Source organism: Mytilus galloprovincialis, chromosome 8 (genome assembly GCF_965363235.1).
Source record: "Mytilus galloprovincialis chromosome 8, xbMytGall1.hap1.1, whole genome shotgun sequence".
NCBI classification, from domain to species: Eukaryota; Metazoa; Mollusca; class Bivalvia; order Mytilida; family Mytilidae; genus Mytilus; species Mytilus galloprovincialis.
In genome coordinates, this window is record NC_134845.1 from 52,521,222 (window position 1) to 52,623,791 (window position 102,570).

At 31.6% G+C, this 102,570-nt stretch overlaps 4 protein-coding genes and 1 long non-coding RNA gene across 5 annotated transcripts in view; 2 read left to right on the plus strand and 3 right to left on the minus strand.

Annotated features, from left to right (window-relative positions):
* LOC143042193 (uncharacterized) overlaps positions 1–824 on the plus strand; it is a 12,097-nt gene extending 11,273 nt beyond the window's left edge. Inside the window, exon 9 of the mRNA XM_076214462.1 lies at positions 452–824. Coding sequence (XP_076070577.1) covers positions 452–683 — 232 coding nt within the window. The 3' untranslated portion in view covers positions 684–824. The remainder of the gene's footprint in view (positions 1–451) is intronic.
* Positions 825–16,152: 15,328 nt separating this feature from the next.
* On the plus strand, positions 16,153–40,998 carry LOC143043706 (von Willebrand factor D and EGF domain-containing protein-like). Its single transcript, XM_076215887.1, has 13 exons — positions 16,153–16,210; positions 16,963–17,324; positions 18,827–18,921; positions 20,433–20,760; positions 24,306–24,391; positions 26,041–26,119; positions 28,190–28,396; positions 30,703–30,914; positions 35,871–36,204; positions 36,829–36,990; positions 37,293–37,488; positions 38,425–38,615; positions 40,705–40,998. Exons 2-13 carry the CDS (start codon positions 17,193–17,195, stop codon positions 40,996–40,998), a joined length of 2,316 nt encoding a protein of 771 aa, XP_076072002.1. The 5' UTR covers positions 16,153–16,210; positions 16,963–17,192.
* A 20,820-nt stretch (positions 40,999–61,818) lies between these two features.
* On the minus strand, positions 61,819–67,007 carry LOC143042194 (uncharacterized). The gene is made up of 6 exons (XM_076214464.1): positions 66,816–67,007; positions 65,669–65,859; positions 64,365–64,625; positions 63,094–63,118; positions 62,409–62,523; positions 61,819–62,050 (listed from the first exon to the last, which is right to left on the minus strand). The coding sequence occupies exons 2-6, from the start codon at positions 65,672–65,674 to the stop codon at positions 61,891–61,893; spliced, it is 567 nt and encodes a 188-aa protein (XP_076070579.1). The 5' UTR covers positions 65,675–65,859; positions 66,816–67,007; the 3' UTR covers positions 61,819–61,890.
* A 641-nt stretch (positions 67,008–67,648) lies between these two features.
* On the minus strand, positions 67,649–76,084 carry LOC143043707 (uncharacterized). The gene is made up of 7 exons (XM_076215888.1): positions 75,776–76,084; positions 74,781–74,866; positions 73,889–73,967; positions 73,261–73,458; positions 69,607–69,809; positions 68,217–68,562; positions 67,649–67,816 (listed from the first exon to the last, which is right to left on the minus strand). Exons 1-7 carry the CDS (start codon positions 76,052–76,054, stop codon positions 67,649–67,651), a joined length of 1,359 nt encoding a protein of 452 aa, XP_076072003.1. The 5' UTR covers positions 76,055–76,084.
* Positions 76,085–76,644: 560 nt separating this feature from the next.
* Positions 76,645–83,700, minus strand: LOC143042195 (uncharacterized). The gene is made up of 4 exons (XR_012967901.1): positions 83,589–83,700; positions 83,214–83,276; positions 76,943–77,307; positions 76,645–76,679 (listed from the first exon to the last, which is right to left on the minus strand). It is a non-coding gene; the product is annotated as an uncharacterized LOC143042195 (long non-coding RNA).
* Between the last annotated feature and the right edge of the window lie 18,870 nt (positions 83,701–102,570).

The window sequence follows — 102,570 nt, forward strand, 5'->3', positions numbered from 1 at the left end:
ATAACAGCTACCAAATGACTAGATGTATGTGTGTGTGTGTGTGTGTGCTCTTTTTCATATACTTTAATTAGTACAAGTCTTGATGTTGATTAGATAATTATTTTTAATTTGAATTTTGTATCGATTTCAGATCTGTTACGTCAGATTTTAATCCTGGTTGTATAAAATGAGTTTATTTATAGTTTTTGTTTTCTATTTTCACATCGTTGTCCCCCCTGTCATGGTTCATTTTGTGTATACTTTGTATGTTCAATTTGAATGACTGGTGAACTACCAAATATTATTATCATGATTATATAGTAATATAAAACGTATATTGTCATTGATAAGCATTTGAAAATGTAAAGCTTTTTGAACTGAACCAATTTAAAAAAAAAATCGAAAAAGGGAATAATGCAACTGTACTTTTTAAAATAATTACCTTAATTAACACGTGCATTTTTTTCTATAGGGCTTTCAAGAAAAAAAATATACCGAACCGATCTATAAGTTCTGCTCCTGCCAAAACTCTGAACAAATATGTAGACGAACCAACCGAGGAACCAAGAGAGCCGCCACCTCCGTATAAAGAATCAACACCAAACGAAAAGATTGAATGGATTGACGCTCAGTTTGACTATGTTGGTGGGAATCAAACTAACTATATTGAATCAAAACCACCCGGAAATACAATAATGAAATAGATTTATTCAGACTATGTCAGGAGTTTTCGAGGACCTCGATCGGAGCAATCATATTTGAGTGATTTTAAAATACAAGCGATTAGCTAACATCGATATACATTATCAAAAAAATATAAAATTGATTTTTTTTTCTAAAATGTTCATCAGTCTTAACTTATTTTAACATATACACCATTGCGTTATGTCGTGTATATGCATAAACACACATTATATTACATAGGAATCAGAGAGTACCATAATTCAGGTCAATTGCTATGATAAGATCAACAGTTTTCTTTATAAAATGTTCTATACTAAGTCAGGAAGATGGCAGTTGTTATCAAATAGTTTGTTTCTATTTATGTTGGCGTTTTTTTTATTTTGTTGACTTCAATGTTCCTTTTGTTTCTTTGTTTTCCTCTTATAGTTAATTTTTTACCCCCAATTTTTGCTTGTAACCAGAATTCATTTTTTCTATCGATTTATGACTTTCAAACAGCTGTATACTACTGTTGCCTTTATTTGTATATATATAACCAATGTAATGTTTAAATAAAATTGAGAATGGAAATGAGGAATGTGCCAAAGAGACAACAACCCGACCATAGAAAAAAAACAACAGCAGAAAATCACCAACAGGTCTTCAATGTAGCGAGAAATTCCCGCACCCGGAGGCGTCCTTAAACTGGCCCCTAAATAAATATATACTAGTTCAATGATAATGTACGCCATACTAATTTCCAAATTGTACACAAGAAACTAAAATTAAAATAATAAAAGACTAACAAAGAACGTTTACTGTAAAAATTTAAAACATCAACATTATCTTTAATGATTTTTTTACAACAAAAAATATTTTTTCATTGGTATGCCTTGCTATCTTATCACGTTACTATTTTCGGGAAACCAAAACATTTGAATAAAAGCCTCATTTGGCATATATTTTGAAAAGTTTTCTTCATAGTGATGTTTCTACTACATGTATTCCACAGCAGGTTAGAAAATTTAGATTCCCTGACGTTAGTATAAATTTAGATAGTAATTTTTCAAATGGAAGAACCACAATGCATGCTGGTCTACTACAAGTATAGACTACCACTTTAAACACATGTGGAAAACATGTCACGATATATAGCGTCTTGAACGCAAATTGAAAATTCAGCTGATGTATATATCAAATGTAAAATACCAAATCTTCAATTTGAATGCTCAGATTGAAAAATATAATTGTTTATTGGTTTCACGACTCGACTTTCTCTTTCATCTTGTAAAAGAAGGGTGTCCATGTTTCTTCCCCTGGTTATGCAATATAGCATACATGTGTATTTTTAATGTGAACAGGTAAAATTTTTCAAATGAAGAGACCAGTATAAAAATTACTGGTTCTCTTTGAAACCTCTCAAAACGGTTTGAAGAAATGGATAGTTTGTACCCTGTATTACGCCTTTTGAAAAAGAACCACTGCTGCTTCGAAAAACACAAGTTAATATGTTATAATGGGGACTGAAAATAGTGGTTTTCACTGTTCTTTCGTTGCTATTTTATGAACTTATACCTGAAATCTTCGTTTAATCATGAATTATACTTATGGCTATATGCACTCGTTTCGTCGAATAGAAACTTTTAGTTAATCTTAGCATGATATAAATACTTTAAATAACAAACTAAATCTGAATAAAAAAGTTGAAATACTAATCAAAATTGTTCATCCTTCAATGCTTGATAAATGTGTTGTATTACAGTAAACAACACGTGCTCAATGTCTTTTACCAAGCTAGGAAAATGGCAGTTGTTATCTTATAGTTCGTTGCTGTTTGTGTTGCATTGCCGTTTGAGTTTTGTTCACTTCAGTGTTGTTTCATGGTTTTCCTCTTATTGTTAATGTGTTTCTCTGTGTATTTCTTTGTAGTTCGGATTTGTTTTTGATCAGACTGTTCAAACAGGCAATGCCAATCTGTAGTCTATTAAAACTGGTTCGTAACTGTTCTACCTTTTTCCTTATTCGGCGAACCCCGGTCTTATGCGTCCTCAGTGAATTTAGAAAATAATATTCTAAACGATCTGACCTAATTTCTATTACAACCCAATACATTTTTTCTGTTAGTTATCTTATTATTTATGCTTTTTAAAAATTATTAAATGAAGATACTGCATATGGTGACAACCCTAACAACCATTTGATATTTGTTTCAATTGTTATAAACTGAAGTATAGTATGAAAATAAATATGTTCATAATAAGACTTAATCTTTCGATCAGTTAAATTGAGGTGTGAACCTGGCATAGTAGTTTTTGATAGATAGTAGTTCTTTTTTTTAAACTATGTTGATCATTGTCTATATGCTTAGTTTCTTGTGGTACCTGTTGAAACATCCGATTCGAAATTCATTTAAACTAACTGCGTAATGCTATGTTTTTTCTACATTGGCTAAAGGTTAATGGGGAGGGTTAGAATTTGGCTCATTCATATTTTTCGGAGTTTAGTTTGACATTCATTTTCGCTTAACTAGTACACAATATTATTTAAGGGTCGAGATGAAGCACACTAGTGTACTCCGGATGCAGGATTGTATTGCTGTGTTGATGGCATTTTGTGACCTTGTGTTGTTTTTGATCTTTAACTAATTTATTCGAGTTGTTTTTTCTTTAACAAATTTACTTTTTCCATTCTTAGTGCTAACGTAATGTGTATTTTAATACCGCTCTATATAAAGCAGAACTGCGAACCTACTGCAAACATTTAGAACTGTTTAGAAATGTTTTGCTTATTTCAGAACTTGTTACGTTGCCCTTAGTCGTTTTTGGCAGAATAAGGACGGGCTAAGGACTGACGAGCTCAGGGTTGGTTTGTATATGAACAGGACTACCGTGTTCCAAACAAACTCGATTTGTGAGCACATGCAATCTAATTGACTCCCAACTGCACCACGTCATAGGATGTCTCTTGTCATTTTCAAGTACGGCAATTTTGTTCGTTGTATTTTTACCTCGTTCTTAACACGTTGAAACTTAGCTGCTTAATGGAAAAATTAAGTTGTTGACCTGAAATTATAACAAAAAGATCTGGGACTCTATTATCCTTCAAGTTCGTAAACATACCATAAATATTTGCTACAATTTCAATTCCGTTTCCCCATAGTAAAAGACCACTACAATTAATCAGGACGTAGTAAGAATAAGGTTGCTGTTACGGATGAATACACAAATTATCTTTTTTCGTAGAGAGCAAGAGTTTGATTACGTCGTATACTTTTTGAAAAACCTTTTCCACTGAAATAACTGAACTAATTTAAGCCAGTTTTTGTTATATTTATTTTGCGTGACTGTATTTATGCATCCCGTCATACTTTGAACGACAATATTATTTCATGTCTACCTGTGCGAATTTCAAACGCGCAATTTTCACCAGTACTCAAAACCCTCCTTCCTTGGTGGGCGCATTTTACATAGACAAATAAAATCGTATAATATAATCAAAATGAGGATGTTAATTTGATGTATGCCTTTTTGTGCTTCTTCGTTACATTTGTTGTTTTTATAGTGATTAAGATGATAACACAATGTTGACTGCTGTACCCCTATTTTTGACATTTTTACCTATTGTGTCTGTTTGTTTTGTTCACGCATCGGTGACAATATAATGGAATTTGATGCGACTGTCATACAAGTGAAAGGTTTAGCTAGCTATAAAACCAGGTTCAATCCACCATTTTCTACATTTGAAAATGCCTGTACCAAGTCAGGAATATGACAGTTCTTGTCCATTCATTTTTAATGCGTTTTGTTATTTGATTTTGCCATGTGATTATGGACTTTCCGAATTGATTTTCCTCTGAGTTCAGTATTTTTGTGATTTTACTTTTCATTCATACTTTGGGATTTATAAATGTGGTTTAATGAATTTAGAATAATTCGCGAATTTTATTCCTGGCAACCAACCAAAATGATCGACATGGCTTAAACATATCTAATAAATTAAAATGCAAATTTGGTCTTGTTTCTTAATACATGTAACCGTAGACAGAACAAAATCTCTCTGGCATATAAAGAAATGCTGAGCATCCATTTTGACAAAATTGTGTAAAATTGAACCAACCAAAATGATCGACAAGGCTTAAACATATCTGATAAATTAAAAATGCAAATTTGGTCTTGTTTCTTAATACATGTAACCGTCACAGACAGATCACTGGCATATAAAGAAATGCTGAGCATCCATTTTGACAAAATTGTGTAAAATTGATCCTTATAGCAGTTATTGCTCTTGAATACATAGCTACTGTTGTTTAAGCACGGTTTCTATATTTGCCATACAAAAACCTCTCATTATATCTTATAATTAGGAATAAGTTCGCTTAATATCGAGACTTACGGTGACCTTAAATTATTTGATTTTTCGTTTTAATTGATTATTACTTTGACAATCATACAATTTCTTTTATACTCAGGTTGTAATTATATAGTTAGTTATATATCACGCATATTATCAAAACAAATGTTACAGCATTGTTTCACGTGAACATCTTGAAGTGATAAAAAGAAATATGTCGCTATTTCATACACATAATTATTATCAATAAGGATGTTTTGGGATATTGTAAAGTTCAACTTGCGATGTATTTTAATGATAACATAAATCGTGACATATATGAACAAAGCACTGTTAAAATCCCATAGATTAAAGATTAATTCATTCTTTTGCGACTTCAAGACATAATTCGAACTAAAAGGGTAGATCGTCTATGATATCGCAGGAATGCAGATCTTGATACGAAGTCGTCTGTCATCTTGATATGGCGTTGCATGTTATTGTGTTAATTTGTTTTACATGTAACTGGACTGTTTGCCAAAAGCCATTTAATAGGGGCATATAATAGTACGACGGCTTTGTGAAAAATTGTGCACATCCTGCAACAAGCATGAAATTTGACATAGACCTTCATCAACTAATACTTTTTTTTAATTCAGATAGGGAGGCTTTTGAAAAAAATGTCTTACATTCCGTAAAATCCAAAACGGCGGACATCATACTTAAATCAGTCCAATATCGAAGTATGTGAAAAGGTGTTATTATCATGCTTCTACCATAATATTTGATACAAACCTTTGTTATTTACTACTTTTGGATATATTATACAGATTAGATGTCTCAAAACCCTTATTTCCGGTAAAACGAAATATGGGGGATTGTATTAAAATAAGCCTGTTTTTAAGGGAGGGTAATTGGAATGTGTTTTAAAGTATTGGTTCTATCAATCATTATATTGTGCAGGAACCTTTCTTTAGTGCTTCTCATTGATACTATTTATAAAACATATTTGTCTTTAAAACTCCTTCTTCCGGTGACATCCAATATGGCGGATTTAAAAAATATTTTGTTTGTGTTGGTCATTAAACTTGTGGCTTAAAGTTATCCTCAAAACCACTAATTTTATTCAGCTGTAAATGTATAAATACAAAGTTAACACTTCCGGTAAAAAAACACCAATATGGCGTATATTTCAAAGATGAGTCCACAATCTATATTCTCGATGTAGAATTTTGGATAGATTGATTTAAACACAATGAAATCACTTAAGTACTAAAACATCTTTAGAATTACTAATATATGGTCGCAAATACATGTTTATTCACAATTGGGGAGCTGATTTTCCACATTTACAAAGACCGTGGTATTATGTCTTACATTCATAATGTACAAGCTCCTGATAAGATGAAGAGGGTTTAAAAAGAGTTGTCAAAAAGGTTTCCCATGGATCATTCTTTTCCCTTTGCCATTCATACATGCCATAAGCGTCTGGACTAGTCAGCATTTGAACCAATCCCAGAATTGCAACTCATTCACACCCACCTAGTATATTGCGCGTTTTGCATGCTGAAAAAGACACGACCGAGTAATAGGAATAGCCTAAACATGCTAAAGTAGTATTTCCTCCTCAAAACAGATGCGTGTTTGCTTCGTTAACCCCATCTGATAAGTTTGTTCGAGCTTACAACAAAAACACGTATCGTTTTATCAATGACAGTATCAAATCCATATCCTGTGATGTTGGCTGATCAATCATCATTCTAAATGATAAAGTCACATCTTCAAACGGCATCCATGTCACCAACACAGTTCCTTTTCCAGCAAACGTGCAATCTCGCAATGCCTAAGTCATGGATGGATATATATCTAAAGCTTTTTCCACTCCCAAATGCAAGCCAAAGCTCTCTGCCCCTATATATGTCAAGGAATAGCGAAACGGCAATGACTGCAATATCAGTACCCACTGTTCGAGTCATGACTTAGTTAAGACTGTGTTTTACTGCATCAGACACATACATCTTGAATCTGTCAGCCTCTTCATGTAAACAATGTGCCAAATTCGAAACATCATCATGTGGTTCATAACACAGAAAATCATGAGCATTTGTTGCTACAACTACCTTTTCCTTGAAATCTATTGAGCAAGTTGATGTGAATGAAAACAAAAAAGTTCTTTTTTATTGTCATTATTTTGCAGAAAACTTTGCCAATTTTGACCCTGGATTCTTCTGTGTATTCCCTTTCCACTAAATGTACCTTTTGCTTCTTGTATCAGCCTTCAAACTACCGATATTATCTAAGGACGCATCCGAGACAACATTCACTGCTGTTTCAGTTTCAAGGTGTTTCATAAAGAGTATGCTGATAGGGTATTATGTCCTCGCCTTTAAAAAATTCATTGAAACTGTTGAAACAAGAGTTGAATAAGTCTTGGAAGCGTATGGTAGTTTTAGCAAACAAATGGTCTGAATATTTTATCTTATCCACCACGTGATGTATTTCAAGTTTAGCACCATGTTCACATTAAGAGATTGACACTATAGTCTTTGTGCATGTGTCTGATGCAGTGAAACCCAACTTTAATGAGTCATGCTTCGAGCAGCCGTTACTAATGATGCTGTCATTACCGTTTCTTTGCTATTCCGTGACAAAGGGGTAGACAAACTATGGATTGGGTTTGGAAGAGGGCAAAAAGCTTTGAATATATATATATCAACAACCTTTCAAATGCACTTGGCACTAAGTGAAGTGATCACACACACTTATTGTGACCTATGTCTTTACCAGTTGTGATACGGTTCTCAGTTTTTTGAAAAGGAAAAAAAGGACTGTGTAGAAGAAATTGTTGGCATTTAAAGATGTATTAAAAAGAAGATGTGGTATGATTGCCAATGAGATAACCGTCCACAAGAGACCAAATGACACAAAAATGTACAACTACAGGTCACTGTACGGTCGTCAACAATGAACGAAGCCGATGCCGCATAGTCAGCTATAAAAGGACCCGACATAACAATGTAAAACAATTCAAACGAGAAAACTAACGGCCTTATTTATATAAATAAATGAACGAAAATCAAATATGTAACACATAAACAAACGACAACCACTGAATTAAAGGCTCCTGTGACTTTTACATAAATAATGATGATTGATCAGCCGAAATACCGGGGTTTTACTAAGATCGTACAAACTTATCAGAGTGGGTTAACATGGTAAACGGACGAAGCAAAAAAATAACTATTTGATTAAAAGGAAATGCACATTGAGGCCATTCCCTCAACTTGGTCTAGTCTTTCCCAGCATTTAAAACATGAGATAAACTAAGACAGGTGGTCCGAGTACACAGTTATCGCCCTTAATTTTCGTTGATTTTCGTTGTTCCCAAATATAGTCCCTAGTATGGACAGTGTGTTACTTATCAATCTTTTTTATACCCCTTCGAAATTTATTTCTTCATGTTTTATGCCTCAAATAGGAAGTACAGTGATACCATTGCACTGGGGAAAAAAATGATCCATGAATTTGAAGGTAAAGTAGTGAGTTGGTGCAGCTGAAAAGGGTTTAAAATAAGCATTTCGGAAGCTGTCAAAAGATTTCAAGACCCTCTGAACATAACATTGTCCATATTTTGAGTTAGAGCCTATGAAGTTTTCTATAGTTTTGATATGATTTGTCCCAAAAGTAGTACACCACACTGTAAAAATATAATTGAGAAAGCGCACGTTGATTTTTTTTATTTCTATTTCTCATAAAATAGCATTACGAAATAACTATGCACCCGACCATGTGTTTTAGGGGATGAGTTTGGAATTGGATCTTATGCTACCCAGTCCAGGCGCTAATGGGTGACTTAGGGACAGAGAGGATCACTTTTCAAAAACACTTTCTGAGGCCTCATTATTTTGTCAGAAGTTGAGTTGTGTGCATGTGGTGGTGACTGTAAAGAAACATATATATATTTGGCCAAATAGTAGTAATTTTCAACATGATTTAGTACTTTAAGTGATTTTATTTTGTTGTAATCAATTTATCTAAAAGACTACATCGAAAATAAAGATTGAGGACTCATCTTTGAAATTAACGCCATATTGTGTTTTTTATCGGAAGTGTTAACTTTGCATTTTATCATTCACACTAGAATAGGATAAAGGGTTTTGAGGACAACTTAAAGCCAAAAGTTTAATGACCAGCACAAAAAAAAAACAACATTGTCTTTACATTTTGAAAATAAAATGAATATTAAAATAAAAAAATGACATGTCTATGTCCGCCAGATATTGCCGAAAGTAAGAGTTTTAAGTCATATGTCGAATACATTTTATTCATGAGAAGCACCGAAGAAAGGTCCCTGTCCAATGAAATGATAGTCACTGTGGCAATACGTTAAAACACATTTCAACTTTCTATTAAAATATGCTTATTTTAGTACAATGTCCGCCATGTTAGATTTTACCGGAAGTAGAGTTTTTAAGACATCTAATCTGTATAATATATCCAAAAGTAGTTTACAACAAAGGTTTGTAAGAAATATTAAGATAGTAGCATGGCAATAACACCATTTCACATACTAGCCGTCGAAATTGGGCCGATTCAAGTATGATGTCCACCTTTTTGGATTTTGCCGGAAGTGAGACGTTTCTTTCAAATGCCTTCCTATCTGAATTAAAAGAGTAATTGTTGATAAAGGTCTATGTCAAATTTCATGATTGTAGCAGGATGTGTACAATTCGTTTGAAATATGCTTGTAGCCGCTATACATTCACATAAATATAAATATGAATTATGATTATGTATGCAACAGGAATGGTGCGTTTTTGAGGAATCCACTATATTAAACCATGAGATTGATTTAAATAAATCTTGCATAAACCTTGTGTTGGTCGCAACAGTCGTCCGTACAACCATATTGTTTTCGAATGAACGATAATAACTTTCTCTGACTCCTAAATAGATATGTAAAACTTCTTTTTATTAAATATTATGTGCATAATTCACTATTCGGAAGAAGTGTCTTTCTAAATCTCTAAATTCGACTATGCAAATGTTAAACACTTTCTCCTGAGAATATAGCAGTTTAAAAGGAACGCAGTGAATTCAAAAAAATATATAGATAAGAAGAAAAATTTAATTTTGAATTATGAATAATTTTAAGCATCAACTCGTCCGTCGAAGTATAAGTTTTTTTTATGTCATATTTAAAATTGAACTCGATAATTAAAGATTTGAACTGTTTTTGACAAAGTATGAATTATATGCTAATAAAGAGAATAGAACAATTGTAAGATGACTCTTGATATAACATATATTTAAAGTCCATAAATAATCATGTGATTCGATATCAAGATGAAAGATTTTGTCTTTATGCATTTAACAGTAATATTTACAGAGGCGACGAGCTGATCGATTTAGTCCAAATCTCGTCTGGAACATTGTTCGCGTATCATTCTATAAAGTGTTGTCCTATTCTTTCCTACGATCATAAAAATGGAGACAATAATATTGTTTTTTATAGGAATTCTGTTCGTGCTAGTAAACGGATCTACAGGTACGTAAAGTATAGCTACATGTAATCAGTAATGTCATTAAAATTAGATTGATAAAGTCAGTCTCCAGACACCTCACATAAGTCATCAGGCGTCGAAATACTTAAATTTATATAGAACAAATTTCGGGACAATTGGAAAATTTCGATTTTTCCAAAATTTCGAATTAACCGAGTTCGAGACAACGAGATTTGAATGTACCAATAAGTTCAAGTCTAAACAATAAAGGAATGAATTATAACTATTTTTGTTTTACACAGAATATTATAACTTTTACACTCAGTCAATAACACTACTCAAGGGATCATAATGTAACGTAAATCATGTAAAAAGAATCGTACAAAAAAGTTGAAAGACAAACAAAGCTATAACTGATACAACAGATAACCTTTAATGTCAATACCACATTTTCGAATTTTTCCATATGAATGTAAACAACTTGATGTGGTATGATTGCCAAGGAGAAATATTTTCAAGTTGACAAGGTTCAAATAGTTTGTGCATGAGCTTAAGTACTGTCTTTTGCAATGAAAAAAAATCATAGTCTTTGGTTTCACTCATAAATGTCGTGTACTTATCGGATGAGCAGCAAAAATACACTTTTTTCAGTCTTTGATAGGCCCCAGCTACAGTTCGGACAAACAATTTGCCATACTCAAGGTAAACTCGGATAAAAAAAAAGACAACAGATGCGGTTTGCATCGGTTAATTCACGACACTTTAACTAACATACATAAAATGTAAATGTATATGCAAATACCTGTTTACCATCTACAAAAAAATATATGAAAAATCTTGAAAAATTTGAAAATTCATTTTACATGTAACAAAATAACAAAAAAATCATCTGAAATGTATAATTAAATATATAATCTTTGCGATATATAATGTAAATGTGCATAATTATAGATCCGTGCCATACCACGAAGATTTTAAATGATTGGTGGAGGTCTGTAGCAAGGACATCTAGTTCTGAAGGCGCATGTGATAACTATTTAGATGATGGTTGGTATCAAATTGTCAGTGGTGCAGGCGCAAAAATGCCAACCGAATGTCCTCAGGGACGCTATAGCTGCGGAACGAGCGCACCAATATGGTTATCAAATGGTTAGTGTTTTCAACATGAACTTTCATGAGAACATTTTATTCATATTGAAAACGAACGAAAGGAGGAGGAACTGTAAGAGCTATAACGTTTGGATTGAGCTGTATTATTAAATTACGGAGATTTCGAAGTAAAGATAATTAAAACGTCTGTGCAATGTAAAAACTATACGTCATTTGAAATATTACAAAATTGTCACAGAGTTACTATTTTGTTTGATGGAGTTTCGTAACGACTTTAAATTATCAACGGAACATTTTAGATATGCTCGTAAATCTTATGTTATAAACCATACCAATGGTGCAGCATCCGTCTACTAGGCTGATGATACTCTCTACTCTAAACCATTATAGGTCAATGTACGGCCTTCAACACGGAGCCTTGGCTCACACCAAACAATAAGCTATAAAGAGCCTCAAAATTACTACTGTAAATGTATACTTTGTTCCTTTTAAAATTGTTACACGATGATGACTGCTGTACCCATATTTTGACTATTTCATTTGTTATGTCTGTTTAGTTCACGCATCATTGTAAATATAACGGAATTTGTTGAGACTGTCATCCACGGTTTTCTACATTTGAAAATACCTGTACCAAGTCAAGAATATGACAGTTCTTGTCCCTTCGTTTTTTATGTGTTTTGCTATTTGATTTTGAAATGTGATTATGATCTTTCCGATTAGATTTTCCTCTAAGTTCAGTATTTTTGTGATTTTACATTTTCCTAGTTAAAATATCAAAATAAATTTACGTATTTTTCAAAATAATTTTAATCGGTAACGTTAAGCTTATTAATTATGATATTGCATGAACTTATACGAAATTCAAGGGTAGGCTACTCTGAAAATCTCTGTTGGATTTGATACCTCTTAAAATCTAATTTCTGAATATTTGGTTCATTTTATTTTCTACATCAGTTCATATAAATGATTTTTTCATGTGTCTTTGACGTCATCAACGTATTTTTTGTGTTCATTACTTAAAAATTGAATTTAAAATCAAAATAAAACAAATGTCTATAGTATTTTGATGCACGGTAAAATATTTTGCCCCATAAGACTCAGTCTTCTTTTCATATAAAACTTTAATTGTCCATAAAAGGTCGTTTACTAGATACTTGAATTCTGTTCCTTCAATTTGAGACCCAAAAATATCAATGAAAATTAAAGGTTAAAGTCGAGTTATCCTTAACCCGTCATATATTACTTTAAAAAAATCCCTAAAATAAGACTCATAATCTATCAATATTTTTTTGCTTTTTTGTTCCTTAAAAGAGGGACGATAGATACCAAAGGGACAGTCAAATGGAGTTAAATGGTCTCCTCACTTAAATCATCAATTTTAAATTCTAGATTTTTTCTAATTTCACATTTACAAAAAAAGTAGTACATCCTTAATTAACTCAGAGCACACATGTTTGCAGTGGAAACTCATATCTTTATAGATATAAAAAAAAATACAAAACAACCTTCTTCAATAGGGAACAAGATTTCATACAATGTTGAAATTCTTTAAAATAGCTCGCATAAGTAACGATCATGATGGAGTATTATTTTACCTTCATGAAGGATTTTATCAGACGTAATAATTTGCATCAAAATGTTAAGGTCAATATTATGTTCCATGGCAGGAAAACTAAACATGCTTCTTCAATAGCCGTATTTCCACATCATTTATCTACATCTTAACTTTCCGCCATAAAGAATAGTTTGGTGAGTATGTTAATGTCATTGAAACTAAAAGAAACGTAAGCATTCGAACATCACTTAAAGTTTTAATATGAAAATATCAAACAATAAACTAAGCATAATAATAAAAATATCCAAAATTTTAATTTGTTTTGCAGATACTGTCCTAGAGGGGGAAGATATTTATCCAGAAGTCGGAGAGACTGTAAAAAGAGTAGCATATAGGGCTTATGAACCAAATTGCAAAACGAAAGCTTTTAATATCTCGATAAAGAATTGTGGTAGTTATTTTGTGTATTATTTAGTAAGCACTGGCGGATGTCCTGGTGCTTATTGCTTTGGTAAGTTTGTTTTAAGAAAATGTTAAATTCTTCAAGATTCTACCAAAAATATGTCTGCTGAATGACATTTAAAACTTCTTGACGTACACTCCGATTGTCTTACATGTACTGTATCTAAGAAAATAGTAGTAGAAACAAAACTATTGATAAAAGAAATTTTGTCAGAAGTTTAAATATATTTGAATTGAAATACGCATGATCGAGAATACAGACAACGTCACCTTTAACCTTTAATTAAATATATGTAGTTTTTAACCCCCGACCTTAATCTCTCTCTCTCTCTCTCTATATCTATGTGTGTTGATTTTAAAGGTCAAAGTACAAGGACAGATTTAAAGTTGTTTTTAAGCTGACAAGATACTTGATTTTTTTTGATAATTTTAACATATTCGTAACATTTACATGATTTAGAGGACGTGTTTTCTACCGAAAATCCGCATTCATTGAGAATCTACTATGATTTTTTCCTCTTTTAACTTTTAATTCATAGATTTAATACAACAAACAAGTGTCTGCAAGACATATCTGAAACATCAAGCCTTATATTTTACTTTACATTTTGATTTATTTATACTGCTCACGACTGAATAGTTAAAACAAGATTTACTGTGTGAAACTGAATCTAACTTATCGTGCCTTACACTCTGAAACCAATAGTATGTTTCACATTTTTAAACCATCTTGTAAGCTGATAACGAAGTCCATTAAAAATAGCCTGTTTGAAAAGAGATGATATGATATTATTTTTTTTCATTGCTAACTGCCAAATTCTATGGAGCACTTTCCATCTGTTCCAATATATATCATTTTTTATTACGAATCTTACGCTTACACTTCCTCCGACTAATTTTTAAACACAAAACCTCACATTTGATAGAAGTAAAAATTTCAAAACCGGAATTTATGACAAGCGATACGATTTTAATTTGAAATTACAAATTTGTTTCACCTATGCATCACTGTACCAACTTCACCTGGATATGGGTTATTCATGTCCAAATTCAAGTTTATGCTTAGTAACTGATTGTATATTTGTAACACTAATTAATGAAATACCAACTACACATGAACTAATGAATTATTGATAACATATTACAAATATTATTTATATTGATCAGTAGTCCTCCCCCACAATACATACTAGCGTTTTTAATGAATCTTGTAAATTTGTCGTACTTGACTTTCAGCCTATGTCATCTGGACTTTAGCTGGCCTGGTAAAAACGAAGAATTCCAAAATAACTATATTTTATTACAACTGAGATCTCATGGCAACTCATATTATACAATTTCAATAAATGCATACAATATATTTCACAATATATAGTTCATCATACATAGATAATATTGTCAAGCCGTAATATATGAAATGTTTCTTTTGTTTAACGTAATACGCAAATATTTCTTTTCTGGAGATCAATCCTGCATCGGTACGATTTCAATATACATGAAACAACAAATATTTTCTTTTTGTTCTGTTGCGTTGTCAAGGTAAACCAGAGCGACAAACAAAGATTTCTCTAAACTTCGTTGAATATTAAATATAACCAAATTACAGAATTAAACTTTACTACGAATAAATTATGCTTCAAATTAACAAATCTCCTGTAAACAAATTCGCATGTAATAATGAATATTAATGAAATAAATAACATTTACGGAATTAATGCTTACTGTATATTTTCACTTAAAAATCATCTATATTAATCTTAATGTAATAAACTAAAAACGCTCATTTTAAATAAATAAAATTAAATAAATAAAACAAATCTAAAAAGTAAATGTGAAATGTAATTTTCATAAAAAGAAGGTTTTAAAATATTAAATATGAATTACCTGGTAAAAACGAAGAATTCCAAAATAACTATATTTTATCACAACTGAGATCTCATGGCAACTGACGAATAGTCCAAAACACTAGCTTAAAAAGGTCGTTGCTCACGTGCTTAGAGATCCCAGGTTTTCTTCGTTTTACCAATGAAAATTATCGTTACATAATTTCGTAACTGACCACAACATTTTAATTGGTCACTCATAATTTTGTCTTGTCAACCAAGCTGACACTTTAATCTAAATTATTGATTTTCGTATACCTATGTTGCGACAATCTATGTTATTTTGACAATAGGCTTAATTGCCTACAATCTTTCTTTTATTCAAAATATAGCATGTATAATTAATGAATGAATCATTATCAATATTTGTCAAACATCTGTAAAATCTATTTTCTTCTAAATTGTCCATTTTTACAAATTCATTTTGAGAATAAAAAATAAAATATTTAATATAAAAAAGTTTGCAAAGCTGTTATATTTCCTATTTTTCAAATTCGGAATTTCAAAATATATCTAATGTTATAGATATATTTTGAAATTCCGAATATGCAAAATAGGAAATATAACAAATTTATACGGATCATATTTCCTTTATAATTTACATTTGATTGTTAGACATATGTGTTAGTACAATTTGGAAAAGCTGTTGATATTTTCAGGTGATCAGCTTCCCTGTCCAACCGGAGAGTCATCAGAAACAGGGTTTACACCAGGATGTGGGCGTGAGTACTTTATATATGTATTACACAAAACATACCAGGGATGGTCCAGACATGATACCATCCCTTTGTCCCTTGCACAATTGTCAATAATTTAGGTCTTCATATCTTCAAATTTGTATTATTCTCAAACTTGTAATTTTTTTTAATGTAAAATGGAAACCAGCACGATAAGACGATATGACGGTACCAGATATTGGTTCAGTCGTGTTAAGTGTTTTTTTTAGCAGTTTCCTATGCTGATATATTTGTAATAACCACGTGATAAGTATTAATAGATATTCGGTGAAAGCGATTGTGGTTACAACGATTAAATACATAAATACAAAGAATACCACCATAAGCAATGTGTATACAAAACATAATTACGCAACAATCGAAAGAAACGAAATAACCTGGACTTAACCTGGGCTTGAAAAAAATGAATTTCAAAAATACAGAACTTCAAGAAAAAATTCAAAATGGAAAGTCAATAATCAAAAATCAAAATCAAAGCTAAGATCATCATCAAACGAATGGATAACAACTATCATACTCATTTATTTGCAGAGACGTTTTCTCTTGTAGAAAATTGTGGATTAAACCTGAAAATTACAGTTGAATGCGCATAAGCGGTAACTCAATAAAAATCGTAAATATGTGTTTAATGTAAATGAAAAGTGTGCTATAAATTTGTTTTTATACATCATATAATTGATATATATTTGTAGAGGTTTAGTGTTACTTTCATTTAAATGTCGAGTCTTTTTTTCTAGCTTTTCCTAACGTTGAAATATCCCCTTATATAACAACACAGCTGGAAGAAACGACGGAAAATATAAAAGGAATTCCATATATATTTAGCAATGTGACTTTCCAATGCCATGCACATAATTTACTCGAGGACTATTTGTATGAAATAAGATGGTATATTGGCAACTTCGAAATCAGTACAGCCAAATCAAATAATTTAACAAAAACCGAAGTTGCAAATGGCGGTGGGAAGATGTTGGAAGAACACTGGACATCGCTATTTCGTCCGAACTTTATTTTAAAATGTTCAATTAAAGTTCGAGGAATAGGTTATAAAGCTCCTGGACCAGAGCAGTTTTCTCAACCTTTTTTCGCTGGCATCAGGGTAAGTAAACATATCGATATATGTGATAATACCCAATTAATTTGTCCTTAAAAAGTACTAAACTAAGCATTTTTTGTTAATATTGTGTATAAAATAATGACAAAAATACTTAAATGCATACAAAAAAGTGGCTTCATGCTACCTCTCGATAGTGAAGTTCTGTCAATACTAATGAAATGTGTATGCTGTTACAAGATTGCTTGATATATATTTAGACTAAATTCATTTGATGTGTAATACAATGTACTCAATAATTTGGTGAAAAAAAAAATATTTCTCTATTGACTTTGAACTCATAGATCAGGTCTTTATGTCTTTTGTCTTAATGTTAGATGGTATTGTTCTTCGTGTCAATCTGATGACTTATTATATGTAATTTTCAATTGAGTTTTACCGTTATAGATGATGTTTGTACACTATTGTTTAAGATTTGTTTTTGTTTTGCTTGTCCACAATTCAGTAGACTAAAATAAAGTGGTTGTTTTTATTTTGTGTCTGTCTCTGATAATTGATTTGTAATAAAAACGGATGTTGACATTTCTTGTTGGAATTTTTTGTAATTTGTTCCTGTCTGAAACAGTTTCTATGTTGTGTCATGTGTACTATTGTTTTTCTGTTTGTCTTTTTCATTTTTAGCCATGGCGTTGTCAGTTTGTTTTAGATTTATGAGTTTGACTGTCCCTTTGGTATCTTACGTCCCTCTCTTAGGCCGATTATACGGTACATGCTATTGTATTTGCTCAATGATCATACATTGACACATAGTTGTTAAAGTCAATGTCTACGTCAAAGTCACTAGTGAGTATGTATGTATTATATCCATAAAATGTGTTGGTTATTCTGATTCTGTCAGGATACTAAACTAATATTGTCTTGAATACATCATTGTTATTCAACAATCAAGAACACGCTGATGATACTGTTCATTATCTTAGTTGTGTATCTTTTAATTGCCGTACTTTTTTTTAAAATAAATGTTGTTGATAAAAGGTTTTATGTTAGTCGTGGATCATGCACATTTTGTTGTTCGTGTTAAGCTGTAACATATTTTTTAAGGTTGTAGTAACCAGCATCAGATACAAAAAAAGAGATATGAAAACGATCAAGTATTCCCCAAATTATAATTTATAACAGTGTTTACTTGCAAAATTTTATCAGTTACGGTCTTTATCGTCATCTTTAATTAATCAAAACACTAGGTCACCTATTGTGAACTGAATGGTCGTTCTGATATCAACAATTCTTCATAGACTTAGAAATAGGCAGTTAAGTTCAACCTCTTCATTGAAAAGGTTTCAGTGCAATGCATTCAAGTCGCCCACAACTAAGAAGAATTATTCAAAAATTTAATTTGAGGAAAGATCCACATGTTTAGATTAATGCAAATTGAGTTATATTTGTACGTTTTGCAAATCAAAATGATCTGCGTCCCTATTTTTTTCAAATGTTCAAACATGTGACACCAAAATTTCAATTAATCAAGTCTCTTTTTTATTTTGAAGATCGACAAAACTGATTACATAATAAATGAAAACGAAGCTCTGTCAATACCAATAGAATTAACCATTCCACTGTCTTGTTTCTGGCGAAAAGGCTTGTAAGTATAACTTTTTCCGCATTTATGTATTTTTGTTTGTTTATAGAACAATGTGAAATTATAGTATTTTCAATTATTTTCTATGTTACAATAAACGAAAATGCTTTTTTGTGTAATGGTTGTCATATTTTCGTTTTCTCATTTATACAAATGGAGATGATTCTTTGCTGTCCGAGAAGACCTAAATTTACAATAAAATAACATTTGAAATTTGTATCATCCGTGTTTTATTATTTTCACAAAAAAGTACGGCAATTATTAGATATGTAGAAAATGGTGGATTATACCTGACTTTATAACACACTGAACTCACAAAAAAAGAGAATGAAAATCTGCCATTCTAATATATATGTATACAAATAGCTTAATATGACAAAATGTGTTAATATTCATCATATTCTATTCGTTATAAATGTAGTTTCAAAAGTCTGAAAACAGGAATATGTGTGTTCGATACGGATTTTTCAAACAGAACAAAACCAAAAGGTATCGTAAGGTCCACCAACAGTACATGTAGTGTTATACGTGCTAGTTATATGAAGTATAACATCAAATAACAAACGAGGAATAGTACAAACAAAACTGTATTTATATTTATCTTCAATTTATCAAGGTACTTGTAAAACAAAGAAGAAAAAAGAAAACACAAGAATAGAAATGTGAATGAAATATGAAATGCAAATATTTTGATTAAAAGATAACACAACAAAGTAATTCTCTGGTCACAACGAACCCACTACACATCTATGCAGCTACACGGCAAAAAATGTGGTCAAATCTGGGGTCATCTGTGATCGTCGTACGACTATCGCACGACAGTTGCACGTTATTTTGAGCATCATGGCACTGTCGTTATGGATATGGACCTTTTCGCTCTACGATTTTTTTGTCTTATCATTGTATTGTGGCTGTCATGAGAGTGTCTTACCACAGTCGTGCCACTGTTCTTCGATAAACACATTGTCGTGGGTACCAACATTGGTGGGTTAAGCCATGGATCGATCGTCGCCTGATATTGTGGCAGTATAGTACATTGATACAAGAATTTTAACGGAAAACTGCTGGTGATTTTGTTGGATTCATGCGTTTGGATTTTTTTGCATGTTTCAAGAGCTTATGATGAGAGTCACCATTCGAATCACAGTTACACAACAGTCGTACGACAGTGGTATATACAAACCTGAAAATACCCCAAAACAACTCATAATTGTCGTACTATTGTCGATATTTTACCCCTCGCTATCGCCCAGGGTAAAATATTTGTCATAAAGGCCAACCTGAGATAATATATATATATATTCAAGCCTCCATAAATTATATTTCAATTATATTATCGTGGGTAAACAAATAGATATGCATTGATTTGCAAAACAAATCAAAATATCGTTTTAGAGACAAAAACCCTAGGACACAAAAGTGTTCGTCAACAAACTGATGTAGATATAAAAATATATATTGCTTACACATATGCAGAATTAATCTAGATATTTAATTTTAACAATTTGTTTCAGAGATGCATCTGTCATTGAAGATATCAAACAAAATGATTGTTTATTGAATGTTCTAAATGGGGTGCCGACGTATCAAAAAGACGAGTCATATTGTAAAAACGGAGTTTCAAATGAGGGTTTGATATTCCAGTCTGAACAATGTGGAATTGTATTCACTCATGCCAATTGGAAAGAAACTCAGTATATTCGTGTAACGGGAGCGTCTGATGGTCAGATTAATATCGCGGACAATATTGTTTACCTGCGTTTATTCAACGATCCAGAACATGTTAGACCATATCTAGATTCTTTAAAGGTTTGGACAGGAATACATCTAACAGATATCAAGGTACGTATATGCAGTGTAAATTCGTAAGTAAAAATATAATAGGCTTCATTCAACCAAAGAGTTACCACAGTGTTACAGTAATTAATCACATAAACACTCTGAACTCAGGACAACAGTTTTGAATATATTATGTGCCATTATGATATATCATTTAATAAATATATTTTTAATGACGATTATCACCAATTGTTTGCGTTCTCGCTGATGTCTTAAAACAAATAATTATAGTTAGATAGAAATTGACCAGCAAGACAATATCTACACATATGTTTACGCAATCTGAAATTATATGACGCCCTTTTATTGGAATTATGATCTTATGGTAATGAATTTAGCATTTGATTGTGTTTTGCCCAGTTTTCTTCTTTTTAAGAGATGTATAGAAACTGAAATTGCCAGTATGATTAATATGATATGATTAACACATATGTTAAAAAACCGAAATCGTTACTGGACTACTTTTAGGAATACTTGCTCTTCGATGACATTTTCTTCGTTTCTGGAAAACGAGATAGAGTCACTTAAGATTAGATATAAGCCGGAAGACAGAATCTAAATATAGGTCAATTTTACCTAATTTATTAGACGTTTATGGCCATGAGTACAAAACAGTATATTTGTTTTACTATTTTTGTGTTTTGTTTTGCAAAAACTAAAAAAAAACTAAAAGGAAATTGTAAACAGAAAAACATATTAGCTATATAGGATCAACAATATGAAAGGTTTTTGTCATGGATTCTATTCTAATCAACAAAGTTGGAGGATATCGATTGTTGAAATAGTCAAAGACCTGGGTGAGAGACACTTTGGAGGCTCTATTCAAAACTCTGTTTATGATATAATGAGCCTGTTATTTCTTATTGCATATTCTGCTGATGTACTTATGAGCCTGACTCTTGACACAAATGTGTTGAATATAAAACTCAGTGATCTGATTTCTTTGAAGTAATTTGAAGAAAACTATAATTGATATTCCTAGTTGTGAAATTGTAAATATGTAAATAGATATTTTGGACAACATCGTAAAGCTCACCTTAATTTGAGTTTTCCCATCACTTCGCGTACTTTTTCCGTCGTCCGTCGTCGTCGTCCGTCGTCCGTCATCGTTAACTTTTACATAAAATATTCTCCTTTGTAACTACTGTGCCAAATGTTTCCAGACTTGGCCAAAATCATTATTCGGGTATCTAAATAAAAAAATATGTCTGACGACTCCGCTTGCCAACAAACATGGCCTTCGTTGCTTAAAATAAAACGAGAGGTAAAATACAGTTTTCGGCCTATATCTCTGAACGAACCCTTTCCCTTTCATGCATTTTTGACCTTTACTTATCGAAAATACATTATCGAAGTTAAAATGAATACAGAATTCGCATCAATGGCCATACACATGTCATATTTCAAAAAATCATTTTTTAATCACGTGGTATATTTCCAAAAGTCACGTGACTGTTGGATAAAAGTGAAAAAATACGAAATCCTTGGGCAAAACGTCGTGCAGAGACATATTGGTGGGCTAATAGGGTCAGGTTTTGGTGGAAACACAATGCCTCGAGTCTATTTAAGCCATATAAGTTATCATTGTGGTATAAATAGATACATAACGTGCTATAGGCCTTGAAATATCGATGTCCATAACATTCAAAATAATTGATTTTAGACGTCCTTTTTGTCCGATTTCAAACTTGGACCCTAGTTATTTGTCCGATTCGTTTTCAATCAATCAGCAACCTAAACTTTGTTTTTACAAAGGAAAATTCATTGAATTACCAATGCTAGCTTGATCCTGGGACACCCTTGACCGAGCTCAATGGAGCAAAGGGGGTAAAAAAAAAAGGGGGGGGCAATTTTGCACACACATTCTTTTAACAAAAAATATCGTAGGTTTCCTTTTTGAAATTGAAAGTAAAGTTAAGTTAAGTTACATTTAATAAAGGAAAACTCCGGCAGTGAGATTCGAACTCTGAATCTTAGCGCCTTGGGGTAGATCAGCGTACCCCTGCGCCACTGGCATTGTAGTGAATTAATTGAAATTTAAGTACTTAAGTCTACTACTACGGAAGAAATTAAAAAAAAAAATAATATAAAGATTCTCATCCAGTTTGTTTTCTTTTTGGAATTATGTGTTCAGATGATAATTTTTTGTTGCCAAATGCATGATTTTTACGCAAATCTAGGAGGAATCCACTCTTTCAACTGTAATTTTTTCATTGAAATATACATGTTCCTTTATTCAAACAAAAGTGTTTTCAACTTTAGCATACCGCAACACTTACGAAACCATGTTTTGTTACATCTATTTCAACTTTGCAAAAAAAATTCAGAATATTTTAGCGGTTTTTGTCTCTTTTCTCAAAATATCTGTAAGAAATGACTTCAGATTTTTAGCGTAATTCAAGTTTGTGATTTCGCTGATACACTAAACATTACATTTGCAACTAGTGTATAAGTTAGAACTATTAGTTTAATACTATTCTTCAAAAACTCACTGCACAGTTATTGAAAAAAGACATAAATCCTCTTAAAAGAGCAGTTTTCTGTGCACTTCTTTTTGAGAATATCCCTCAAAATTCGAAGAAAAATAAATGTTTTTTACAGAAAAATTACACATTAGTAAAGGGCGACTTGTTTATTAACTAGTAATGATAGAGGTTTGATGCACATTAAATTGCATTGGTGGTTATCTGAGGATTAATTTGAGCCCTTAACCACATCTGTACGTCAGCAAATGGCGATTAAATAAGTCTCAATGTCCCGAAAAAATCTTGAAATTGGTTTCACCGGTAAGCTGTACCGGTGTGAAAGCGAGAGGGTGAAACGTATTCTGACATGGGGTAACTATGTTAATCCGGTTGAGATATATCTGCGAGACAAATCAGCCTACCTGTTGTTGGGTTGATGTCTTAAAGTAATTTTTAGAAATCTTGCAGTTTTTATTTTTTTCTTGAATATTAATAGAGAAAGTGAAAAACTTTAAAAAGCAATACTGTTCAGCAAAGTAAGATCTACGAATAAGCCAACATGACAAAATTGTTAATTAAACCCTCAAGAAGTTGTTGCCGTTTAAAGTGGTATTTTTCTAATATCTTTCTAAAACATTTGAGATAATTTAACCAAAGCTGACCACAATCATCATTAAAATATTTAATTCAAAAATGTGTCTGATGACAACGCCTGCCAAAGAACATGGCCGACATGGCTTAACAAATTTCATAGTTTTTGGCTTGTATCTCAGAAACTTTAGCAAAATTAAAATGGTTGCAATATTTCATGCTTCAAATGTTAACAAAAATATCATATGATCGACACCAGCTCCTTGGAGCCTCTTGTTTCAATTATAAACATTATACAACATATAATTTATCAACCATGTTCTTGATTTTCATTTCAATGTTAAACACACAGCTGTAAAAATTCCAAACACGTTTCATAACATCAGTGTTGACAATGCTGTTTTTAATCAAACATCAAATGAACAATCCCATTTCTATTCTTAAACAATCCGATTTCTTACTTCACACTGGGACAATTATGTACATTTTCAGGTAACGATTCGAGATACCGACAAAGCTGTATTAAGTGCAGAATGCATATCACAGAATGATCCACACTTTAAAACATTTGGTCAAAGGTATGTTAAACAATTATATAAACAACAAACGATTTCCACTGTTTAATGAGATTCAACATTTTGAATTCAAATCAATACTTCAAAATTTACCTTTATTACTGAAATTGTTTTAACAAAATCTGCTGGTATTAATCTTAAATGATACAAACTATTTACACCGACGAAAGCTATTTTTCAACTGATACATAATTGTCGGCTACATTGTAATTATAGCATCATCTTTGTTTATCAGAATTTTTTATACTAGTGAAATTATATTTTTTCATAACTGTTTCCATTCTCTGAACAGTATCACCTATAATACTATTTTTCAATCCGATACATATCAAATACAGAAAAGAATCCTCGGTGGCCATGAGGTCTTAGTAGTAACTGCTGTAAAAAAATGCTAGTCAACATTGAGTTGGAACCCCGCTCGTGTTGGTGCACTCAACTCCAAACCTAAATGACTAGAATTGTTAGGTTTCCTATCAAAGACCGTGTGATTATTTGGAATATCTACTAATTTTCACTTCTTCGTACTATGAACATCAATATTAGTCTTCTTAAATCTGTACAAGAAGTTTTATTTAGCTCTAAATGTAGTTTAATGGTTGATATTCACCCCATATGTATCAAGTGTTAAATCGGGTCTTTATATTACAGAACTTTCTTGGTATTCCTTATTGGAAGATTTTACATACACAGAAGTAGTATACCTAAAATAGTAATGCTATTTTTCATTTACCTGCATATATTATGAAACCGATTTTTTCAAAAGTGATGATTTTCTAAGGGTTGTTAAATATTTCGCGATGGTGTCCTGTCATGGATTTGTTTGGACTTGTTTGTTTGCTTTATGTCTTTGCATGTTTGTTCCTAATATTTTTTTTAACTATGTATTTGCATTTAGGTATCGCAGATCAAATTTATTCGTTCATGGTGTGTTCATTTACGTTTTTTGATTGAGCTAAGTCTTCCAATTGATATCTTATCGTGTGTTTTTCTATGTGATGATGCTATACCATTGTTTCCAAAAAAAAGGCAGAAGGTTTGATACCATTTAAACGTTTAATCCCGCTGCAAATGTTTGCACCTGTCCTTAGTCAGGAATCTGATGTACAGTAGTTGTTGTTTGTTTATGTAATTTATACTTGTTTCTCGTTTCTCGTTTTTTAATATAGATTAGACCATTGGTTTTCCCGTTTGAATGGTTTTACACTTGTAATTTTAGGGCCCTGTATAGCTTGTTGTACAGTGTGAGCCAAGGCTCCGTGTTGAAGGCAATACCTTGACCTATAATTTTTACTTTTATATTGATGGAGAGTTGTCTCATTGGCATTGATACCACATCTTCCTATGCCTATTTTCACCACTAATAAAAACTAGCAGCCACGAAGTTGCCCAAAAGCAGTGATAAAAATTGGAGAAAACATAAAATGAAATTAAATCAAATCAAATAGAGAAACACGAACCTTCATTGCATTACACAAAAGGGAACACACACCTCTTTCTTTTCTCTTGTTTTCAACACATCTGTTTGTATATCAAAACAGTTGCATTACATGTGCATTATATTTTACTAACAATCGATAAATCAGAAGGCAAAGTTTATTTGAAATCTGATGGGATTGTATGATGTCTTTTTTCTTGATGTACATTTTTTCTAGAAAATACGAACTACAGTACAGAGATGGGTTAACTGAAGGGGAATATATTATGTATACGCATTCTTCGCTTCCACTGCAGGTATTTTTGGATTTCATAATTGTTTTTCGAAGTAAGATTATCTCGAGTAAATCATTCAATTTCAACATGATCATCGGAAGAAATTCAATCTCTACTCATTATATCTGTAAAAATATCGAACGGTTAAGACAAATCAAATGTTACAAATGATAGAAATAGTAGCAAGGCTTTGGATTTCAAAATCATCTTCAGGCATATCTTTTCAATAGACTAAAGTATGCATACAACAATATGGGGCACACAGTTATGCATATACGACAGGAGACACCTAAAAGCAACATACAATGGTTGGCAATAAACAAAAGTCTTTGCAATATGATAAATTGATACGGATATAATATTTGACTTTGTCATAAAAAAGGGAGGTTTGGCACAAAACCAGGTTCAACCCACTATGTTTTTATTAAATGTCTCGATTTAGGAAAAATGCCATGGACATTGTTATATTATAGTTCGTGTATTTGTGTGTTACATTTTAATGTGTCGTAGTTCTCCTCTTATATTTGATGCGTTTCCGTCAGTTTTAGTTTGTAACTCGGATTTGTTTTTTTCAATCGATTTTTTGGATTTTTGAACGACGGTATACTACTGTTGCCTTTATTTATGGACATGAACAAGCGACGTTACTGAATTGATATATAACATCATTGTCTTATATTTTCGAGTAAGTCCTGTCCGTGATCTAAATAATTATTCGATAGTAAGATCAATTTGAAGGAACAAATGGCTTCCAAAACTATTGACTAAATACCTGACTTCGGATAGCATGTGATAGACAGGTGTAACGTTTTGTTTTAGGTCTTACATTTAAAAAATTTGATGAGTACATATTAGTTTATTTGAGGTCAGGAGCTCATATGGTAGTCATTATACAATTATGGCCCAATGAAGAGGTGAATATCCAAAATTGTCAACACGAGAAGGTTATTTCATTGAGGGCGGATCGACTCTAAGGGGCCACAATTGTTTTATTATACCGAACTAACATTGGAAAGGCCTTTCGAACACTTCTTTGGACTTTACACAACAGTCAACACAAACACACAAGCTGAAAATACCTTTAACGGCTTTGTGTTCTAGAATTTCTCGAATGTACAACAAAGGTTGAATCTTTTTGTAAAATATTGATGGCTCTGAAAAGGACCGTTTATAAGAGACACGGCTGCTGGCACTCTTTTCATGACCACTGCCTTATTTCCATTTCTCTCGGTGGGCTTCTAGTGTAACGTGAACGCTGCCATTTTGTTTATTTACGTCTGTGACGTCATTTCATGGGATGTAACTCAAGTACAAATCGACAAACTGAAAAGGTTATTCACCGGTGAATAATAGGGTTATTCAATAATAGGGTTATTCACCGCTGGTGCAAATTTTTAGGGTTATTCGTCCTTCCTTGCAATTGAATGAAAAACAACTGAATTATTCCATGTCACGTTTCACCCAATAGAATTGTTTAAAATATATGTAAGGTATAATAATACTAGTTGTCCTACTAGTATATTTGATTTGTTGGTAATTGTAAAAACTCTTCAGTTTCTTGTTTTATCATCTGGCTTCTTTAAAAAAAAAAACGCTTTTGTATTATTGAATATTTATTTTATGTTAGCCACTTGTATTAGGTGAGGTATAACCTCATCGCGTTTTTGTGCCTGTTTCTTGTCCTTAACCACAATAAAACTATGTTTCGGAGTTCAATGATACCATTTGCTGTTTTCTGCTTATTGGGTGGGTTGTTTCTTAAAATATTTTACCGGATGTTTCTTTCTGCTCTTGGTTTCGTTATAGAATAAACAATCGTAAAACAATTATGGAAAATAATTATCCCTTAAACAATTGACAAATTCATGTTACCTTTATGCATGTTGTAAAGATTGTTTTCTCAAATTAGAATGTTAAGTGTATATAAATTAAAATTAGGATGTCACTGCAAATTATGATAAATGTTTACTTCATAAAAAAGAATCCTGTACCAAATCAGGAATGCGTCAGTTCTTTCTCCATTCATTTGATGCGTTTTAGGATGTTCTTGTTTATAATTTTCCCTTTAAATTTATTTTTTTTTAATTTAAGGTTAATGCATTCTTCAAACGATGCAAAAGTGGAAGCAATGCTTTGTGTAACTGTGGAGTAGCAGTTAGAAGTGGTGACAGCTTATTTGTGACTAATTTTTGTGAAACAGAATTACAGAATGGTGAACGTAGAACCAACAATTATATTATACAGAGGTTATGTGATGACCAGAACTTAATTGTAGAAGAGAATGGCAATAAATATGAGGTACTTAGTTATTAAAGGTATCAGGCTTATTATTTAATGCGTTTCGTCAACATAAGAATAATCAGTACGGTGTTGAAAAGTATTGATGACAAAAAATTACAAAAGGTTGTGTCTTTCAAACTCTTCAACAATTCAAACTTTTGCAAACAGTAAAAATGACGTAACAATTGATATTCAAGTCAACACCAAAGTGCTTATCTTTTCAAGAAATAATATCTTAGGTTTACCTGTTTCTAGCTGTTTTTAATATGCATATATATGATTATTTTCCATTTCGTTTCGATTCAAGGGTGAAAAGTATTATTTCCGATTTAAAAGGACCCGCCATAACCCCCATGTACAACAATGGTTAAACTGAAAATAAATTTCCAATAGCAACATTACACAGAGTTGGAATGGTTTTTAAAAGAAAATGATTAAGCGAGAAGAATCAGTAACCCGTATAACGACCATATATTTCTTTTTGACTCTTGCAATGTTTGATAACTTATGTGTGTGTTTCTTTAAAACTACAATAAGATAAATTATTAATTCGCTTCCAAAAAGGCGAGGGTGGCTTTATATATAGGGAAATCTGTCAATGGATTCCAAAAATCGTTCAATATAATTCGTTTATGTTTATGACGCCACAAAATCACAACTGGAGACGCAATTATTTGTTCATCTGAAACAATAAGACATTCACGAATATGTTGTGACGCTAGAATAAAGAAAGGTCTAAAGCCAAATACTTTTTGAGCATGGAGGACCAAATTATCAAACAATTTGGCCAAATAAAGCTTAGTTTATCGAGTGTCTTGGACATGTTACCCTTTTATCAAATCTAATATATGGTCTATGGATAAACGTGTAAAACGTGACCGTAAATAACCCAAACGAACCATGCTATTATGATGACACAATTAACTTGTGGAGACATTAGTAGATTTCATAAATTATTTTCACCAGAAACATTAAGAAAAGATTATTACGAAGACTGTTTACGACTAATACTTTATTTGTTTACTCTTTTTGCCAACTGTTTAGTTCGTGTGTATTGTTTTAATCGTTTACACTGAGAATCTTATGCGAGACACTCATGGGTAGACGACTTCGTTGAACATACCTTAGAAGGTTGGGCTTATTTCTAATATGAGGCAGGCATTACGTGTATATGGGGACGAAGTCTGTATGAATTATTTTTTTGTAACTTAAGTATTTGTTAAAAAAAAGAAACGGAAATACCGTAACGTTTCCGATTTTGGTTCTGTTGTTAGGGATTTTAGTTGTGACGTTATTTAAATTATGACGTCATATGCAATGTAAACAAAGAAACGCTATCATCAGGTAACGTTTTTTCATATCAAGGAATTATTAAAAATGAAATTGGTATTGTGCGTTCCTTCCTATTTTATACTAGACTGATAAATATATATTTTACTCAAAGTTTCATACAAACGAGACCGGAAAAAGGAAGTATATTGTACATTTCTGCGCCGGTCCGGGATTTCAAAACACGACAAAAAAAATTTGAACGATTTTGAGTTCATTAGTATAATGAAAAATTCGGGAAATTTTCCCGAATTTTTTTTTTATTGAATTTTCTACTGTTATTGGGGACTTCGTCCCCATATTAGACAATTGAATAATTGACTCATATCTGCTTCAGTTAAACTAAATTGTGCTGAAACTTTTATATGATAAACATTATCTAGCTGGGTTAACAACAATGAACAAGACAACAAGATTTTATAGTAATATATACATATAATTTTAGTATCAATCGCAAGGAAGCTATTAAACCAAGAGTTCCAAATGGTGAAGTTGAAATCATCCCTTCGTAAATTTTACGGACGCCATCACGAGTTGGTTGACCGTTATGGAATAACCGTTTCACAAATGATATCGAATATGTTCCTTACGTCGTAATTACACAATCCCTTTCCCTTTCATGAATGTGACCTAACGAATTATACTATTTACCGGATTTGTTATCACATAAGCAACACGACGGGTGCCACATGTGGAGCAGGATCTGCTTACCCTTCCGGGGCACCCGAGATTACCCCTAGTTTTTGGTTGGGTTCGTGTTGTTTATTCTTTAGTTTTCTTTGTTGTATCATGTGTACTTTTGTTTGTCTGTTTGTCTTTTTCATTTTAGCCATGGCGTTGTTAGTTTATTTTCGATTTATGAGTTTGACTGTCCCTTTGGTATCTTTCGTCCATCTTTCAAAAAGGATGACATGATTTTGGAACTGAAATTAAATTTAATTCATATCATCGTATAGAAAATATTTAGTTTTGCTATTTTGTATTAATTTGTATAGATCATGCTTCCGAGTGGTACAAAGGTCAAATTCTCGCATACAACATTGAATGGTAAACATACTATTGATAACATTATCATACAGCCATCTTCCATTGATATTGGCAAGATCAACGGTTTGTGTAGTACATTTACTGGAAAGAACCATCAAAGTTTAGTTCCAAGAGGTGAATTTGCATCAACTGATCCGAACATATTTGCAAAATCCTGGAAGTAAGTAATAACAATACCGTATATACTAACTGAAGCCAGATCGTTTCAAAATGCAATAATTTTAAGAGCACAAAACAGACCCTCCCCTAAAAGGCCTTCTTAAATACAAAGAGATGAAAGTCCGTACAAATATATTTTACTTTGGTGTAAATTTCGTCCAGATCAAAAATATCTATCATCTTTTTATCTATAAGATCTATATTTGCTTATTGAAAATTCCTTTTCCTTGAAGGAGTTAATCCTGTTATTGTTTATCATTGGTACACATATATCAAAAGTACAGTAAAAAAAAACATTATACAGACAAAACAGTCGTTGGTAGTAAAAAACTGCGAAAAAAAACCACCCCAAAAAAAGTCGTCACAATATTTAATGCAGCAATGCCTCTGTTTTGTAACACATTTGTTTCAATTCAGATTTTTTGAAATGATTGAATGACGAATTTAATAGTTGATATTAATAACAATCTGAACAAACAAATTGAGAGAGAAAGTGATCTGGAATCAATGAGATAATATAAAAACTTTAAAACGTACGTAAGAAGAATTATATCTGGTACGATATACCTCTAGTACGCTTATAAATATTATGAAAACTGTAAAAGATAAATGTCAAATTCAACAATACTTGGATACTGATAATACAAGTATGGAGTACAAAGTTATTTTTCGGTAGCAAATCAACATGGCTAAAATAGAACGGTGAGCAAAATGCTTTAATTATCTTATAATTATATTTCAAATATAACAGATAGAAAAAATCTAACAGGATCGACATCTTACAAAATATCAAAACCTACCTACTTCCTATAGTTTAAACACCATATATCTACCAGAAATGACGATTTTTTGATAACTATTTTTTTTAAGACATATAAACGTTTTATTCCTAAATATTTCCTGTGTACAATTACCTTAGTCGTCCAGGATCAGGCTAAGGGTCCCTGTTTACAAAGTGAAACCATCTATCCAGGGGAAATAGAAGGCAATAAAAAAAGTAGTCCACTTTTAACCTTGGATTTACATTTAGTGTAAAAAAATAACCATATAATGTTAGAAGCATCTAACAGTTCTATACTTTAATACAAAATAGTAGGTAAATAAGTATAAGATACCCACATAAAAGATGCATTTACTACAACAAACATGATAGGCTAATACTTTTTTATCACTTTTTTTATGTTTATATAAATTGAAACAATCGATATTCTAATACTATAAACCATAAAAAATGTTCTTTGACTCAAGCTATATTATACTATGTTAAATGTCTAAATTTTCTTTATCACAGACTCCAATTTTGTCTTATCAATGATATCAACTCCTTTCAAAAGGAGAACAAATTTAAGACTAATTTTCAAGTTTTGTTTCCAGATTTTATAAATATCTTGTGGTGTTTTAGGCGTTTTGTTGAATTTTATTTAATTCCTAATTTTCCATAGTGTCCATTTAAAATATAAGATAATTATGTTTAAAAAATTATCATATTTTAGTTCTCCCGTGTTTTTACCCAATAAAACGTCCTTTTCACCAAAAGGATTGTTTATTCCTGTTTGATTTGATAAGTATTTCTTGGAGGTTTTGTAAAATTAACTGTGATGTACTACAACTGAAAAATAAGTGTTGCAGGGTTTCTATATTATTGTCTTTTTGCCAAATGTGGCATTTTTCCATTTGATATCTTCATTTTTTTTAAATCTTTCTTTAGTATATAAAATATTGTGCAATGATCTCCATTGGAATTCTTCAACTTTACTTTCAATTTTCAAATATTTTCCCAAGGTATATTTGTTCCAAATATTTCCTCCCCCTTAATTTGACATTTTGGAGATGCATCTTTATTTAAAACCGTACGAATATAATTGAGTTTTAACTTTGATGGTTTGATTTTTTGGTTGTTTAAGTTAATGATCTCAAGGCCATTTGATATCTTTAATTTACTTTCATAATGCAAATTCTGGTTTCTGCAAGATTTCAAAATTTGCACGAAATCTTTAGGAATCGCCAGTTTTTTGTAAATTCGGAAATACAATTTCGCCAATCAATCAGCTTCCTATAAATTTCATTACAGCTAATGAAATCTGTAGTTTCTGAATTTCAAATGTCCTGGATAGTTGTGATACCGCTTTTTAAAAAAGAAGAGTAAAACAATGGTTTATTTTTGAAACGAATAGAAGAGTTTCCAAATATCCTCGTATTTAAAATAGCACTTTTATATGAAGGTGAAGCAACCTTTTGAATGAATCCTGACCACGTATCTATAATTTTCTGATAACATTGTGGTAGTTGGTTCATATCTAAACCATTTAAACTTGAACATTTACATACAAAAAAGGCATCATTATATTTTTCGTCAAATTTCCGAAGCCAATACTTACCGACCACATTCCAGCTTTCCAATGGCTCTTGAATTAAACGATATACAAGTTTTGTTTGTTTACTTTTTATAAACGTATCTATACTTACCATTCCCACATCCCTTTTATTTCATCCAAACGGCAGACATTTCTATCTACCTGGTTCACTTTTCCGTCCCATATAAAGTTCCAAATCATATTATTTAGCTCTTTAGTGTATTTATCCGGAATTCCTCGTATTTCGATCTCGTAAGAACAAAGAGAAAGTTCATATTTTTTTACTATAAGTGTTTTACCTTTAAATGTAAGCTTCCTACTTTTCCATACATGTATACAATTTTTAACTTTTTCTATTATTTTTCCCCAAATATCATCGTCATCTATTTCATAACCATGGCACACCGCTAATGTTTTAACATTACCTGTGATCCATTTGATTTTATCAAATTTAAATCGTTTTCTTTTAGAAGCCCCTAATAGTAAGCATTTTGTTTTGTCATAGTTTATTTTAGAACCCGAAGCTTTTTCGTATAAGGACAAAATTTTAAAAGTATTTTTTACAGATTTTTCATTTTTATTAAATACCTGGGTGTCATCTGCAAACATGCATAATTTGGTTTCTATAAAGTTCCCTCCCCCTCCTGGTAATTTCAATCCTTCTATTTTAATGTCACCCCTAAACGCACATGTCATGGGTTCAGCTTGTATGATATACAAGAGAGGCGCTATTGGACACCCTTGCCTAGCAGAGCGAGTAATCGAGAAGTATCTTGATACAAACCCATTTGTTTTGATACACGTAGTAGCATTGTATAAGAGCATCTTTATCCATGCTCTAAATTTCCCTCCAAATTCAAATTTCTCCTATACAGAATTATATTCCTACCTTTAACAAACCCCTTCTAATCGATAATTTTAGGCAATACTATTTTAAGTGTTTCAGATAAAATCTTTGCAATAATTTTATCATCACAATTTAGTAAAGTAAGGGGTCTCCAATTTTTTATATTTTCCCTTTCTCCTTCTTTATGTAATAAGGTTAAGACCCCTTATGTTGAGAGTTACTCAATATAGTATCATTAAATATTTCTTGTAGTAAACTCAAGAAATCGTCTTTTATTATATCCCAGTATAAAAAATAAAATTCGGATATTATACCATCTTCGCCAGGTGATCTGTTTTGTTTAAGTAATTGTAGTACCTTTTCTACTTCAGAGATATTTATATATCTATCTAAAATTTCTTGATCTTCCTTACTTACCTTGTCTACCATAAATTGACAAAGTTGTTCGCCCGCTGTTTTGTCCCACCCTTCCGTGGCAAAAAGTTTAGTATAAAATTTTACTTGTTCATTTAAGATTGAATCAATGTCACATTTATACTCACCGTTTTCTGTTTTTACACGTTGCCATAGTTTATTCTGTCCGTTTTTCTTTTCTAAATTAAAAAAATATTTCTAAAATTTTGTCACATGATTTATTTGATTCGTTTAGTTGAAGTTTCAATTTTTCAAGCTGTTTTTCTAAAGCAATGACATTATTTTATTTTGATAAACGGTTTAGTTTTTGACTAATTTCCATGGTCAAAAATTTAATTTTTGAATTTGTAACATCCCACCACTCTTGAATGCTATTGAATCAGTTTTTGCTTTAAACCCAATTTTCCCAAAACGTTTTAAATGCATTTCAAAATTCATCAGTCTTTATTGTATTTAAATTCATGATCCACATTCCCGGTCCTCTTTCAATATCATCTAATTTTATTTTTGAAGTAACTATGTCATGATCACTAAATGGAAACGCCTTTAAGAGACACAATACATTCTTTTTCTGTAATTTGTATAGATCCAACATTGTTTGTATGTATTTGTTTACTTATTTCCGGTAAAATTTTATCGTGGTTTATCCCTTTGAAACCTTTGGTGTAAAAATGTAAGGATAATTGTCTGCTTATCCTCGATATTTTTCAGTGAGTTGAAATCAGGATGTCACAACAGGACACATGAACAAAGTCAAATTATGCATATACTTTGCAAAATGTCATTATCTTTGTTTTTTTAATCCTTTTGAAGAACAAATATATGAAAATCTTGAAAAAATTGGCACCAGAAATATCCAATATAAGGAGTTTAAATTAATTTTCCGCTGCACAAAAACTCACACGTCCATTTACAAAGGGACATCACTCTATATGTTTTGATAATATAATGCTCAGGTCTATATCCATGCAGACGTGATTGACATAAAACATTTCAAAGGACAATTCTTGATAAATGTTTTAAAACTTAACTGCATATGTAGACGAAGCAGTAAAGAACAATAATGTTCAGGAGTACGAGATTAACAAAAAATGATATTCCGAACAATCATAATAATGTATTATGGTACTAGTAGACTATATAGCTATAAGGGTTGGTATCCCGAAAGACAAGATACACATACATGTAAATCTGGTTTCAAGTGAAAGATATTTGCTCTTTTAAGTTTATTTTATTATTAATTGTATTCATTGTTCATGTCTTCGCGAGTTTTATTTTTTATTTTTCTTATACATTCTTTACAAAATATATTTATTATGATTTTGTATGAATTTCTTATTAGAGTTGCAGATGAAATTAAAGATTTAACGTTATTTGATCCTAAAGGAACATTGAAGCAATTAGAGCATTCTATACAAGAGTATTGCACATGTAAAATGCTTGATACATCATACCCACATACAAATTCGGACTTTAGCTGTAATTTATCCGCTGCAATGAAGACATGTCGAAGATCAAAAACACTCAAGAGTGTTTACACAGCAACCTGTGCCACAAGAGTACATTTTTCTAAAAGATCAGCTAGTCGAGGTATCGTAGAAAAGACAACAGACGCTGATAAAGATGACGCACCACATATATATCCAATGACTTCAGAATCAACAGTAGATGAAAGTGTAAGTTGTTATTTAATACTCACGTTAGAGTCGTTTAAAGTACTATACACACATTAAATAGATAAACTATGTATTTTTGATTCCATTTAAAGAGGGACGAAAATTACCAGAGGGACAGTCAAACTCATAAATTATTAACTGTTATTCAGTACGTTCTAAATGAATGAATGAAACACAAACATCTATGTGCACAAAATCAAAATGATTAGCTTGATGGTTTCAAAGACGTAGTTTTCAAACAATGATTTTGTTTATGCGCATGACTAAAACCCTTTGTTTCATTTCATATGTTGCATACACATCTAGAAATTAAGATACATGTACTTGGTATTGCAACAGTTCTCTGTACACACGTATATACGATAAGGCTTATTGCTATCTTCTACGTCATTTGGTCTGTGTTGTAGAGTTATCTAATTGCCAATTGTACTAAATCTTCTTGTAGTTTTATAAGTTCGAAACCTGAAGTTCATTCGAAATAGTGATGTATCACAAAACGCACGACACAGCTTAAACATGTTAAATATAAACAATCGTTTTTCTTAAACTTCAAGACCTTCTTATAAGGACAACTCAAAATCCAATACAGTTGAAATTGAACACAACATTTTTCACATATTTTAGAATCAGACTTCACCGGAGTGGTCGAATGGATGGACTTATGATACTGCACGAGCATTTTGTACTACCAGTATATATAATGCACCGGCTTTCGGACCATGCTCTAAGTATGTTCCATATATGGACCCAGAGGCATACATAGAAAACTGTATTTTGGATATTAAGGTATGGTTAAAATGGACGCTTAACATTTCCTACGAAGACTTCGAATACTAGTACTATAAAAGAAATATTTGAAAATATTTGATACTAAAGATTTTGTTCTGCTTTTGTCGTAAAAGAGAAAAAAATTTAAGATAAAACTCAATTTATTCTCCAATAAAATATAATCTCTTGGTTTACCAAAACAACTTTAACATGTATAAGATAAATGTTTCCAAATTTATTTATCAATGTACATGAATATGTTATTTTAGATTTCAGTTCCATAGAATGATATTAATATGCGAACATTATGTTTTTTACAGTATGACGGAAATTCAACTTGGATTAAGTCGACCTTGGAAGGTTTTGCTGATGTTTGCTTAGAAAAAGCACATAAATTAGAAAATTTGACAAAAACAAATGATACAACATCTTCAGGAGCAGAAAAATCAGTCTTTGATATAATATCGGAATCGACATGTGCAGAAAACTGTTCCGGGCATGGAAAATGTGAAAACAGTAAGTCGTTTCATTTTTACAAATTTACAGGGGTGAGTAAATAAATATGATATTTCTACTTGTTTGTTTTTATAGTGTCTATTGCATTGCATATACATGTTCATTTGTTATACTTTTGAACGAGAAGTGTTAAAAGCAATATCTTTTTTCTGTCGTTATTTGAATCGATATTTGTTTTTCTATAAATCACAATTAAGAAAAACCTAAAATTATTAATAGCTAAACACAACAGTCGCTAACTTTTGTATTTATTTCTCAAACGTTTTTGGGTTAACGAAACTAGTTAAAGTTAATCAGTGTTACAGTAACTATTGTCCTGATGCAAGCATGCACGTAGTCCGGCCGTTATTGAAATTCTTGACAATATCTTAATATTTTTTATGTTCTGAAGGCATATTGCATGCTTTACAGAGGGGACCAACCTAGCTTGCACGATGCATGTTTTTTTATTTTACTTTTCAAAAATAATTTTGACTTATCATTTTGGAAATGAAAACGAATTGTCATATGATTTGAATTACGTCCACTACACCATTTTTTTTATATATAAGATTAAACAAAACTAGTCCTAAAAATCAAACAAAAATAGTACAGTATTTTAATAAACATTATATATCCTTGAAAATAGCAATAATCAACCCTAAAAACATGAATTAAATGGTAACACTAGACATAATGTAACATTAGAATAAAGCTCATAGACTTTCGTTTATAACAGTTTACATATAATGTATGAGTTGAAAATTGAAGGGTGGAAAAAATCACAATAACAATACAAGTCAAATGCTAAAAATGCTTCAATAACTCATCTTGAGCTTATTTTGATATAAAATATGTCTGATATTTATTTTCTAACATCATGAAGATATATTTTTTTGACTGTACTTCCAATGACAGATAATGACTCAAATGAAAGTGTAAAACAAATTTTTCTAGGTGTATGTAATTGTACAGTTGGTTATTATGGTTCTTCATGTTCGTCTGATGCTCCACCGCCGCCTCTCATAATCCGAAACGCATTTGAGGGAGAATGTAATACACATGAGAGACCCTGCAACAAGTTTAGAATTCCTGGCAGTAATTTCATAGATGACAGTAACTTGACATGTAAATTTGAACATTTCAAGGTTCGTTTGATATCGCTCAATATAATATGTAATGTCATACAAACACATTGAATGTGTTTGATACAAGGACATCGAAGCATGCATCATTACTGCATCCAATAAATACTTTTATAAAACAACTATTTAAAATCAAATACCGAATAGCGGTCTACTTTCGAGGGGTGTAAATTTTCGATTATTTTCGCGGATAGAACAAAATTCTTGCCCAACCATGAAAAGTCCAGTATGATATTGATAGCTGGTTCAAAATTGTAGTCATATCTATCAGCATTTAAGTATCACACTTTTGATTGACAACACAGTAATAATGACTGAAAACGTGAATTATTATTGTACCCCAAGAACAATTTTGCACGCACAGGGAGATAAATCTAATTTTATATTTGTCAAGTTACTTGTTTTTGTTTTGTGTAATCAATGAAAGAAAAAGAATACTTAAACCATACAGTAATAACAAAATGTACAAAATACAAACTCATTGAAAGATGGTTTCTTAATTTCTAATTTACAATGATGATTGTTTCCTCTCAAAATAAAATGTTTCAATTCTATATCTAAAATAGATGTAAATCATAATTTGATACTAAATCTTTTTTTTTCAATTAAGACTTAAAAATATTGCATTTTCAGAATCGTAGCTCGGTTAAATCAAAGTTTGTTCTAAATTGTCGAAAATAAGGAATAACGTGTATTTTTGAAAAAAATAAAGCCAAATAAAATTCAGATCAATATTTAGAACTTTACACATAAATGTTCAAAACAAATTTACTAATAGAACACTGTAATTATTGACATGCCCGTGGTCGTACAATTTGGCAAAAGTGAGCAGTTTTTCTATTTGTTGTCTGTGCTAGTTTCTCTGCTTCATGCAGTTCGTTTATTGAATGTCAGTTACTAGTAATATATTTAAAACGTGACGGGCGAATCAAAGTCGATACATTTATATGTGCCAGCTAAAAGGTTATGTGTAGTTGGAGAGATTTGTTCAACAGTTCAAATGTGTTAATAAAAATATCATGATTTGCAAAGTTCAAACTGCATGTCCAAATTCATCTTTGAAAGATAAATTTTGACACATGAGCTGTATTTTATTTTGTTTAGTTATAATAAAGAAAATCATAACAGCTGTGCTGACTTGTTTGTATCAGTGTCTCTTATCAAGTGATGATGCCGAATTGTTTGACCTTGTTGATATGATGGATTAGAGGGGCACTAGCTGTCAAATTCATGGTCACCGATTTGACTCAAATTCTCATGTTTGATTTATAACAATATAAAACATTTATCCAAACTATCAAAAGTCTTAAATAAACAGTTTAAAGAGCATGGGGTAGGTAATATATAGGTTCGTTTCGTGAGTATTTTAGTCCAGACGCCATCTAATTAACTATCGATTTGACCTAAGATGACCATATAAGCGATGTAAACATAAATAAAGATATGAATAGATTAAACCAACACGTGCAATTGGATTTTTATAGGTCTGTTTGATTTGATTTGATAGATTAAAAATAAATGTTTCTCATTGTTTTTACCGTATAAGAATGCGTTTATGTGCATCGAATTAGTAATCAAATGATTTACCGTAGTTTCACTTTCATTGTTGACATACTTTTTCTTTAAATAACCAGTACACGTACAATGCATTCGTTGTCAATCTCTAGCTAGGGTTAAATTGAAGTTCACATGAATACGGATTTAAAGAGGTTGACTCATTCACTTGCAAGTGAATTACTAATTATCAATGTTTCTTAGCGTAATTTGACAAGATTGAACCTTTTTGGCTGCAAAAAGCGAATTGTTATTTCACTATTTCACTTTCATTATTGATTGAACAGAAAAAAATCAAACTTTAGATTTTTTATATATCTCGTAGCTAGTGCCCCTTTAACTGACAACATTTTTACACAAAAAGCGACACACACGGTTTGCGCATATGCTTGTACTTTTATAAAATTTATGGTTTTTATTTTTTTTTGTCGTCGCTTAGGTGTATTGTATTTAAATGTTCCAATGTCACGAGGCACATTTATTCATATACCAAGTTACTAAGTTAATAGTTAGCAATATATATATATTTATTTATCAGATAATAAAGAATATTACCACAAGTATAGTTGTTACTGAAGAAATATTTGAATATCCAGGAATTTTTCGAGGTTCTTTTTTCATGAATTGTGAATTGCCAGAAATGCGACGAAAACGGTCTATAGACGACCAGAAATTTGTAGAAGGATATGATATTTCAGTATCAAACAATGGACAAGTCTTCACAGAACCACTTAAAATTATCATTTTTGATTCATTATGTTTCAAATGCAATTTTACCGTATTGTTGTGTGATGAATTGGTAAGTAACTGTATTGTTCTTAATGACCTGTAAATTTAAGAACCTATGACTTTCACTGTTACCCAATAAATAAGATGATATGGTATGATTGTCGATGTGCCCACTTTTCACATGATATCAAACAATGTTGATGTACATGTAATCGAAGTATGAATATTAAATAAAGAAAAAAATATAAAGGTTCGAATAGGCCAAAGATTAAGTAACTCATTAAGAAACTCATTGTTAAAGCATAAGTGTTACGTTGAAATATGAGTAAAACATAGGATGTTTATGGGTAAAGTTTCAATAGTTTATTGGATATTGTCTACTTCAAACGATGCGATAAACATATTTTAACAAACTTTTTACTGGACCACTTATGCATTCCTAACTATTTCCATATAGAACACAATATCGATATAATGACAGTTTAACTAATTATATAGCCAAAAGTATTATTCAGTTCAGCTTATAAATTGCGACAAACAACGACATTTCCTCCAATAATGTCCAACAGATGAGCAAAATACTAAAACAATATTAACAGAAACACAAAAACATTTTGTTTAAAGATAATGGACTCTCATCCAAGTATATCTTGGTATATGAAGGATGAAAGTCATTCTATTAATTGAGCCTGAGGCTCAAGTGGATGGAACTATAGCAATCATTTACCGATGTAAAACGAGGCATCTCATTTAAAAGAGGTCAAAATTCCTTGACCTATGGGTATGACGTAGCGATACCTAGCTATAAATACTGCGGATATTACCTGTGCCAATCATGATTCAAAGTTTGTTTGTGCAACAAAAACAATTGGGATGGGCAAACAGTACCCTTTAAAGTTGTTGTGTTAATTGTTACATCCTCTTGAGCCTCAGGCTTCATCCTTTATATTCCACTTTAAACTTAATAAGAGTCTATTTTACTAATTACGCTCCTTGGCACTTCGAGGATGTAACTGTAGCTTATTCAAAGTGTTGGCACGAACAAACTAACAGAGAGCAAATCAGTATTTATTGAATCATTCAAGAATATACCGGCGACAAAGATAGTAGTCAATCTAACTAATATTTTTGACTTAATAATACATATAATCTAAATATTAAGGTAAAGTACTAATATTGTTTGTCCAGGTATAAAACAAAGATAGTTTAAAAAATATTCAAAATAGATTTGAAAACTAATATACAACAATTATCAATTATCAATTATCAATTTCTCTGAGTATATTTTGTGGTTTGAATTTCACTATTTTCATGAATAATTACTTATTCTATAGGTTCAAGATAAATTCTCTTAATTTTATTAAGAGGATAACACTCACGCCACATCTTCATATATCTATATAACACGCCTTTTGCCTGATACTTGCTTACAAACCATCAATTCTATATCTAAATATCTACTGACATATTAATCGGCAAAACTTTTCTTAGATATTTCTTTAGTCCTTCTTTTTTTGTACCCTTCTAACATGACACTCACTCAGTTCAGATGTGTATGAAAAAAAAATGAAGACACATTCAGGAGACAGTAGTTTAAATAACGATGAATAAGCCAGATACAAATTTTCATTAGCCTTGTGAAGTTTTCAATATTATGAATACATGATTTATCTAATATCAATCCCTGGTAAAATATCTAGTATATCTACAAGCTAAAAACTATCACTGCAATTTCTGCAAGTATTATCCCTTTGCAAGACATTTGCAGTTCAGTCTGTTTTAAAAATTGTGAGAACAGAAAAAAATAAATAAAAATTAATAAGTGAACACGTTTGGTGCACCATTGATTAAGTGATAAGCACCTGTGTTATTCACCATACAGTACACGCATATTTGAAGAACCAGGTTTCGAAAATAGAACAACGATAACACACGTTGTATTTAACTAACTTGGATACTAAGTTCTCAAGAAAACTAATGTTAATAATACATTTTGTTCTCACTTTTACAAAATCTTAAAATTCTGAACGTAGTCACAGATTATAACGGGTTAGACACCTCGCTGCTAGAACAGATATATGAATGGCACATGTAATACCCACAGTATCTGTAGCTAGGTAGAGCTACTTTATATTCATAGGTCAAGAATTTTGACCTCCTTTAAATGAGATACATCGTTGTACATCAGGAAATGAATGATATAATTACATCCTCGAAGAGCCAAAGACAGTAACTAGTAGAATGAAAGACATATGCTTACAATATAATTTAAATTTATAATTATGATCTATATAGAAGAACTGTTTTGTAGGATACATGTCCAAGAAAACTAAAAGGTATGTTTTTGACATTAAGATGTTAAGAAAAAGTGCACATTCAAACTTCAATCTCATCTCATGACAATGATGAGTCTTCATCCAATTGTAAAATCTAGAATTCCAGAGATTGAGTTGTTCCTTACGAATTATCTTCACAAAATCTCTTTGAATTTGATTGGTCTCCTATTTCTGGTACGTATGAAGAAAACAAAGTTGGATTACACGCTATGACTTTTACATTATGATCTAGTTCGTTTACCATATTGCTGAATAGGTTCAAATTGTACAAGAAAGGAACTATTTTTGTTTATTATTTTGTTTCTATTTGTTCTTAGTTGAGTGTCATGTTGGTATTTGAAACATATATTTGAAATGTCCAGTAATTATCAAAACAAGTTGCTTTATATATCTCAATAATATGCTTTATATACAATAGCATACACAAAGTGCGGTTCATATATGATCTGAAATGGAAAAAAACAAGGAAGAGATTAATATTAACAAATAGAAAGTCTCAGGCTTTAAGTTTTTTTTATTTGTCCCCATTGGTACCATGATTATGTATTTTTGATCATATGAAATAATAAAATAACAATGAGATTCATATCCTGTCAAAGCTCCTGGTCAAACTCCATTCGAGATTTGATGCGATTCCTGTAGTTTTTGCCTGTTCTTTATTGGTTTACAAGATTTGAACATCGTTTAAATACTTTTGTTTCCATCTATACTATGAAATACCTTTCAACTGTGTATGAGAAATGAACATGAATGCACTGGTATCTAGACATATTATGATGTGATTCGAGTGCCAATGAGACAACTCTCCATCCAAGCCACAATATGCAAAAATTAAACAATTATATACGGCATACTCATTTATGCTATCTGAAATTTACAGAATCACTAATTTTTCACAAAACAAAAAGCACTAATGAAATGATCAAACGGTTTGTTTATTCGCTAAGTTTACGAAACAAGAAGACATAAAAATTTACTCTTAACACATTTTTATACTGAAATATAATTTGTTTCAGAGCCTACAACGTCAAACGATATAAAATCAAAGAATCTTGCAATTTACATTGGTGTACCTATTGCAGTTGTTTTCTTTATAGTGGTATCTGTGTGTCTGAGGAAAAAACTAAGACCAAGGTAAAAATCTTATGTTAACATATTTAATTGATTTATTATCTAATACATACTATATTATTTTCGATTGCTCACTATGTATGCTGTGTTGTCTTATGTTGATTCAAGAATTGAAGATCGGGATATAAATCAGAGAAATCTGCGGTCAACGAGAACTTCTTAATATTGTGACAAATAGTTTAGGTAACCTTCGCTGAATTGTCAGTACTTTCTTTTTTTTATCATCTAGCGTGAAACTGATCTTACCTATTAATTATGTTGACATAAACTAATCAATTTAAGGTTGATTCATTGTATCATCTTGAATTGAACGATTGCAGAACACAATTAGTCTAGGTATTTGCCTAAATCTGCAAACAGGCAAATGTGAAATTAATCTGGAAATATCTTAATTTTTTAAGAAAACGAAAAATAACAGACTTATTGCAAATTTCAAATTTATTTAACAAAACTATGTCATTGAAGGGTAGATAACTCTGATTTGTATACTGTATCGAAAGTGAATTTTTTACATTTTACTTATAGCAAAAAAAAAAACAGGTTCTGTGACACACTTTTTCCTTTTTACTTTCTTAAAACATAAACTGAAATATATCTTCTCGTATTTTTCAAAATTCTATTTTACATTAACTATCTTTGCAAAGTTAGTAGGTTTTGCACGACTTGTAGCTTGACCCTTTGGATATTTGTTCCACTATTAATCATGCAATCTCTATTCATCTTAAAGGATTATTTATGTGATTTCAGGCAACAACAACCGTATGTGGATAATTACTTTACCCCGCTACAAAATAGAGGGAATGGCCCAGGGAATACGCATTTTCAAGCAGAGCCTGATTATTTGTAGAGTAGAACAGCTAGAAAACAATGATCAGATTTGTGAGCTTCGCAGATATCTAGTTAACACAGCTAGTTTGTTATTCTTGACACCTGAGTGTTCATCCTTTAAGATTCTAGAAAAATATTGCAAAACGCGCTCACTTTTAACATTGTTTAAAGAATATCAAGGAAGATCTAGATAACCAAACAAGTTGTTACGCATTCAACCACGATTTTCATTTCATTGTTTCTGCATGTACACAGTTTTCGAAATATATACCCCTTACTGCAATATTAGGTCTCAAGCACTGACATGAGTGGTAGTTCTTGCCATATATTGATAACGTTGCGTATAAGTAGATCATAGATAAGAGACTTTTCCTACAAAATTCAGGCTATAGCATATTGGTTTTTCGTTTTTTTTTATTATATATGTAATACACAAATTATACCCTTAATTTTCTCGTTTGAAATGATTTACCTTTGCCACTCTGTAGACATTTATAAGTGACTATGTGATATGGGTTTTGTTCATTGTTAAAAACGGGACGGCGATCTATAGTTGTTAATGTCTATGTCATTCAGTCTGTTGTGAAGAGTTGTCTACTTGGCAATCACACAAAATCTTTTAAGTTTTAAATATAGTTGGCAAATAGTAATATAACAAAAATACCGAAATCCGAGGAAAATACGATACGGAAAGTCAGTAATCAAATGTCAAAATCAAAAGCTCAAAGACATCAAAGTAATTGATTACACCTGTTATAATCCTGATTTTGTACAGACATTTTCTTATGTAAACAGTTGTGGTTTAAACTTTATTATTTATTGCTAGAGAATCAATCCTGTTCTTGTATAACAGTCGCATTAAATTCCTTTATATTGACAACGATATTTGAACAAAACAAACAGAAATTATACTAGGTAAACATTTCAAAAATGGAATTCTATCAGTCAACGTTATGCTATAATCCTAATCACTATAAAGCAAACAAATATGTAGCAAAGAAACACAAAAGAAGCATAAAGACAAAGGACAATAGCAAATTGAAAGACTAGAATTTCAAATTGTTTGTCCATAGCACGATAAGACAATGACGGAAAGTAGCAGCACAGAGACCAATAATAAGTAATTAATAAACACAAAATACATGTAGTTAACAACATAATCAAAAACAGACAGGAATACAAAAATTTTACTTAAGAAGAATACCACAATGACGAGATGTATAAGTACAGAACCACGTCAAATGGATATCCCCAAAACAGACTAAACAGTAAAAATAATCTTACAGATTTATAAAAACCTTTTCATTGTTTTTTTCAATTAATCTAAATATGAAATTATGTTCTCTGACCACTTTTCAGATAAGATGGTCGACACGGTTAAAACGGAACAAAGGGTAAAATTCAAATTTTGTCTATTAATTAGAAAATCGTTATGAATAGAGAAAATCTGACGGGAGCAATGTAAGAGCGTGTCCTCTGTTGAATGTGTACTTTTATAACGGTAATACAGTTATGCAACGAATATGTTTGTATCATTGTTGTTTGACTGTCATATCATTAGGTTTCTGTCCGTCAAATATGCATTACTCTACAGTTTAACGGATGAAGTGATCTATCATACCATATCCCAAACAGTTAGACGTATATTTAAACGATCTTGCTGTTCTATCAAATTCGAATAAAACAATAACATGTTACTGTTATACATGTGTTCAGTCTTTTCTATATGATTGATTCGTTGATTTGTATGTGTTTTCTGTACTATCAGCTTTTTCGTGGCAGCCATATGTGTTTATAGGTAGTCGGAGCAACGACAATAATATCTCCTTCGGCCAGAACACTAAAAGTTTTATTGGATCAAGTTTGGAGTCAAATTCACTGCACATTGCAGAGTTCAAACGTACAACATCAGTTTTGATCGGCTAGTGGTACAGTAGATGACGATCAAGGCTCAAAAGAGGGACGAAAGATACCAAAGGGACAGTCAAACTCATAAATCTAAAACAAACTGACAACGTCATGGCTAAAAATGAAAAACAAAAACAAACAACAGCACACACGACACAACATAGAAAACAAATTAAAGAATAAACAACCCGAACCCCACTAAAAAACTAGTGGTGATCTCAGGTGGTCCGGAAGGGTAAGCAGATCCTGCTCCACATGCGGCACCCGTCGTGTTGCTTATGTGATAACAAATCCGGTAAATAGTCTAATTCGGTAGGTCACATTCAGGAAAGGGAAGGGGATTGTAGTTACGACGTAAGGAACATATCCGATATCATTTGTGATACGGTTATTCCATAACGGTCAACCAACTCGTGATGGCGTCCGTTAAATTTACGAAGGGATGATTTCAACTTCACCATTTGGAACTCTTGGTTTAATAGCTTCCTTGTGAGCAGCAACCCTCTATCAAGAAAATCATGATAGGAAATGCAAGCACGGGAATATCGTATCAATTGGGAGATATATACCCCGTATGCAGGTGCTGCTGGTATGTTGCTACTTAGAAATGAAAGTTCACAATTGGAAAACTGAAATCATCTCTTTTGTCGTAAAGTTTTGTTTTTCAACCGACCCTCATTGTCAATTTCTAGATGTAAGTCAAGATATGAGGCCGACTTAACTGTGTCTGTAGTATCCTTGATCTCTAGCTCGATTGGATAGATGCGTTCCACAAAGTCACCAAATTTTGAATTATTTAGTGAAAGAACATCATCTATATAGCAAAAAGTAGAGTTAAAGGATAGTGCTAACTTCTTATCTTTCTTCCTAAGAAGTTCCTGCATGAAGTCAGCCTCATAATAATAAAGAAACAAGTCGGCAAGTAGAGGGGCACAGTTTGTTCCCATTGGAATGCCGACAGTCTGTTGAAAAACACGTCCTCCGAACGTAACAAATATGTTGTCAATCAAGAAACCAAGCATCTTGATAATATCAGTTTCAGACAATTTTTTGTTCGAATCAGAGTGATCCTTTACAAAGTAGGATTTATCCCTCCCTAAGACAAGATACCTGTATCTACGTTGGCCATTCTTTTTTATGAAGCAAAGCAATACCAACTCTTTCAATTTGTCTTTTAGTTTGGAATGTGGAATACTAGTGTACAGAGTAGAAAAGTCAAATGTTTTAATACTGTTACAAGATGAAAGAGAGTTAGATTGTATGTACTCTAAAAGATCTTTGGAATTTTTAAGTATCCACATCAGATTCACGCCCCCTCTGGAATAGGCAGTTTCACAATAACTTTGAAGCCCGTCTTTGATTGCTGATAAAATAGATGTTAATAATTTAGAAAGAGGTTTCGTGGAGCACTTGGAAGACCCAGCAATATACCGTTGTTTGTAGGACACTTATGTAGTTTAGGTATCCAATAAAATGATGGCAGATCCAGTTCTTCATCTTTGGTTGAAATTCCAAAGGAACACAGAACAGACCTATGATTATCAAGGATTTCCTCTTTGGTAAGTGTCGTGAGGGTATATGTTGAGTTTCCAAGTGAATTGTGAATACCTAATTCGTTTATCAAGCAGTTAATGTAATGAGTTTTACATACAAAAACGATGTTGTTTGGGGCTTTATCTGCGGGGACAACAACATATTTGTCATGGAGGTAGGATAGGTGTTTTGCATTATTTGGGTCTTTAAAGATTGACGTAGCATGGGCATTGATAGACCCATTCAGTTTCTTAATTCTGATTTGTATCAACGACCTCACTGCCTTAATCCATTCGGAAAGAGTGTCTACGTCTTCCTTCTCGCGCTTAGCCCATTGCCTGGCATAATCCTCAACTGAATCCATCAAAATTTTAAAGTTAAATTTCCAATTGATGGATTTAGGCTCACGATATTTCGGACCTTTCGATAACACGTTTCGTAGAGAAGTGTTATTAACAATGTTGAGGTCACCGGTAATAAAGTGGCCAGTGGGATTCACGCTATGATCTTATTATTACTCAAATATATATATTTGTGAAGTTTTATCTCAATTTTGTTTAAAGACAAGACAGTTTTACTTAAGTTATTTTCATGCCTCGAATACCATACAATGCTCTGACTATACGATATCGGTTTTTGTTCATTGCTGAGATCAGTTCATCCTGATACCTATAATCTTTATCATCTATGCAAATGGGTTCCGTATGAAGGGCTTCCTCATTGGCAATCAAGCAACACCCTTCATTTTATTGAACAGCAGGTTAAGAAATATGAGCATGCTGCCTCTAAATTTGAAGCTATAATAGTATGAAAGTACAGACTAATAAATTGAGCTTAAATCATTTTTAATTCTTTTTTAGAATAAACAAGGATAAATAATGCAGACGTTCATTATTTTAAATTTGTGGTGATAAAATAAACCGTGACAAATTAAAAACAAAGCGCCTTTAAATCTCAAAATGATGTTAAGTTTAAAGTATTTTATTACTCTACAAAGTAATTTGGACACACGCCTGAAGGTTAGATGGTCAATGATTTCGAAGGGTGTTGATTTTGATATGATGATATGAAGTTGCAAGCCATTTAATGAATTGTGATTTTGATATTGGCGCTACAATGTGCTTGTAATTTGGTTTATGGATTACTAACTTTAAAGGTCTTTTTGCCAAAAGATGATCCACGATTACGTAGAACTAATTAAGGAACTAGTCCTAAACTTATATTGAGGAAGTCGTCCTCATATTATTATATTGTTTATTATAGTCAATGATTCGTTTTGGAAAATAATATGACTTATACAATTGTATATATATCTGATTATATATTCCTAACCAGATGAAATGGCATTCATTCAAAAGAATAATTTCACAGTCCTTCTAGTCTTGTGGGCGATCGGCAATTATAAATTGGGTTCGATATATTGTTTTGTTATATATTAGTATAGAGTGTACATTATTTTACCTACATTATTTCAATGTTATTCTATGCTAATGCAATAAATGAAGTAAACAGTCTTGGACGTAAGCGATTTTGTTACAATCAAACGAACACTTAAAAAAGTATGCAATTTTTCCCTTATTATCGACATTAATAACAAGTGAACATTTTTAATAAGATTAACAATTTATAATGCCAAAGACTTGACAACCTTTGTGTTATAATCACACATTGAGTTGTGTATATAATCATTGATTGCTTGTTGCGTGCTTAACGTTCCGTTATACGTGTATAGAAACAGAAAAAAGATGCTAGACTGCAGACTGATGTAGATTCATTGAAAATGAATGGCGCAAAAAATTATGTTTATATGTAACAGTTTATTTTGAAAATCCAAACAATTTAGATTGGAACAAATGTATTATACAGAACCACAACACCAAGAGACAACACGAGGACAATAATTCTCTTACTATGACAAATTAACAGATTGAGTGTTATCAATTTAAGTTTTAAGAATGAGGATTGATATGATTACGTACATAGGTAGAAACAGATGAAGCGAAAATGTGTGACAAATCAATGTCTCTCTACTCCTTATGGATAAGATAGACAGATATATAAACAACTCTTAGCTAAATATAACTTTGAAATTTAGGAAACAAAAAATTCCTCGGCATAACAAAGTTGGAATTAAACATCCCCTGCAACCTAAACTAAAACTACGCAATTCCTGCTCATATACTTAAACAGGTTTATATTCGGTCAGATATAGTTAGTAAGTAACAAATACATGTATTCATTAAATGGATGATAGGTTAATGTCTCGTCTCTTATCGGGATCAGTAGCAGTCCTTAAAAAGTCCCAATAATAGAAGTAATTTGTCTATTAATCAGAAAATCGTTATGAATAGAGAAAATCGGACGGGAGCAATGTAAGAGCGTGTCCTCTGTTGAATGTGTACTTTTATAACCATGATAACGGTAGTGCAGTTATGCAAAAGAATATGTCTGTATCACTGTTGTTTGACTGTCATATCATTAGGTTTCTGTCCGTCAAATTTCAAATGTCTGTGCATTACTCTACAGTTTAACGGGTGAATTGATCTATCATACCATATCCCAAACAGTTAGACGTATATTTTAACGATCTTGCTGTTCTATCAAATTCAAATAAAACAATGACATGTTACTGTTATGCATGTGTTCAGTCTTTGCTATATGATTAATTCATTGATTTGTATTGTGTTTTCTGTACTATCAGCTATTTCATGGCAGCCATATGTGTTTGGAGGTAATCGGAGCAACGACCATTATATCTCTTTCGGCCATAACACTAAAATTCCTATTGGATCGAGTTTGGAGTCAAATTCACTGCACATTGCAGAGTTCAAACGTACACCACAAGTTTTGATCGGCTAGTGGTACAGTAGATGACGACCAAGGCTCAAGCTATGATCATATTATTACTCAAATATATATATTTATGAAGTTTTATCTCAATTTTGTTCAAAGACAAGACAGTTTAACTTAAGTTATTTTTATGCCTCGAATAACATACAATGCTCTGACTATGCGATATCGGTTTTGCTCATTGCTGAGATCAGTTCATCTAAATACCTATAATCTTTATCATCTATGCAAATGGGTTCTGTATGAAGGGCTTCCTCACTGGCAATCAAACAACATCCTTCATTTTATTGAACAGCAGGCTAAGAAATATGAGCATGCTACCTCTAAATTTGTAGCTTTAATAATAAGAAAGTACAGACTAATAAATTGAGCTTAAGTTATTTTTAATTCTTTTTTTTAGAATAAACAAGGATAAATAGTGCAGACGTTCATTATTTTAAATTTGTGGTGATAAAATAAACCGTGACAAAAACAAAGCGCCTTTAAATCTCAAAATGATGTTAAGTTTTAGAGTATTTTATTACTCTACAAAGTAATTTGGACACACGCCTGAAGGTTAGATGGTCAATGATTTCGAAGGGTGTTGATTTTGATATGATGATATGAAGTTGCAAGCCATTTAATGAATTGTGATTTTGATATTGGCGCTACAATGTACTTGTAATTTGGTTTATGAATTACTAACTTTAAAGGACTTTTTGCCAAAAGATGATCCAAGATTACGTAGTACTAATTAAGGAACTATTCCTAAAATCATATTGAGGAAGTCTTCCTCATATTATTATATTGTTTATTATGGTCAATGATTCTTTTTGGAAGATAATATGACTTTTTACAATTGTATATATCTGATTATACATTCTTAACCAGATGAAATGGCATTCATTCTAAAGAATAATTTGATTCTTTTGAATGTTAACTAAATTGACAGAACTGTATTACACCACTATAAATGGATCAAAGTAATAGTAATTTTCCGAGTTTCGATGTATAGGGGAAAATTAATGAACTAACGGTTCTTTCAAATAATTGTATAGACACGTGATATTAATTGTAGTATCACGTGAATGGTCATTTTTTGCCGGTTAATTTCCCTATTAGACCATTCTCTCGCCGTCTTCGAACTGGTCAAGTTCAAATTCAATGTTGGTCCATTATTGTTTGATTTTTTTCTTGTTTTGTACTATATGTTGGTATTTTGTTGACTATTACTCACTTTGATGATATTTTGTTTATGTAAACATAAGCTAAGTTTCAGTATTGTCCAATGTAAACCTCTCGAGTAGAGCTAACGAGCATTAGGGTATGGACACATGTTTTCATATCGACTAAGGTAACTTGGTTGTTGGTTTTTTCTGGCCGGCGGTTTCGTTTATGACAGAGTCAATGTTTTCATTTCATATTGAAAGCATTGTTTATATGTATATAGATATAAACAGTCGTGGACGTAAGCGATATTTTTACGATCAAATGAACACTTAAAAAAGTATGCATTTTTTTTCTTTTTTCTTATTATCGACATTAATAACAATTGAAATTTTGTAATAAGATTAGCAATTTATAATGCCAAAGACTTAATCACACATTGAGTTGCGTATATAATGATTGTTGCGTGCTTAACGTTCCTTTATACATGGATAGGAACAGAAATAGATGCTAGACTGCAGACTGATGTGAAATTCATTGAAAATGAATGGCGCGAAAAAAAGTATGTTTATATGTAACAGTTTATTTTATAAATCCAAACAATTTAGATTGAAACAAATGAATTATACAAAACTAAAACACCAAGACACAACACGAGGACATGAATGCTCTTACTATGATAACCAATTAACAGACAGTGTTATCAATTTAAGTTAAAAGATTGAGGATTGATATGATTACGTACATAGGTAGAAACAGATGAAGCGAAAATGTGTGACAAATCAATGTCTATCTACTCCTTATGGATAAAATAGACAGACATATAAACAACTCTTAGCTTAATATAACTTTGAAATTTATGATACAAACAATTCCTCGGCATAACAAATTTGGAGTTAAACATCCCATGCAACCTAAACTAAGAGTATACGCAATTTCTACTCATATACATAAACAGGTTTATATTCTGTCAGATATAGTTAATAATCAACAAATACATGTATTCATTACATGGCTAATAGGTAAATGTCTCGTCTCTTATCTTGATCAGAAGCAGTCCTTAAAAAGTCCCAATAATAGAAGTAAAACAGAAAAATATCCTCTCACGAAAATGACAAAAACAAGTTACATGCAAAAGGATTACTATGATAAAGTTTACATTACTGGAAAACATAGAAAACGGTAGGAAAGACAATCATTTTTCACCGATGAGGAGATTCATTTATTGATTACTGTTTGCATTGCGTCCAGTAACAGGTATTTTATGCATGTTCAGCACAAGAACAAAACAACAATAAATACCATAGCTGTGCCAGGAAAATTAGCAACGCAGAGATGAATAAATGCTCGTTAAGGGGGCTCGCGGGTCTAAATCATTTTTTTTAATTTGATATAGGGATTTCGTTATATTTTTCTATAAAAGAACTTTATCTTATACTTGATAGAAAAATGGAATAAAAAAAAATGGGCAGACGTTCATTTACACTCACAATCTGCCTTCGACAGAAGCATACATTTTTGACAATGTCCTTTTTTTTCTGTTGAACTAATAGGCGAAATAAAAAAGAACTAAATTACAGAAATCGCTTACATTTTACAATTATTTAGTTTATGTACAGCTTATTCGAAAACAGCAATAAGAAATAAAGGTCACCTATGAATTAAAAAAAGATATTTCAAATTGAATGCCAAAAAATGGCATTTTTGCACCAAAGGGAGATAATGTGGAGCCTATTTAATGATATCTACATTTTAAAAGTCACCTGGGGCCAACACGAATTGATTCGTTGGAATGATTGTTGTACCATATGATAAAGTAACAACTACTAAGGTAATAAATAAAATTTGTAATGAAAAATAAATGTTTTTTTTCTGAAAATCTTATACCCGCGAAAAAAATGATTGATTATATCGTGGATCTTCAATTCTCTTCAGGGTCTTTTTCTATTGGCTTTGATAAAATGCAGTTTGCTCAAAAAGTAGGTGAACAGGTGTCCTATATTTGACAAATTCGACTATTTACACGAAGGGTACAACATGTGAAGCAGGATCTGTTTACCCTTCTGGAGCATCAACCTTCAGTTTTGAGTGGGGTTCATGTGGCTTAGTCTTTAGTTTTCTAAGTTTTCCCTGTGTACTATTATTTGTATGTTTGTCCTCTTATGGTTAAGCATGACGTTTTCAGTTTATTTTCAATTTGGGAGTTTCACCTACCCTCTAATACATGTAACCCTACCCTTTTGGAGCACCTAAGATCACCCCATTTTTTTGGTGGGGTGATCTTATTCTTATGTTTTCTACGTTGTGTCATGTGTACTATTGTTTGTCTGCTTGTCTTTTTCATTTTTAGCCATAGCGTTGCCAGTTTATTTTCGATTTATGAGTTTGACTGTCCCTCTGGTATCTTTCGTCCCTCTTTTGCACCTCTTGGCTAATTCGTCATTAAAAGTTCAAAATTCAACGTGGTTCACATGAATTTATGAGTGTTTGCAAAATGAGATGACAAACTAGAATTTGTAATTTTTAACTTATCCGTTTCCACGCAGAACATATCCTGATAGATTAAAGAGAAATGCACTTTTTTCGATAAATACTGATTTGCATTACAATATTTTAATGTCATGTTCATTTCTATGATCATAACGCAAACAAAAAAGTCAATGATTTTGTGTATCATGTGATAATGACAAGTGGTAATTTCAGAATCAAGAGGTATGCGAAAGGTATCAAAAAGTAAAATCACAAAAATACTGAACTTAGAGGAAGATCAATTGGGAAAGTCCATAATCACATGGCAAAATCAAATAACAAAACGCATCAAAAACGAATGGACAAGAACTGTCATATTCCTGACTTGGTACAGGCATTTTCAAAGTGTTTTCAAAATTCATTAGTCGAAATCAAACTGCAATGCCATCGTAATAAAAACATAAGGTACACAACAGTTCACAAAACATAAGAAAAACAAAATACTTAGCAACACTTACCATAAAATTAAACAAGGGATGATTTCAGGTCCTGCAAAAGGGTGAATGAATACTGATCTTCGTTTGGCACCGTTCGTGTTTCTAATGAAAGATTAAACCCGGTAATAAGTCTATTGCAGTAGGTCACATTCAAGAATAAGAAGACGGAATTGTGGTTATAACTTTTGTAACATGTTCCTTGTTATCTGTGAAACAATTCACCAAGCTCGTGATGGCGTCCGTTAAACGAATGAGTACAACTTCACACTTGACTCTTGTACCCAGGGCCTTCCTTGTACCAGGATCTATGACAAAGGAGACGATTGCAACTTGAAATTACAAATTTGCCTCACCTACTAAGCAGCAGTAAACAAACTTAATACACGTATCAAGTATAAATTATGAACTCAGTCGATATTAAAAACATGCAGCTTCTACCAGGTGTCTGAACAAAACATAAATAAGCCAGAGTTTTGTTGAAGAACTTGTCTCCCTTTTCAACAGAAAATTCATCAGAAAGTTAAATATTCCGTGTCTTCTTAATACTAACACTAGATGCATGTTCGTGCATTATAGATTCTAGGTTGTTAAGTTGTGTACCCTTTTATTTTCCTTGTTGTTTCCTCGTTAATTACTTCGTCCTGTTGTATTTCTTTTGGTCGTATGAATTTGACGTGAATATATGCATATCATAATTGCAACTTCGGGTTTTAAACTTTTAACTTCAGGCATTACAGGTACAGGTGACTTTTGATGTGCAATTCGTACACAAAGCGTTTCTACAATGTTAACGTTGTTTCTAGCTATTGTGTTTAACCTTATATGTATATCTTCTATTTTTTCTTATTTTATCGCAATTAATAATGTATATCAAATTCAACAAACTGTTTAATAAAAAAAAAAGATATTAGGAAACCTCTGCAATTTTATAAGATGTATTAATAGTAAGCTCACTCTTTCTTAACAACAATAATTTAATAACCATACTTGTACACATATAATGTATTTCTTTATACAATTCTAACTTTTACATTTGACTATAAAAGTGTAAATTCACATTACATTAGAGATTTCCAATAAAACGACATACGCACTTAACTCGACGTACGGACGTAATGGGACGGGTTATTGCCAACCATCAAATTTGATTGAATACGTCTCTTAAGTTTAAAAAAAGTATTCCAAGACTTAAATAATCCCACACTTGCATAATCGTTCATATGATATTTTTTTTCATTATGACGAAACATGATAGAAATATTGCATTTTTATTGATCACGTGGTTTTCCGGATTCCCAATTTTATTATACTGACATAAAATCACGTAACAAACATATCCCGTACCTATTATAAGTTAACTTTCTTGGTTTTGATTATTAAAATTATTTTTCAATATACTTTGCAGATGGACACCCAATTATACATTTTCTGTCTTTCTTTATAGCGTACCGATCTTTTTATTACATTTGTTTCGGGGAAAATATTTAAAAGGATATGTTTCTGACAATTTCGGAAATATCGAAAGCAGATTTTTTTCAGAATCTATCCTTATAAAGGTTGAAAATTCATATAACTATCGCTTCCATTTACATTATAAACAAAAGTATTTTTCATTTATTATACAAAGCATTGAAAAAGAAATCGCGCTATATGTTAGGTTTCTTTTAAGAATTAAGGTGTATTCGATTATGGATTGTTATGTATTTTTTAACGGATATGCTATCGGAGTCCAAATACAAAATATATTTTCAGGGAATATATTTAATATCTCTTGAAGTGAACTAATTAAGAGAATTCTATCCATTTTATTGATAAAGAACTTACTAAAAGGGGTTACCAAATTCAATTTAATGTGTAAATAATCATTATATTAACGGAAATGTGCACATGTAAGGTAAGTAACATTAAACAACATAACATAATAAGATTTTGTTGTCGGATGCGAATCCAAGATGCATCATAAAATGGATAAGCTAGATACGGATATTTATTTAAGTAACATACAAAGTGTAAATCGCAAACAACTGATCCGAACATTGAGTCATAGCTGCGGGGTTTTTTTTAAACGAACTTACTTTTGGTGAGCAAAGTTTTGAAGACACGCAGCATTCCTACATTTTATGGAGTACTCTTCTACCCTATTTAATATAGCAAGACTTAATATAGTTCTCCATCTTATTACTGTACATGTATCATCCATACATGCTGACAAAAATTGAATTTATAAAGTTAAGAGACATAGTATATCTTAAACTTAGTTTCCCCATATTTGTAAAAAAAAAAAAAAAAAAAAATCATTTTAGAGGAGGTCATAAATATAATTTTGTCGATCAGGAACCTATCTTAATTCTAATACCTGATCGAATACTGAGAATTAGGCCTTTAACCAGAAGTTTGATTAAATGCGCACTAAAAATATATTTTAATGATAGAATTCCACAAATCTGAATTTTCATAGGCAGTATGTTTTTGCCATTGTTTAAACAAAGGTGGGGCTTTATCTGCCAGGATTCAAATCATTTGCATCACCAGAAATAAAATTCAAGTTAGTCGACAGTTGGTTGCTTAACGTCCAGTGGCAAATATTTTATGCATCATTAACGTGTAGAGAGCGTGACATTATATATAAAAGAGGCATCGGATTCAACTTCCGTATTCTGACCGGACGGGACTGCGTACATGTTCAACCCGCACATCTAACGGACTTCCAACTTTGGCATTGGTTGAACTGCTGAACGGAACAAGACCAATGGTGACCATATTTCTATTCCCTTGATATCTTTGAGAGGTTACTGTCGAGAAGTTGCGATCAAAGAGACAGTTTATATTAAACGCCAACTATTTTAGAAAAAAATAATTTAAGAACATTGACGTTATATTACACCTACGTTTGTACGGGCTCTTCCTAGAATCCATGCATCATAATAATTAAAGACAAGATATATTATTAGAATTATCTGATTCAGTAAAGTGTAATCATAATTGTTCTATAGATGCGTCCTCATAAATTCATTTGTTAAAATTATACGAAAAGATGACACAGATGCATCAGTGATCTGATTTTTCTTTTACCAAAGTAGCTTGAAATAATTATAGAATTATGCTAAAAAGAAGAAGAGGCAAGTCGTGTACACTTTTCACATTCCGGCGTGTTTGAAACTCTTTTCTTAATCTTATAACTTAAAAAATGTGAATATGATCACGCTTCATATTTCATTATTTTTATTTATTCAAACTTAATTTTGATTTATGAGCTATAAGAATTCACAGTTTAAGAGATAAATATATGGGTCAATTGAAATGACGAAGTAATGATCGGTGTGTTTGATTACCTGTTACTGAACAAATTATTCCCTTTAAGGTTGCTTTCGATGATCGAAATCACTGCAAATTTAATAACAAAATATGTAAAACAAATAAAAATAGTAAACTGTGCTAGTTTTTAGATGATATTTATTCCAACAAAGTATGTGTATTCAACGAGTCAAAACTTCATACAGTTTATGGTCCCCTCCGTCGACCTTCACTGCAATAGGCCGATATACGGTCAGATAGGTCGGTTATGTCGAGTAATGTCATTTTATTGGAAATCTCTAATAAGACGTGTCACGGTACTTATCTATCCCAAATTTGTGTATTTGGTTTTGATGTTATATTTGTTATTCTCATAGGATTTTGTCTGATGCTTAGTCCGTTTCTGTGTGTGTTACATTTTAATGTTGTGTCGTTGTTCTCCTCTTATATTTAATGCGTTTCCCTCAGTTTTAGTTTGTTACCCCGATTTTTTTTTGTCCATGGATTTATGAGTTTTGAACAGCGGTATACTACTGATGCCTTTATTTATATGTTATCTCATCCGAAATTTAGAATTTTATGCATTTTTAATGCATTTTTTTTATGAATCCAATTTAAAAATTCTCTGTAACCTTTGTACTGGCATGGTTTAATGAGAATAAACTATCTATCAGAATCAACGTCTCTGTCATCCTGCGTACACAGGTTTGATCCTGATATCAGTAGTGAATTTATCAGCACTGTTTTTGTTGCTTGAATAATTTTACGGACGCCATCACGAGTTGGTTGACCGTTATGGAATAACCGTTTCACAAATGATATCGGATATATTCCTTACGTCGTAACTACTCTCCCCTTCCCTTTCATAAATGCGACTTACTGAATTAGACTATTTACCGGATTTGTTATTTCATAAGCAACACGACGGGTGCCACATGTGGAGCAGGATCTGCTTACCCTTCCGGAGCACCTGAGATCATCCCTAGTTTTTGTGGGGTTCGTGTTGTTTATTCTTTAGTTTTCTATGTTGTGTCGTATGTACCATTGTTTGTCTGATTGTCCTCTTCATTTTTAGCCATGGCGTTGTCAGTTTATTTTTGATTGTCGACAACTGTAAACCATTCAAATTTGGAAATAGCAGCCTAATTTTTGTGGGAAAAGGTTCTAAAGTTGCATGAACTTGCAGAATTCGTTTTTGTTATAAATAGAGACGTTAGTTTGTTCCTCATGGCAATACCCATGGGTTGTTGTAAAACAAGTCGTACCAACGTAATACATATGCTGTCAATGAAAATATCGTGTGTCGTGTTCATGTAAGTTTGAGTATATTTTAGTTCAATCAAAGTGATATTTTTAGAAATAACAATTTTAATACCTTAGACAACAATCTTGTCTCTAGGTTGACTTTTTATGACACAAAACAGGACCAATTCTTTCAATTTGTCCTAAGTTTAGAATAGATAATAGTTGGGCAAATAAAAATGTCATAATTTAGAATGGAAAGACATTGCGAGTTTTCTGAAAGATCTGTATGACTCTTTATCTGTGATGACAATACATATTTCTCATGGAGGTAGAACCGGTGATTAGAAACATTATACATATGTAGGTCTTCGTATTGCATTGTAAGATGTGGTTTTAAAGATTTATTTAGATTTTTTATATATATACATTTTTTTAACCTTCAGGCATTTGGAAAGAGAACCAACGAAATGTTTAGCATTGGACTCATAGCCTGGCATACTCTTTTATTAGTTTTCATTAATATGTTTGATGTTTTGTTTCCGATTGATAGCTTTAGGATCGCAAGATTTCGAGTACGTTGATAAAATATTTTTTCGAAGAAAGTTTATTAACAATGTTCAGATCATTAGTACATGTGCAATCAGGAGGTTTGAACTTGAAATCGTCAATATTGCAACACAAGTGTTTGATTGAATATCTACGTTGCAATTGGTTAATATATGTATTAGACCGTTGGTTTCCCCGTTTGAAAGGTTTTACAATAGTCATTATAGGGGCCCTTTTATATATAGCTTGCTGTTCGTTGTGAGCCAAGGCTCCATGTTGAAGACCGTTTTTTGACCTGTTAGTCTTTACTTATAAAAATGTGGATGGACATTAGTCTTATTGGCACTCATATCACTTCTTCTTAAATCTATAAGAGGTGACAGGTACAGAGTGACCTTGAAAGTAGAGAAGTATTTTCGACTTACCTACTTTATAATAAAGAATTATGCAAGGATAAATGGCATTGATACCTTTATTAGCAAAATTAGTTCTCAAAAGGATTCTTTTCATCCTATTCATGAAAACCCGTTTAAAACGTTTGTAGCTTGAAATATCCGAGTTGGTAGCTGTATGATTGCATTGATTTAAATGGGGCTTTGTTACAGTGGTGTCTAAAAATTAGGTGTATAGTGAATAAGGTTTTGAAAAAGAAAGTAACAAGCTTCTTGCGAAAGAGGTGAATACACAAGCAGCTTTTGTATCAATTTCAGAAGTTCATAAATTGAGACGACATAGAAAGGAGATACAGTAACACAGTATGATTAGTTTACTGGAATTTCTCATTGACGACATTAACTAGAGGTATAGGAAAAGGGTTGAATTCTTATAAAACTTGTTTGACTCAACCGGCTTTATGTGCCTGTTAATTTAGGCATCTTTAACCTTTGTTAGTCTGTGTGTGTTTGTCTTTTCTATAGGTCAATTTGTATGTTTCAATTGCAAGAATAGAGCAACATAAGACAATTGAGCAAACAAAATATAGAGATTAAATGAAAAATAAAAAATATAGAGAAATCGAAGAGAATAAAGAATAGAGAAAAATTATATAAATTTATAAAAAAAAAAGAATACGGAAATACAAAAACCAAATCCAATATCTCAGAAATGAGTTGTCTGTCTCGGAAATTTACAATTATAATCAGTATCATACATTTGGCACATGCATTGAGGTAAAAAATGACAACTGCAGGCAGTATAGGCTATTAATGTAATCTACTTCCAACCACACTTTGTTTCCCTGATAACACATGCAGATTCAGATCGGAACTTTTCAGAGAGAAATATGTTTTCAGTTGTCAACAAATGACTTTTTGGCGCAATATTTCGTGTTGTGTTTGGTAGACTAAATGTTGAATCATTTATACTGGACTGCCTGAAATGAAACATGCATACTCGTTTATAGTTTATAACTGTAATGTAGTGACGATTCATCTATAAATATGTAATTAATATGATAACAGTAGTAAAAGAATTGATAAGTATATATGTTTTCAAAAAATTTCCTATACGACAAAAAGAGGCAATAGAAACAAACCACAGAACGAGTTTTGTCACAGTATCTTCAAAATGACAAAAAAAAAATTAAAGTATTCCGAAACACACAAATGCACGTGGTTGCTTCTTTTTTAATTGTAACTGTTAACTTATTGTCGTTGTAAGATAATGTTCGATCAACACTATCCTTACAGTTCCAAGAAAGCGTTTAAAATGATTTGTATGCTTGTACTTACTTTTGTTTTAGTTTCCATTTGAAGATGATTACAGCCATAACAATCAATATGATGACAATATTTGCAACTACTAGTGCAATTATCACAATTGTTGTCTCTGAATCTTCTGCAGGACCTGTGAATTGTTATCATTAATCATCATGCAAATAAGTATAGTGTAATACTGTAAACCAACTTATTTTCGCGAGATTCGCAAGTAGAAAAATAACACGAATATAAATCGTCGCGAATATGTATATCTTTGATCTTTACTACATCAAGTAAATAAGAAAATCGCCAAGTTAGATAGCCGCGAAGTAGACTAGTAATCGTATAGCGCGAAATAAAGTATCCGCGAAAATAAGATGGTTTACCATGTTTACAGTATGCGTCATCAATTAATTTGCGTTTTAAACATTTGAGCAAACAATAGATTTCAAGTTTAACCATATTACTATATATGATTTTAAAAGTATCTTTTGTGTTTATTTCGCAATATTCATATATTTCAAAATAACCTATTATGTAGTTTCAAGTGCTGTCTTTAAAATATTCATGTTTACATCATACTGAAACCCAAGAGAATATTCCTTTCCATTGTTTTTGGGAGTTGAAAAATTGTTTCCACATCAAAATTCATTAAAGATATGGATCAAAATGCCTAAACATGTATCATATATGTTAATTGGATAATTAATCTACTTACTTTCAGGTTGAATAGGACAAGTTGTCTGTAAAAAATAAGTCAAAAAGGTAAGTTATTTGAGACGTGACACTAAATTCAATCTGGAGAGATTTTTCTTCAATTTTAAAATGTAATTTTGTTGTCTGAGATTTGTGCTTCAAACAAATAAATACTCTAACCAATATTCAAGTTTGCTGCAAATATCATTGAAGGTGATAATAGCGATGATTAATCATAGCATAGCTAGTTAGACAGTAGATAGAGCCTGAACATACATTGAAATACTATTTGACAGTAGAATACAGGTCGTTCATTAGTGTTCGATTTTCGTTTTATATATATAGATTAGACAGTTTATTTCCCGTATTATGGGTTTACACTAGCTATTTTGTGGTCCTCTATAGCTTGCTGTTCGGTGTTAGCCAAGGCTCCGTGTTGAAGACCGTACTTTGACATATAATGGTTTACTTTTATAAATTGTGACTTGGATGAAGAGTTGTTTCATTTCCTCTCATACCACGTCTTCTTATTTTTATATAGCTCCTTACGTTTCTACGTATTTATGAACCCCTTGCTAAGAAATGATTTAAACGTTTATAATGATTTTAAATCAATAACCAACTTAGGACTCAGGATATGCATGCAATTAATTGGTTTTTGTCACTCTTTTTAAATATCAAATAGCAACCGAGGCTTTGGAATATACTCCGGATTGTCATGTTTAGGAAATGTTCAGTAGTTTTTTAATTGTGTTCTATAAACTATTGATTGATGCAAATTTTACGAAAAGTAATTAAATAATCTGACAACAAAACAACAGCGATACAGACGAAAGCTTTGTTTTAGAAACGAACAAGAATATGTCCCAAGTACACGGATGCCCCACTAGCACTATCATTTTCTATGTTAAGTGGACCGTGAAATTGGGGTAAAAGCTCTAATTTGGCATTGCAATTTGAAAGATCCTATCATAGGGAACATGTGTAATAAGTTTCAAGTGGATTGGACTTCAACGTCATCATCAACTACCTTGACCAAAACTTGAAGCGGGACGAACGGGCGGACGAACAGACGAACAAAAACGGGCCGAAATGATTTACAACATGTATCCTTGCAATTTGTATATTTTGTTTTAAAGTACTAACGTTTTTTCTTGCAATTTGTATATTTTGTTTTATAGTACTAACGTTTTTTTTATAACTATTTCGTTAACATTACAAATTGTATCTTCCACATTAATTATTGTAGTACACATGACAACTATAATCTAACATGGTGTTATATTGACTTACCAGTTTGTCACATGATAGACTTGTTGTGTTACATATATAGCATGTAGAGTCAAATACGATACTAGTGATTGGTTCCGTGTAATTCTCTCCATTGTTTGAAACGGAAATGTGATATCCAGTGGCAACTATATTAAAATCAGCAGATCTTTTTTTCCTCGATCCGGGCATATTACAATACATAAAAAATGAACTTGCATAAGAACCAGGATGGGTAAATGTATCTCCCTCTTCAAGCAATGTTGTAGTACCGTTAGATTTCAACTAGAATAAAATAAAGGAATTCTAAAGACTTAAATCAATGAATCAATACGATCTCAATTAATTATTGACACAAAGTGTATTATTTTTTTTAAACAAATAATTCCATTCATTAGATGAACGTTTAAAACATTGTAAATATATGTTTTCTGATGTACAGTAGTTGTCGTTTGTTTATGTAATTTATACGTGTTTCTCGTTTCTCTTTCTTTATATAGATTAGACAATTGTTTTTCCCGTTTGAATGGTTTTACACTAGTAATTTTGGGGCCCTTTATAGCTTGTTGTTTGGTGTGAGCCAAGGCTCCGTGTTGAAGGCCGTACATTGACCTATAATGGTTACGCATCAATGTAAAAATATCGGAAATTGATGAGACTGTCATTAAAGTGAGAGGGTTAGCGCTATAGAACCAGGTTTAATCCACCATTTCCTACATTTGAAAATGCCTGTACCAAGTCAGGAATATGACAGTTTTTGTCCATTCGTTTTTGATGCGTTTTGTTATTTGATTTTGCCATGTGATTATGGACTTTCCCAATTGATCTTCCTCTAAGTTCAATATTTTTGTGATTTTACTTTTTACTGATCTGTAAAAGTAACATCTCCATGCCTTATATATTATGTACTGTAGTACGACGCTAGATTAAAACGGACATAAAAAGGTAACACCCGGCCACCGAAAGCTTCATTTATATGAAACCCAGGTGGTCGTGTGGTCTAGCGGAACGACAAGAGTTCAGGCGATTTGGTGTCACGATATCTCCGTAGCACGGGTTCGAATCAAAGCAAATTTACAGATCTAACATTGTTGGGTTGATGTTTACACGAGTTAAACATATATACATATATTCACTTTAAAATTTTTATACACGTAATACAAATATACATAATGTTATTAAAGTGACGTATATCTCTATGTTTTGTACATATTGTATTGTATTTACATGTACATGACATATACGTTGTGCATTTTAATGTTGCACGCGGCACGATTTTCATACAAAGACTTCTATTTTGCAGAACAAAATCGAGTGTTTAAACTTACAGACATTGAGGTATATTTGCATGATAGGCCTGATCCATTGATGAAGTCATATCCAGGAACGATAAAAGTTCTGCATGGTTTCTTCGAAGAATCACATAGATCTTCAAATGCATTTCTGATAACTGTAGGTGCTTGTGAGTTTGTTAAGGAGCACGATTCTCCATAATACCCATCGTTGCATTGGCATTCTTCTGTAATATGTACAACGTCTCTTATTTTATATAAAGTCTTATCACTAAAATTTCTATTGTTTTGTTAAAAGGTATTATCATATTTATATTTCTGTAAAATAGATAGACATAATTTGTTTTTCGTTGTCAGCTTGCTTTTGATCTTTGAATTTGAATTCATTTGTTTTTTTTTTGCTTTACTGCTTATCAGACATGTCAGAGGAAAGATAGTGTAAAAATAGTATAGCCTTTTTGACTATTTTACATTAAATGTTAGTTTAGGTATTTGCATTATCAATCGTAGTTTTGTTATTCAGTGGAATTTGCAATAGTCTGGGTTTTTTTAGTGTTAACTTCAATAAGATATCGTTTATAAAGAATTTGGAATACCATACAATACGTTCTTATTGTTATAATCTATTGTATACGGAGAATTGTTTGATATTCAATCCATTAAAGGGGATTGGATTACAACTGCACATGTCGCACAGGAACGCACAGATGAAGAACTTGCAAATTATCATACGTTTTTTTACATTGAACTAAAGAAACACCCTGGCACCCTGAGCTGAAGTTATAATCCTGGTACCTTTGATAACTAGTTATAGTAGAACAAAATTGATAAAATACTTATTGGGAGATGTTCTGAGACATCTAAGTTCTCTGTTTAGTTGAATATATTCAGTACCATTATTGTTGTGGGATTTTTTTCTGCTATATGTAATTTATATTTTATTTATTTCCCAATGTTTATATCTGGTGGAAAATAAATTCAACATAGATACCAGATTTATAATTTGATATTTACGCCAGAAATCAGAAAGCCTTTTCATATATTAAAAAGGTAATAGTGTTTGATAGGTGTGTAATTGTTTTAAACACAACTTGCAAAAACCTTGTAATTTCTAACCACATAATATATCAAATACACATTTTTAATTATCAAAGCAATCATAAAACAACTTGATTTATCGTACCATCTATGCAAAGTCCGTTGTTAGAACAATCCTCTGGACATATCGACTCTCTTATGATAGAGGCGATTGGTTTGTCTGCACCAGTAGAATTTGTACTGTTTGTGACAGTTAGTATTTCTAGTCGTTTTGATTCTTGAAGACATACACTCGCAAAGTTTCTAATTGTAACTTTCAGCCAACTATCTCCACCAGATGACTACAAACGATGCATTTAATAAAACATAACAGCAGTTAATTCTGATCAATAATATAAAAATGGTCCGATAAAAGGATTGTTAATTTTAATTGCTTGAATTGAATGTCCAAATGTCCTAGTGACATTTATAAATAAAATAAAATAAATAATGTAGATATCAAACTTTTATTACTTTTTAATTCAACATACATAGTACACTTGACTGTGTAAAACCCCGAGGGAAACGAAGGTAAAAAACACAGCCATGTATCAAATACAAGTTGTAAATATTACACTCGAGGGTATAAAAATGTGTCTGAAAATGTAAACAATGTTGTCTGACAAAATGCCACTAAGACGCATATAAACTGGTTCTTTTACATATTTGATTATACAGGAACAGAATATTATTACTCCACTAGGCAACAGATCTAACGGTTCCATATATATAGGACATAGCTATGCATGAATAGATCCTGAACAACTTAATGCATACTCCACTGTAGCAAAAAAGGAGTATTTACTGACGAATTTCGAAATAACAGATAATGTATGTCTCTCTGGGTACCAAAATAACCTTTGAAGGTCACCCATGTTGACGTTCAAAACATTTAAATGTTACAAAATATAGATTTTTCACCAATTCACAGATTTCATGTTAGCAGCTTACCTTGATATCTTTGATGCAGCCGTTGATAAATGGGGTTTTATCTACATAAGGAACATACTCGGAACAAACATTGAAAGCCGGTGCCTTTTCAAAATGATATGTACAATGTTGTTCTGCAGATGATTCGGTCCAACCATTTTGCCATTCTTCTGTAATCTATGAAGCAAATGCATCAAAATTTCAATTCATGAAATGTAAATATAGAATAGAATGTAAAATGAAACCAGATGTCGTGTATAAACAACATTATTTTAAGACGATTTCAAAAGATTTTATTTATATTTTCCTGAACAAAATGTAAAACTATACATAAGAATAATTTATGAAATCTGATTATTTTAAGTATAAATTAATAAAAAAGAAAACTCAATCATCAATTAATTATAAACAGACTATAAATATATTTGAACAGTCCGACAATCAATATTCTAACTTGGAGAGACCAACATTTATTCCAAGAAATTTATTTTATTTTATTATAAAACAAACAACTAAGTATTATTGATTTGTATTCTTGGAATCAACTATGGAATATACGAATGACTAAATATCTTACTGTTACTGATGGCGCCTCATCGTCAGAAACCATAGGATAAGAAGGTGGTTCTTCATCATCTTTTTCATAGTCAGAATTTTTTCGAGGTACGTGCTTACTAGATGTGAATCTCTTTTTCCGAGATAGTGCAACTGTTGCACAGTCAGCTGTATAAATGGACAGTGTAGTTTTTTTGTCCCTACACAGTTGCATAGCAGCTGTCAATTCACAGTTGAATTCTGGACTACCATGGGGATAATCGTCTACTTGGGAAACGCAAGTACAATATTCCTGTACGTTATAAACTGTTTCTTTTAGCGCTCCTTCAGGATCAAACAAAGTCTCGTCTGCATATTTTCCGTTCACTCTACAATATTGATATTTGGTTGCGACATACAATATCATCGTTATCAATTATTATAGGCAATTGTCAATGTGCATTTACTAATTAATTTATACACTATCTTTGAACAGCAGAAATGCATACAATATCGTATAAATACTTTTGTATTTTGTTTTCATTGTTATGCAGAATAAATTTGGTCTTCTGTTTTTGTGTTTTACCTATGGCACTTCGAATTACGGTATTTGTTTAACTATTCTATATATTTTTTTTCTTCAAATGTTATTCCGTGTGTTTCCGGATGACCTGATATCACACCGGATTTTCGGTGGAATTTGTGTTGCTTATGTTGTGGTTACATATTGTGTTTTGAATATTATTCTAATTTTTATTTGTTTTTCATTATTTTGCCTTGGCGTTGTTTATTTGGTATCAATTTACGAGTTTTAATATTCATTTAGTTGCTATCATCTCTCATTTGGCGATAGGATTTAATATATTTTCTACACTTTATTGATGTGTAAACTGGGCGATTATCTTACACACTGAATTAACGTCAAAAGGACTTTTTTGAAAGTTTGTTAATCAGCGGCAAAGTTTACAAACCAATAACCACTAGAAAAATATGTTTATTCCTTATCTTGTTGGTACTTTGGCTTCTATTTATTATCAAATGTAAATGCATGGTGCAACTAAAAGTAGGCCACAAAATTGACTTTATGAAATCCAATTTCAAGTTCGATCAATTAAAAAGAATCAAAATATTGAATTTGTTTTATGTTTTATAGCTAAACCTCTCACACATATGACGGTCGCATCAAATTCCATTATATTGACAAGAATTCGTAAACAAAACAAACAAACACGAGGTAAAAATGTCAATAATAGGGGTAAAGTACAAATTTATATGTAGATATGCAATTCATTTAAAAACTATGATCAAATAACTTCATGTTAAATTGTACCTTTGACTTTTTTAAGAATCATGTTTTTACAACACATATACATATTGTACGTATCTTGGAGGTGTCTAAAAATATTAAAGAGGTTCAATTATCCAATACGTACTTCCAAGATGAAGCAAAAGTTTTGACATCTGTAACTGCATCTACTTGATCTCTTGGCAAAAAATCATCGTCTGGATCACCATTATAAATACCACATAGACCTTTTGTCGCATTCGTATCTAACACTGATGGTATTATGTTAATGCCATCTACATAGGTTTTACCATAATTAAATGTGACTCTTGTTCCAGTCGGTAGTGTTATCTGTATAAGTATTAGATAAGTTTTTCAATTAGAATAGCACACTTACTAGTACTCAGCATAACAACAACTGATGTCTGAGATCATGTTCACATTTTGATAAACGCGGTGTTGACTTTGATTTTATATATCTTTCACAGCAAGTTGGACGCCTAAGGGACGGTGCAATATTTATCCAGCAGGGGGGACCGGTGCAAACGCAAAACCTGTTTGGAAAAAAGTATTGTCCCATGCTGATGTGATAGGAAAAAAAGTTATGTCCCATGACCTCTATTCATTATAAAAGTATGTGTCCCATGAATATCATAAATATAATTAAATTAACAATTAAATATTGATCTTACAAAATTCAAGCTTATTAGGTAGTTTGATTTATTGCTGTGAAATGAAAGAATTTAATTTTACAATAGGTAAAAATTAAAATTATCATATAAATTCAGATAGGCATCTTTAATTTTTTCTATAACTTTTTCAAATCAACTTGGATTTTCATCAAACTATGCAGCTATCTTAGATACATATTAAGCTTACTGAATCCCATGTCATTTAGTTTTTTGTTGTATTGCTGTCAAATTTAAGAAATAAAGTAATCTTTGTAAAAAAAAGCTAGAATTTGCAGTTAGAACAAAATAGAGATGGTACACTTTACAATTTAATTGTTAAATTTTAAAGCAATACAACAAAAAACAAAAATGACCTGGAATTCAGTAAGCTTAATATATATTAAAGATAGCTGCATAGTTTGATGAAAATCCAAGTTGATTTGAAAAAGATATTAAAATAATTAAAGTGTACTATCTCTATTTTGTTTCGAAATGCAAATTCTAGCTTTTTTATCTAGATTAATTTAATTCTTGAATTTGACAGCAATACAACAAAAAACAAAAATGACATGGGATTCAGTAAGCTTAATATATATCTAAGATAGCTGCATTGTTTGATGAAAATCCAAGTTAATTTGAAAAAGTTATTAAAATAATTAAAGTGTACTATCTCTATTTTGTTCGAAATGCAAATTCTAGCTTTTTTTTTTACCTAGATTGATTTAATTCTTAAATTTTACAGCAATACAACAAAAACTAAATGACCTGGGTTTCAGTAACCTTAATATATATCTAAGATAGCTGCATAGTTTGATGAAAATCCAAGTTGATTTGAAAAAGTTATAAAAATAAAATTAAAGATGCCTATCTGAATTTATATAATAATTTGTATTTTTACCTATTGTAAAATTAAATTCTTTCATTTCACAGCAATAAATCAAACTACCTAATAAGCTTGAATTTTGTAAGATCAATATTTAATTTAGTTAGATGGGGTGATTTACACCAGTCAAAACTAAAATTGTTTATCATATTCTGTTTCTGTTTGAATGTTTCTTGTGTGTATTTTTGGGCTAATTAAAATAAAATGTTTACTACTTAAGCATTTGAAAAAAGTGTATGTCCCATGCATTAAGATAATGAAAAATCATCAGGTCCCACTACTTTGCACGTTGAAAAAAGTACATGTCCCCTTACCATTTGCACCGGTCCCCCCTGCTTGATAAATAATGCACCGTCCCTAACTATGGAAAGGGTGTTATTGTCGGTTTAAGAAAGACCTAGATATAAACATATTCATATTCCCTAGTCAGCCCGTGAGTTTTATAAATAATGAACAGTACAATCATCATAACAGCTAACTTGACGTTTCGGGTGAGCAAGATCTCAAATATAGACGTTTTGGGTGAGGGAGATCTTACATATAGTACATGTGCGTTGATCAGGTTTCAGACAACCGATTGTTTTAGGTCCTTTTTTAAATCTTTAATTGAAAAATATTTTAATATTTGCAGTCAATGTAGATATATTAGAATTTGATAAAATTGAAATTGAATAAGTTTATTTAATTAGCAAATAATTGTACTGATAGGCTTGGCAAATTGTCCTTCATTACTATTGCTCATGTAAATTGAGCTTTGTTTTTTGCTGTTATTACCTATTTTGTAGATGCACCAGTCCTCATACTATCCGTCAGTGTAACATCATGGTATACTTATATATACAACAGAAGCGTAATGTACTGGATATATGCAGACTATGGATATCACAGCTGCTACTTGTGAAATATTAGTGACTGGACCGCAGTTCAGTACACCAGCCTTGAAACGCCTAGCTGTTATACAATGATTAGTTCAATCTTGAGTCTTCAAGATTTTATTCATTTGTGTTGTTTACTGACTGTTATAACAGATGTTGTTGTTGTTGGAATGCATTTTGATTAAAAGTTACCATCAAAATTCACGAGCCAACCTAAATGAGTGTTTGTTATTTGTTGTAGTGATATACACAAACGTCATCAATGATTTATGTGTATATACATTTTGATGTTTGAGTACTAAAAATCAATTTTATTAGGTTCGATAGCAGGATATATTCAATAAAACTTATTCATATTGCAATTGACTCTAAATGTCAGCAAATTATTATTAACGTATCGTTAAAGAGATCATTGTGTTAGAAATGGAGCATAATCCATATTCAGAGTATTGTCTAATTAAAGTCCCTAATTTATGTATTACAATCGACGATAATATTAGTTTGAAAATGATGTTGACTTAGTGTTTTACTATTTTTGAAAATGATACTTCAGTAACAGGGCGTCAATATCACTTATAGATATACTGGCATCTAGTCAATATATCACATTAGTGAGTTAAACACTGGAAATATGTTATGAAAATACGTGAGCAAATAGCAAAAAAAAAAAACCCATAAACAAATCATACTCTTATTTTTACATATATCTGTTATATATTTAAGTTAAGGTGTGGATTGAATGTACAAACTATACATAACTACATATAGATTTCACCATTTATCTAATGTGATACGATATTTTTTTATATTTATACGATATGTAAACAATCTTGAGGCATTTTTTCAAATGACTTACCAAAACTCCGTGACGAAATCATGCATGGTTGCCTTTTTATGATGAAAACATTGGATTTTCAGAGAAAAACAAGAAAATTCGACGTCATAATCGAATTCTGACCAATAAAGTATTGGGATCAAACGAACTTAACGTTGATTAAATAAAAATAATTAACTTGTCAGGAAAGGGATAAATAGTGTAAATAATATACAACAATTCAATAACAGATTAACAAAATGCTATCAAATTTAATGAAGTACAACACATAAATAATCATACAATTTGTCCATGATTTACGTACGTATTTGATTTTTTTCAGGTTAAACAAACAGTTGTCCTTTATCGAGACGGTAAAGGGTTTGTTTTGCCATTTTTATTTAACGCGCAGCCGTGAAAAAGATTCTTTATTCACCGCGTTTCGTGGAATCGGTTAAAAGATCAACTTGCAAGATTCCATTCCTCGTGAAATGGCAAACTTATTTCGCTTTCTTCCGTGCAGATAACCCACTTTATGCCCCTTTTTATCTAATCTTACCTCAAAAGTGTTCCCCTTGTTTGTTACTATAAGGCTTTGGTCGTCACACAATCTTTGAGTCATGTATCGATTAGTTTTACGTTGTCCTTTATAGTTTGTCTCACAGTAATTTGCGACAAAGAGACTGTCTCCACTTCTAACAGCAACGCCACAGTTACAGAGAACAGTATTGTGGCACTTCTTATAGTAGGCACTAACCTATCGAGTAAATAAAGAAATAATTTTGGTATTTTTTAAATTAATTTTTGGCATATAGTTCATCAATTTAATAAAAAAAAAATAATGCCTTCCGTAGATGTATTCCTGACACAGCACACCAAGGATTTACAAAGTGGACAGGTTTTGAAGTGATAACTGCTTATGTGGATATCTATTAAAACGAATTGAATAACAAATATTGTTGTGTTTTAAATTTATTATTCGTTCATTGTTTTGTACATGAATCGAGCCATTAGTTTTCTTGTTCAATTATTTACAATTGTCATATTGGACCTTTTATAGCTGTATATGCGGTATTGGCTTTGTTCACTGTTGAAGGCTGCACATTGGCCAATTATTGTTAGTACCCGTTTAGTTTGATCTTCTTGTAGTTAAAAGTACACCAAAATTAAATATTATGTTTTCATACCTGAAGTGGCAATGTGTTATGCTTGTACATAATGTATTCTCCTTCAGTTAATTGTTGTTTCGTCTGGAGTTCATATGTTCTAAAAATGAGAATAAATTTATAATCAATAAAACATGATTGAAGAAAAGTTTTTAAAAATATTTTCTACTGCATCTTTATCAATTAATCAATCAATCAATCAAACAATCAATCAATCAATATGATTTGTCAAGATGCAAACCTATTATTTTAGTTTTGTAATATGCTGTACTAAAAAAACAAAGTGATTAATGCAACCAGTCTTTTGTTTAACATTGACACATTTGTTGAGCTCAATTTGCTGTTATAACGCTAGTTGCATTTCTCTAGGAGCCCCTGTTTAATGAATGTTTAAATTCAAAATAAGGCATGCAGAAGACCTAATAAGGTTTGCAAATGCGAACTGGTGACCCAGTAGTGTGCAGATTGATTAGGAAAAAAGTTGACAAAGTATTTCCATTGAAGGAACAAACTATCTGTTTCGAAGTTTATTATTGTATTTTGTGGATTTCTATAAAAAGTTTTTTTTTAACGTGTCTTTAGGTTTTAAATGAGAACCATATTTGTAAAGGATGCAAATTTTAAATATTTGTGCTGGATTTTGCCTCTCAAGTATTCATGAGATTTAGCTTAGGTAAGAAGATCGGACTTTAACCTACGTGACCTACTGAAACGTAAATTAAAATTAAAATTGCTTGTTATCACTGTCAATCAAAGCCTTCCCGATAAGGCATTCTTGTCTCAAAATTATTTGGAGATCATGCAATCCCTTCAGTTTGTATCTCTTTCAAATCGACGAACGAACTGTCGCTTTATACTTAATAGGATACCATTAAATGTGTACATGTAAACATACAATCTGAACAGCACTTACTTCTGATCGAATGTCCTCATATGTGGATCGTTTTGTGAGTAACAGCTTTTCCCTAATGTTTTAACATCCGCGTCTTTCACATAAACCTAAATTGAAATGTAATTTTATATCTCGATATTTATTTAGCTTCAAGATTTATTTTTGCAAAAGAACGACACTACTCAAGGATTTATTACCCACCACTTTTGGTTGATCGATACAATGTGTCTGTGTTTCACCCCAAACGATACAGAACACTCTCATTAGTCATGTTATCGTTCTTTTCCCTATAATAATATTTGCCCGAGCGTTAATTTCCAAGGAATGTACTATTTAATTAGCACAAGCTGATTTTAGAATTTTGGTTCTCAATGCTCTTCAACTTCGTACTTTATTTGGCCTTTTTGAACATTTTGGGATTCGAGCGTCACTGATGAGTCTTTTGTAGACGAAACGCGCGTCTGGCGTATATATTAAATTTAGTCCTGGTATCTATGATGAGTTTATTTACAACCACTAGGTCGATGCCACTGCTGGTGGAGATTTATTTCCCCGAGGGTATCACAAGCACAGTAGTCAGCACTTTTTGTGCTGACATGAATTGTCATTGATATGGTTATATTTATAAATTTACTGTTTACAAATTTTTGAATGTTTTGAAATACTAAGGCTTTTTTACCTCAGGCATAGATCACCTTAGCTGTATTTGGCAAAACTTTTAGGAATTTAGGTTTTCAATGCTCTTCAACTTCGTACTTTATTTGGCCTTTTTGAACTTTTTGGGATTCGAGCGTAACTGATGAGTCTTTTGTAGACGAAACGCGCGTCTGGCGTATATACTAAATTTAGTCCTGGTATCTATGATGAGTTTATTTTCATGCGATGTAGAAGGTCTCGAGATGTGAACTGCAATCATTGGTTTCCAATACTTCGTCGTTAGAATAACTATTCAATAAGATAATAAACATGTTATGGACATATTGTAGACATGTATATGAACAGGGAGGGATACATACCTTGATATCCGGAAGGTGAATATTTTTCCAATACCATATTGGTTCATTCGGGTGTACGATATCCTCGTCGTTGTACAAGCGTAAAAATACTATTCTGTCCTTTACATTTACTAATTGATCTATTTGACCAAATATTTTGATCACTTGTTTTTGCTGCCAGTTACTGTGAGAAAACGTAATGCCACATCGTTCGGACTTGAATATTAATCCGTCTTTAGTTATCCCATCGACACATTGTTTCCCGTCTTTTTGATAAGCCGGAAGTGCATTTACGAGCATCAATTGACACTCGGTTTGTTTGATGCTCTCTATTACGTCTGCATGATTTGGACCTCTGAAATATTGATTTCATCCTCATAAATGATTTGACTTAAAAAATGCGTCAAACAGGCAATAGAAAAATCTTGATTTTACACTCTGAAAGTTATAATGTGTACAATTCATTATTTCGTGAAATGTCTTTTTTTGTTGTCGTTGTATTAAACAATAATGTCGTTTGTTTAAAAGAACTAATAACTTCACTGTTTTTGATATTTTCTTTCTTTTTCTAATCCTTCTTATAATGTGCAAAATTGCATAAGTAATTATCGTTTTGTTTACATAAAAACCAAAAACAACCAGACTACATGTACAGATCTAAAACAAATAAAATCGATACATGTCATTCGGATGTAAATAAGTCCAATTCTCATTGCTTTAATCATGTTAATAGTTACAAACAACACCAATGTTTTATTCATAATACATCAAACCTAACCCACTTCCTTCAAAACATTTATGATTATTAATATTTAACATACCCATAACGAGGCCAGTTGCATGATAATGGCATGGTTAGTTCTGCTGTTATATTCAACTGGTGTCCCTCTAGTACTTGGTAATCTGTGGTAGATGATGGTTCGATCTTAGGAACAATAGACATAATATCTTCAGTATAAACCAATGCAATGTTTGAATGTAAAAATTTTGTATTTATCTGTACACACCTTAACAGACAAATTGAATGCTTGCATTTTTTCATAAAAAATATGATATCTAATGAAAAATAATGTTAACATAAAAAAAAATACAAATCTCTTATCTAAACGAAAACAAAGTTTTATATAAACACACATGATATAAACTATAAATCTTAGCTTTAGTTGATATAATTTAAATCATGCAAACCTTTAAACCCGCAAAGAAAACTTCTGATTGATGCTGTGGTCCATATGTTTCGAATCCATCTCCTCCTATTTGAATAGCACATTTAACCATCATATTCGGTTTAAATTTCGATGCCCAATGTTTTTCTAACATACGACCTAAACCGTCTTCTATTTCTGTTTTAGATAACTCTTCTAATTTTGCGTCGTTTATCTCAATATCATTGATATACCATCGTGTTTTATATTTGTATCCTTCTTGAAGATCAGTTGCGTGACATTCAAATGTTGCCTTACTATAAACCATGTGAGTGTCCTCTTCATTGATAGCCTCTGTTTCCAGAAGAGTAGCATAAACATACGGTGATACTGTTATATCAGGATACGCTAAACGGAAAACAGAAATTAAGGATAATACTCTGTGATGTTTTTGGAGTTCAATTTGATATTCCTGTTCGGCTTCAACTTACGATGTTAAGTAGTTATCGAAAAGTAATCAAACAATACAATTATACTATTTGTTTATCGACAAATATGTATGTCAAATGGATATATAAAGTTAAAGATCATATTTAGCTTGCACTTTAGTGATACACAATATCAAACATTGTGTTCTATTTATAGTACGGTGACCAGACCCATTATTTTTTAGATTTAATCGTCAAACATACTATATGGCTACATGTATATTATATATCATTGGATTCGGAAAATTAAGTGAGTACTATTGAAATATCAATGTCGTCAAAAAGAAATGTGGTAACAGTTTTGCATAAAATGAGGTCAAAGATCAAAGTCTGTTTTTATTTTTTTCTTCCATACTTTCAAAATTTGAAGAAATATATAACAATTTAGGTTAAATTCTAGATACAGACATTTTCTTATATCAATTATCAATGAATTATCTCGAAAATGAAAAAAAAAATGAATAAGGAATCGATTTTTTTCTGAAAATTTGCGTTTTTCAAATACTTGTTCTATTACACAAGATCAACACATATTCTGTTAAAATTACAATAGTTACCTTGCCGGCTGACATGCAACCTCATCAATAAATGATAAATATTCTTTTTACCTGCATCCTAATGTCATGAAGGCATATTTTGCATAAGATCATTCATGAAATTCATTAAAACTAAAAAGTACTCAATACTTCGAAAATAGTTACAATTCAACATTCCAATCAAAGAGATCCACACAACAGAATTATATCTTCTGGTTAATTGTCAAGGAACATGATTTAAAATTGAGAATGGAAATGGGGAATATGCCAAAGAGACAACAACCCGACCATAGAAAAAAACAACAGCAGAAGGTCACCAACAGGTCTTCAATGTAGCGGGAAATTCCCGTAGCCGGAGGCGTCCTTCAGCTGGCCCCTAAACAAATATATGATAGTTCAGTGATAATGAACGCCATACTAATTTCCAAATTGTACACAAGAAACTAAATTTAAAAATAATGCAAGACTAACAAAGGCCAGAGGCTCCTGACTTGGGACAGGCGCAAAAATGCGACGGGGTTAAACATGTTTGTGAGATCTCAGCCCTCCCCCTATACATCTAGCCAATGTAGAAAAGTTAACGCATAACAATACGCAAATTGAAATTCAGTTCAAGAGAAGTCCGAGTCTGATGTCAGAAGATGTAACCAAAGAAAATAAACAAAATGACAATAATACATAAATAACAACAGACTACTAGCAGTTAACTGACATGCCAGCTCCAGACTTCAATTAAACTGACTGAAAGATTATGATTTCATCATATGAACATCAGGCACAATCCGTCCCGTTAGGGGTTTAGTATCATACCATCATAACATATATGAGAAGATCATAACCCGTGTCATGCCAACAACTGGTTTTTGAATAAATGTGTTTAGTTCCGATGCAAAGACCCTATCAGTGAATCAATATTAACGCCAAAATATGCAATCTTTAATGACCTGACAACAGTATCGTAACTATATCCCTTCTTAATAAGTCTATTCAAAGGTTTTGTTAGTTTTTGAGGTGAATACTGACACCTTTGTGCTTTATAAAGAATATTTCCATAAAAAATTGGATGTGAAATACCTGAACGTATAAGAAGTCTGCATGTTGAGCTATATTTATGAATGATGTCCTTATACCGATGATAAAATTTAGTAAATATTTTGACTAGTTTGTGATATCGAAAACCCTGGTGTAATAATTTTTCAGTAATACATAAATTTCTCTCGTTAAAATCTAAAACATTGTTACATACACGAGCGAATCGTACAAGTTGAGATATACAAACACCGTAAGATGGTGACAAGGGAACGTCACCATCCAAAAATGGATAATTAACGATAGGAAATGAAAAATCATCTCTTTTATCATACATTTTAGTATTCAGCTTTCCGTTAATGATATAGATATCAAGATCGAGGAAAGGGCAGTGGTCATTGTTAGTATAAGCTTTATTTAAAGTACGTTCAACAGAATAAATTTCTTTAATATACATACTGAAGTCGTCATTATTGAGAGCGAAAATATCATCCAAATATCTAAAAGTATTATTAAATTTGTTTATAAGATGTTGTTTCGATGGGTCTTTGCTTATTTTTGTCATAAATTGTAACTCATAGCAATACAAAAACAGGTCCGCAATAAGTGGTGCACAGTTAGTCCCCATTGTATTTCCGATAATCTGACGATATACGGAATCTCCAAAGCGAACAAAAATGTTATCTAGTAAAAATTCAAGGGCATATATAGTATCAAAGCATGTCCAATTGACATAGTTTTTTTGTTTATTGCCACTAAAAAATGACCTAAAAGAGTTTGAACATATATATTCACATTCTGACTTTTTAAATGCCCATTTAATCAGGTGTGTGATTTTTTTCTTAATGAGCATGTGAGGCAATGTGGTATACAGGGTAGAAAATCAAAACGTTGAACAGATTCAAAATCACCAATATCAGCATGCAATTTATCAAGTACTTCCAACGAGTTCTTGACACTCCAAAAGTAATTAATTCCACTATTTTCGAAGGCCTTATTTGAACAATTTGAATTTGTTTACATAATTTTGACCCTTTACAGGATCAAAGCCTCGGACATGTAAGGTTTTGTAGTGAACAAACACATGACTCTTTCACATGCAGATTTTCCTTTCAATGAAGACACAAAATCCTGCAAGAATTCTGCTGAAATATGCCCTTTAAAATACAAGGGTGTAATGCATCATTTTACTCTCGCCAACCGTATTCTAAAGGTCACCGGATGGGAGTTTAGCAAAGTGTAATGCGGTCCAAATTTTTAGTTTGAAACGAAGTACGTAGGTAGGGAAAGTGCACAAGAGACTTAAGATTCGAATTGCTTCACAAAATCCGACTTGCATGATTTTCTCATAGTGCCGTCATTTTGAAAATAAACTCATCATAGATACAAGGACTAAATTTAGTATATACGCCAGATGCGCGTTTCGTCTGCAAAAGACTCATCAGTGACGCTCGAATCCAAAAAAGTTAAAAAGGCCAAAAAAAGTACGAAGTTGAAGAGCATTGAGAACCAAATTCCTAAAAGTTTTGTCAAATACAGCTAAGGTAATCTATGCCTGAGGTAGAAAAGCCTTAGTATTTCAAAAAATTCAAAAATTTGTAAACAGCAAATTTATAAATATGACCATATCAATGACAATTCATGACAGCACAAAAAGTGCTGACTACTGGGCTTGTGATACCCTCGGGGAAATAAATCTCCACCAGCAGTGGCATCGACCCGGTGGTTGTAAATAAACTCATCATAGATACCAGGACTAAATTTAGTATATACGCCAGATGCGCTTTTCGTCTGCAAAAGACTCATCAGTGACGTTCGAATCCAAAAAGTTAAAAAGGCCAAAAAAAGTACGAAGTTAAAGAGCATTGAGAACCAAAATTCCTAAAAGTTTTGTCAAATACAGCTAAGGTAATCTATGACTGAGGTAGAAAAGCCTTAGTATTTCAAAAAATTCAAAAATTTGTAAACAGCAAATTTATGAATATGACCATATCAATGACAATTCATGTCAGCACAAAAAGTGCTGACTACTGGGCTTGTGATACCCTCGGGGAAATAAATCTCCACCAGCAGTGGCATCGACCCAGTGGTTGTAAATAAACTCATCATAGATACCAGGGCTAAATTTAGTATATACGCCAGACTCGCGTTTCGTCTGCAAAAGACTCATCAGTGACGCTCGAATCCAAAAAAGTTAAGAAGGCCAAAAAAGTACGAAGTTGAAGAGCATTGAGAACCAAAATTCCTAAAAGTTTTGTCAAATACAGCTAAAGGTAAAGGGGTTCTTTGCTAACATCATCACTACATTTTGCCGAAATCAGTGCACATCTAATCACAAGTTATGGATTTATGCGACCTGAAAGTATTTCAACCGATTTATATTTAAGGTTTGTGTTTGACTTTGATATTGGACTATAAAAACTCCCTGTGATCTTGAGAAAGAGCACTAGTGATAAAATGTTTAGACATGCTCAAGCCTTCCTCGACAACTGTGAGCAAAGAACCTCGAATATGTCTTGAAGCATGCATTTAAGAAGAGATATTGATAAGACATTGAGGGTGGGATTCCACATCAAAGGGATAAGTCATGGATCATTTAGATGATTCACAATGACAATAACATATTCTTCATTGCTGTTGGCTTTGTTTTTTCTTGTGAATTTGCATAATTTGCAGCAATTCCAACCCTTTTTAGCATTACACGACAAATGATTCCATGAAATGTTTAGTAAGTGTCCATCTAACAAACGCAGACTTTTGATTTGTTATGCCAACAGTGGCACATAATCCCCTTGAGGCTTTTATAACGGTCTTTTCTGTTGCAATGTCATAGTCCTGTTAAAATATCCAGGAATCTGTCTAAAAAGCAAAGTAGCCATCTATAAAAGGTGATCAAATGTTCTCAGAAAATTGAAGCATATCGAGTATCCACCTTCGTGCGGTCCGGTTGGTTACAAATAAACTCATCATAGATACCAGGACTAAATTTTATATACGCCAGACGCGCGTTTCGTCTACAAAGACTCATCAGTGACGCTCGAATCCCAAAAAAGTTTCAAAAAGCCAAATAAAGTACAAAGTTGAAGAGCATTGAGATCCAAAAATCCTAAAAGTGTTGCCAAATACAGCTAAGGTAATCTATTCCTTAGGTAGAAAAGCCTTAGTATTTCAAAAAATTCAAAATTTTGTAAACAGTTAATATAAAAACATAATGTTACATTTGAGATGACGATCTCAAGAAAGAGACCAATTTCCCGCTCATTCTTCACTAACATTTGACAGCTAAATGTCTACTGCTTCAAGGAACATATCCCAGTATGTAAATGTAAGTAATACATCACATCCCAATTCGAATAGCTCCGTCATATGAGCGTTATGAATTTTATCTGGCTTGAATTGCTGAAATAATGCATTTGAGACAAATGAATATGATATTATTGATTAATAAAGGTAAAAATGTATGAAATATCATATAAATGTTAATTATTTTACATTTTGCGTTAAAAAAAAATATGAAATTAAATTGGAACGTACTCTTTTAAATGCAAAGTATTCGTAGTGCTAAACTTTTACAAAAACTCTTTAGTAACGAATTAATTTTGCTACACGTTACAGAAATCATATCACGGATGTTAATTTACAATGTTGACCTCAAAAGTTTTCTTCGTCGATTTTTCGTTCAAGTAAACTAACGTACTACAAAGCCCATTTTACGAAAATTGCAACGTACGATTTTTTGACGACAAGTCAAAAGGTTAAGTTTAACATTTGAACTACCAATACTGTGATGTACAGCCGTATAGTCCGAATGACAATTAAACTCCTTAAATAAGCGACTTTTCGTTACTCGGTAACCGTACTATTAAGGATGTACTTAGGTGAGGTTTTGGAATAAGTGTCAAATGTTTGGACTACTTGGTGCTTTTCCATACGATAAAAGGTAAAATAGTTCGACCCATAAAACCTTTTGATCGTTTAACATAAGACTAAATAGTTCATAAAAGGTCATTTGACAAAATTTAAGCAGGTTCTTGATTTTCTTTCTTGTGATTTGAGACCCAAAAATTACCAATGCAAATATAAGGTAAAAGTCCGAGTCAGCCTTTTTCTGCCATATTTTACGAATCAAACATACTTTTAGCTAGTTTTTATCCTAAACCAATACTTTCGAGCTTAGAGTATCAATTTTTAATTCTTGATTTATTTAATTTCATCTTAGATCATTCTTAGTTCATCATTAAACCTTGCTATAAATACATACATCCACATCCAGGTGAAAATCCATTTTCAGATGTTGTGCCATTTCCACATGGCAATTGGTCACCTAAAATATACTAAGTTGATAATATTACTGTTCTTTAGCACATGTGATTTATAAAAATATATTTTGTCCAATAACCGAAAAATTACATTGAAACACATTTGTATTTATTACAGCTTATATATTAATTCATCAGCTTTTGAATAATAATTTGATAAAGAACAGTAACATAAATAGAGAAAAAATATATATACAGTAGACTCTTATTATTTTTTTCTGTATGAGTTTATCGTTGATTAGAAAGTTCATATTTGTTTATAGATAAATGTATCTCCCATAGACTAGTTCCATGATTTAATTTTATATTATAATTACCAAAACAGTAGGCTGACGCACATCCACTCGTACTTTTCAAGTAATAAACATAGTACCCATCACAGTTTTTAATTTGAATTTCATAGTCCTTATGTTTACAAGAACCGTCCATGGATGCAGAATATGCAGTTCTATTAACTGTCTCTCCAACGACAGGATATGCATTTTCACCAACAGGTAAATCGTCTGAGAAAACAAATTTATATTTTATTAATTATAACGATCAATTCTAATGTTCAGAATTTTATTCCAACTAAATGAGATAATTGGTTAATATTATTTTGTACAGTACAGGTTTGTTCTCATCATTTGTACAAACACATTTAATTTTGATATGCTCTCATATTTGTATTAAGTTTAATCTCACGTTCAGCTATCATTTTCAAAATATAGGACGGCCAGTATTCATGTATAAGCTCTACGATACCAAATATTCAATAAAGTGCTTACAAATCTATGCCTGGTCTAGAAAAAAAAAAGATCAAATGGGTAAACGAACTAAGCAATACACATTTTACAGTAAATTTACTATAAATAGCTTTAAAAGGAGAGACGAAAGATACCAGAGTGAGAGTCAAACTCATAAATCGAAAATAAACTGACAACGCCGTGGCTAAAAATGAAAAAGACAAACAGACAAACAATAATACACATAACACAACATAACAAACCAAAGAATAAGCAATACAAATATCACCAAAAACTAGGGGTGTTCTCAGGTGCGGAAGGGTAGCAGATCCTGCTCCATATGTGGCAACCGTCGTGTTGCTCATGTTCTACAATATCAGGTAAAAAGTATAATTCGGTAGGTCACCATCATAAAAGGGAATGTTATGTAGTTACGACGTAAGGAACATATCCGATATCATCTGTAAAACAGTTATTCCATAACGGTCAACCAAGTTGTGATGGTGTTGATATTGCAACGTTTCTCCTTCTACATTTGGATATTTCAGGTTGATATTTTGAATAAGTTATTTGTAAAGTGTATCAATTTAAAACAGCACTTTTCAAAATAAATGTCTGGTTTAATCGCTACACAAAGTAAAATCACAAAAATACTGAACTCAGAAGAAAATTAAATCGGAAACATCCTAATCACATGGCAAAATCAAATGACAAAACATATAAAAAACTGATTGATAAGAACTGTCATAGTCCTGACTTGGTACAGGCATTTTCAACTTTGTTGACAGTCTCATCAAATTCCGTTATATTTACAATGATGCTTGAACTAAATAGACATAATAAATAAAATAGTTAAAATATGGGTACAGCAGCCACCATTGATATTATATTTTTTGTATTGTTATATAAATACAGATTCTATGAACAGTTATGAAACTCATGATTTTCAATCGGCCTGATGATGTGCACTTACATTTTGGCATAGCACAAAGTCTTTCTTAGAATAATACTTAAAACTTAAATTCTGTGTTAACACTAGTAGAAATATAAATTAAATTTCTCAAAATGCTCTCAAAGTCCTTTCTACATTTTTTCTCAAACCGGTTTTACATCCTTGTGATAACCATGGATGAATGTAAGTAACGCTATCAATAAATCACCTAAATACTGTGTTTTCCCATTTTACCAATAAGACGACCAATTCACCGAAGAAAAGAGAATTAACAAAGAAAACATATTCATACAAAAGTACAAACCAAGCCTAAACAGATAAGACGTTCCTGCTGTAAGGGTAACGACCCTTTAATGTATTGTTACAGACTTATTGTCGTGACGTTACGTTATCGTTAGTTTCATTTATCCATGATTATCACAAAGATGTGAAACCGGTTGGAGAAAAAATGTAGAAAATTTAAAGACTTTAAGAGCATTTTGAAATTTAATTTGATTTGTATATATATTATATTGTATATAGTATATGGTTGTATTGTTATATAGATTCAGATTCTATGAACAGTTATGAAAACTAAGGATTTTCAATCGGCTTGATGATGTGTACCTACATTTTGGCATGGCACAAAGTTATTGTGTTTTTCAAAATTTGTACAACGTTTTTACCAACATTATTTGGACGTTACTGATTGTAACTCTCATACATATATTATGTCCTTATTTTTCACTTTGTAAACAAAGCCGTGTTCTGGTTAGCACAAAATATGTTTGACACATTCGAATGAAACTATTGTTTAAATTCGTGCTATTTTTTCCTTTTTTAGTAGATTATATATATTTTAACTGTTTACATTAAAGTTTATTAAATATCATTATCTAAACATGATATGTAGTCCATGCTATTATATTCAGAACTGATTGAATATGAAAATGAAATGTACATAAATTACGAAAAAGAAACATGAACCGCCAAATATGTATTCGGTATTGTCGTAGGCTTTGACCAATAAAACTACAGTATGTGTCCTATTAGCATGATTAGTATTGATATGATTCCTTCATGTCAAGTTTTATGCTCACCTTAGCATGGGTAGACATAACATTTGACTATATTTTACACTCAGTGTAAAATATTGACAAATTCAATGCCTACCCATGTAAAAATGAGCATGACATGAAGGATTTATTTCTTGAATTAAGTCTTGGAGAATTTGATTCATTATTACATTGTATTCCCTTGTTATACTGTACGATCCTAGGTTAGAGAGAGGATTGATCACTTATAAAAAATATTAAGCACGCCATATTTTTTATTTGCCTTTTCCAGCACAAGTGTCTTTAGTATACTTGTTGTCGTTGGTTCATTTATTTCATTTTTAAAAATCTTTTTTAATTTGTTCTGTTATAGATTATGCCGTTAATTTTCCTTTTTGAATTGTTTCACATTTTAATTTTATGTTTGGGTCTTTTATCATAAATAAAGCTGACGTTATGTATGATTATCATTATCATTTTGCACGCGCTATGACGTTTGACAGAATTTGAGCAGTACTTTTTTTTAACATTTCATCCAAGTTGTAATACTTTAACCTTTAATCAATATTTTAGTAGACTTTGCTTGATTATTACCTACCAGTATATAAATATATTGGTTTAGCTGTATTACATCTAAATCCATATTCTGGACATTCTGTTGGCATCAATTCTCCTGCACCGCTTGTTGCTCTATACCATCCTTCTGCAAGAGTATTATCACATATTTGTGTTCCATCTATTCCGAAGGCTACAGAACGTTGCCAATCGTCTATAATTTCTGTTGTGTCACATGGATCAGCTACAACCAAAAATAATACCAAAGTAAAAATCAATTGATATTCTTGATTAAAAGTAAAAAGAACTGTACGAGCTTTCCGAAATTTAGGAAGTATACTTAACATTAATGTTGATACACATGAAAGCTGATTAAGCTTCTCGTTCCTGTTGTAAAATATGAATGAGTAAAATTTGTTTTTGATTATAAAAGCTAGAAGAAGATACGAAAGGAACTTTAAGTAAATCAAAAGTCGAAGTGATTCTGACAAAACCAACACAAAGAATGAAAAGAAAACTTAGTCAACGAAACACTTTTAAAGACTTAAAACTGTGCAACAGAAACCAAAACAAACAACGTGTTGATCTAAGGTAATGACGACGGTTGCATTATATTCATAGTCATATACAAATCAGTGATATTAGAACAACAGGAGCAAATATTGTGGTCCCCTAGTTATACAAAAAAAAAACCACCCTGTTTGTACATAACTGTCCTAAACATTGACTTCAAGTCGATGACGATTTGAAATTCATTGTTGTCCTAGTTATCAGCCTCAGTTTTAATTGTTCAGTCATAAAATTTCTACGAAAGCTGCCCACTGTTGTATATAATTATCTTATCCATGATTCATACCATAAGTATTCAACGCAGCCAAAAAAAAAAAAAAAAACCAACAAAAAAACAGGCCATTATATTTCACATATTTATAAGCGTGTATTGTGTAATGGACACATTCTTGGTATCAAGGATGTGATAATAATATTCTTCTATCATTTTAGGGTCGGTGACGTTGCTATCACAATAATACATGCGAACTGATTTGAAAATTAAAAGTATTTCCTAATCACGTGTAAACAATGCATACTATTTAACTTCAGATGCTCGTGTCCCTTCCATATAATGTTTTTTTTTTCAATTGTTCCCTTTTTACACATTTACTCCTATAACTAGGAGAATACCATTATACTGGCATCTGCAGGACAATCAGTAGACTGGCAGTTATCAGTAAACATAATATACATTAGTAAGAAAGACATAAAAGAAAGGGAATTATAGCAAGTCTACTCATGTCTGTGTAAATGTGTATAATACAAAGACAAGCATGCGCCCCACTAAGCACGAAAGTGTCTTTATTTGTGGGGTTTGTGGTGCTGAAACTTTCGTTTTCTATGTTGTGTTTTGTATACTATTATTTGCCTGCATGTATTACACTGCATGTATGTAGACGAAACGCGCGTCTGGCGTATATACAAAATTTAGTCAATGTATCTATGATGAGTTTATTTACAATTTTAAGCCATTGCGTAATTAGTTTATTTTCGACTTATTTGTGTGAATATCCCTTTGGTATCTCTCACCTCTCTTATTATTAGACGGAAGAAGGATATAAATGACCAATCTGTAAATATGAGTTAAATTTTAGGATAACAATAGAATAATTAACTTAAAATACTTTATTACATTTGATGTAATTACATAAACGTTATTAATTTTACTGCACCGAAAATGAACACTTCAAATATCATCGTCTTTTCATTGATGGTCACGATCCAAATATTTAATAATACTTAACCTTATACAAGTTTAACTTTTTAAAAAGATATGGACTGCTTCGCTCTACACTAATTTAAGGTTATATGTGTGCATGTGGTTGTTAATTTAGTATTGGAAACATGGTATTTTTTTAGATATAAATTGACATAAAATGGATATACTTTCAGAGTGTGCATTATAAACCCATGCTTTTAAAAAAAAATTCTTGTTGAAAATTAAAACAATTATAAATTTAGACACGACTCTCTGGAGGTCAGAAGTTATAAAATACAAATAATGCATTTTTGTAAACATTGTATAGGAACATTGTTTAGCAAAGCAAATTGTGCAAATTGCAGAGTAACAAAGCATTTAAACACGCACTAATACATTTGTAATAATTGATATTTCAATAATGAATTTATCTGTGAAATGTATGAATAATAAAACGAACATGAATTAATGACAGTCGATCGGAACTGAAATACACATAGTTAATTTTCCGGCATTTGATGTCTTATCCTGGACAAGAAAAGTCTGTAATTCTTTATCTCATTTTAGCCAAAAGCTGTTGCTGTATATCAGCCCCATTATAATACAACCAATCAGAATATATACGTGATAAGTAATTTATTCAAGATGGGGTGTATTTCGACTGCAACTTATTAATCCGCATCGTGATGCGAAGCAATAAACGTTTACTTGCGGATAAGAAAAGAAGACGACCAAAGGCAAGACTACAATTCTGATAAGCAATAATAGTATACATGAGGGGGAACCATTTCTTGATAAAGATTATCTAAATTTTGTGAGAAAATTGTTAAAAAAAACAACAAGACAGCGCGATATTCGTCCACGCTATTGCCTTTTTCTCGTTTGTTTAACATTTTGGGAACAAAAAGGCATAGTAGTTACATAGGATACGTATTTGATGGCTTGTAATTTATGAGTTATACCGATTAGAAAATTACTCAAATAAGCCGAATCTGCATCGCCTTCTTTTAAATGGAATCAAAGCCTTAAACTGTTCGTTGTGATATAAAACATATCTAATTGACATGTTGTTAAAGAAAGAATAGAAGATTTGGAAAAAAGGGCTCAATTGACGTTCTATATTTTACAATTTTCCATTCTCATTTTATCTGATTAGGTATTCAAAATACACAATATTTTTTAAATTCCTATTTCTAATGACCGAGACAACTTCAAACGATAGTTTTATGTCAAACTGGATCATATCTGGTCTAACTTAGGCACGATTGCCGCTGTTAAATATAAAATAAACTATTTAAGATAAACCAACGGTTGGGAGATGTATTCGGCTGATTCCGTACTTTTGAAGGAGAGTATCGGATTCATCCGATTATTGCCGATTGTAAGAAGAATATGAGTTGATAAAACACTTGATATAATAAAACAATTTAATTCAAAACGTATTGAAGGAAAAAGTAAAATCACAAAAATACTGAACTCAGAGGAAAATCAATTTGAAAAGTCCATAATCACATGGCAAAATCAAAAAACATATTATAGAATTAAGGTTTTTATTTCACAACATTAGGCAAATATCAAAAGTAAAATCACAAAATCAATTAATCGGTAAACTAGTCAATATATGATTACAGCAGTCAGCAAATGTAACCCTTTTCTTTAAAACGAAGTCAATTTGTTACCATTTTGTAAAATGGACCGATGTGTATTAAAACGGATTAATAAAAAGTAGACGCTATTAACACATAGTATGTGACATAAAATGAATACTTGCCTGCATTTATTTGTGGAAAATGAATAATTGCTGTGATAAGAATTAAATGTATACTTGCACTCCTCATAGTTTTTCAAAAATCACAAACCCTTGTCATGGGTTTAACACAGCTATGAATTTGGTTATGATAAGAAGTATCTTAAATAGAACTTATGAATTTAAATTAACCAATAAGATTAATTTGTTAAATTAGGAATTATTAAACACATATAAATATGTATAGAACAATGTTATGATTTAAATGCCAATCAGAATGTATATCTGCCAATGAATACTTTTTTTTATGATTTAATAAAGAATAAATATGCATGTATTACAAATTCATTCGGTCTGAGAGTTAACAAACATCTTCAGATTTGATATTTTGGGCGAAAATGCAGTAACTGTCCCATCACTTCAGTTGTGAAAAAAATATAAACTAACAAATATATACATGGAAGTTTTAAATTTCCTGATAGCATTGCAAGAAAGAAGTTATTTGTATTGAATCTATCAAACACGTAGTTTCACTCATAAACCATTGAATGACATCCTTTTCGTAACTTTACATTAAGAATAATCGGCATTGAAATTTAAGGTGTATTTTAGTTAGTATATTATCATTACGATGCATTGATAATGTATTTCCATACAGTTACTACAGTAAACTAAGTTTTAAAAAAAATCTTGACTTATTACTTTAAAAAACCAACTTTGTGGCCGTTTGCTTGATCAATTGGTGTTATTTGTTTTCAGTGTGAATTTTATGTTTTTGCTTCATTTGTTTTAGAATAAATAAAGAATTTAGACTGTTTGGGATCCACGAGACAGTATCGATTTGCTGGGACGAGTACCGCATTTCGACTGCTTTAAATCAACGAGATATGTTGATTTAAAACTGATTGGTTACGTTGTTAGCTGCCTTGAATTACAGTTTATGGTAATATTATGTAAATTTGATTATCGTCTTTAACAAATTAGCATTATTATACATATATTCAAGTATCGTTTCTTGATAAGATAATGTATTATTGGTGCACAACCACAATTATAATAGAGACTCTTATCATATGTCAGTGTTAATTGTTGACACATAATTGAATATATATATATACAGGTTGTCTTTCCATTGCACAGATTTATAGCTTAATTTCAATATTCCAGTGAACGATAAACATGACTGATTTCAGTAATTCAATCATCCCTACCAGTAGTTTATTACTTTGCGGTCAACTATAGCTTGTCGTAAGAGGTTAAAGACCATCAAAGTAGGTCAAAGTGCGTTAATGTCTTTACAAAGTGGGTCGTGTATTGTGTCGGATTTGAAAATACTAACTGGAAAGTTACCAACAATATCATTCGGTTATGGTAGGAATATATTAACGGTCATAATTGTAAAAGCAGGTGCTTCTTATGAATGCTATTAGATATATATATATATTAAAGACTGTGTGTAAATCTATAGGTGTCTTGCTTTCAGTGAGTAATTTACATTGCATGCTTTAAGATTGACGTAAAACAAAATATCATGCTAAACAAAATTAAAAGAAAACAATAGATACCAATCTTCAACATTTCACCTTATATTGTTCGCTTGACACTACATGCTTTCAAACTGGACTATCTAAATTTGTATATTAAAGTACTGAAAACAAACTTATGTGGTTACACGTATTGCATCAGCATGGTGGTACGGAAAATGGTATTTGTAGTGATTTAGTAGAAGTCAATGACGTAAAAACCTTACTAAATAAACAAATAAGACAACACAACATCAATGTGCAGCCTTTGTGAAGTGACCATTGTGTCTCCAGTGAAGTATCGTATTGGCAATAACACCACATCTCCTTTTTAATATTTATCAATAGACAGGTGTCCGTGCATAATAGTCTCTAAAATGCTGTAAATGAATCTGAAAGAATTTATCAAGATCTATAATCAACAAATAGCATAATCAAGTCACGTCAATTAAAGTCTAAATCGTTGTAACACATTTAAGTTACTTTAAAATAATGTTTCCCTTTCGCATATACCATTATGCGCAAGCAGTGTAAAAGTTTAGCTCGTAAATCAATGAAAACAATACAAACATTTCAAAACAGCATATTCAAATAATAACAACATTTTACTGTACAACATTGATTCATAAATAGATATATGCGTTTATCGTGCAATCGATTACTTGACGATGCAAATACAGGCGTACCTATGCACCAAATCGATGTAGGTAAAGAATACGCACTATGTCAGAGTTTTAAAGCCTTTACAAATAAATCTGATATTTTAAGACATTGTATGCATATATTATAAGTGTATTTTGTTATACTAATTGGTTTCTTATTACGTAAACCCTAGAATCGATATTTTTTAAACCACCTTTAAAGCATACGTCGAGCAATTAATTTTTGCTATACATTATTTAATTTTTTTTGCAGGCTTTAATCATGTTAATAGCATGCCATTTTTACCAATATAATCACAGTAGATGTTCTATTCCTAAACATGCTAATCTGTTTTTGGTTTTATGTCTTTTTTTTTATCAATACACCAGGAAGTTGGAATCATATCAATAGATGCACGTGTGAGATTGTTTACAATGCGTGGTCTACTTATTCTTTATTTATTTTAGACATGACATACGGATAGATGTATATAAAATAGAGTTAAATGTAATCTCCGCGTGAAGCAGCATTTAAATTTAATATAGAATTGTTTAAGGTGGTACATAACACTAAAATTAGTTTGGCTCGTTTAATTTTCATAAAATCTTGACAAAGTATTTACTTTTACCCTTTGACAAAAATAAAAAAAAAATAAAATATTTGAACCAACCACTTTATCAGAAAAATTACACTGGTTACAGAGCAGTTTGACAAACACCAGTTTTGATCATTAGGAAGCTCAATATTCCCATTGCAATACAGTACGATTGAAAAATTTGGCTGATATTACAGAGTTATCTCACTGTAGCGTAAGGTACCACCTTAACAAACAAAAAAAGATTTTAACTGATCAACTGTTCCTGTATTGTGTTACAAGCAAATGCAAATAATAAAATGTTTGAATGTATCTTAAATATTATCAAACTACATGTAAATGGTATAATGAAGTGTTCTTATTTATAATTTTCTGTTATAATGATTAAATATATGACACATATCCTGGTTTAGTTATGCCTAATTCTCAACATTACAATAAACTTTCGAAAACGTGACTTCTACATGTATGCTTACATGCATGGTTCATTACCACTGGCGTTTGTATTTCTGCAAGGAGTCGTATTTATGTGTGATCCGTCAGACACATTTCTGTCTTCTTTCTTATAATTATAAATAAGTCTGACTACGAAATATTTCACATTAATTTTACATTGATCTCTTGAATAAAGTAAAACAAACATACATTCACCAAACTCCAGTTTACTTCACATTTTTGGAAAGTCTTGGTCATGCATTGTCCCCCCCCCCCAAAAAAAAAAAAAAAGGATTTAGTACTTTTCTTACGATTTAAGCTTTTTCTCATAGATACGCCAGAAAAATGTAACCCTATCGAATCGGTATCATGTAGGAGATGCTGTTCTATGTATAATTTTAATTCATCGGACAGTCATTTACGATAATTTTATACATAGACATATATATTTTTTGTAACTTTTTTTCAGTAAAAAAGTTAAAAAGTCAACACAATACACAATAATGAATGAGATGATCTTCGTTTGATGTGTTTTATCCTTTGATTAGAAACTTTCCGTTTTGAATTTACCTCGGAAATCAGTATTTTTATTATTTTACTTTCAACTTGTTGGAATCTAAAAGTTACAGATCTAAACGTATGATAGTCGCTATTAATATAGATCAGATACGTAAAGACTGAGTATTTGATTGAAAATTTATAATGAAATGTAATACGCCGGCTTATTAAAATATTTAGACATTGATTAAATCTTTAACAAAACAGTTCCATTGTAGATTTTCCCTGAAGATACTTTTTATTCTATGGGCTACTATCAGAACTAATGATAAAAAAATTTCGAATTGCATGTCTTGCCTTAATTGAAGATCAAGACTCATGTTGCAATGAAAACATTTTTTGAAAATCCACAGAATTATTAACCATGCAATTCATTAGTATTTATTATTTTGCTGTTTTAAGAAATGTATCAGGAAGTTGGAAACATGTCAATAGATTAACGTAGCAGACAGTTTTTTGTTTGTTTGTTAAGGTGGTACCTTCCACTACAGGGAGATAACTCTGTAATATCAGCCAAATTTTTCAATCGTACTGTATTGTAAAGAGAATATTGAGCTTCCCAGACAAATGAACGGATAGGTCATTCTTTATTCTTGATATCATTTAAACGTGATTCACCTATAAGATAGACTATAAAGTTAATTAAGCATTGGACAGTTTTATCAATACAATATATAATTGTTTATTTACAATAAGTTTTAACCTATCAAATGTTTTATTAGGATTTTCAATTGATGATATTAATCCTTCCTTTAAAGTCAATACAAAACGGACACACAAAAAATTCCTGCCTCAAGATTTGTTTTTTATTTATATTAAAGAAAGTATTTTGGACCTGAGATTAAATAAGCTTATGCTGCAATATATGAAGGGGTAAATTCAGTAAATAATATACGTCATCAGGGACCGCCCATTTAGGGGAGAGCTTTCAGTATAGAATTGAAGACCTGTGCTGCAATGATTGGTAGATAAAGTTTTCAATAATATTATTTTCATTAGATGGATCAAATCTGAGGTTAAAAAAAATAATTAAATAATGCTGAATGCATTTTTTTTTTTAAAACAAGATTGAAAAGTGATGGGGTCATTGAAGGAATTAAGTGCGAAACAACAGTGTTTGTAAACAAAGCCATGTGGAAGGCCCGAAAATGCCACATGACCCTATGCTTTGATGGTTGCAAAAAATGGGGCTATATTTGTACTTTAATGAATGAAATATGAAAGCTTCTAATTTGTAAAGGTAAAAAAGTTATGAATTTAATTGAACATGTAGGTTTACATTGAAGTTAATGGGAGATTTTTTACTGAATTTACCCCTATATTAATGCAATGGAAGCCTTTTGGAATCAAATAGCACTATCTTTAATGCAAAAGTCTATTTTTAATTGCGGTCGGCATGGGTGTGCTGAGTGGACTGGTGGTAGAGAGCATGGGGTCTATGGGAAGAAGTCAGTTGTGTGGCCTGATAGAAAGAAAAAAATAGAAAGGGTTCACAGGCTCTCCTACATGCATGCACATCATATTTTGAGGGATGAAATGCCAAATAAAATGTCTGTCTTAAACCGGAACATTTAATTCTTGAGCCACACTCTCTCAATATGGATAGAATGGGGTGTAGAATGAGAAATTTATGTACAAAGGATCACCATCCACATTGTTTATTATAGATTAAGGTGAATATTATTTATTTGAAAGCCTAGTAGACTTTCGGAGTCTGCCATATGAGTGGTCTTTTGGGTACATAGGACTGTTTTTAGTGACCGGTAAAAGTTTATTTTTTGTATAATATTTTCCCTCCTGATGCCGTGCATGTATATCATACAGAGCGAGCATGCTTTCTTGCATTTCTGTGATTGATACTGTTTTCTGAGTATTTACAATTTCTCATTTGATCACTATGGTCCTCTAATTTTTTTTTTAGAGATTTTGCCACTTTTGTACCTGGTTGTATTGGACTTCCAGCAGCCTCACACAAGATGACGATAGAATTGCCTGTACCATGATTGACTTTGTGAGATGCCGTATGTACCCGGCCGGTAAAGTTTCTAGCATAGGTAACATTAACTGGTACAGTGCTACGTATGGATCGATTTAGGGCTTCAACTTTTTGTGTATTTGCACTTTTAGCTGTTTTAGCAAGTATGCCTGGACCCAGACGGTAATTGACACATTGGCGCAGAATATTTTCACTGTCTTCATTTAGCTAAATTTCAAAATTATGCCTCTTTAGATATGCACTTTTGTCAATCCATGATTGAGATTTTCTAGATATAGAACTAACAAATGAATATAGGGAACAATCTGTGTGATCTCCACAGTAACAGCCCACTATGGCATCTGAAACATATGAAAGTTTGGATTTCATTACATCAGGGGATTTGTGATATCTAATATTAGCCTGTACTAATTCTGCCTGACAGCGAGCTGCCATATCAGAAGCAAACAAACTTTGTAGTCGGGTTCTTTGCACCTTTAACCGAGCTGGCATGATGTCACAAACTGTGGATAAATTATTTACAAATTTTCTATGGTTAGATGCTACATGTCTAGTGTCAAGAAAATGGATGGGGGTTGTTGATGTTAGTCCCTCCGGATATAAACACTCTGCAGCCCTGTACACACTGCTGTCTGGGTCAGTTGTAACTTCATTTATTTCTAATCCATCCTCTTTTAGCTCCTCAAAACACTCTATTGCCCACCGCTCTTCATTTCCTATACTGTCTTGCATGTTGATATTTGCCGTGCACGGACCAGCATGTTCGCCTACATTTGTACTAACTGTATGCTTTCTCTTGGAACAAAGTTTAGACTTTGGTAATGTATTTATAATGCTATGTTTATAAGTTTCATTTTCAGCAACTGTATACGCGCACTGGGTTGCTGGTTGAAAAGGGGTCTTCCCAATTCCAGAATAAATAGCATTATTGTATACACAGTCAGATTGAATGTTAACAACATCAGGATTTTCCCCCCGTATTTTTTTATCCTTTTAATTTTCTCCCTTTGTCGTTGTAAATCTCTCATGTTTTCTTCTTCTATCTTTTCAGATATTTCATTAGCAGTGTGTTGCATACCAGATACAGATGGAGGAGGAATATTTGACGCCATACAGATTTTACGGTAACTTGCTGTACTAATTGGAGTATGGTGTAGACCAACTTGTAATCCAAGATTTATTTTTGCTGCGCGTCGTCCCCTTTTTACACTGGCAACCTCTTCGTACAAGTTAAACATTTTTGATTTGTATGCGCATTGTGTACATTTTGCACACTCTCACCAAGCTGATCCCTAATTCTCTTCCATTGACAAGTCCCATTCAAGGTTGCCATTACAGTGTGGGGACAGATTCTGATGTTCCCTGAATACCTCATTCCACATTTCTGTGTTTTTGCTTGTTGTTACTGTTCTGTTGGTGTATTTTTCAGATCTGGAGGTAAAAAATTAATGAAAGACATTAATTAACTCCCTATCTTGCATCACTGTGTAGCAAATGTAGCTTATTTGTCTATTTTATATTATGTAGTATCAAGATTTAAATTAGAATTATCTCCCTTTGAGCCAGTATTTTTCAGAGCAGTGTTATTAAGGCTGTGATGCAGATAATGTTGTAAATAAGCACTTTTCAAGTATTTTTACATTCGAATAATTATTTGGTATGTAGAAATAATATATTTATTTCATCATGCAATGCGTTTCTTCAATTCAAAAATATTCTGTATAACTTTTCAGTATTACATACCCTGCATCTATAAACTGTTGATAAAATGTTTGTTTCTCTAATGTGATGTTTGAAATTTTCTAGTAAATACTGTAAATAGTTGCTTTATCAATTGTAATGCAATATATGATCTTACCCAGTCTTATTTTCATTTTCTGCACATTTTTGTACTTCAGTCTTGGATGCCTGTTTTGGACGCAGAAGCCGCCCTGATGTTGGGTGCATAGGAATTTCAGCATAGTGTTTGATATTAACAGATTTTGTCACAAGATCAAAGTCATCCTTGTATAGTCTTTCAAATTTAATCACAGGGAATACAGGTATTTTAGAATTTTTCAATTTAAGTCCTCTGTTATGTGGAATATTTCCCTTCTTAAATCTGTGTTTTTTTAAGTGTACAGCATAACGTCCCATTTTTTAGTTAAAATTTTTATGAAATAATTATTCTTATAACAATATTTGTCACTCTCTGATTTCATTTAACAAAAGTAAGAAGAAGGAAAGTGCAGAAACAGGACAAATTTTATTGCTAAGATATAATTTTTATGGTTGACAGTTGAAGAAAAGTCTGTTTTTTCTCTGACTCTACCAGTATGATAAGACATTCTCATCTTTGATAGAGAATGACCCTATAGCTTATCTGTGTGCACTTTAAATGATCTATACAAGATATGAAAACACAGATTTAGTGTAGGGAAATATTAATGTTGATTTTTTTTTGTATGACACTCATTTAAAAGACTTGGAAACAACTTTTTGTGGTATTTTCATGATATACTCATTAAAACTTCCATATATGGAGATATTACTCTCAGAATATGATATGACTGATGTTTCTAAGATTAACTGGTACTATTTGTTCAAACAAACACAAAAAACAGTTCATATTTATTAAAGAATATATTTTACATCATTTTTTATACAACATTCAATTTACAACTTTTTGTACAAAATATACATTGGCCGTAATATGGGCTATAGTACAAAATTTCCTTAAACTTTGACAATTTAGCCACTACAGATCTTGTATTGAATCTGGAACTTTAGAATAGGCTAAATTACATAATTAATATAAAAAAGTATGATTTGAGGAAGAATTGTCTCTTATAGGGGTAAATTCAGTAAATAATATACGTCATCAGGGACCGCCCATTTAGGGGAGAGCTTTCAGTATAGAATTGAAGACCTGTGCTGCAATGATTGGTAGATAAAGTTTTCAATAATATTTTGTTCATTAGATGGATCAAATCTGAGGTTAAAAAATAGATAAATAATGCTGAATGCATTTTTTTTTAAACAGGATTGAAAAGTGATGGGGTCATTGAAGGAATTAAGTGCGAAACTACAGTGCTTGTAAACAAAGCCATGTGGAAGGCCCGAAAATGCCGCATGACCCTATGTTTTGATGGTTGCAAAAATTGGGGCTATATTTGTACTTTAATGAATGAAATATGAAAGCTTCTAATTTGTAAAGGTAAAAAAGTTATGAATTTAATTGAACATGTAAGTTTACATTGAAGTTAATGGGAGATTTTTTTACTGAATTTACCCCTGAATACATGTAGAATCGGTCGGAATCAGACTTTTTTCTCAAATTGAATTCAATATCGTTTACGTTTTAAAATACTAGGCTGTTCTCGAAGTTATTGTATGACTAAAAAAGAAATAACTGAAGTAAGTTTACATACGGTCGGCCTTCTTAAAATATGATTACTATCATATTTTACGAAAATGGTAAAATTATAGGCTTAACCATGAAATACAAAAATGCGATACTGCCGTCCATGATTTGGTCTTTTGAAAACGGAAAAATTAAAAACTTGGTAATCCTGGTATCCTTTTGCTGATTATATCATTTGGTAAAAATGGTAGATTTTTCTAAGTTGTTGGATCTTTAATTTTTGCAAACCTTTACTTGGTAATTTAAATATTGACATATTGTATATACACTTTTTTCGTACGTTACAAAATTATACAGTTCTATTTTCATTTTTCAGCACTATATGATCAATCTATTGATTGACTGTAAGCTCGTAATAATACAATTATCAAGAATCTCTTCACAACCAATTAATATGATTTTATAAAATTTATTCTTGCCTTTTCTTTCCTATTATCAATAAATAAATCATTTAAAAACTAAGGTGCCTACTCCTTAAGGTAAAGTTGATATAAATGGTTACTTCTATTACTTTAATTGTTGGATCATTTTGATCTTATAGGTCAAAATGTAATTCTGACTTTCGATTCCCTTTTGTTTTCAGTGTTCAAGCTGACAATTAACGGGGTAAAGCACTTCGGACGCACCATGTTCTTTTTTGTATCGACAACATTGTTGTTTCGATTAAAACCATACATGTCAAGTTGACTAAATTTGGATGTCAACAAACAGTCGGTATACCAATTTTTCTTATTTGCACATCCCATATGACCAACAGAAATACATTAAAGACAACTTGCCAAGTTGTTAATTTAACGTGTATCCATACTGGTGATGTTTTGCATCAGTTAGATGATGTTGGCTTTTAATAATCATTTGAATTGATGCAGAATAATAGGCTTTACAAAATTATCTGTAATAAAAGAAGTGATTTCAGATTTCTATCTCAATTTGTGGATTTAATTATCTTCGTTGATGTTAGGATCATAGATTTTTTTGTGAACCCTTCATTTAGTACTAAACTTTTGACAAATTAAATATGGTTACAAGAAAGTATATACAAAATTCTGTTGAATGCCTTACTGTCCAGGATTAGTATTTGTCGTTTGTTGATGTGGTTCATCTGTGGTTTCTCGTTTCTCGTTTTATATACATGTATATATATATATATATATAAAGATTAAGCCGTTGGTTTTCCCGTTTGAATGGTTGTTGATAAATATTCCGTATCAACTTCACAAATAATACAGGATGGTCTTGAAGTATAGATTTTGCGTACTGACGTTGTTTATCATCTTAATAACGTGTTATATTATTCTTTTATTTGTCTTTATTAATATTACTTTTACTGATAAGTCTGTTTTTTTAGATATCCCTTTTCACGTAACTCTGTGCTTATGTATCCCATCATACTTTGTTATAACTGGAGATCTAGACATAATTCAACATGAAACTCTCCGAAAGGTGATTCCTCATGGTCCAAAGTTTAGAGAACCCCAACACATCAATTGGAACCATAACTTCAAAATAATTATGGATTCCATTGAGGACTACGCCAGAGCATGGGCTAAGCGAGAAGATATTGAACTGGCCACTTTGTCAGAATGGGTTGAAACTATCAGATCTCTGATAAAACGTCGAATTCAAAAGCTGAAAAACTGTTTAAACGATCGACCAAAGTCCGTTTTCAGAGACAAAGAGGCCATGAAATGTCTATCAATTCTTCATGATAAGTATGTTGTTGTTCCTGCGGACAAAGCTTCAAATAATATTGTCTTTGTATGTAAATCGTATGAAATTTTTAACTATATATATTTGTTTTGTTCACGCATCGGTGACAATATAATGGAATGTGATACGACTGTCATTCAAGTAAGAGGTTTAGCTAGCTATAAAACCAGGTTCAATCCACCATTTTCTACCTTTGAAAATGCCTGTACCAAGTCAGAAATATGACAGTTCTTGTCCACTCGTATTTGATGCATTTTGTTATTTGATTTTGCCATGTGATTATGGACTTTCCAAATTGATTTTCCTCTGAGTTCAGTATGTTTGTGATTTTACTTTTTACACTAGTTGTTTTTAGAGCCTTACATAACTTGGTGTTCGGTGTTCCGTGTTACAAACCGTACTTTGACACCAACATAATTATTTATTCTCTTCAGAAATGTTTTCGGAAAATTTTATTGGGAATTACAATTTTAGTCAAAGTAGAGTTTTCAGCTATGAACAATGTTTATACGATTCGGGAATATATTGATAGGTCAAAGTACCGTCTTCAGATTAACACGGAGCCTTGGCTCACACCTAAAAGCAAGCTATGACAGGCCCTAAGAAATGACTAGTGTACAATAATTCAAAAAGGAATATTTTTTTTTATATCATGAATGCCAATTATCGTAAAGTTATTAATTATTATTGTTGTTTTTTGAACGCTGATGATATAACTATTCACCAAAGATCAAATGAATTCAATGAAGACTAACAATAGTACACATGACACAACATAGAAAACTAAAGATTAAGCAACACGAACCCAACCAAAAAGTAGGGTTGATCTCATGTGCTCCAGAAGGGTAAGCAGATCCTGCTCCATCTGTGGCACCCGTCGTGTTGCTTATATGATAACAAATCCGGCAAAAAGTCTCATTTGATAGGTCACATTCAGGAAAGAGAAGGGGATAGTAGTGACGACGTAAGGAACATATATGATATCATTTGTGAAACGGTTATTGCATAACTGTCAACCAACTCGTGATGGCGTCCGTAGAATTAACGAAGGGATGATTTCAACTTCACCATTTGGAACTCTTTGTTTAATAGCTTCATTCAAGAAAATCATGATAGGAAATGCAAGCACGGGAATATCGTAGCAATTTGGAGATATATATCCCGCATGCTGGTGCTGCTTGAATGTTGCTACCTAGAAATGGAAAGTTCACAATTGGAAAGCTGAAATGATCTCTTTTGTCGTAAAGTTTTGTTTTCATCCGACCCTCATTTTCATTTTCTAGATGTAATTTAAGATACATTTGTACAAATGTACATGTTTTAATGAGAAGATTTATGTATTTTTATTATCAATGGGTTTCAAAAGAAAACAATGTATTAGATCTGACAACAAATGCCAAAAAAGTGTATTAAAAATAACTTGTTTTTTTTCTACACGTATAATTATCTTCAATTATCTTTGTCACTAACATTATAGATTTCATACAAAAATTGGCGTACAAATTGTAATTTGATCTTTAAATATGATAAACACGGAAGATACCTTGACCCAGACAATATTTGTATATACCAGTTACATGGCCCTAATTATAGTAATATGAATTTGAACTGACTCCGACTTTAAAAAACCCTGACGTAAATACCTATATTAGATATTACAAGCATTGCATAAAA

What these genes read in the sequence shown, in the direction of transcription:
- LOC143043707 (XM_076215888.1), bottom strand. Translation starts at nt 76,054, where the DNA reads ATGCTCGTAAATGCACTTCCGGCTTATCAAAAAGACGGGAAACAATGT. An exon ending in TTCACCTTCCGGATATCAAG is followed by an intron (nt 74,867 to 75,775) that starts GTATGTATCCCT and finishes ATTTCAATTTAG; the next exon opens with GTTTATGTGAAAGACGCGGA. An exon ending in ATAACACATTGCCACTTCAG is followed by an intron (nt 73,459 to 73,888) that starts GTATGAAAACAT and finishes TTTACTCGATAG; the next exon opens with GTTAGTGCCTACTATAAGAA.
- LOC143043706 (XM_076215887.1), top strand. Translation starts at nt 17,193, where the DNA reads ATGTTGGAAGAACACTGGACATCGCTATTTCGTCCGAACTTTATTTTA. An exon ending in TGTTTCTGGCGAAAAGGCTT is followed by an intron (nt 18,922 to 20,432) that starts GTAAGTATAACT and finishes AATTTGTTTCAG; the next exon opens with AGATGCATCTGTCATTGAAG. An exon ending in TTTAAAACATTTGGTCAAAG is followed by an intron (nt 24,392 to 26,040) that starts GTATGTTAAACA and finishes CATTTTTTCTAG; the next exon opens with AAAATACGAACTACAGTACA.
- LOC143042194 (XM_076214464.1), bottom strand. An exon ending in GTCTATCATGTGACAAACTG is followed by an intron (nt 63,119 to 64,364) that starts GTAAGTCAATAT and finishes TATTTTTTACAG; the next exon opens with ACAACTTGTCCTATTCAACC. An exon ending in AAATGGAAACTAAAACAAAA is followed by an intron (nt 62,051 to 62,408) that starts GTAAGTACAAGC and finishes GTTTCATTTCAG; the next exon opens with GCAGTCCAGTATAAATGATT.